General features: G+C 37.0%; 2 protein-coding genes across 8 annotated transcripts; both read right to left on the reverse strand.

Moving 5' to 3' along the window:
- Window positions 1-7,914: 7,914 nt before the first annotated feature.
- HEATR5A (HEAT repeat containing 5A) lies at window positions 7,915-72,973 on the reverse strand. Of its 6 annotated transcripts, none has more exons than XM_018907445.3 (38): window positions 72,864-72,973; window positions 63,844-63,927; window positions 62,100-62,346; window positions 60,872-61,083; window positions 58,005-58,113; window positions 57,342-57,491; window positions 56,908-57,079; window positions 54,723-54,883; window positions 51,958-52,213; window positions 50,733-50,888; window positions 49,780-50,030; window positions 47,287-47,398; window positions 46,278-46,430; window positions 44,957-45,056; window positions 44,158-44,267; window positions 39,323-39,486; window positions 39,030-39,205; window positions 37,577-37,682; window positions 35,258-35,448; window positions 34,675-34,834; window positions 33,389-33,578; window positions 32,656-32,825; window positions 29,469-29,495; window positions 27,502-27,640; window positions 26,497-26,676; window positions 25,433-25,672; window positions 24,535-24,716; window positions 22,771-22,839; window positions 22,180-22,359; window positions 19,952-20,186; window positions 19,312-19,560; window positions 17,557-17,684; window positions 16,498-16,645; window positions 15,555-15,827; window positions 13,059-13,283; window positions 11,434-11,588; window positions 9,858-10,071; window positions 7,915-9,580 (listed from the first exon to the last, which is right to left on the reverse strand). In XM_018907445.3, exons 3-38 carry the CDS (start codon window positions 62,223-62,225, stop codon window positions 9,279-9,281), a joined length of 6,171 nt encoding a protein of 2,056 aa, XP_018762990.1. In that variant the 5' UTR covers window positions 62,226-62,346; window positions 63,844-63,927; window positions 72,864-72,973; the 3' UTR covers window positions 7,915-9,278. The 6 variants fall into 6 exon arrangements, with proteins under 6 accessions (XP_018762990.1, XP_050831242.1, XP_050831241.1 ...); XM_050975285.1 differs by having other exon boundaries at window positions 32,671-32,825; window positions 54,723-54,901; XM_050975284.1 differs by having other exon boundaries at window positions 11,434-11,585; window positions 54,723-54,901.
- Window positions 72,974-81,757: 8,784 nt separating this feature from the next.
- On the reverse strand, window positions 81,758-89,335 carry DTD2 (D-aminoacyl-tRNA deacylase 2). 2 transcript variants are annotated; one of them, XM_030240694.2, is made up of 3 exons: window positions 89,180-89,335; window positions 84,069-84,138; window positions 81,758-82,108 (listed from the first exon to the last, which is right to left on the reverse strand). In XM_030240694.2, exons 1-3 carry the CDS (start codon window positions 89,285-89,287, stop codon window positions 81,783-81,785), a joined length of 504 nt encoding a protein of 167 aa, XP_030096554.1. In that variant the 5' UTR covers window positions 89,288-89,335; the 3' UTR covers window positions 81,758-81,782. The 2 variants fall into 2 exon arrangements, with proteins under 2 accessions (XP_030096554.1, XP_030096555.1); XM_030240695.2 differs by having other exon boundaries at window positions 89,222-89,332.
- Between the last annotated feature and the right edge of the window lie 12,182 nt (window positions 89,336-101,517).

Consider the following 101,517-nt stretch of genomic DNA (forward strand, 5'->3'; position numbering starts at 1 on the left):
CCACACTAAATTTTACATGCAAAATGATTGAAATTCCAGGAAATTCCAGTATTTAAAATCAAGATTTTGCTATCAAAATATTTGGATTTTATTTAAATTTTTCTTAAGTGTTTCTTTCAGTACTCTTTGTAGGATAACCTTAGGCTCAGCCTTACATCCAAGTTCAGATCACACCAGAAGATGTCTGAAGAAAGCAGTAAACGGTGGACCCACAAGAAACAAAATAATGGCTAACACATTTTTGTGCTTCAGTACTTAAACAGTTCCACAACAGTTCCAAACAGTTTGGTTTTCCAGCTTGAAAACCAAAAAATTACAGTGACTGATCAGATACCAAAATTAAAATATTAAATTAATTTCATTGCCACCCTTTCATGAACAAATCCCATCTGAATCTAATCTACTTTGAAGAAATGGAGTAATGTGATTTTAGATCAGAAGCAAACCAGGAAAAAAAGCTTCCCTACACTAAACTTATAGAAACATTTTACCATGTGGTGGTAAACAGTCCATTTTCTCAAGTTTACAATTATTATCAAATTCTTATTAAATTTTTGGAGGTTTCCTGGGATTATTTTGTTTTCAGGACTCTGTCTTACCTGATACAATGTTAGCCTTGGTACGTTGTTAATTACTGAGAATTTATTCACCAGTTCCTGCAACCTAGATAGCAGAATAGGAACCAACACTGACAGTTCAGCTAAGACACAGGATAATCCTGGGTTTCAAAATGGGAAAAGTTTAAAACCTTGACCACCCCACAAACATTCTTTTGGCAAGGAACAACTCTGTCATCAATGCTAATTCATCGGCCTTGCTGCAGCTGTGAAGAAATTCAGAAGCTCTGATTTCTAGGCAGCATTTGCTACCAGCTGCTGTTAGGACTTCTTAACCAGGTAACCTGTTCAGCAAGAATCCTGTCTGCATGACAGTGGTGCATGGGCCCCAGTGCATGCCTGCCAAGGTCCATAAGGCTGGCACTCTGCAAGTAACCAGACCCTCTTTTGTGGGGCTGGGATGGGGAGGCACAAACAAGGGCACAGCAATATTTACCCTTCACAGAATGTTTTCTCTGGCACCTCCATGATTTGTTTCCAGTGCCTCTCTCTCCCCAAAGGGACAACGAGCGCATTTATTTGTGTTTTTAAAAATCAGTTCCCAACTCAGGCCTACTTTGTGCAGACTGTGTTATCAGCAGCTTCCATTTCTTAACTGGGGAGTAAGAACAAGCTATAATTAAAGGCTGAAGGTATTTATTCTTTCTTCCCTGCCCTGAAGGGACTGAGCTGCTGCCAGCAATTACTGGCAGTTCCCTTGGATCACAGGAACCAGGAACCAGTAAGTGCACTCTGGTGCCATCTCCCTGCCCTAGAAAAACTCCTCTGCCACTGAACAGTGACACTTCCCAACTCTGCCTTTCCTCTGGCCCCTGAACACCCACCTAGGAATGGCCTTATTTTCCAAAGGCTACCCACCCATTCAGGTCAAAATCCTAATCTAAGAAGAGTGGTGAAAATGTTGCCATTCCATTGACTCCCTATAAGCAATTTCAAAATGTTTCAAAATAAACATGCCAAGCGTGTGTGCACAGGTGTTGTAACCAGCCCTGCAAAGGTGATGGGAACCAGGGCATGCGGCAGCTCTCGCTGTTGATGAGTTACATCATTGCTAACTTGTCCTCCTACTTTGCATAACATATAAAATTTCCCTTTGTGTGTGTGTAACAAGGAGTGCTTTCTGATGAAGTTTCCATCATTGCAGTGGCTTCACTTGGAGACTGTACGGAATGTGATCCTGTTGTGGCGGCTTTGGCTATTTTAGTAACAGGTAGAGACTCCCAGCATTGTGTGCAAGTAACTGTGTTACTTTTTTTAGTAATGTTGTTAACTTGTCTCATCCTGTGCTGCTACTACTAAGTGGTTCTCTTTGATTTACATGGGTGGTTGCCAGTCTCTTCCTAAATAATAGGCAATACAAAATAGAACGAAAAAAAAAAAAATTCTCACGTAACAGAAAATTGTGTGAACTTTACAAATCAGAGCAGTTTAATCTTTAAAATATTTTTTAGGATTCCAGTCAACTATAAAGTTATGATATTTCACACAGGCTATTTTGAAGCAATGAATCAACAAGGTGACTAATTTAATTATTATTTTCTCTTTCTTCTTTTACTACCCAGGCGTGTGTCTCTTGTTCTGCTTCCCCATTCCTTCATTTCTGCCCTGTCCTAATCCTTCAGCATTTGTTTGATTTGAGAAATCTCCCTAGAATATTGCTGCTTCCTCAGTAGTCTTTGTAATTGCTCCTTTCCTGCTGCTGTTTCCTCTGAGCTGCCCCGTCTCCACAGCCATCCCTGCTGTTTCCCTGGAGCACATTGTCCTCTAGCACTTGTACCCAGCAGAGGTCACTCAGCAGGTCGGGACTGGGTGTTGGCTGCCTGAACTAAGGAACACAACCAGAAAAGATCTCCAACAGCAAGCTGCACATAGTTCTAGTTCTGGGATGTTAGCAAGAAGAGGAACTGGATTTTAGATAATTGCATGTCTGCCTAAGTCCTTCCACTTACTAGAAACATACAGATTTAAAAAAAAAGTAGAAAAAAAAATTCAGTTGTTTTTGGGGAATTCTATGTAGCCTAGGTACAGCTTCACAAACCTAGAGGGTCTGGAGAGAACCCCTGACAGTTAATATATTCATCACCTCCTGAAGGAGAAAATTATGGCCTTGAATGCCATTCCTTTAGGTAAAGTCCAGAACAAGCCAGTGAAGAATATAGTTTCAAATCCTGACCTCCAAATGTAAAGTTGTTCCAGCCAAGATGGAACCAGCCTGGAACAGCTGGTTTCCACAGGCAGTAGCTGCTTCTGCAGTCTCTGCTCTATAGCCAGTACATGCAACAGCCATTTCTCTTCTGTCTTGGCCAGGAAAATCTCCAGAAGTCTTTAGGAATGACTGCTGCTTATCCTAAATCATTGCAGTTCATGGTTCTGAATGTTGTTGGAAGTGCAGAGAATGAGCAGGGCATTGTGTGGATAAATACAAGTGTTGATAGGCTTCAGCAGCTGCTGCTCTGAAAGATCTCAGGGAGAGATGATGGCCCAGACAGATGCCAAGAGCAGCTCACTTCCATTATCATTTGAATTTATCCACAAAGTCTGGTAGTACTCGACTGGCAGCAGTCTCAGCACAGACCTGGGCCACCACAGTGACTGAGCAATGCACACACACACCCACACACCCCTCAGTGCTCCTGAGCAGCCCTAGCTCCATGGAGCAGGGGCATCCCAGAACAGGTGCCTGTGTGAGGAGCAGGTGGCTGCAGAAACCAATTGGAAAGGTAGGAAACTGAAATTCAGCAAAAATTCACTCATAGCTTCCCGAGCTGCAGCTGCCCTCACACAGAGAAAACTACTTTGGTGGTTCATCCCATGCTCCCTGACTTACCTCTCTTCCCTAGACAGGGACACATCTCTGAAATTCTGAGGGACAATCAGGATAGAAGACTGCGAGTCTTTCAGCCCCAAGGGTCTGACTGTCTCTACATTTACTGCATGGTGTAGAGGGTGCCTCAAGCTGTGCTCCAGCTGGTTGTGGCTCCAACTCAAGACCACTCATTCTTGAGACTCCCTCTCCAACCAGCTTAAGAATTCTCAATGTACAAAAGTAAATTATAGCCAGATTTGTTGGTTTCAAAAGGAAACTGGGAGGAATGGACTAAAAATAAGCTCATCTACCCTCCCACCCTCCCCCTGGCCACCCTATGTGGCCTGGCAGCTGAATACCAGCCTACCTTGTGCCTCACATTGGAGGGGAGAATACAGTCACTTGTACTGCCTTCTTTTATTTCCCCTCTTCATCCCATCCTTGATTATTTAATAAATGCACTTGAAGAAGTACCTGATTTCTTCTTAAAAGCAAATTATTTTATTCCCCTAACTGAATTTTAGGTTAATTTGGTGGCAGCAGCTTGAACCAGTTATCCTTGTGTTTCCCATAAAACATGCATACATCTGTGACAATTTTTTCTTAGTGTTTGACATGAATTTTACATGAGGGAAGATGAGGTTAAGAGCATTTGCCTTCATAATGATAGGTTGTATTTCCAAATTGCATAATATTTCTATTTTTAGATATAAATCAAAATTGTTTCCAGAATCCCTGAGGCCTGTACTTCATAGTTCCACAGAAAATGTGTCTCATACAAATCCTTTTTCTTTTTTCATGGAAAAGGACACAGAGAACTGATGCAGTGGGAATAAAAAAATGCTTACAAAAATACCATAAACAAAATTCCCAGAGAAGGTTATAATAAAAAAAAATTCTCCCAAGTAGCAGCAGGGATTCTCAGTAATTCTGTACTGGCAGTGAGATAGTTCACATAAATTTCAATGCATTAATATTAACAGTGGTTAAAAAAAGCACTTTTTTTAGGCTACACAATTGCAGATTATAAGGCTGTAGCTTAGAATGGGGCTTTATCAATCTTTGTCATTACTAAATTTAGCTCCTTACCAGCAACTTTTAGAAAGAGATTTTCTTCATCTGCAAACCTCTTTATATACATAAGTTTTTCTGGGCAATAAGTAGGCAAACTGGCATAGGCAGTATATGTACTAATATGCACACAGACAGCAGCTTTGGTTTTTTTTTGCACTTCAGATAAATGGGAGTATGGGAATGGCATAGGACCATAGACCAAAACAGATATTTGGCTGCAGAGGGAGTGAATTCAGGCTGATGTACCACAGGTTGCTCCAGGAGGTTTTAAAAGCCTGCTTTTGCACTGACCTGCTTCTCAGACAACATCTTCAGCCCTACTTTTGCTATATTTAGATGTAACTTCCCCTTTCATTGATATATGGAATAAACCACTTATTATCCAGAGAATATTTTAGGGGAAAAAAATAAGCTTCAAAAATCCACAGCTGTACATCAAAATCAAAGTAAGAACCACACATTTTGGATAAGTTGGTGGTGTAGCACTGACATTTTTAGGGTTCCCTTGTGCAGGTAACAGCATGTATCTAATGCAGCTGGCTCATTTCATTTTGCATAATCAGCTTTCAGTATTGATTACCTTAAATCATGTCATGTGTGGCCATATATACTATTTAATTTTTCTGTCTTTGAATCTATAGTCCACTGTCATTAAACAGCTTGAACTGCTTGCTACATACTTCAGCTAATTGAATGAGAGTCCTCTGTGAATTGTCTTCTACAGCAACAGCTCCAGCTTGAGTGCTGTGGACAAATCTGAGCACTTCCTTTAACACTTGGATGCAGAAAAGTCAGTTTATTAGCCAGTTTTTAGGATTGGAGGTTCTCATGTTCAAGAAGCATTATCTAGGGATACCGACAGGATCAGGGCTGGCCAAGAAATGCTACATTCAAGACAGAGTGGAGTGACTCTTCCAGTGGTTTCTGACTCCACAGTGCAGAGAAGCAGACAAGCAATCCACCTTGCTGTATGTTCTTCCTAAACAAAGTGTTAACTGTCTAAGGTTTTTCCCCCTGCTTTCTTGCCTAGTCTGAAGTATCATTGGCTAGGTTTTTCACTGCCAGGAAGCACAAGTGGTTCATTAGTAGACTAGTACTGGTCATGAAATAAATGATATTTTTATTGGAAACTGTTTCTGACTTACTGTCTACTGATCAGAGAATGGCATTTCAGGAAGCTGAAAACAAAACATGTATAGCTAGTGTTGACATTAGGGATGAAGCTTTAGAGGAGACAGTCACAGTGACCCCTCATATGGTGTTATTGTCACAGATACATCCCACTTTATTCAAATTAAAGCTATATTGGAATGCTGCTGAATTTTCCACCTGATTCTCTATTATTAAGCAGTATTACTGTTACTTTTGATAAACCAGGAAATGATCCTAGATCCCTCCACTACTCCTGCAATTGCAACAACTCACTTGGATACTGCTGTGGCAGTCTTGAGGGAAAAATCTCCTTGGAAATTCCAATTAGTAACTGACATTCATTAATAGAATAATCTGCTAGGCTTCCTATGCATTTGGTAATCCTAATTTATGGCTGTATGTGCATCACTGGATGATACCTCTGTCAGTCACCTTAAGGTGACTCCTGCACCTTGGAACACACCAGGTCAGTCTCAGACTTATTCTACTCCAAGCAATACTAACAGGAAAGCTGCTATTTCAGCTGCAGTGCTACAGACTTGTATCCAGTCAGAATCCACCACATCCCAGCTGAGTGATGCTTTTGCACAGTTTTGACCAATTCTGGTTTGTTGCAGTCAACAGAAAATGGTCTGCAAATAATTTTTGCATAGCACTTTAATAGTATGTTCCATGATGCACTCATATGTGTATATATGCACTTGAGGTTAGACATGGACTGCATCTTTTGTCACACAAACCCATTCAACTTTTTGTATAAACAGTGGGAACACAAAGTAAACATGCATGCAGGCCACATGCTCCATTGCAAGGACAATTAACTGGAAAAAAAGTATTGGTTCTTGTAGAGAAATGGCACAAAAAAACAATGAGAAAGGAGACAAGGGACACAGGAAGGAGGAGTGCTGAAAGTGGAGCTCTGGTTTATGGCTAAACATATGTTTGGCTCTTTTTGCTTGGCTAAACATGAGAGCTTGCATGTCAAGCAATGCCTAAAATGGATGAGTGGAATTAAAACCAAAACTGCTCTGTGGTCTTGCTTATTTCTTCAGGAAAAAAGAGAATTATGCAAGTTCCTTGTAAGACTGCATCAAAGACACCTGATATCTAAAGGCCAAAATATTTTCATAATTGAAACAAGGTAATATCTGTAAGATTTTTTATAAAATTTTAAATTAGTAGTATCATTCATGTGATCCAACTCACTGTTTTATGTGTATGTAAGAGAGCAGAATTCAGGACACAGATATATTTACGATGAGAATAAATTAATTATTTGGATAAATAAATCTCACACATTTGTCCTAATTTAGATCTGACATTAAGAATCAACAGCAGTTTTCTTTATTGGAATAATTTTTGCTTGTGCAATACTAAGGTATGTTGAAAATGGTACTTTTCCACATGGGGCCAAAAGACTTGATCAAGAAATGTCAAATCACATAATTATGGCACTTCTCAATGCCTCAGCTGTGAGTTACTGCAACAAGACATTCTAAGAAATCTAGGACTAAACTGCTCTAAACTTTAATTTTTGGCTTTTAACAGCTTTCCTTGGTGCTCCTGCAATTTGAGTATACTTCTTAAAAGTTTTTGAGGAAAGTAGGTTTTCAACAGATTGTCTTCTCAGCATCAAAAAAAAGTTGGTACATTGCTATATATGACAGAAAACAAAAAAGTAGCCACCAATACCTTTTGTAGCAACTAACTTCCTCAGCAATATATTTGGCCATTTTGATAGCAAACATGACTTGACTTCCATCTAAATGTTTTAAGTTTCCTAAGAATCTATGATTTTCCAGAAGCAGCCTTGGGAAACAAAACAAAACAAAACCTCACCAGTAAATTTGGAAGGGTAAAGCAACATGATAGAAAATACGAATGAGATAAAGATGAATAACTGCCAAATCTAATACAAGCTCCTCTTAACACAGCCATCAGCTACAGATTTGACTTCAATGAAGAGGTGGAACACAGGACTTCTGGTTCTCCATGGGAAGATGGAAGGCATCTCAACCATCTTCTCACAATCCAGCATTTGGCATAAAACAGGGATTTACACATAAAAAATCTCCCTGGTCCTACTTATTTACTCATTGTGCTACTCACATCTGAGGAAGACCTGCAGTGTCAAGTCCCAGACCTTGATGCAACCAATCCAAACATCCATTATTAGTTTCCTTGAGGCAGAATACAACAATTATTTTTCTGATACACAAGTCCTTTGAGATCCTCTGCTATTGGATAAAATCACTAAGACAAATATTAAGTGAAGAAAATTAGCTTTATTTATGTAAATTAGAAAAAAGAATTGTTAGAACTTTGGTCAAATTGTTAATTCTGTACAATTTACAATTATATTTACATACAAAACTTCTAATAAAATACAGTACATCACACTCTTCCTGAGTCACAGTGTGTTTCTCAGTTCTGTAAATTTTTTTTCTTCTTCCTTATAAAGCAATTAGATTCAAGAAAGAAAGAGTATCCTCAGTTTGACAGTGTTTGGTTTAGGTAATACTGTATTAAGAAAGAAGTCAATACATTGTACTTAGAAAATACTTTGTAGCCATTGCAGTTTTGATAGTTATTTTTCTATATTAAAATATGTTCCTTGCTAAAAATGTTAATTACATACTTCTTATTATGAGCTTGTTGCACTCTATTTATAGACACAAGACAAGGTGACTTCAAATACTTCCATCTCTCACTGCAGAGATACAGAAATCAAGTTACATGTACAGATCAGTGATCATTCAAAGATCAGGGAACGTCCATCCACTTAGAGCAGAGGTCTGAACTGAGGCACAGTATGTTAAGATTGCTGTCCAGTCCTGGACAGGATATGTAAGCTATTGCCTGGCTCCCCTAATACAAACTTATCAAAGTACACATCCTGCAAAGTGAGACTGTGTCAAGCAGCAAGGCACCGAGCCTGTCAATCCTTACATATGCATGACAGTCCCACCCTGGAAAGAGCCACAGTCACCAGAGAGGTGTTGGAGAGCTGTATTTCACAGCATTTGTCACATCTTGGCCAGCTCAAGATGTTATTAGGATTAAAGCTATCCATATTACCTTTACTGAGTTGCATTTTCTGAGATCAACAATAAACTGTTATAAGGCTTACAAGGATATTTAATCTGTTTAATGAATGATGCATTGTGTTAAATTAGTAATTAGCACAGATTACAACCTGTAAGTAAATTTATGTCCCTGGTAAATCAAAAAACCAATTATAGTAACTTATTTTTGACAAATATTAATTAAAAAAACCCCTTAACTTTACCTAATGGCTAAGTGTGGGATGCCCCTAAATATATCTATGGTAAAGTATACTATACTTTTTTTTTAAACATAGGCATGTGCAATTCTGATATTTTAGTCCAAAATAATACAAAAATACAGATTTGATGACCTCTGATTTACTCATAGTCTTTAGAGATAATTAAGAAGTCTTACATTAAGAGAACTTTATCTAGAAACTTGCTTTCTCATAAAAACTTTCTGTAATACTTCAGCACAAACTGAAATACATGATATCAACTCATGACAATCCACCATGATTAGAAATTAAAAGGGACTTTTTTGCTGTTGATATTAAAGTGCATAAAATGATATATGGGTCTTTAAAGAAAATTGGTCTTCAGCTGAATGCTTGAACTTTTCCCAGGATTTTTTGCATGTTTAGTAGTCTTCACTTTGATGCTTTCTTGATTGCCTTTAATAGCTGACTCAAGCCTGGCTTTCATAGTTGGAGAGGAGGCCATCAGTTTTTTAAAAACTGATGAGTACTGCGGACCAATCTGCATCAGAGCTTGCAGAGCAAACTCATGTAGATTTTTTGCTGAGACTGTAGCAGAAACCAGCGCATTTTCATCCAAAAGAAAGGAAATGAGGATGGGAAGAAAGCAGGCCACCAAGTGAGCACCTGCAAACATGGAAAACAGCGCTTAAATACACAATTTTTAAAAATAGTGTCAAATTCTAACGGGAAGTATTTATCTAAGTTAGCATGTAATTCAAACTGTAAAGCTGCAAATGTAAGCTGAACTGCAGGGTAAAAAACCCAACATTCCTTTGAGCAATTTTCTTGGCAATTAGTGTTCAGGACTGAATTCCTAGTGGTCATTTTGGTTTTAGTTTGTTATTTATGGCAACTTGGAGCCTTTTCAATGCTTCGGGTCGAAGAAATGGAAGTAACTTACGGTGCTGCTCCTCAGCAGCAGCTGTCAGAGCTGTAACCACCTTTATTCCCTCCTGAATGACTTGAAGTTCAGCAGCATTTTCAGGTTTTGCTTTTTCTGTTTCCTGCAGTTTACCCACAATGGATGGTGCTAAAGAATGGATATAAGGGTATGACACCATTTTGTTTGGATGCTGAAAGATGGAATGCAGCAGCTGGTAGCATTTACACTGTACCTAAAGGGAAAATGAAATCTGCAGTTAAAAAGCATTAGAGTTCAAAATACATCTCCGGGCATTCTAAATCTAACAGCTTGTCAGATAAAATTTTTGGGAGAGAGAAAAATGTGCCTCACAACTTTAAAATTCATCAGGCTGTAGGCTGCTCATGTATAATACTTTATAGGACCATTATAACTTGTAATCAATTATTAACAGGAACCAGATCATGCATTCTGTTTCTTTCCATCAAGTCTTATTTCTTCTGACATTTTTGAGTTAAGGAAAAAATAGCATTTTTGTTTGAAGATCAGTATTATTTTGAAAATACTCTCTTCTTAACTAAAGTGCAATACCAAAAAAGTGGTGCTTAAAACATAAGCAATATCCCTGTCAACCTGTAGGTACAATTTTAAAATGCCTGAAATGGTGCAGTGGCTTGCATCTCTTTGGAAGTCAGTAAGACTGAAACTGCCAAGTGCCTACATAATTTCTGAAGAGGTCTGATGCCTAAATGCTTGGATGAAATTTGCAAATGCATGCTAATATTTCCTTGCAGTTATATTTGGCATTTTCAGTTTCCTAACAGTGAAAACCAAAGTTTACAATATTGGGAATGTACTGATACATAAAAAAGCATTGTGTTACAGTTATTTCTCAAGTAAGTGAAGCTTTAATTTTCTATTTCTACACAAATATATATATAGCAGAGATACAAGAAAAGCAGCTTACAGTGAATTCTATCAAATACGAAATCTAATGCATGTTATTCTCAGAGCCAAACTTTGAAAGGGAAAAAAAACCCCTTTATATAAATGCTTTTTTTCCCTGATATTTTTTTTTGGTGAAGGATACTAATATATGAACTGTGGCACTATAATCTAATGCCACTATATGAAAATATTTATGCTAGGTCAGAACAAAACATGAATCTAGTTCAGTAATCTGCATCCAGCAGTGGCCAGGAGCTGATGTTTATGGGACAGTAACAGTAACAGTTTTGTAGTGGTACTTGCTCCAGCTCTCAAAGACTCACAGCTGAGGGATTTCCTGTGCAAAAGACACTTCTGTGTTTGAAGATAAAACGAACAAATAAAATTTGACAGGTGCCTGCTACACCACACAACTGTATTGCTTACTTAGCAATGTATAAAGCACTGACTCTGATGCAGTAAAAAAGTAGGAATGCAGAATTGCATGCAGAACAATGATTAAATGCACTGCTGGACATATTCTTGCTCACTTGTTCAAACTTTATTTTAAAATACAACAGATATAGTCAGGAGAGAATTAACTTCCATCAACACACAGGAACAACTAAAATAAGCTAATATTTATTTAGTATGGTAGTGACATTCTATTAACTCCACTAGTACTTACAAGAGGATCTTTTGAGTCAAGAGCTGTTTTAAACTTCTCAATACAACGCTTCTGAAGGCACTCTACAGTAGTAACTTCTGGGCTGGTAGACATAACAAATACTGTAATAGCAGTGAGAAGGCTGACTTCATCGAGTTCTTGGAGAAGGCCATCTACTATCAACAAAGAAAACTGTTAGATTTGCATTAAAAAATCTATGAGTTTAAGTGGTACAAAGAATGGGAATAGAAATAACAATGTCTACATTTCTTTAGGAGCCTCAGTTTTCAAATACACAACATCCTCTGACACAATGAGATGGACTTTTACTGCAATAAAAGCTAAGGACAAAATGGGGATTCAAGGGTGATCATATGCATATTTAGAAATTATAGCATACTCCTATTCCATTGTTTCTTTGTATAAAGTACAATAAATATCTTTGAAGAGCTGGTATGACATATTAGAGTGCAATCTATTTGAGAATAATATAAAATTTGCATTTAGAATATCTATATTCTGTTGCTGTAAGTTTTTAAACAATTTTGTAAAGAGAAGTTTCAACAACAAATTACAGTGTAAAAGATTAAACATAAGGAACAATGAAAATACTACAGACTCAGGAAGTTGAAGCAGCAGCACACAGCAAACTGATTCAAGACAAAAAATTCTCCTTTTGCACTACTGTTTTAATACCCTTTGTTTCACTAGAGACACTAACTCTTAGTGGAGAACCTGCACTCAATGGACAGCTGTCTCGTGCTCAGCTGTACACCAAAGCCATAGCTGCTGTTTATGCCTTCCTATCATGAAACTACACTAGGGCACTAAACAACAGATAAGTAAGCCTGCAAACCCACTGTCCTGGTTTTAGCTGGGGTGCAGCTAATTTCTTCCCAGTAGCTGTTGCAGTGCTGTGTTTTGGATTCAGAATGACAATGGTGTTGATAACACACTGATGTTTTGGTTTTTGCTAAGCTGTGTTTATCCTAAGTCAAGGACTTTTCCCCTAGTCTCTTGCTGTGCCAATGAGAAGATAAGCAAATGAAACTGGGAGGGAGCACAGCTGGGATGGGTGTCCTGAACTGACCAAAGGCATATTCCACACCATACAACATCATGCCCAGTAAATACACTGGAGGGAGTTACTTGGAAGGGCAGATGATCTGGGTTCAGGAAGGGGGATCTGGCATTGGTCAGAAGGTGGTAAGAAACTAAACAATGCATCACTTCTTTTTCTCTTTTTGTTATCATTATTATCATTTACCATTATTACTTTATTTTACTTTAGTTTCAATTATTATACTTCTTATCTCAACATACAAGTTTTACTTTGATTCTTCTCCCCACTCCACTAGGGTGGGGGGAAGAGGGAGTGGGGGTTGAGCGAGTGGCTGCATGGTGCCTAATTTCCAGCTGGGCTTAAATCACAACACCCACGTTCATACTTTTATAGATGATGACTCCTTATATGGACTGTAGGGACAAGACTGCACTATAGTTTCAATAGTGCTTGGTAACCAGCTAATTCTCTTGTGACTAAGAGAGAAGTCTTTTTTTAGATGTACGTGGATTCAATTTAAATAAAACCAAACAACATTTCACACAAATATTTCTCATTTTTAACTCATAAACCCAATATCTACCTTGATCCCAACAGTCAAGCACTGTGACCAAAGCACTACGTAGAAGATCAGTCCAAGCATTCTGGCTCTTCTCTGCTCGAGCCATTGGAGAAGACAAGAGTCCTTTCAGAGCTTGTAGAGATGCAGCAACTGTCAGAGGTAACTGGCCATCTCGCAATTTCACAGCTGTTTCTTTAAGTACTCCAATAATCAGGTACAAAATAGTAGGAAGAACTGAAACACTTCCTGTAAAACAATGCAAATTTATTTCACAGAAATTTTAAGAAATGCAGGTGCCTTTTACATTAAAAAAAATTGAGGCAGTTTTCTTGGATTCTCTTTTTTAAAAAAATTCATTTAAAAAAAAATATTTTTTAAGCATATCTGTGAATAGAGGCATTGTTAATTTGAAGAAAACATTTGAAATATCATGTGGCCTGCTATAGCAAGCAGGGAGTCAGACTTCTTAAGTGAACTTAAACCTCTTCCCCTTTAAAATAAGCATTGCATATCTTTTCCTTGATGGTGTTACTACATGAAGTGTGGAATTATGTCATATTCAGAGAAAAGTACAAACAGAAAGATCAGAACCACAGAGGAGGTGGTTCTCATGGAAGAGAAGACATGAAGTATACAAAGTATAGTAGTGTATACAGTATATACTAGTATATATACTGGTACATAGTAAATTCTTTATAGAAAGAAGAGTAGAAAAAAAAAGTATAAGCATCTAAGTATATTTTCCATATGAAGACAATACAGTGAAGGAAATTAACAGGGGGTAATTTCAAAACTAGCAAGAGGAAATACTTCTATCACATGAAGTGTGGTTACCTAAGGATGCCATTGCTCCAGGAAATCATTGAAGTGAAGAATTTAGTAAGAGTAATAAGGACTTCAGAATAAATATATGTATAAATCCCCCTAGAATTTTAATAGAAGCTGCCAAAAAACAACTTGGAAAAGAGAAGACCTAAGGCGAGAGGCAGATTGTTCCATAGACTAATAAAGAGATTTTCATGTCTGAGAATCTGATAGTTGACCAGTCATAGTAAGAGACCACTAAAAATGTTTTTAAATTGACAGGAATAATCTGGCATAGCAGTTTCATTTATTTTTATGTCTTTGAATCTAATAGTAATACAGAATTCTGCATATATTGGAAGTAACCTAGAAACCTGCATACTTACGTGTTGCTCCTGTCCTAAGTTATGACTCAGCAAAGCAAAGAATTAAGCACATGGCTTAATATGCTTATCTCATTCCCTAAATAGCAAAATGCTTATGTTTCTAAGGTTTTAATATACTGATGCTCATGAGGGACCTGTTGAATAATGAGAGTCTCTGACTATGCATAAGTATTTTCTGAAGCTGAGGACATCTATTTTTGAACAGCCAGTCTTTGAAAATTTATTTCTGGAATTCAGTAGGGAATGTAGGTCATGAACATAATTTACTTGCAAATTTTTTAATGTATACATATCATGACAGGTGCCTGAAGTAAGAGACACGGCAGTCACAGGACTGTAACTTCAGTTACCTACTAAAGGGGAAAAAATTCTGTAATTCCACAGAGGAATTCTCATCTATTTGATTATGTGAGCCAACTTTTGAAGTCTTCATTATTTAAATGACTATATAAGCAAGCTTAAGCTCCTCTTTTTAGTCACCTGAACAAAATGCTTAAATTCTCTACTGTAAATGTTCCCTGTGGTCTGATCCTGCAAGCTGTTTGTTCGTGGAATAACATGGTCAGCTAAAGAAAAAAATAACTACAGTGAGAAGAAAACCACAGATTATTTTTCATACAAGATAGTTGTCCTCAGATCTAGGTGATGCTATGATTATTTCCTTTCACTTTAAACTGATAAATAATGGGCTGCAGATGGAAATGAGAAAGCATTATCATCACATTACAAGACTGCAAGGGCTGCCAGCTATTCCATTTGGAGCATCATGTTCCCCACAGAAGAATCATTTAGCAGAAAACAAATTTTTTTAAAAAAGAAGAAATTTTCAGGAGTGGTAAATGCCTTGGAGGTGGGGAACCATCCTAAAGTTTGGAGGGAATTCAAAATGAATCATGGGTAAAAGTCAGCTAATCTGAGAATTCAACCGTAACTACTTGCAGCTGTTTGCTAATGTTCACATGATGGAAAGGTAACATCACACATTTCCCTTTTGAATTTAATTTATGTCTGCATTATAAATTCTAGAAAAGACAATTCAAGTAGCATATAATCATGTAGCTGTTGCATACTTCCCTGTAGAAAATGAATCTATTAATTGCACTGCTATAGGGTGGGAGAAAAAGAGAAACTACCCATTTAATTGCTTCAGTTTTGTAACTTGTGTTGCAATTTGACAGTCAAAAAATAATTAGAAAAGGAAGTTGTCACAAGCAAATCATCAAAACTTGCCGCCAGACTTACCAGATAAGAAAATCAGGTAGTAACAAAGGGAGAGAAAGGGCCTAATATTCTTTCATTTATCTATTCTTGTGATGAAATAGCATACCTTCAGGAGAGCAGACTGCAGGAACATCAGAGAGAATAACTAATGCTGCTGCTACCAGTCTACTTCCATCTTCTGACAGCAACAGATGTTTTCCAGGTGGAACTGCAGGGCTACAAGTCAATTTAGGGTTGAGCTGAGGAAGCTGTCTGACAAGAATACAAACACACAGCTCCAGTGTTGCGAAGACTAATGATTTCCCAGGCACCAGTCCCCCTGTGTCTTTGCCCTCTCCAAATTCTGGTAATGTTTCCTTTTCTGCAGCACCATCATCAACTGAAAGAAAAACAAGAAAGATGGCAGAAGTCTGCAGGCTGTGACTTGTTTGCAAAAAGTTACATCTTAAGACTGTTTCAGTACCAAATTGTAATCTTGACACATATATATGTGCATGGGTATGTATTCAAAATTCTACTAGCAAACACCCATCCTTCTGAATAAGCAAACTATGCAGTGATTGCCAAAAGGCAAAAGGGTGTGCAATAGACTTTGACATGCAAGATCCCGAGGCACCAAGCCAATATGATGTCATCTGATACAAGCATTTTGATTCTACTCCCAGTTTTTTCCTTTTAGAAAATAAATGTTAGGAAGTTACAATCAGAGTAACTATTGGAACCTGGCTTTTAACAGCTGTGCCAAGTCTGTCCATTGCTCAGTTGCAGCTGACCCCAGCTTTTCACTAAGACTCCTCCCTCCCTGACCAGCTGCATTTTCTGCAGTTTTTCTCCTCACTTTCTGCCCTCTGTTCAACACCTAAACCACCTGCTATCTATCATACCACCTGAATTTCTTATTTTAGGAACCTGGACTGCCTTAAGTAAAATAGAATTAGAGTCCAACTGTGAAAGACTTCAATTAAGACACATCTCAGAAACCAGTTTTCCAAGAAAGAACTGCTTTAACCCTGATCACAGGTATTAAAACATCTCACACAGTACTGTACCTTCCGCACTTCTCCGCTTCTCCTTCACATGTTCCTGAGCTGCAAAAAGAATCAAGCGAACCACTTCAAGGGCAGCAAGCTGAATATCAGGTGACTCTCTGGTCAGTATCAGTCGATGCAAAACATTCAGCAGCTCTACACCCAACTCCTACAGCAAGAGAAACATCTAATGTATTTTAATTTTAATGCAGTAGTTTTTAGGAACTTGCTAATACTTGTTAAAGCCAACAGTATTATTCTGATTGATCTCACTAAGGAACACAATGTAATTGATAGAATCACAGGAGTTGGCATTTTCTTCAGCATCCAGCTCCTATCTCCCAGTAACAGCAGTCCCTATCAGTTCTCCCAACAAAATAGTTACCACAGTTAAGACATAGGGCACTTAAAACAACTGAAAAAGCCAAAGCAATCTTTATCTTCTGGCTTCTTAACTTTTGAAGGTGGGGACACTACATTGTATCCCTCCTACACTATATGCATTTCCTTGGACAGAGCATCAAGAATCAGCAGAACTTAGCCATGTCCATAGGCTTTACCATTTTCACTGGGTCAGACAATTGCATGGCATGCAGGATGGTATAAACCTTAATTTAAAGAAAAAGAAAAAGAAATTTCAGTTTACTATTTCTATTTAGAATCACTGTTGTGGTGTGGGTTTTTTCCTGATTTTGCCTTTTTTCTTCTTTTAGTAGCACTGCTTTTGTCCTGTCTTCTTTTACCAGCTTTGATTTTTACAACAGAATTAATTCAACTATGCCTTGACACAGAGAGAGTAAGCGAACTCTCTTTTCCAGAATTTGGTCTTTACCTGGCTCTCATCCTATTAATTTAATTACTCCTTCCTGATGAAATGTCCTCAAATTCTCTGCCCCTCACCTTACAGGTCCCACATTGTATTTTTATCTCCTTCCTCTACAGCTTTGGATTTGGGTGAAGCTTATAATTTACCTACTACTTATATGTTGCAGATTCCTGGAAATACAAGAGACTGTAGAGGTGCTGTCCAGATTAAAACTATGCCTTAATTCTGGGGGGCATTTGGTCATTATGCATTACCTGATCACCACCTATTTTGGACCTTGGCCATGGAACATCGAAGAGTGCCTGCAGGGCATGTAAGCAGGCAATAATGTTCTCCATTGCTGCATCTGATCGAGGAGAGCACAGGAACTCCACACTAATTCCTGTAAGTATCAGAAAAAAATCACATCTGTAATTGAAATTTTAAGAAGTATTTTTTTCCACCACTAAGTAACCTCACAGAAGGCTGAGCAACTATAGAAGTAGCATTTTAAATGAATGCATCTCCTATTGCTAATATCTCGGGGCAAGATCTCTATTTCCATCAAAACAATGAAAAAAACTTCACCTTCTAGACACTACAAAACCCAATTATAATTGGGTTTTGTAGTGTCTAGAAGGTGAAGTTTAAATTAAAACTCCAGCAATTTGTGAATAAAACACAAGGTCCAATGAACAGACAGGACAATTTATAATGAGTACAGGGCAGAATATTTCCCTAATCACTCTGATTTATGTAATAGAAGATAATGCTGAAATTAATAGTTCACAAACTCTAAGGCTTTTTCTTCCCATAAAAAAAAAAAAAAAAGCAAAAAATGCTAACTACCACAACTAGATAACCAGCTAAGTAAACTACATGAAGCCTAAGCTTGTAAATCCTAGAGCAAATAAGAGCTATCTTTTTTCTCAGCTTTCAGGACTCCTCAAAATATTGGAGATAACCTTCATATAAACTGCAATCTATATTCTCATCCCAGCTGTACAGCTGTAATTCCAAAATGTGTGATGACTTGGGAAACCAGTCAATGTCCACTAAACAACAGCTGTGCAACAGAAAAGCAATTTTAAATTCTTTCAGTTTCTTTGTAGGAAATGAAAATTAAAATGCTATTTTATTAAAAATCAGGATTAATAAGCCATATGCCCATGGTTAAGTACATGAAATTTGATGCACTAAGCAGTAGAGGAAGCAGGGGAAATGAGTAGTTTCTGTTTCAGAGGTCCCACTTCTAGCTGAGAGAGCAATGGAGTTCAAAAGGGACCTGGCTCTCTGCAGAAAGATTGGGATTCAAAAGAAGACACATGCAACATAAGTCACACAAACTCATTCCAAAAAGGGATTACAAAAGGAAGATACAAAAGAGAGGCCAAGAAAAAAATATAACCAGAAATGGCTGATTCTGTAAACTTAGAGAAATGAAACTGAATTCAACTACCTGATTAGCTTGTGCAGTAGTGGAGCTTTATATGAATGTAAGGAAACAATTCTTTACTTTGTGGGTGACTGAGCACTGGCACAGGTTGCCCAGAGAGGTTGATTCTCCATCCACACAAATATACAAAAGCTGTCCCGACATGGTCCTGGGCAGTTGGCTTCATGTCCCCCTGCTTGAGCAGGAGGTGGACAAAATAATCTCCACAAGTCCCTTCCAACCTATCAACTATTGTGTGATGTAAAACGGTACTTCAGTGAAACCAATCCATAGACTCTGTAACTGTACTGGTACAAACACTGTAAAATACACCCTTGAACTTGCATGTTTATGAGCAGAGAAATAAGCATTTGTTTAGGGCTTGTTTAGCTCACAGTGGGTTTTGTACCACATTTGGGGAAATGGCTTACAATTTTCTCACTAGGACTTGAAATTTTTCTGGATGCATGTATTTCCAAAAGATGCAATACTGAATGATGCAGTTAAATTTGAATAATTAAAAATTTATTTGCTAACGGTTTCATCTACATTTTGAGTTACAGCATCTAGGCAGACTATGCACTCACTCACTAACCCAAGATAAGATGAAATCTGTCCGTATTCACATCCTCAGGAGATTTCACCAAGGGTCTGGTAGAAGAATCTTGACACATAGTAGTTGGGGTCACAGGTCTGGAGAGATTTGTAACTCCTTCATCTGGATCAACAACAATGAAACCTGTGCTAGTGAGCCATAAAGCTGTAGCATAAAGTATCAGTGCCCAAGAGTTGTAGTAATGAAGTCTGGCATTTTCAATTGTCTCTGCTGTATAAAATGTACCACCTACAAGAAAAGAAATTAGTTTTAAGGGTGTAATTTATTTTCAACTACTGTATTTTCTCATTCTTAAAATGGGATTGTGTTCTGTGTATGACTTTTTTTTTTAATGTTCGGTATTAAAATTCAGGCCAATGAGGGCACTTCATTTAGATTTATTTGGACAGAATGCAGTAGATTACCTATTTCTTCTTTCCAACATAAAAATAGCCAACAAATAAGAATACCAAACCACTCTTCACATCCATGAAACCTCTGTTTTCAAAAGCAGTCCTGATCTTTAAATAGGTCCATAAGTAGGCTTATTCTCTATACCATTTAATCTTACTATGATATTAACACAAGTCAGTTTGCTTACAAGTGACTTTAGAAAAATATAACTGATTTGCCTTTTTACCTTCAGCAGGTAGTTGTGATGCATATTCTGGAGGCAAAGTTAAGAGAGCAAAATCCTGAAGTGCAGCAAGCCAGAGCTTGCTGAGTGTTCCAAGATCAGTCTGTACCAAGTCCAGAAGACCACTGGCCGAAAATGTTACATCTCTGTAGCTTTCTTCAGAGGAGTTAACCATTTTTAAACTGTGCTTATGTATATCACTTTGATTTTTCTGCTTTTCAACTGCAACTATGTAAACCTGTTGATATATTTGGATAGAGAGTTACAAATATTAACACTTGGAAAACTATTGTGATCACTAGCATGACTACCAGTTGAACAGGCATGAGATTTCCTAGAATCTATTTCTGCTTCAAGTCCAGTAACCATGGATGAACAAGCACTTTTTCTCTAAATGTTCTGAATCCTTTCCTCAGCTAATCATGATGCAAGAATCCCTAAAAAGGGGAAAACTACTAAAATTCCTACCTGCAATTAGGTACCCTGCTCTTAAAAACTAAAATATTATTTGTCCAGTTTCTGCTTCCAACCATCAAACCCTGTTACAGCTACACAACTGAAGAACTATCAAATAATATACCTATAATAATGATTTGGAAACAACAGTTAACTAATTACTAAATATTTTTTAAACTTTTCTAAATGTTACATGGCACTTGACTTCTCAAAATTATGTGTTACTTCATGTTAGCAGTTAAGAATGACGAGTACAATCTTGCATACCTGGCACATTTTGCATGTTACCATCTATAGATTAATTTCAGTGTAATTTTCCTAGCTACCTCTCTGGTTACCAAAAAGATAGAACTGAGAAAATTTCAGACAAACAGCTCTCTGTAGTGTCTCCAAAATGCCCCTGGAGGGAAGCTCTTCTCAACTATAAAGGACACATTTAGATTCAATGAATCACAAGTCAGCTTTGTTGAATACTAGTTCCCTGCAATTATGATTTCTGCATCTTTTTAATGTTTGCTAGCTGTAGTGGGTTGTCCCAGACAAGCAACTAAACACACACCAAGCCCTTGTCTCACACCTCCCTGCAGCAACAGGATGGGGGAATTCCATCAATTCTGTAAACAAGAAATAGGTAAGATTCTAAGTGACAAGGAACTGCCTAGGGCCTAAGTGAAATATTTGCAAATTACAGCTGACAAAAGCTTATAGGAAACTCTACAGAGTTTGAAGAATTCTAGTGATCTTAATAATAGGCTAGAACAATCTACAGATCTTCACTTCTGACAGTTGAGTCTCACATCTAATCTGAATTTTGGCCTGGCTTCTGACCACTGAAAGGTTGTTACATGCTATTAAAAACCTTTTCTTCATGTAATGATTTTAAATTTATCATGGTACTTTATCTTTTCCTGAATAGATTAAATAGACCAATCTATTTAAATGTCTCAATGAAAGAATGTTTTCAAGGTTTTTATTCCCACCTGTTAGCTTGTCTCCAAGGGCTTTGCTATTTTGTCAATATCTGTTCCCAAAAATGCACATGAAACATTGGTATATTTTTTAACAGATGTTTACATAAAAACTACCTATTGCCTACTTTCTCCTCCAAAATATCTTCTTGGTTGTACACTGAAATATGATCCACCTTCATAACATGATCATCTTAGCTGGTTATCAACCATCAGAATCCAAGGCCATTATCACTACATTCTAATACACATCTTTTGGAGCTGGTGTACATGGTTCCCATTTCTGACTTTTAAATATTTAACCTTGCATTTACACATATTAAAACAAGCATTCACATGAGCTGGCTTTATTTTAACTACAGCAGTACTAAACTGACAATATTAATTTAAAAGATATATTTCCAAGATATGAAATTCAATAGGAATTGAGAAAAGTTTATACCTTATTAAAATAGTACATTGAGTGGACCATCACCATACATACCATTAACCATTTGTAACATACAATTTCAAATCAATATTGAACTATTCGAATATATTATATATTATATTCAAATATATTATATAATTCATGTTTTTAAGCATGATACATTATTCTTGTAATATTATTCTTATTATAATAAAACCTGTTTAATTAGCAGTGCTTTTGTCAAGTTTACAAAGTTTACATACTTTCAGAGGTAGCACAGCAAAGCATCAAAACCTTCTATTTAAAGAAGCTCGTTAGAAATTCCTGAAAATTCTGTCTGAAAGGTTCTAACTCACCTATCCAATATAAGACTAACATTGCAGAGCTGTTACACTAACCTCTGCCCAAGCCTTAAGGACAGCCAATACTTCCATAGTTGAGGTGCTTTCATTATATCGTTCATTTTGTGCTTCTTTTCCAGCCTGCACTTTGAGCAAAGAGGACACAAGCAACTGGTGAACCCTTCGGAGGTCATTAAGATCACTAACTACACCACTTGCTATCCAGGCACTGCATACCTAGTGTTGGGAAACAGAAACAATGAGGAACAAGAGAAAAACAGCACTGCACACTCCTTTTGGTTTAATTTCTATCAAGATACAGTTACTCTCAGACAATAACAAATGTTGAATGACATCCCAGTTTAGTATACTTCAGGAGTAAAAACCAAAACATCAGTGGGGTGTCACAAAAACTGGCAAAAATATCAACTGCAACAAAGTTTCTCAAAAGACTTTAAAGTGACAATAATCTATGAGTTGTCACAATATAGACCTAATGTAAGTGACATTATTTTTTGTGAGTGGAGGATTTAAAGTTAGAGGATTAATTTCCTTTTTCTTGTGTTACTTATCAAGCAAAAAAAAAAAAAGAAAAACCAAAAATCACTGGGTCTATTACCTAAGAGACTTCTGACTTTCAACACTTGCCTGACATGCTTTTGCTGTGACATCAGGAGGAGTTTCAGGAGCAAAGGCTGGCCTAAGTGCTGCTCCAACCTAAAGAGAAGTTATACAACATTTAATACATAGTGAACAATCGACTACAGACTTACTTTTCATAATCAGACTTTGCTACGTTTTCCTTTATAAATATAGTTCCTTCCTAATTTTTTCACAGACTGTTTCAGTGAGATTAAAGAGCAGAGAAACAGTTTTGTCATACTTTTATTGTTTTGCCTACACTGAAGACATTGTTCTCTTTGAGTGAGTCTTCAGGGCTGACTCTTATTTTCTTGTGCAGTCTAAAACAGAAACAGTAATGTCTTCCTTCCTGAATTCTTGACTTGATGAGGAGCCCACCAAAAAAAAAGCAATGTTCTGAACCATGAAAGACTTTGCAAGACACTTAGCCAGTGACATTTCCTTAGTCAGAAAATATACAGATTTAAGAAAACAACTAACTGCAGCTGGTCAACTTTGTGAAGTGAAAAAAGGGGAAAGCACAAACCCCATTTACCTAATAAAGAATACACAAACACAAAGTTACTGGGCTGCAGTGGTTTTATCCACTCTCACTGTTGAAAACCATTTCAGTAAAGGCTTATAAAAGATTCCCTAGCTGCTTTAGCATATATTTGAAAATTCATATTTAAGTTTGCATCCCAAAGAGCAAGTACTACAATAAATGTTTGTGAAAGAAGTGAAAGAATTTGTTTTTAATGGCAATTAATGACAATTTCTTAAGACCCTCTAAAGCTGAGACTTTATTTATGGAACTTCAGAACAAGATGCTATGAAGTCATTACTTAAGTCCAGAAAATTTATATCCATCTTTTTCTGGATTATTATGATGTTTTTAAGGAAAAAAATCAGACAATGTAGACTTGATTAACAGTTTCACATCCCTTAAATTTTTCTCTCAAACAGCTAATGAGATCTGTGCACAGTATTAGCAGAAACACATTAAAGGTACAGAAGCTTAAAAGGAAAAGGAAAATTATTAGCTTTACTTGTGACTTGCTTGATGGTTTTGGACAGCAAGGACAGATGGTTTATTTTATTTTTTTCCCTTGACAGCTTTAGACTAGACCAAGGAACTTCCTTCCCACAAAGCAGTGCCAAAAAATAGAATTATAATTAAAAAAGCAAGATCAAAGTAGGTCAGGAGGTCTTCCAATTCTATGAGAGAAAGTGATCTGACCTATTCAGTGCCTGCTAGAAATTGAAGCTATATGAGGCTTAACACAGCTGTCTGTCATAGGGTGGTATGGAATGCTAAATGACTAGGACATCTTTTCTCTAAATCTAAACCAAGACTTAACTGAAATGGACCTTATGAGTACAATCCACACTTCTCTAGCTTGTTTATTGGCCAAGATATCCAAATGTGATTGCTGCTGTGCAAAGGCTACTTATTCCTAAGCAGAGTTTAAATTTAAAGTTATTCCTAATACTTCTTGCACTACTTTCACACTCTTGAAACCAATGCTTTCCAAAAAAATCCAACCAATGATCTATTTTGGTTTTGTTGTATTCAAGAGGGAAAAATGCTGAAACTTGAACAATTTTGAAGCTAAAAATGACACACCAACTGAAAAGATGATTTCTAATGAAGTTAAGTCCAAACAAATTAACACTTCAGTAACAAAGTAACTGAATTCCAGCTCTGTACCTACTCACTGTAAATGCAAATTTCTTTTAGTAACTGACTGTTACTCTAAACTTTTCTAAGTTATTACCAATGGTGCTTACATTGGCTTGATACTGCTCCAGGATCACATGACCTGGAAACTCTGGTTCTGGAACAGCTGCAAACTTGCGAACAATAATTTGCAACATTTGAAGCCCAGAAAGACGAAGTTGATCACTGTGATCTGTGGCAGCCATAAAAGCCATACGGACCAAGTCAGCTAAATGCAGTACCAAAAAGTCATCTGAAAGCAGAAATTTATAAAAGAGAATAGTTTTATTAAGTTTAAATTCAGACATAATGTGTTTTACAAGACTGTTCCAAACTTTTTCAAAACGCATATTTTCCATTTTACCTTAATATGTATCAAGGATTCACTTTGGGCAGCTTACACATAGATCAATTTTTCTTGGTTACCTTATGTTAGCTGATTGAGTCTGGTTTCCATTTAAATGTAGAAAAAAAGTACTTAGAAGAAAGTATAAATGTCTTCATGTATGAGACCTTCTAAAAAAGTTTTGAGGAAAACACCTCCAGATAAACACGGAGAGGAACTGAAAAATGGCACTGTATTTCTTCTGGTGATTATGCAAATTATAGAAAGAAAAAAAGTGGCATTTTTTTAAGTCCTACTCCCAGACACCAAACTGCGATGCTGTAGGCTGGTGCCAGCTATCACTTGTGACTGCCAGTGCTTATACAGAAACAAAGCCTTCCTACACATACACCATGATACTATAACCAGGAAACTGAGTGTAAATGCTGTAGTAAGATGCCATTCTTTTAGCAAATAAAAATTTCTTTACACCTTAAAGAATACAGGCTTACAATCAGAGTAATTAAAGGCTTTATTGATTACAAACAACAAATTTATGATGAATTCATTAAGATGCAAAGAGCTAATACTTATTTTAAGCACAGTTTGCATTCTATGAAATTCTTCAAGTGCTTAACACATACCTCTTGAATCACGCTGTTTCCTTTCCTGAGCCAAAGTTATATCAAAATGTGCACTGCCTGCATTTTCACATTGGCTTATAATTTTGCAAACACACTCTGCAGCAAAAACTCTGGTGGACCACCGTGGATTTCGGAAAGGATGGAACCTGTCATCGCTGTCTGACGTTAATACAGATACATCATCCCCTTTGGCAGTTTCCTCTTCTTGAGTGGTATCTATTGATGCTACTGTATTGAAATCTGCATTTAGGACACAGAAGGGAAAAAACCAAACATAATATTCTTCCTTACTATAACTGAAACCTACAGAAAGAAATATCTTTGAAGTCTATCTCTAACCTCACATTCATGGTGACTACCTTCAATCCTGACATCTTAAAGTAAATGCTAGAACTCAAATATAATGAAACTGTCAACATTTGGTAGATATTACTTGCCGGAAGCCAAGACTAATACCACAGAAGTAAATTAAGAACTGCAGTGAAAGTAGCAAAATAAAAAAAAATCCTTTTAAAATTAGTGTGATGCATTAGAAGCTAGTACTGTTCCAAATCAAAAAATCTAAATGCAGGAAGTTTTCCTCCTGCACTGAAGGTTTAAAGAATTTCCTTCACCCCCACCAATATTCAGCACAGTAATTGATTTTGTGTGCTCAAGAGTACCATTATGATATAACAGGCCTGCATCAATTCTATCACTGAAAGAAGAACTGGTCAAAACACTTTTCTTGCAGGTAACTGCACAGGACTCACAAGCTGAAACCAATGCTACATTTCCATTTCTGCTATGGAAATGAATTAAGATCATGAATTAAATCAACAAGCAAGACATCTTAAGATGCTTACAAGAACTTGTTCAATGGGGAGAGGGCAATCAGAAGAGAGAAAGGCATATTCCTCTGAAAGAACTAAGTTAAAGGATCCAATCGTGCAATATGAATCACAATTATACATTCAATAAAAGGCAAACATTCAAGAAACTTTAATGCTTTCCCTCAGTGACACAGTGTACTGCTGCAGGCCTTATTTTGATTGTGTTCTCTACTACAGTGTATCAAGACTTACCAGCAGAGGCAGCAAGAACATCTTTACAAAGCTTCAGCCAAAAGGAGAGCTTCTCAACTGCCATTGAAGTAAGCATATGAGTCAGGGTCTCTTTGATATCCTGGCACAATCTTGGGTCCAATTCTTTGTCCAACAAGCCCAGCAATGCCCCCTCCAGGCCTATTTCTCTGATGTTCACATCTGCTAAGAACAAAGTCTGTGAGCTGAGTAGTGTACATCACAAAACTACATTAATGACAACAGGTCACACAGGGTATCTAGAGAAAAAGTAATTACCAGCCCTGAAATATTTTTTAAACCATTTTATTTTATTTTTCACTTTAACACTGCAGCTAACTTGTGAATACAAAACAAATGTTGAGCTTTTACAGAAACATAGTAACAACAGGAAGAAAGTTACTGCATCAAAAAATAAGAATCCTACTCCAAATTTCACAGCATTACCATCACCACAGCATCTAGCTCCTGAAAAAAAAATTCACTTAGAATTACCTTATGAAGTAAGTTAAAACAATGTTTTAACTTGAAATAGAAGTTAAAGCTATTCTCCAAAAAAGCACAAAACCAAACGTACGGAAATAATTTGTTAAATTAATATGACCAATTTTTATTTGACCAATATTACAATTTTTAAATATCAGCAGTTTTTAAAAATGGCTATATTCTATTTATTCTGAAAATTTCCAAATGAGCTTGAATTGAACGCTGAAGTGAAATAAATTTTTAACACCACTCACTCACAGAAAGACACATGAGGATGAACTAGTGATCACTCTCAGGCCTTTCAGCAAAAAGTTAATACAACAGCTACTGGCTAGATGGGCATGGATTTCCCTGCAACTCCTCTTGCATGTCCTCATTTTATAATCTTGTATTATACAGACAACTGAGGTAGAAAACATTTTAAGATTTCAAGAGTATTGCAAAGCTTCCACACTCTTAGCAAAGTGTATTTAAAATTCACTGTCAATATGCCAAGCCCTTTGATCTCAAAATTTACATTACCTGGAGTAAAATCTTCTTTGCTCTCTTTCACTAGTGCAACAGCATATTCTGATACTTCAGCAGCTTCTCTTTGCACAAGCTGACGTAAGCAAGCTACCACTGCACGTCTCAGTAATAAGTATGAGCTACAGAGATTCATCTGAAACATGCAAGAAGATACAGTAAGACGGCTAAGAAACCTCTGTGGCAACACCTTAGTAAGGCTGGTATTTTCTGAACACTTGCAGCTATTGTAGATCTGTTAAGTCAGTAAACATGTAATTGATGCTCTTTTTGCTCAACCTTTTTTTTTAAACCCCCAAATGAAAAGTTTTGCAAGTCCTGTCATCAATTTTACAAAACATATCAGTACTTTTAGCATTTTCTCTCCAAAGGCAACGTACAATACTGGTTTGATGCTCAATCCACCTCTCAACCAATATTGTACAAAAACTGCCATTAACTTCCATGCCAGGTGAATCATGGTAACTAATTTTTGACTACTGGGTATATGCATACAGTGGGCTTGAAAACTCAGAACAAATCATCATCAGATGTAACTAGAGAATTGTCAGTGAAACCAAGGGTGAGAGAGTCAATCAGGCCTTAGTAAAATAGAACTCCATGCATGAAAGGAAGTTTATAAGGGCAAAGAGAACACTGCCACAGTTTCATTGGAAAAAAAATTATATACTCAGTTTACATTAAATTATGTTTTAGAGAAGTTGAGAGAAAGGGTGAGAATTACTGGTGATTGTATGACACTGAGACAGGTCAGTTCTCCTGAGCAGTCTCTAGCAAAAAAGTTCATAGCACCATCATATTTTAATACCAACAGGCCAGTGTGTGGTATTTTACTGGAAAATACATGATAATAGATTTACTATTACTGGAACAAGGAGAAACACTTAAAAAAACCCCAAGACATAGTGTCAAGGGTTTTTTGTTAGAGTGGAGCTTTCTGATTTTTATTTGTTTCTTTCAATTTTAAGACAATCCTGAAGGGAATCCTAAAGACATGATAAACTAGCTGTGTGGTCGGGCAAGATGGCTACACCAATATTTATGCATCTTCTTCTAAATAAAGCTTGGGTTATCATTAAAAAAAATGTTCTCTACAACTAAGCAGTTGTGCACCCTTAGCTGTTACCATCCTTAAAAATAGATAGAGCTGAGTGTCTGCTGCAGGAAAACCTTGCATTAGGCTGTGCTGCTCATTTGTCAGCAACAAGCCAATATATGTTAGTCAAAATGACTAATATATATTAGTTAACATATGCTTAAAGAAAGCAACTTAAGGACAAAAAGAATAAGTAATACAGAATTTTAGCTTTGTTAGATTAACAAAACTAAGCTTCATCTTCAGAATTTCTATGCATGCATGTGAATCTACAATACTCAGAATTACATTATACACAAAAAGATACACTCTCTGCATAATTCTTCTACAAGGAAAGGAACCTGACTCAATAGGTATGTCTGCAAAGTACTTTAATTGCAACTTCAAAAACAAATGAGACTTTTAATGCAACATTTATGCAAGCAAACTACACATTCTACTTCAAGTTGGACATGCATAAATTCCGTGCTCATTTTTAACAGGGAAGAAACAGGGCCCAACTGAGGCGACCTAAATAACACAAGATGCACATTTTTCATCTCTCTCATTCTCCCACATTCCAAGCAGGAGACAGGACTAAATGACAGACACAAAATGCAAGCATCACATTAAAACTTAAATGTAAAAACAGTTCCACTTCTGTACTTAACACATTAAAAATATAAGTATCCCTTACGAAGCACATAAATTAAATGTATTCCTGCCATCTGCAGAAAGTTAGGAAGGCTCTGGTTAGGATGACAATAAAATATCACTTGACATGCTAAAAGAAATTACATTAAAATGGTTAAAAAGAAAGATAAAAGATGAAATAAAAACACCACTGCAAACTGCAAAGGTTTAGGATTAACAAGGCACAGGGACCTACCAACACAGAATTATCCAACAAGATTTCCTGCACAAAAACAAATGACAACCAGTCATGACAAAACCAAAAATAGATATCACAGTGATATCAACCACATATGGAAGACTGTAACATGTAAGCTCAGCACATAATAAAATTCAGAATCTTATCTCAAACACACCAAAAGCCTAATTTGTTTAGTTAATTTCTCTCATTTTTCACATTGAACACACTTAAATTCCAACCCAACTGCCACTAAATACTTAAAACAGTACCAAGACAACAGCACAGCAGAGTTATTAACATTGTATACTTATTGTGTTTCAATACTGATCTTATTGTTAATATCTTAGGGCTGAAAACTGGCATTCACTGTGTTGAAGAATACTACACCATAAGCTTACACAGATAAGCTCTTTAGAAGTCTGTGCTCACCTAAGTTAGTTTTAGAGCTAATTTTAGACATAATGAAAAGCATCTTCTGCTGTATTCTGCATTCTGTACAGAATACATCTGTAAATCTCTATTCCGCTGGAGGCAAGAATTCAAATAGCAGGACAAGTATGCATTATTGTTAGAAGCCCCATGAAAGATCCAATTGACAATCAGGGAACACTCTCAGCAGCTGAAGAAGGGAAGCTAGATAATGACAAGCACATGTACACAATATAAAACAAAACAAAGCAAAAACCCTGCAAAACATGAACCAGGGAAGCAGTGTGTCCATTGCCTAAGTCATGTTTTACTAGTGCTAGAACAGTTACAACCTGTATTGTTTAAATACACTGGAGACCTGAACCATCTCATTATGTTGGGGCTTGACAGGTGGAGGAGGCAGCTTGCAGCTGCCTGCACAAGAAATTGTGTTAGCATGCCAAATGATGGAAAAAAGAAATTAAGAGGAAGGAGAGGGAGGACAGGGAGGGTTATGAGAGAGCAGAGGAAGGTAAAAGACAAGGTGAAGCGGAATTGGGGGGGGATGGCAGGAGAATGAGGACTGTGAAAAGGCAAGTTCAAAAGCACAGACATTTAACAGAATACTTGGGCAAAGAGGGTGGAGAGGGGTGTTGGTTCAAATGCTACTTAAAAAAAAGTAAAACAAAAAATTTTGCATATTCCTTTTTATTTTGTAAGTGAAAATTCATGTTTCTATGGATGAAGGGGGAAAAGATTACTCATCTGACTGCAGATTCTTTGCCTCTCCTGTTTTTCTTCCCTAAATAAAGAATGCAATGGTGAATACCCACATGATCTAGGGCCTAACTTTTGCACACTACTTCCCCTTAAGACTTCAAAATGCAACACAAAGGAGGCCCATCACACCTTGTTCTCCAAACTGCAGGCATTTAAACTCATGAAGAATAACTTGCTGAGGGTCACCTTGCAAGTAAACTGCACAGTGAAGTGCAGATTTCAGATCCAATAACTTATTCTGCTTCCCTAATGAGATGGTGATTTAGTGGGTGGAAACTACATGAATGCATGTGGAGTTTTACAAATGCAGAATTCTTCTTGTGCAATTATCTTCTCACATCCCTGCAAAGCACACACTCAAAACCCCTTGTTTATGACACTCTTCAGAGACACACTGACATTACTGAATTGTCAGTGCCAGCAACATTGGCCTTAGTTGTACAAGTTCATGAAGAAAAGGTCACCCATGTGAGACCACTGACTTCAGTGGACTCCTCCCCAGGAAGCCTACAGTCATTTCTGGGATAGAGGGGAACACACCAACTCAAGCCATGACCCCCACTTCTTAATTGACTAATTTAGTATTATGAAGTTTATAAACTGCTGTATGAAGTATTTTGAGACAACTTACAAAAACAATAAAAATCAGTAATATCATGTAGACAAGACAACTTTGTCATGATATCCTCTATATTAGTTGGTATTTGATATAAGTAGAGAGATTGAAGCAGACTGTACATGGACTTACAAATGCTCCCAAAAGCTACCACACCCTCCAAGCAAGAGACTGACTGACATGGTTTGTTGTGATTTTATCAATGTAAGAAAAATTATGTTATACCAAACAAACAGAAAATAATTGTTAGTATGTGTTAAAACAATACTTCAGATTGGTTGCAGCTCTTCTGCAACTAGCATATTCATGTGTATCACAGTGTGGGGCAGAAAAAACTTCTTCAGCTTTTCCTAGCTCCCACAGTCATGTTTCTAGTCAAATAAATAAAGAAAATATAAGGAATCTAAACCTATATGTTTAGAATAAACAAAAATCTGAATCTATATGTTTAGTATTGATACACAAGTGCTACCCAATGGAAGATGTAAATAAGAACTGCATTAAAATAGATGAGATTAAAACAAAATCCACATTAAAAAAACCCCCACACTTTACTGACTGTGGATTTTTGTTTCTCTCGATTGACAGTGAGAGAAAATGGTATTAAAAACCTCCAACCAACCCCCCTGTCCCCCAGCTAGCCCCCCAAATCCACCAAGGCTAACAGCTACCAGAAAATGTATTTATTTTTAACTAAGTACTTAAGAAGAGCAGCTATACAAAGACAGAGAGATACTGGGTGAAAACAAAACAAAACAAACCCCATCCAAAAAATAAAGTCCCCCACCTCTTGTCAAATAGGGCTGAAAAAGTTTTGTTTATTTCTTCCAAAGACCTGATTTGACTATAACTTGTATGTTAGAAATTTTTATACTGACTGCCAAGATGTCAGTACACTGAACTATTTATGCTACAGAAACTACAAAACACAGAAATCTAAAATTTTTCAGCATAATGAAAAAACAAAACGAAACAAAACAACTCACAGTAATTAGTACACACAATTTTTAAAATCAATCTTTCAAGCAAGGCACAAAAAGCAGCAGAGGAAAAAAACTGGCCAACATAAACCACTTGGTACGAATCCAGAAGAAAGTTTTAATGAATAGTATATCCTGCCAGACAACTGGCCTTAATAAGAACAGCAGAATGTACTTGCAAGCAGTTCAGAAGGCCAAGATTTCCACAAAATGTGCTCATATTGTAAAGGGAGAGAAGAAACTGAGGAAAAAAATGAAGATATATAGAATACTTGCCTGTAGGAGAACATGAAACACCTCATGCCTATACAATGATCAGTTTCTCTGCTTAAAGAAACAACTGCATTTTTTAAGTGTTTGTGAAAAATATGAACAAATTTTAAAATACATGGATATAAACTAGTAAATATATACTCACACAGAGGCAGCTTACAAGGTTAGACAAGTTGACGTGTCGAGGAGCAAACATGTGAAGCTGCTGAAGGCAAGAGATGGCTTGAGCTTGAACAAGGCAGTCAGGATTATCCTGCATCACTGCACAGCCCAAAAGGCAAGAAGTTCTTAAGGCTGACACTGCTGTACTGCTGCCTATATTGAGAATAAATAAGGATATTTTTTGTTTGTTTTTACAACATGTATTTCTTTTTAATAAACATGATAATCTGTCTTTTCCCCAAGCCAGCCATAACATCCATCCTCCTAAACAACGATCCTTGTATCTGTGCTATACTTTAATATCCATGAGTAGGGATGACATTGCTCTCTGGTGATTCAGATGCAAATTTTAAATGTCTCCCCCATAACTAAGACATAGAAGGGCTCCTAACTCTTGAAATAAGAACACCTTCTGTTCCCATGCTAGAGTTAAAAGATGTAAGAACGTAAGAAATATAAAATGTAAAACTCATGTAAGAAATTTCAGCCCAAGGCAAGGCTCGGAGAACCAGTTCAAACAAAGGAAATTATGTCAAGAGACAACTAGCAGTCATGTTACCTTGATTACATAAAGTCATGGCCTATGAAATACTGTCTTACAACTATGCAAAGGAACTTAGATCTGCTTATTTATTACATCTGCAATCACACACATTCAATGTTTAGCAATTTGGTTGCTAGAGCAAACAAAGCTGACACATTTGTATGCTATATACCTTGCAGCTCAGGGCCCAGAGTGGTAATAAGTGTATTCAAACAGCGACCAAGGCTTTGATGGACCTCAGCGTAAGCCGGAGGCACACTCAGCAACAACATGAGAACAAGAGATAAGGTGGGCTCCACATGCACATGATACAAGGGCCCAGCCAGATCTACTATCAGTGACAGAGAGTGCAGTGCCCATGCCTGCAAAATAAGAGTAGCAGTAATGCAATCTCTATATGATTACATAAGACCTTTTAAAAATTTGCTAGTTAAAGGTGAAATTCAGTGATGAAATGCAATAAAAGTTGTACTTTTAGGTTCCAAAGGAACAAATAGAGAGGTTATACAAAGAAACTTTATCAATCTGATGTTGAGTAAGCCATTTAGAATATTTTACAAGGAACTGTATGTTGTCCAATGAAACAACCATTTTAAATTTTTCATTGTTAATAAACAAAAAATTGCATGTAATAGTAAATTAGTTTAACAGTGAATATTATTCATTTATTATATTCTATTATTTAAAAAATTCTTAATGTTCCTTGTGCAAGAACAAAATTGTGAAAAAATACTAGAGTTTCTGAAATAACTTATTTTAGTTATAGTTACTTTGCACCAATAGCCCCATCTGTTTCATGTCAACATACAGTTCCTCTTTGTGCAAATATACTGTAGGAAAGCTTTAAAAATTCTTTAACTGATATTTAGACAAATACATTAAAAACACTCAATCTCTCTTAAAGCTATTCTGATAGATAACAGTTTTAGTCACAGAGAAATATCATTAAATAGTCTTTAAAATGTCTCGTCTTTTACTCAATGATGTATCTCCACTAAGTTCTATGGTATTCAGGCTACAAATCCATTTTATTTACTATACAACCCTTCAACAAAATATTCTGTGAGGTTAACACTGTAAAAGAGACAAAACCAAAAGAAGTCCCCTCATAAACAGAAAATCTTAGGTACTGTGTAGTCCAAGTCAAGATATAGGTGAATGAGAAAAGAATTAATCCCTAAAACATCAGATAAAGTTTTTGAAGTGAGCCTTATGAGTATCACAGATCATTGAATAGCAATCTCCCACATCTCATCACAGTTCTTGCTACAGAAGTTGTTGAAGGTGAATTTTGAGCAGGGGCAGTCTTCTACATTGCCTTTGCTGCTCCAGCCGTTACCTGTGAGGTATGCCTGTGAGATTGTGAAGTGTCTTATTCTTACAAGAAAAACAACCTTAAACTCCAGAATATAATTCAGTTCATTTGTAACATAATATTTTTACGTAAGTGACAAGTACCTGTACATCAGGAGAAGTACTGTCCTGAGACAAAGTATAAAGGATTCCAATACATGCATTCAGGTGCTGAGTAGAACTTATTCCTCCTAGGTACCTATACAGACATCCCAGAGCCAAAGAATGACCTGTTCTTGATACCACATCCCTAGCAGATTTTAGCCTATTAATTGAAAGAAAGTTAGTTTAATCGCCAAGACTCTTACTATGTAATAAGCACATCTACAAATGAAATTTCTGGTATATAATCAGCAAAAAAACTTACTGGACAATATTACAGCCCCAAAATTCTAAGTTCATACATGGTCTCTTATCTGAAGAAAGCACCAAAAATATTTTAGATACACTTAAATGATATTGCTAGAAAAGCAGCCAATTTAATTAACTTGAAAGTCTACAAGCTTGCCTAGTTAGTCTCACACTAAGAAATACATGCAGAACTCAAGCAGTGATTTTTCCTGTTAATTACTGAAGTGACATCAAATTCATGAAGGAAAACAGCTTTTATCATAATAGGTGTCAGGTAGATTTCTCAAACACTTTTGTAAACTCAAGCAGTTTCTTTTCATGCTTATTGTGAACTTACTTGTCAAAACTGACTTGCGCTAACCCAGCAGTGAAGGCACTGTCAGAAACCACCTGTGCCAACCTGGCCAAACACTCTGCAGCAGCACATCTTAGAAGTGGATTATTGCTTTCCAAGGCACCCATTACCAACATCAGGGCAGATCTTCTAACTTCTTCTGAACCTAAACTTCCCTTGCAGTTAGCCAAGTGCTAAAAACAGACATTAAATATATTAAACAGCAAGACAGTAATCAGAGTGTGCTTTTCTGTCAGTCATGCAAAAGAGACAAGACCTGGAGAAGGATTTAGATTTTCTTCCCCTTTGTCTGAGGAATTAATCTCTTTCAATTTGCTGTTATGAGAGTTAGATGTCTAACACTACATAACTGTACATCACAGCACAACACTATAGTATCAACATTATGCACATGAACAGAGGAAAATACAAATAAAGCATTAGGGAAAATGAACAAATAGCAGATAATTATGAGATCACTTTTTATTTTACCAATTGTTATGTTTTTATTTATCCAGTAAGAAATACAAAAGACAGTGAAAAAGACAGAAATTATATTAACAGAATTTTTCCATATGTCTCTTATTTGAATGGCACTAGTATGGATGCTAGTACACTAGAGTGCACTAGAACATGTTTCCCTAAAACTAATATTAAAAAAGGGGGAAAATTAAACAGTGATTCATTTGCACTCAAGAAAGCATCACAAACCAATGTATTACCATAGAAAATAGGACTGATCACCTAGTTAATCAAAACAAAAACAAAAACTGTGTACTGTGCTGGTTTGGACTGGCTTAGAGTTAATTTTCTTCAAGGTAGCAAGCATGGTGCCATGTTTTGGATTTGTGCTGAACACAGGGTTGACAATACTGAGATGTTTTGTTATTGCTGAGCAGTGCTTACACAGAGCCAAGGCCTTTTCAGCTTCTTGTGCCACCCCACCAGTGAGCAGAGTCGGGGGGCACAAGGAATTCGAAGGAAACACAGTTGGGATAGCTAGCCACAATGGACCAGAGGGAGATTCCACACCATATGGCAGTCAAGAGATAGTTGTTTAGCATAAATAAGTTTTAAGTAGAATGAGTTTCTTGGAGGTAAAATACTCAGTAATTCAGGATACTGTTTGCCTAGCTTTATTGGCTCAGCATGAGGAGCTGGTATAGATAAAGCCTTAGGCTGATAGCTCTGAACTTAGGTCTAGAGATGTTTTTGTCTGGAATGGAGTTAATTTTCTGAGTAATTTTCCTAGCAACTGGTACAACACTGTGTTTTGTCTTTAGCACAAGAGCATTGATAACACACTGATGTTTTGAGTGTTACTAGGTAATGGTTATCCTAAATCTAGGGCTTTTTTAGTTTTCTGTGCTCTGACAGAGAGCAGATGCATCAGAAATGGAAATCAGAAGCTCAAGACAGCAGAAGCTGCAATTCCTCAAGAACTACCTACCTGCACAGACAGAGGGAAAGAACCCAACAACATATTAGAAGACTCCTTATCAAAAATCACCACTGGGCTCAGAGACAGGTGCAAGGCATGTAAAGAGCATATGAAGGGTAGATGCATAAATCATAAGGGTATAATTGCCTAGGGATTTTTTGTCGTGAGTACCTCTCCAGAGGTACCCAGCTTGAGCTGACCTGCTGCTGTATAACTCCATTAAATAACTTATTTTTATAGATTTGATGCCTGACACTGCTAGAGGAAATCCAGAGTCAAGCTGGAAGAAGGAGGAAGAACACCAGAGAGTGAGTGTATGTGACAATGAAGAGACAAAGGGGACTCCTGTCTGCTCTCGGGGCTGCCCACTGCAAAGGGGCTCCTGTCCCAGCAGTTCAGGTTTCAGGTGGTCTGTGCGTGACTCCTCAAACAGTGTGACAATGGCAGTGTGACAATGGCAGCAGCTCCTCCTTTAACATGGAATCATGCTCAGCATATAAAGCTGGGAGGAGACAAGGGAATATTTGGAGTGATGGTTTTTTGACTTCCCAAGTGACTGTTAGGCATGATAGAGCCCTGCTTTCCTGGAAAGAGGTGAACACCTGCCTGCTGATGGGAAGTTGGAAATGAATTCCTTTTTTAGATTTGCTTGTGTGCACGGCTTTTATTTTCCCTAATAAAGTGTCTTTATCTCAACCCAGGAGTTTTCTCACTTGTACTCTTGCAGTTCTTTTCCCCCACCCACTGTGGGGGGAGTGGAGCGAGTGAGTGGCTGCATGGCTGGGTTTAAACCACAGCAACTGATCTGTTTGAACCAAGAGATGCTGTGGTTTAGTAACTGAAAGAGAAAGAGAAACAAAGGAGAGAGAGAGCAGATTTACCTTTAAGGAAGTAGAAAAGGCTGACACAACATGCAGTTGCACTATTTGTTGTCGAGATCCTTTTGTTTGCTTTATAGAATTCAACAACTGCTCTAACACCTGGAGCCTTAAACAAAACCAGAAAAGAAACCACATAATTGAAAATTAAGGAAATGAAACAAGCTTTTTTATTTTATTTTAAAACCCATTAAAAAATTTATCTACACAACCAGAGGTGGAATAAATCAACTCTTGAACATTTTCCTTCAACTGGCATCCCGGTCTACTACCAAAAAATTTGTGTATTCCATATTAAAATATGAACTTCCATATATGAACATGAACTTTTTACATTTAATCTCCTTAAATGCATTCACAGATAACCACTTATAACTAAGTAACTTTGAATAGACACTATTAAAAGGAACTACATATGGAATAATGCATTTTGACTTACAACTGAGAAAGGAGGAGGCAAAGAAAAAAGAAATGAAAACGTATTTATCTGCAGCAATTAATTCAGGTCTTGAGAAAGACGTGAAGAAAACCAACCAGCAAGCTGGTGACAGGGCAAAAAAAAAAATTCCACAATAAAAGCAGTCAATGAAGACAGAATAAAGAGGTAGCGACAGGTCACAAGAACAAAAAAATAATTTCTCAGTATTATTGGCAAGTATTCTCATATACAAACACTTTTGTGCAATCTACACTAAAGCCCAAACATTCAAAGTTGTGAACACATCAAGATTCAGAACTCACCAAGATTAAACACTCTTCCCACATAGGAAACTATAAAACCAGCACCAGCTATAATGATCATGAGCTAACAATCAAGGTCTAGCTATAGCAGGCTTTGAAACGTAAAGTAATTTAATTTAATAATCATTCATCTGCTCTAAAGCTGCATTCAAAAATATTACCACACAGAAGCACACAGAAGAAGCAACACACAAAAATCTTTAGGAATTTTATGCTTTAGCAATCAGTGTGCTTATAAATGTGAAACAAACCAAAATGCCATGTATGCCGTGAGAAAATACATAGACAAAAACCCAAGAGAGATTTGTGATCTCTTACAAGCACTCTTGACAGAACTGTGTTGAGACATGCACTCATTTCTCCCCATCCACTTTTATAAAGAATGCATTATGTATTAAGCACCACAAAAAAATTGTGTAACATCTCTCAAAATAGCTTCCATTTTGATCTGGCTATCAAAAAACCACGTTATTTTTCTGGGTCCACAGATTTGCTACGACAATAACCTCTTGCTGGATGCATGTTCTTGTTGTCAGTCACTTTAAAGAGAAAAGGCCAATAATTTGGTGGTCTGATGCTATTCAGATGGTTTACAGGCTCCACTTATGCAATTCATTATTTTTTCAGAACTGTTTTCTTCTGCATTCAATGTCAAACACTGTGACCATCTTACAACATCTCCTAAATTCCCCAGCAGTTACAGTTACTACTTTACCTGTGAGATTCTGTTATGTGGGAAAACATAACTCCAAAAAGTCGACTTGCTGCACTGATAACAGATAATGCAGGAGGTAGTGGTTTAGGTACTGAATCCCCTTTTGCAAATTTCTCATAAATTGAGTAAGGGTCATACTCCAAGCTGCCACCAGCTATGCTGTTACCTAAAAGGAGCTGTAAGAAGGAAATGAGTGATAGCCATATTTTTGACCAAGTCTAAATAAGCACTGACCTAAATAACTACAACTGTATGAAAATACAATAATACCTTTATAACAGAACAAAAAGTACCTGCTCTTCAATAAATCGGTGGTCAGTCTCCTGCAGTAAGGGTCCAAGTAAAAGGAGATCATTCTCATGACAAAGGGATGGAAGCAAGAATGCAGAGGCATCAATCTGGCTGTCTGTGACAGTCAAGTCAGTCACTAACTCTTTTAGAACAGCACTGAAGTCCCCTTTAAATTAAAGAAAAAATATTCAAAACCATTGGTTAGTTACTTGCCACAAGCAACTTTGGGAGCAATATATTTATACTGATATAGTAACATCCATGTAACATTTCTCTTTAGTCTTCAAATAGTTAATTAGAGAAGACTCTCTGTTAGAGGGGAAGCCACAGAGCCGTACCTGACATAAGCAAGCTAAGCAATCTAGAAGTAGAAAAACAGAGACCTTTTTCTTTACAGAAGACATAAAGCTATACAACTGATAAGGCAGTACATGAGTTACATTTACAAATAAAGTAGAGGGGAAATGGTAGGTATGAACATAGCCTTATTTTCTTCTATTTCCTGAAAATTAGCGCTGTGGAATGTATTATGTAACCACAAAGGAATACTTCAACTTGGCAAGCAGAAGTAATTTAAAACTTCCATAGGTTTGCAAATAAGCAAAAGCTGATGAATGCAGTTCCCCATTTTAGGAGTTTGCATGCAAAAACCAAAGCAGGAGTTTATTGTAGGTTTATTGTAGGAGTTATTGTAGGTTATGATAAATTTCACTGTAGTTAAAACTTCCACATATTGTTGCACAGAATATTTCTGACGAAGTTGTACATAATACAAAAACAACAACACTGGGCATTTTGAGTCAGACTATTTAGGTCATTAAAATAGTCTTTGTAGTGAGAGAACATTTCCACTGCTGAATCACATGTGATGAGAAAGGACTGGGTTGTAACTGTGCTGAAAAACACTGCAGAACTGATCTTAAAGAATGTATTTGGTCTTTATATAAATATTACGTAAAAATTTGCCTCCAGAGCATTAAGATTGAAAAGTCGAGTCCCCATGAATTGGGAATTATCACCACTAAGAAGTGGGCACTTAAGAGATGAGCACTTAACACCACATATCCAATTCCTTGCATTCAATTTGGATGTTAGTTGATCACACAATTACATATTTGCACTGAAGTTGGTTATAAATTTTCAAGACATGGAAGCTTCAAAAAGTAGGACAACACAGTTTTCAGCACCTCATGAGCACAAACAGAGTTATTAGCATACTTAGAGCTGGTAGCTGCAACCAGCTACTTAACCCTCCCTGGAAACAGACTCTGTTCTGATAATCTGACTCTCTCCCCCCCACCTGTCAAACTCCCGGCTCTATCAGCCTGTCTCCCCTGCAGGCATCTGTTTGTTTTGCCTGCCTCCCTGGCTAATTAAGCAAGTACGTAATTTTTCCAAAAAACATTACTCTAGAAATCTAAATGCAAAATGTCTGCACTATCAAATATATTGCAATGTGTGAAAGGAATAGAAATTGAGCCTTTAAAAAACTACAAGAGTTAAGAACTAGAAACTGTTCTTTCATTATTACTCATCATCATGACAAAAACCTTTTTAAAAAATCCCCTTGTTATGAATAATACCAGCTTTTGAAATAAAATTTCATTGACATACCCAGCATTTTTTAACCAAATAAAGGTTTATTTTAGTCCCGGACAGTTGGCAATCCTCAACACTTTAAACAATATTACCCCAATGTAAAGCAGTTCAAAATTTTAAGCCAGAATGCTATTTCAGCATTCTAGCAATTAATCTCATCCTATTAAGAAAGATAGGTGAATTCAATTTTATGGTTTAAACTGTGGATCATAACAAGCACACAAAAAGCTGAAGAATGAAAAAAACCTTAATGAGCTGTCTGACAAAACATAGTAATTTCAGACAACAGAAAACATCAAGAAATCTAATAGAATTCAAGCTACTGAAATTGTTTTTGTGAAATTTTCAGTTTGGACAGTATAAAACTTTTTGTATTAACTCACAAGAAATAAATGTTTAGCCTTGAAAACATGAGCACATTATAATCCAAACCTAATGACACATGAAAATGAACACAAATATGATCTTAGAACCAGTTCTCTTCAGCTTAATAAGTTCATACTTTGGATCAGATAAATTACAAGTCCTATCCATTCATACACAATGGCAGACAGCAACTAAAACAAGTTACATGTATTTCACCCATGTTCAAGTTTATCTAATATGTTCTTCTCATATCTGCCACTGCTTGAAATAATGCAAAAAATAAATGATGATTCATGCACATTTTTGGTAAAACTTTGTAAAATTCTGCTGTTTGAGCAGATATGATTTTTAATAATAGAGACAGAAAGCAATAAAAGAAGCATTAAAGAGGCAAAAAGTGAGCAGGAAGGGACTAAGCAGAGCCTAAACAAATCATAGTATCTCAGGCCTCAGAAATCTAAAGGCATGCATTGACAAAGAAGCTTGGGTATATGAATAGTCTGTTTTCAACGGTTTATTTTCCTGCCTACTTTGTTTTGTTCCTCTTGTCCTAAAGAAAATAAGTTTTGCACATTATTTACAAATACTAAAAGTTACAACTCCTGGTAAACGTTTCCATCATCAATTTTCTCAAAAAGAAACAACTTACAGTTTTCTATCATCTGGCTAACTACTTGGAATGAAGAAAACAAATACAAAAGAAATAAAACCATGAACTGGTGAAAGCTTCTCAATCAATGTGTCACTCTGAGCCATGTAAAATGAGCCCTGCTGCGCAACACAAGAATAATCCTAATATTGTTCCTATTTGTAATGACTAAATGTAGACATTGAAAAAAACCATCATGAGTTCCATAGTGACACTGTTTCTCTGTGGCATTTACATTCTCTGAACTTGATTTCTTCACCCAGGGTTTTTCTCTTGGGAAGCTGATAAGCAGTGAGAAACCTCAGAGAAAAGAAAAACAATTCTTATCTCATTTGCTTTTCCTGTGTAGTGCTCATGTGGAATGTATTTGGAGATTATTTACCCAAGGTGATTGTTTGATTGGACTCCAGTGTGAGTTGTTTTGACTCATTGGCCAATTAGGGCCAAGCTGTGTCGGGACTCTGGAAAAAGTCATGAGTTTCCATTATCTTTTTAGCATTCAGTAAGTATCTTTTCTGTATTCTATAGTATAGTATAGTGTAGTATAGTATAGTGTAGTATAGTATAGAGTAGTATAGTATAGAGTAGTATAGTATAGTGTTCTTTAATAGTATGATAAAGTAATAAATTAGACTTCTGGTAAGATAGAGTCCTCCTCATCATTCTCTCCCCTTGTCAGGGTTGCTTGCATTTATAACAGTTTCTCCACACAATTTATTTTAAAAATTCCCAGTATTTGCGAACACATACAGTTTCTGCATGAAGCTATCATACTGGAATAAAATGGAAAGAATGGTATATGTTTCAAGTTTTACCTTAGAAACTTTACACTGCACTTTTAAATGATGCATACCTGTATGTTAAGAAACATAAAAATAAGTTTTGGCAATGTATGAATTTCCACTCCTTCCCTGGTCTCATACTGCTGTATTACACATGAGTGGACACCTCTGAGACTACACCTGTCAAATTACTGTTTTGATTCTATGGCTATTTTCAAAGATTTCAGCAGGGTGCTCACTTACTTACTGCAAACTTTTCAAGCATTTTCTTTTTTTTTTTTATTAGAATGCAACATCCTCAGTTAGGCTGCCCTCTCACAAGAAGTACATTTTGCAGGTCACACTGTAAAACACAGTGTATTTTTGATTAAGTTAGAACATACACAAAAATCCCAAGCACACCAAGAAACTGCCAAATCCAGCCATACCCAAAAATCTGTATTCTGTAACATGTCACTTCTGTAATACAAGAACAAAAGGAACAACTTGCTCTAAGGGGTGGAGGTGTAATTTTCATTCACAAATGTGTATTACACACTATGCTTCATTAAATACCTACTTCTAACATGACAACAGCTTTAAGGCAAAGGTCAGGGATTTGTCCCAATTCCCTTAGCATTTCCCTACCACTAGATGGAAAAGATTATTTGAGTAAGGATTCCCTCCAAAACACAAGGACAAGGACACAGCTAAGTCAGAGCACAGTTGCTCTTTCTTGTCTCTGTCCTGAAGAATACCCTGTGCTTCTCTTTACAGCCTACAAAAACACTATGGCTTCTTACTGCAATCCATAAACTACTGTACAACAAATGATTTAAAGACAAAAAAAATTAAATATTTTAGCTGAAAGTTAGACCCATCAACCTACAGTGCACAGTTAATCGATCAGAGACCTAGATTCTTTTTGTTATGCTCTCCTATAAAAAGTCCATCCCCAGATTTTGTTGAAATTATTCTTTTAAATACAAACCCTTTATTCACAATCTGCACAGGATCAGATTAATATATCTCTAATATATACTTTGTTAAATCAATTAATTTGAATTCTCTCAATGGTCTATATCCAATTAGTTTAAGCTTAAATTACACCTTTGGGAATTAGGATTTAATGGAAAAGTAAAACGGGCTTCAAAGAAAAGAAATTTTTCACCTAGTTTGAAACTGAAACATTGTCTAACTTCAAGTATCAACCAAAAATAGAGCCAAAGTGTTTATTTGTAACAGAGGTCTGCATTGGAATCTGAAGGGAAAAAAGATCATGAACACTAGCTTTTCAAAACCACAGTGACTTTGCTACAATTCATCAAACTTAAATAGAGGGAATAAAGTTTGTTTTTTAGAAAAGGTGTAACTAATTTTTGCTGGCTGAATATGTGTTGGACAAAAGCTTTAAAATGAGCCCACAGTATTAATGGATTTCTCCCTGCATGGAAATACATACCTTCATAGGCCTTTGGGGGCAATACTGCTAGTAATTCATACAGTTTCTGTCTGTAAACCGTTGATGGTGTTTTTAAGGAATTTCCATATGATTTGTATATTGAAGAAAGCCTTAAAATATAAAAAGCACATCATACATAGGAGGGACTTTAGGTTTTATGGAACACTCCAGTTTCATTTGTACCACACTACTGAATGCTTTTAAAATCTATACATATCAAAAGTACATTTTGATCTGCACAAATAATAGTAAAAGGAAACCAATTTATTTCACATGTTCTGACACAATGTCTGTTGTCCATTTCCAAGCCTTACTTTCACTTTATACTAAAGAAATAAACAAGCTTTGTATTTTCTTTGGTTATACCTATATTTATGACAACAAACTTTTGTGGATATATTTCTCTAAGTTAGAGTTTAGAACCCAAATGCATTAAATTGTTCTATATTCAAAAGGCAAAACTTTAATAAAACCCTTTCCAGCTTAGATCTGAAATTAAATGCAAAAAATATCCATGTCTAAAAGATGTTTTCCCAAGCATATTCTTTAACTTAGTTTCTTATTTAATAAAAAATAATGGTATATGAATGCAAATGTGTATAATTTAAAAAGCAATATATAAAAATGAACATAAAAAAACCCTTGCAAGAAAGTCTTCCTTAGATTTTTCACAACACTGAAATCTGCAAACACAGAAACACTGATTTTTGTCCCTTGAAAAGAAAGTTCTTTAGAAAATGTGCTAACCAAATACAGATTACTCTAGCTTTTCAAATGACAGTTTTATACACACACTTACTGTGTCAATAAATCAACAGCACTTGGAAGAGGAGGAAGAAGTCTCTGAACAACTTCATCCGTAAGAAGACCAGCACAGTGGGAAACAAAGCTTTTAATAGCTAGAAAAGGAATTGGATTTCAATTTACTTAGTGTGAGGTATGTTGAAGGGAAAAAAATCACATTAGCAAAGTAATTACATTACTACATCACTAATAATGAACAAAAGTAGAAATGAAAAAAGTCAGATGCACTGTTTCAGTGTCTCAGCTTGGACATTCATATCCTGACTTTTAATTGCATACAGAAATGCAATTATTTTTTGCATTTTGTTATGAATTAAGTGATGGTATGTAACTCAACTTCATGGTAATTCCATAGTAATAATGAAAAGAAAATAGGAGGATGATCAAGTGAACTACCACTTACTTTACCAGTTTTCAATTAAAATTTAGTTCAAGTGCTGTACTCTAAGAACCAATTAGTATACATGTAATTTACAGAAAACTAAACTTGAGTCTAATTTCCAGAAGCACCTAGAGATTATACCATATTAAATACCTATTTTCTAAAGAAAAAATATTTGAAGTTTATTTGTTCAGGTACTTCTAAAATGAAATTGCTATTGAATTCCACACTTTGTGATGTATCTTAATAGTGAGAGAGCAGGGTGCATACTATACTGAAGCTCACATTTCTGGAAAGCTAAGCACCCTTTAGTACTCTAGAATACAAGACTGAAACATGTTAAGTATTTGAAGATCACTGGGGCAATTTCTTGGAACCCCAAATTCACAGTATTTCATGATAAAAAATTGCAACCTACCAAAGAGCAGCCACATTCATAATTTTTAGCCAAGTCCTTCCACTTTCACAAACATTTTTGAATGACTCACCAATTCTATTTTGCTTATAGTAAGTTACCTGGTAGAAAACAGAACTACTATTTTCCAAATATAATAGACTGTATATAAACAACAGAATATACCCTACTTTGGATCTTCAGTCATTATTGTGATTTGTTTGCTAAAAAAGAGAAGCAACCTTCCTGATTATCATTTATTGCTTGAAAATCAACTGATTAGAAGAAGGAGAGGAAAAACTCTTTTGGGTTTTTTGTTTTGTTGGTTTTGTTTGCTTGTTTTCCCCACAAAATGAAACACACATAAATATTCATATACAAGCATGCATGCTATATAGCTTGAATGTTATATAGAGAGTGAATATAGCCTTTACCATCTAGTGAAAAAAATCAATATGGAATGTTCTTGTTCTTCCAGAAAGAAAATTAACTAAGAGCCCAACTAGAAATATGCAGAGAAAGGCAGTAAATCCTGCTTACCACAGAGGGCACCAGCACGACCTTCCAGTGTTACTTGCCAGGTAAATGCATCTCCTCGTGTCTTCTCTGTTTCCAGGTCTTTAGGAGATGATGGAAAGATGCACTTCCACAGTAACAGGATTCGTGGCAGATGATGCTGGACAACTGCAGGGCCTGTAAAGATTGGTAGCTATTAGGCCAATGCAAAGATTAATAAAAGTAAATTTTCTTTCCTTCTCTTTTGTATTGTGTTCACAAAAATCTTTGCAGGAGTGAACTAAACCATATGCTACTTTCCCAGCCTTCTCATGTGTAATTTCTCAAATATTTACTGGTTTGGTACTTCATTTTCATATATAACTAAATACCCATTGACACACTTACTAGTACATTACCAAACCAACTACAATGTCTGTTTGTTACAAAGTACAAACAGATCACCAGCATAAAAGAGATGAAAAGTTCAATAGTAATGTTTAGAAAAGCAAACATTTGTTTTAGGTTAATTAAGTATAACAATTTAAAAAAAAAGGGACTTGTTGGGCAGAAGCAATACCTGAAAACATTAAAAATATGACCAAAGCCAATAAAATACATTCTTCATTAGTACTTTATTGATCAGAGTCAATAACGTGACCAGTAATACATCTTAAAAAGTTCTGTTAGATTTCAAATGCCTGACAAGAGGGAAATACAAATTATTAGCTCATTTTTTGCTGCGACAAATATTTTTAAATTCTTCATGACCACCAGGACATTTGGTTAGATTCACTCTGAAATTTATTATCTACATTTAATTAATAGCAGTCCCACTCCAATCACTATTTTTCAGACACTGCTTTCAATGAACTAATAGTAAATTTGAAGAAGGTAACATTTTTGTCTCAGAAAGTTTTTCTAAATATTTCAACACTTGGGGTTTTTAAAATTATTTTGCAGCAGGAAATTAGATAAAACCTCAAACAAAGAATCAGAGACAGAACACTGAACACCTTAATGTAGATTAGGAAGAATTGTAGAAAGCTACTACCTAATGTCATGAGAGCAGCTATCAAGAGCCATCCAGCCTGCATTCGCTGCAGTGAAATGCGACTGTTCTGAGAAGCAGAACACAACAAATCCTCTGCTACTGTCATGATTACCTTCAAAGTAAAAGAGAAAAACAGAGAATCACATTTTGGTAACTACCAATTTTTTTTCAATACTATTTGGTGTAACACTTAATCCTATTCTCTTGCTCCCAGAGGAAGATTGCCATCTTCCTCTTACGCTATGGCAATAAACTCAGGCTCATGAAGTTGCAATTCCTGACTTCAGTACTAGTCTGGGATGGCTTCAGCAGTTCTCTGGAGTACTACATATGTTCTTTGCTGCCTTGTACCCTCTCCTTTATCAGCAGTAAAATGACAACTGATAATTTCCACAGGAATGTGCATTAAAAGGATACAAGTTTTCTGATATTCTGTTTATGTCACAATGTATTCATGACATCTATGAATTACAGCTCAGAAGAAGGGTCGAGAATGGTAATTATCTTTTTTATCCTTGTTGCAGAATAAAGTCTATCATTCTCTCTGACTATTTTTCAAATCAACAAATGATATGACTGACAAATAAATTAAAAGAGTATAGTTAGAATTAATCCTATTTTAGCTGCTCCAGAATAATTGCACATGCCTATGATGTGCTAAATGCAAGGTGACTCCACTTGTTACCAAAAGGTACCTACATCCTACACTGAGGAGCACCCTTGTGTCCATGCACAACTACCACAGGCTACAAATGCTGTAAGTATTCTGCACGTAGTTTGCTTCAATTATGCTTCACATATGCTAAAAAACATCTTATATCTTGCATTATTTCCAGTCTCCAAAATAAACTGCTCCTAAGTCAGTATTCCAAGTAAGAAGTGTCACTATCAAAAGTATCATTAAAAAGCTTAAGTATAGAAAATACCCTTATATAAATTCTTTTCACACTTAAAATGGTATGAAATATTGCATATGAAAGTTTGTTTCATGAATGTTTGAGATTTTTACACTTCCAAAACTTCATTTGATGTCTTTTTTCCAATTTGAAGTATTAGTTTCCCCAGTTCCATAATGCTACCAGATGGTTGTAAAAGAAGAAATGTATTTGTATCGATTCCTGCTGGAGTCAATACATTTGATTCTAAAATAAAAAACAGTACCTTTTTAAAATTATACTACTAAAAATAACTAAAAACTTAGTATACTTACACGACCTATAAAGCATACATGCTACAAAGGATGTAATTTAATGATTTCTGACAATTTTTCACTGTGTACTAGCAGGAATGCCTTATATTTGAAAAAATTTTAAAAATTGAATTATAAGTAATAGAACTGAATGTTAAATATATATAAACTCACTAATTATTTTATTTCCTTTAGGTTCCACCTTCAACTCTATCTGTCCTCTCAAAGGATAATCCATTAATATAGAACAGCTTCTCTACAGATCACTATTGTCTATGTTTGATATTTCCTTCTCAAAACTGCTCTATTCAACACTGGTCTCTTTCTGCTCCTCAGAAGAGAAACTAGTCTGGAATCTGGCAGTGTTCCTAGGAGAGAGCAGAAAAGGGCTTTTGTCAACTGTTCTGTTCTTCCCCCTACCAGCTTAGTACAGAATACAGTGTTCCTCCCATATTTTTTGTGCCCTCCCATACCTCCTCCCTAGCCCTATTTCAGCCTATTATATTCCTCTAAAAGAAATCTTTGTTAAGAATTATGTTTCTCTGTCAAACAAACTTCAGCTCTGCTTAGGTGCATGGTAATTGAATGGCACTTCTTATCTGTAAAAGTGGGCAAACTCCATTTGTTTTGTTCTCTCTGCATGATCTTTCAGCCACCATAAGGAAAAGTTCATCAGTCAGGACTTTGAATGTCCAGAATGTTCTTAACATCCACTGATGCTAAAACAGTTATTTCTAGAAGAAAGAATGTCAGTTTCTACATTATGCAAAAAATAAGCATGTACTGCTGACATTTGTGATCCACCACAGTTTTCCAAACATGAATAACTCAGTGGATAAAGTTCCCATTAAGATTGAAACAGCTCCTTCCCCCAGTCTTTATTTCTATGCCTGCATTTACTTAAAACTTCAGAGCACAGCATCTTCTACCTGCACTAGTGAGGAGATTGGCATCTTAGACTGAGTTAATGCAAGAAGCTGATTTCTGTTATATTCTGTAAAACAAAACAAAAGTGTCTATCTGTTGGACTTGACCAAAGATTTTCAAGATAATACATAACTGCAGTTATTGCTGTAAGCACTGACTAACTTGTACACTTGAGAGTCATTCCTAAGAAACAGGAATTTTTGCTCCTGATACATGTGAGAAAAACACGTGCTTGTTTGAGTCAAAGTCCTCTTCTTGAGGAACCAAAGTAGCTCATCAGTATCACTGGGTTTTGTGATCATGTCACAAAGAAAACATGCAAATACCACTGCCAAAAAATATAAGAACAGACTATATGATAAGTATTCAGACCATACCTTCCCTTTTCCATGTGGAATTCCTAAAGGACAATGTTTCACTGCACCCAGCAAAGCAGCAACAGCAAAACTATAGCCAGTTACTGCTTCTGGGCAGGATTTCAATGCACTGAGACGTTCAATGCAACGATCCAAGAGCAGGGACACATAAGAGGGCAGTGCTACTGCAATACAGCGCAAACACCACGCTGCTGTCAGTCTAACTGAAATGCTGGGATGAAGAATGACAGAAATTACTGCCTCCAGAACACCTGAAAAATAACATGCACAAACACACTTGAGAAAGAGACAAGCAAATTGTCAAACAAGGAAAAATGAACACACAGGACTGGCAAATATAATATGATTCAATTTCTATACTTCTCTTGAAAAAGTACTATTTTTACAATTTTTAAATAATTGTAACAAATTTAAATAAGTAAGCTCTTTTTAGAAAAATTTATCCTGGATGAAAAGCAACATTATGGAGAAAACCTAACATATCTCACAGTTATCCCTCAACATACATAGAAAATATCTGCAAGCTTCTGTAAGGAAGCATAAATCCATGCCATGTATGCAGCTAAATAAGAACAATAAAGGTACCCAGCTCAATCTGTTTTATTATAAGCATTATGAAGCATTACAACTTATATACAAGCCTTAATGGAGTAAAATTTAATATTTTTTTTTTAAAATTGATATACTTGTACAGGTTAGGAAAGATACAGAACTCTTTGGGCAATGTCTGAAATTTTTCTACAGCATGTAAGGCAGTCAACTTTCCCTCCTCCCCCTTTTTTTTTTTAAGTTTATTGGAAGAAAACAGAAAATAATACAAGAACTATGGAGGATCCTGGTTAGGAGACTGAGCACAAGAAGAATAGCCATAAGATATCAAAGAGGATCACAGTGAACAAAAAAATATAAATTTGATTTGTACTCTGTTTCACAAAATAATTCAGGGTTTGTACCTGTACTGGAGTCTTGCAGTAATGGAGCTGCTGTAGTTCCTAAGCCATGAATGAGACTTCCAAGTTCCTGAAGTGCACACACAAGCACATGCTGACTCGCTGTTACATCTGTTGTATTAATTTTTGTTTCCAAGTTACCATCACTTATTGCAGCATCTGATAACACAATACAAGAAAATCACCATGAAATCATTACAAAAATCAAACAAACAGATGGGAGAAAGGTTTTTGCCAAGAGAAGTTGTTTATATTACTAAATGAGCTTTTATCATTTTTATTATTGTTTTCATAAAGGGTTACCTTCACTGAGACAAGTACATTTCTTTTACTAAAAGGATGGTGTAGTAACATCTGTGAGGGCAACAGGAAAATACAAAATTGCTTATCTTTACCTGAGAGGGAACAGTAACTAGCAAGAAGCATGCTATTGTCTGCCCTACCAAAAGTAACTTGAAGAAGACATACTTTGATATAACTGGCCAGATTTTACTGCATCATAGGGAATAAGAAAGGGAGGAAAAGAATGAAATCTTGCAAGATCAAGCAAATGAGAAGGCAGAGACATGGAATGAAGAAGAAGGGAAAAATACTATGTTTTTTGAAGGTTTATATTTTTGAGACATAAATCATTATGTCTGTTTAGACACAAAACATTTAGATATTTATATCGGATACAACATGTACATCAGAGGACAACAGGCTATGTCCAGGATTCTCTTTCTTCTCCTCCAGAAGGACAATGGTGGAAGATCAGAGGCTTTTTCTGGAAACAGTGTACAAGACCTTATAATGCAAAACGTCTTTTTTTCTCCATGAGAAATGCTCGTGTGTCATTTAGGAACAAAGGCTTCTTTTTTGAACCTTCAGTAGTGTCAACTGCTCTGAACAGGAAGGCTGGATCTGACTAGGCGTGTGTTATCTGCCAACCTAACTTTACAAACTGTCTGTATAGTAACATTGCAATTATTTCATTTGTTAATGGTTACAATTTTATTTGCCAGGAATGGAGCATTAAAAAAATCTGTATACACTTATGTGGGTACACACAGACACACACAAATAACCAGCCCAAGCTAAAAACAAAGCAGTCCATCAAAACCCTCTACATTATCATGGTAATAAATCAGCACTATATATTCTATTTCTGCCGATTCTGAATTAGGAAGCGGAACAATCACAGAAAGAAAAACAGAGGCCCAAATGGATAATCTTGTTAGACCCATACCTACAACTTTCTTCAGTTTCCAGATAGCCTGACAAATCTCCTTGGCAGCTGCAATCTGAGCCTTTTCCCCAAGCAGGCCTCCTACTGTAGCTCGAAGGATGAATGAAACACAGCGGCGACAGCCGATAGCATCCATCGGACTCTGAACAGCCTTAGGGTGAGACTGAGACACAAGATCTAGAATATGGGATAGGAAGGCAGAGAAATTCCTTTCAAGCCATTGTGCTCCTAATGTAGAGACAAATACCACATATGCCTGAAAGAGATTTCAAAAGAAACATACTTTAGAGCAAAATATGTGGAAATTCACTGGTAACTATCCTACAGGCTTATTTTTTAAATCTTCACATTGCCAGAACCAGAACACTAAACTAAAATGATTTATAAATTTATGCATCCATAAATCACATAAGTTCTCACTTTTAGGTATCTGCAATTTTTAAATTTACATATTTATTTAATTTTTTAAAATAATTTAAATTACTATCAAAGCTGTTATGGGTCCCTTCCAAGTCAGTGTATTCTATGATTCTGCACTAGTAATATTGCAGCCTGTTTTGACTGTAAGTTATTTCAAGCTGCTTGCCCATGTCATCCCATTCCAGAGTGTGAGAAATGGCAGTTTACCCTGCACAGGCACTTGTTATGTAAAACATTGTGTTTGTTCTCACTGAACAACGGCTTGCAGCTATTTAACATTCTGCACATGAGCCCCAAATTTAATGTATGAATGCATTTTGAGAACTACTATGTTACAAAACTATAACCCATAACCCAGAGAAAATTTGGTTATTAAAGGCTCTGAATCAGGGAATATTTGCAGCCCTCAAGCACTGTTCTTCAACCCAATGAATTTTAATAGTTTGCCTTGCAATGGAGGTGCCATAATAAGACTGTCACCACAAAGAGAAAGAATGCAGAATCGCTTTACAAACCTAATTACCACAAGACCATTTATTTCACCACATAATAAGCTCCCCTACAATTGCCTTCTATGTGCATATGTTGGATGTTTTTAATGAATAGATCAAGAAAACAGAATACAAAAAATGAGAATATGCAAATGAGCACACAAAATTCCTCATAAGAAAGTAACTTTCTGCTACTGCTTATATCAATCTACTTTCAACTACTGCTTATATCAATCAATTTCTGCATTTACCTCATAAATACTTCGTCTTGTGTCTAACATTCACAACAAAATTATTCATTTAAAAGAAAGGGAACTACTGTAGACAAAATAATTATACTATTAGACCCTGTTATCAGTTTTTTGTTCTTGACAAATACTACTTAGGCTTCATAATGCATCAGTACATTACCCTGGTTTTACAGATTTAAAACCTGAGGAATTTAATAGGACAAAGACTTGTGAAGAGTGATACTGCCATGGCTTCATTTTAAACTCTGTCTTGAACCTGGCTTGAACAAATATAAAATTCCATATGTAAGAAGTCATCTTCAGAGCCTTTCCTATTTTTAAATTCATAATAAGCTGTGACTCACTAATTATTACATTTTTTAACTGCAAGTGTTTTCTATTCAGAAGCACTGATAAATTCATAATTTTTCAAGCTTTTTTTGTAGAAAAATCGCATTATTTAAACTGTTCTGGTACAGTTTGAGTGTATCATCTAGCACAGGTACTACTGTGTTAACAGATATGCATGAAAAAGGAAATAACTTCCAAAAGCCAGTACAAATAGTCAAAACATTCAACCAAGATATCTGATTTTGACCTGGAAAACTTATAAAACTACCATGTATACAGAACATCCTAGAAATCTCTGGCATGCATTTTCTAGGCAAATAGCTGTCAAGGTATTATTGTTCCCTAGCTTTTCTGTTCTCTCTGCCAAAAGTTAATGCTTCCACTCAGCACGACCTGAGCACAGAAGACAATTTATTGCACCTTCTAGCTGTTTCACTGCAAAATCTGGCAGCTTGTATCAGTAATTCAAGCTAATTTAAAGATCTTTTGCACAGAAGTTGAAATGTACTGAGAAACGGCCTTACTGGCAAAGGTGGTTTTCATATTGCTGTGGGACTGTAACATACTAAAATAATCACAACTATTTGATACATAAATGTTCATCATGAGTCTTGAGTCACAAGTTTCACATTGGAATATCTACAATTCAGCATGTTTACATTTAAGATAATATTTACAGGATGAAGCCAGTCTGATATCTGAAAAATTTGTTTTTACCAGCAGGCACTACATGGCCTGGCTTCAGTCCTGTTCAGTTTACAAGATCCTATGCTTTGAGCATCCTGGAACACAGCAAAACAGATGCTGGGTTTTTTCTACTAAATTCTATTTTCCTTACTTTTCATGCACTTACTCAAAGCAGAACCATCTTTTCAGAACTAGGCTTGGAATTCCCTATACAGCAGGAAACTATTTCAAGTTCAAACATCTCTTCTAACTTCTCCCTTTAATTTTCAAATGTAAGGAAATAAGTTTTAAACTAAAAATTTGAGGAATTTATTTATATCACTCTTTTGAAATTCATTTCATGTGAAGCTTTCAAAAGTAGTAAATATTTAATTTTTAAAATGTCAAGCTCTCGGGTAAACAATCAGCAACATCAGAAATCTTTTCTTCTTTTCTTTCCAGCACGACTCAAGATATAAATCCTTACTTTGAAATATATACATTTCATTACAAATACAAAAAAAGGATGAAAGAAGAGATACATAGAGCAAAGCAAGAATAAGAATGTTTGGTCATCTCAGAAAATTGTAACTAATGTAATCCAAACCTGGGTGACTCCAACTCTAACATCTCTGCTGACTGAACTGGTCCCTTTCAACATATCACCACTGGCTCGCAGAAATCCACAACTTCCACGCAGAAATCCAGTTCCCAATAGCTCCATCACATCTTCCAAAGAGATTCTGCGGAAGTTAGGCTTGGTGGACGCTAAGAACAGATGTACATCTTTAGAGGAATAGTTCAAAAATCTTACTACATTTCAGAAATAGAGATTCAACTCTCTTAATTTTAGTAAAAATAATTTGCATAAACTCAGTAGCACAATCAAATCCAAATACTGTTTGAGCATAACTTCAGAACAGAAATTAGGACATTTTGGCTCTCAATGCTCCAGTAAAATATTTCTCACTATTTCCAATATTTCTCAAGTTTTTCTGTTTTAACTACCTTTAAGTAGTTTAAGCCATTACTTAATATGTATATTTACATTTACCCACCCTCAGTATTTACCATCTATGCTCCCTCTGCAAAAAGGTCTATAAGGTCTACTCCTACCACCCACAATTTCATGGAAGTCCTGGTTCTTACACATTCCAGCTTACCAGCAAACACAACTTCTATTCCAAACCTCAGACAGGGCAGATCTCCCTCTACTACACTTAATCAGGTAAAGACACAGCTACAGGTCCTCTTAGAAAAAATATCAAGTCACCTTAGCATTAAGATAGTCCTCTAAAAGAGTGAGAAAAATAAAATATGCTTGCAATTGTTTAGGAATATTATCCATCCCCAATTCTTACTCCAGTGCTTTATTTCTTGATAGAAAGTTCACTTAAAATCTATGCTGGGAGATGTACATGTCAACTTAGCACAATGACAGCACACTGTGCAAACAGTCCTAATATTTTCACTGCATTTTTCATTCTCTTTCAAGGATTCAAATGAGAAAAGGAATGAGAGGATTTGAGATAAATATGTCCAGAAAAAAAAATTAACAAAACCCCCTCAATATCACCAGGTTAACAGACGCAATGCAAGAATTCCAGGAGTACAAATTACTTCATGTACTGCTCCCTCCACCTCTCCCCCAGCCCCTTCTAGTCCCCATCTAGCTTCTGTCCCACTTAGCTCTAACTTCTTTTTAACTAAAAATAACTAAAATAAGGACAAAACTCCTTGAAATAGCCAACCAAATAATTTATAAGCTTCTTACATAACCTTATCTTAGAGCCTTAGAAATAACAAGTACATTGCTTACATAGATTAAAGGAAGCTAATAAGTCTATAAAGAGGTCAGAGTGTTTTTTTTATTTTATTGAGAAAAGTGCTTTTTTTCTTTTTGGTAACACAGTAATTCTCTCCAAAAATTTCTGGGGGAAAATCTTTGTAAACCAGGACTTCAGAGTCTACAATGCAAACACACAGCCTCAAGTATTTTGAAAGACAGTAAGTTGGGCTGAAAGGCATATAATTTTGTCATTTGCTGGTTCTTGCACTGAAGGTCTTCTCTGCTGTCATTAAAAGCAGATCAGTCTGAATCACACTTATTCTGAATCCTGTTATACATTGCTTAGATTATAGTGAGACATTTAGCTTGGGGCTTCTAAGACTAAAACCACTCAGTCTGAATCACACAAAGTATTGGAGATGGTAACTGTGCCAGGATGCTTCAGTCAACTCAGGTACTGTCTGTCAGAAAAAACTGTTACATAGCTGTTGTGTGAACAAAACTGCCTGCTAATTTCTGTTTCTGATCATACTTATACTGCTATCCACTGACAATCCAGCTGTTGTATGAAATACTGCAAAAAAACAGCTTGAAGGTATCCTTAACTTTTCAGTCTGACAGAGAGACTGACTCAAATCTTACTTATTTCTAAACTGCTTAAATTAATCTTGCTTTTAAATTCCTGAAGCTACTAATTTCTCTCCATATAACAACAATCTCATAGTGGAGAAAAAGTTCTACTAACTACTTTCCACTGTTCATTACTTTATAAAGATAGACAGATAGACAGATAGACAGATAGATAGACAGACAGACAGACAGACACAACCAAAACCCAGCACTTCACAAGAAAAAAGTCAGAAAAAGACCAAACTAGAGATATGAACAGTCAGAAGAAGCTTACAATGTGATTTTACTTCAGGCTTCAACAGAACTTGAGAGTTTCTTATAATCTGACAAACTTTTACAGATGAGGAATCAGCAAAGAAAGCACATATTTTACCTGTTATCTGCTTAGATGTTAGAGCTCTAGCCAATACTGTGCCTAAGAGTTTTGAAACTGCTAATCGTACATCATAATTGGAACCTTCAAAGGATTTAAAACATAAGGTAACAACACTATCCAGGTCCGTGCTCCACATAAATACTGCTTCATTCTGAAGTTCAAGAAGACACTAGACAAAAAAAGGGAAATAAAAGTGTTTTGACATGGAAAAGCACTCAGTAAAAGTTTTAGTTTGCTACATAATACACTGAGTTCTCCCTAACAAAATAAGCACCTTGCTTCATACTGAAATTACTTATATTTTTTTCTGCCAAGTTAATATCAAAGGAACACACATAAGCAAAGAATCTTTTTACTTCCATGTTCATTTAACATTAAACAGAATTTTATGTTTTAGGGAGGTTCTTTCAACAGTTATTGGGGAAGTTTACCTTTGCAGCAGCACAGCGGACAGCCATGGATCGATCTGTCAAACACGATCGAGCAGCTTTGTAAATATCTCTGTGACAGGGGATAGCAGCAGCTCCTAAACCATTTAATATATTTTGCAAACTAAGCATGATTTCATAACGACCTTGAGACTGAAAAATGAAAAAGATAAATGTTAAAGTTTTGTAGCCCCAAGTTCCTTGGAAATACAAAAAGCCAACTACTGAAATAGGTCAAAAATGGGTGGGTCTTTTAGAGATCTATTTATTTTATTAAGTTAAAGCAGATAACTCGCCCCAAAACTCTATAAGCAAATGAAAATAGCAATTCTATGTTCTATTGAAAAGCAATAATTACAAGTAAAAGCCCAAAACAAAGTACAAGCTATAGAAAAAATGTTCTCATTAATAATGCAATTAAATTTTCTCATTTATCAAGTACTTTCATGAAATCAGATAAAGAAAAGCTGTGATCCATCCTTTTACAGTCATAATCCATTGACTCTAGTACTTCTTTAGAATTTAGACACTGATTTTTATCTGACTTTTCATAATTATTTTTTTCTATTTAGGTATCATGCATTTTTGCTTATTCATTGGTCCAGCTACCAGCAGTAAAAACCCTTTTATTTTTCCATTCATCTTTTAAACATGCTGTTCCAATACCTCTGCATTCTTCATTGCTTTAAGCACATTCCCAACGGTGTCAGTAAAACTGTTTCCCAAAATTCTTCCCAATTTTTTGTATAAATAGCCCAAGCATACCACCGCAGCACTAAAACAAAAGCAAATCCAAAGACGCGTGAAAATGGATGCACCAAGAGATGAAAGGGATTAAGACGACTGAAGTAATCAATGTGCAAACAGCAAAATAACTTAACAGGATGTCCCAAAAACGTAAGTGGATCATCAAAAGGGGAAAAAAATGGTCTGTATGTGGCACATACCCTCTAGAAGAAATGCAGATACAAGGGCTGCTAATGTAACTTGGATAATACAAGAATTCAGGCAATACAACTTTCCAGTACATTTTACAAGAGGAATAGTTCTCAAATCCACCTTTAAACCTTAAGATTAATTTCCTATTAAGTGTGCTCTGTGTCATGCAGATGCTTCCAGAAGTAGTCAGAACGGGTTTATTTACAACTTCATGGTTGACAGTAGACTGCAAATGGTCTAGTAATTACAATTCTGTCATTTATGTATCACAGTACGTAATAAGGAAATACCTTGAAGGAAAGAAAACTATAAACCCACGTCGCTTTCATTGTAGATAGATTCTGAATTTAACATTCAGGTGAAATATCTGACAGATGGATTCTGTGTGCTCAGTGGCCTTTCCTTTAGCAAAGGCAAAATATGCTAATATTGAGGGGAAAAAAAAAAGAGGTGCCTAATGAAAGAGCATTATCCTTTGAATAATTAGTTACTGAAAACACTTTGGCTTTGTATTGACAGATCTATAAATCAATTAATTTCTTGAATACAAAGAGAAAAATAATTATATGTTTAATCAGCTTTCAGCTCTTTTCCAGACCTACTTAAATTTGTAGACATTGCTGACCATCTCCTTCAACAAAATAACATTTTGCTTATTCCCCAACTGAATGCAAGTTCCACATAATTTTAAATACTCATACTGAATACATTCTTAATTTAAAAAATACATTTAATATTTACAGTATTTCCCTAAAGGCACAGTAAGAAAAACAAATCCACTACCCTTTATCTCTTATCATACTACAATATTACTTTCATTAAAAACATGGTTTTGGTTATTGCTTTTATCCAACTCAGTACACACCAACAATCTGGATTTAAATTTTGTTAGTGGTGTGCCCGGGCATAAAATTACAATTTTCTAATCTCCCTTCTAAATTGAGCATCTGATGATCACAGGTAGTCTCCTTAATAAAGTAATAAGCTGTATTCATGCTGCATGACCTGTTTATCTGATTTGGTAGAGCATTCACATCATTCTGAGTTTTAGCAGCAGATGAGTACCTAAATAAGGTTTTATTTAAAATGCTTGCCTAAAACATTTTCAACTTCCACATATAGGAAAGAAGACAAGTAATAATCTATGAGATAAGAGACCAATTCACTGGAATCTGTATTTAAAGGAGTTCCCAGGTGTATCAACATATTGTGAACACTGATGGTGAAGTGTTGCTATGAGACAACATGGGCATGCATGCTAAATATGGACAGATGGCAAAGACAGCGCTTTGTCAAGGTCAAAATAAAACAAAAAAAGCAGTTTTTCTACACTGAACACCAATTATTTAATATATTTGCAAGCTAGGATGAAAGATTTTACTCAACACACAGTTCTGTAGTTCCAATTATTTTCTGTAGCCTGTTGTCCCCGTGTCAGTTCTACCAGAAATCCCTTTGCCAAAACTTTATGGAAGAAAAATCCTATTTTACAATTACCTTTTTTTCCATCTCCTTCTTCCTCTTCTTACCACTGCTTACATACCAGGAACAGGTGGTGTACGCTGCCACCTCTCTCTCTCCCCCAGCTACTACTCAGCATTCTGGCTTTGATTATCTCCCATTTCTGCTTTACTGCCAATGGCCTCCCCCATCCTTCCTTGCTGTACTGACATCACCCACTTCATCCAGTGTGGCACATCACAGCTGAAGTGGGAAGACCTGCACAGCTCTGTCCCACACTACAACTCAACTCAAATGTTAATGCAGATCATTGTTAAGAATGTAGTATAGCAGTAATTTACTTTGCAAGACTAAGATCCTTTATAAGCAAACTTATTCCTAACTCAAAAGACTGTACAAGAGATCAACTGGAACAAGAAGGAAACAAAAAAGAAGGTATAACAAAATACAACTTACTCCTTGCAAAATCTATTTTCAGGAATCTTTACTTGTGTTGTCAAAAGTAGGTTTAGCATCCGAAGTAAAGGAGGAAGAGAGATCCTGCTCTGCTTTCAATACCATATCATTAATGCAAATGAATGTTCATCTGTCTTTTCTACCTTCATCTTTAATTTGCCTCACTATAGTGAGAGATGTGCATAATTTTGGGAATGAAGGTTATTCATAACATTTCTGCACATCAAGATTTGGCTTCACATTCTGAAGTTGCAGTTCATGTTTCTCTGCTCTGTTGGTTAGGCTTTCAGTATTTAATTACGAACATCTCAGATGTTTTTAACTATATCCAGTTTCCCACCTGAATTAAGAAATGTACTCAGCAACTGCCTTTTATACCTACACTTCTGCTTGTCTGTTTTACTGCTCTTCTCAGCACTATTATTACCTTTTCCTTGTTTTTGAAGCACTTGTAGTCTCATAACTCTGTTATCCATCGTTGGTATTCTCCCTGGCCTGATTTCAATTGTCTGGCTGAAGACCACCCTTTTGGTTCCTGATGTTCATATACAACATGGACTACCAGCACAATCTTTGTTTTATTACCTATTTTGTGGCAGTGAACTCAGATGCATCTCACCCCTTAAACCTGCCTCGTTATTACTGGATCTGAAGCTTGAAGGTAAAAACGCACTTACAGTTTTGTAGGCAGATAACTTGGTGAGTCATCTTTACTCCGAATGAGTTCATTGCATTTGTCAATTGTTTGGTAAACAGAAAAAGTGTCTCCAGTGCTATAAAGTACAGCTAAATTCTTGGCAATAAGCCGTCTAGTAGGAGGTCCTGGTGAATTGTTTAATAAAGAAGTCAATTGTTCAACCAGTTTCTTCTGGTTTTCCCTTATGTCAGCCTGGAAATAAAATCAGTAACCAGTTAAAGTTCACTTAAATTGAAAAGTTAGTTACAGATGATTAATTCAAATTATCTTTACTTTTCATTATTACCATTTGGATAATGACATTCTGAACTACAAATGAACATTTTATTGCATTTTTATACTTAAAAATGACATTTCAAGTATGTGAATATTTTATTCTTCTTAAAAATCCCAACACTTTTTTCAGAGCACAATTACTGCTAGTAGTGTTTCAAGTGTATTTTCCCCGTGGCATGTCCATGCTTAAATCTTTTGACAACAAAACTGCCTTTTCTTTCTTTTTTAATGCCTGCTTTAAAATAAAAGAATTCATAGATATATAGTAAGTTTGGTAGCCAAGAAGAACTTTAAAGAAGAAGCTGAGTATCAAGAACTTGAGCATTAGAAAAGAAAGAATTTCCCTTAAAACAATTATCCAGTCTTATACACATTTTCTAATACTCTTAAAAAAAAAAGAACCTGGCAATATTTTTCATTTATGTATTTTCATCACAAATAACAACCCTTAAATAGCATTATGTTGGTTAGTTTATTCTTACATGTCTACATAACCTACTCAATATAAACAGTGACTCAAACAACTGGAGAGTTGGCTGGAAACAGATCTTCTATCATTTAACTAGGAAAATAAAAAAAAAACAAACAAAAAACCCCCCCGAAAAACAACAAAGAGAAAGATGTTACATTCCTGCTTGGTAGAGAAGCATATAATTGTGCAACACTAGGTGGAAGCATTACTGACATTCTTCATATTGAATCTGCAAAATCTTGCAGTAGTAATAATTAAAATTCCCTTCATTGGAAAAGTGGCTCTGTCACCGAAGGGCTGTGACCAAGAATTTAAAACATATAAAGTTGCTGCTAACACTGAACATATTTTTCTCCTTGTGCATACAGGACATGAGGAAAATAACATTGCAGGCTGCTCTTTGATTTTAAACAAAATAATAAAAAGACTGGCTTTTCTTCTCAAGTCTTATTAGACTTACTCTGCTAGTCACCGGTAAAAGTTTTTCCAAAAACTGTAACCATTCAAAAATGAACTCTGCTTTTTGAAATTCACCACACTGGTTATATGCTTCTTCATTAAGTAGTAAACTGTGAGCTAACTCCATTCCTTGAAATTTTCCTCAAAACTCCCAACAGCACGGAACGAAAAAAATCCAATGAACTACCAAAACTACATGAATCAGTTTTCTTCCTCATTAATGTCTGGCAAATCAGAAGTTTGAATGCCTAAACAGAAAAAAGAAAAAAAAAGTTAATAAAAAGTCAACAAACGCATCATATATAATATTAATGCATGACTTACAAAAATGAAAAGTTCAAAAGAAAGCCTAATATAGAAACGAAATTATAGCAGTTTTATTTAGATGTCCTAAGTAATACCAAATGTTTTTGAAAATGAGATAATGGTATTGATGTAATATGTAAGCTGCAGTCAAATACACATTTGAATACATCAGGACTAATTTTCCTTCACATTGTTTTGCAGGAAGTGAGGTTTTCTAGTCCTTAATCCTATACCTGAAAGTAATGACCAACTGACCTCAAATATAATGATTTTGTTATCAAAAACAAAGTGCAGCAAAAGCCACTACCAACAACTAACAAACTCCTGTTAATTAAATTCAGAAATATAAATGCTAACATATTATTTGAATGCTTTTGGTATTCTCAAAATGCTCACTTTTATGCCAAGCAAGGCATAAAGAGCCTCCAGAATTTCATTGCTGAGCAAACTTCTAATAATCTCTTTTGAAAAAAACCTAAACCCAAACCTGAAAAGATTGTTTCAAAACTCAAAGTTCTAAAGAAGCTATGTTTTACTTTTGTCTCTCAGACTATTTTGAGAACTTCCACCTTGTTGATAAGCAAACCAAGATGGAAAATACTTCTAATGATATCTTCCCCCCACAATATCTAAATGCCACACAGTCTCAAAATATAAAATAGAATATTCTGTAGGCTTCACAAATAAAAACAGTCAGGGAGATACTGGTAAAATGTCAACCATATTTTAAACTCCCAAGCAAGTTATGCTTTTCAGAAGTCACGAAGACTGCTGAACACACCTTTTCCTATGCAGTAACAATATTATAGTGTAAAGTGATCCCTCAAGTAGTAGATGGGCAATACAAAGCATTGGTAAATAATTCAGTACTCAGGTTGTTATCAAACACAGAGCAGAAGGTTACCTTTGCCACTTTCTACACATTTAATGTAAAATTTACTCACAAAAAAAATTATTCACATTTAATTTATCATCATGAACTGTCACTTTAAATCTACCTGAAATACCAAGGAGCTTGACAAAGCACCACACTATAAAATGGCAAGCAGATCTAAATATACATAGCACATTATACCTCTACATCTTTTTTCTGCCTCGGTACATAGAAGTTCACAGTTTATCAGTTATCTCACTCGTACAACACTCACAGAATTTAGCTCTATTCTCACATTTTTGAAACATACAAAAAAAGTAGGATTTAGTGTAGAGTTTCATCACTGAAATATGAAAAAACTTTAGCATGCAAATTACATGTATAAGTCACAAATGCTCTTTTTTTCCCCTCACCCAAGGCTTGTTCAAATGTCTACCATATCAAAACCACCTACAACCACAGCAACTTACCCAACTTACATGCCCTTCTCAGGATTACAACTCACAGTTTTTTTCCCTAACTGAAAAGATCAGAGTTTGTTGTCAGACATTGGCACTTAACTTACCTAGAAGATAATTTCTCCTCATTTTAAAAACTCTCTCTCTGCTGCTCCAGGCTTTTGTATAAAGGATGTTAAGACCTCAGTTTTCTAGGAAAATAATTAATACAAAGATCAATGTTAGGAATGAAAGCACATAAGACACAAGTGTTTCTACAGAAAACAGGAATTACAAAGTCTTGCAATACCAACAATGTTTATTAAGTAATAGCTCACCAAAAAAGACTGGACCTCCATGAATATTATTAGCTCTTTATATGCTACATTTAAATTCAACACACCCACCGTATACCCCATACAACTGGGGTAGTTTAACTACTGAAACCACCTTTTCCATTTCTGTTTTGTTAACTCAATTTAATTCTAAACCAGTAAAAAGTAACAGCATTATAACCATAATAATTTTCTAGACAGATTATCCAACAATCAGCAGAACTGGCAAAGGTGATTCAACTGTCTGAAAAATTCATGTACAATACTATCAATACATGACATGAGGATTATCAACGCATTCTCCTAGCCTACAGATATAATTTTAACATTAGAATTCACAGGCAAAAACATTTCCTTTCAAAACTCATTCAACTTGAACTTATTCTGGTAGGACATAAAATATAGGTTGCATGTTATTTTAAAAGCATTCACTTTTCAATCACTCTTCAAAAGACTAATGCTGAAAAGAAAAAAAAAAGCACATATAGATATCAGAGTAATCCAAACTTCTTTTTGCCTGGTGAACCAGTGTTCAGCCTGCTGAAGAAAAGGTTCAAGAGGACCTCACAGCCTTCAAAAGGGTAGGTGACCAAGAGGATGAAGACAGATTCTTTACTTCATAATTAATACCAGGAAGCTTCCCTATTGATAGAAAAAAAGATTTTCACTGTAAGAATTATCGGCCATGGGGACCGGTGTTGAGAAACTGCAGAACCTGCACTCTCAGGGGTTTCTAACACTTGACTGCACAAAGCCCTAAGCAACACCATCTCAAGTTATTAGTGTAACTTGTTTCTAAATGAAACACTCCAATTGTTTAAGCACACATTTGCAAAACCAATATCAATTTATTTCTTTTTAGCCTAAATTTAAGAAAAAAAATATTCTGGTGTAGTTGCTGATCTTTATAATGAACACCTGCTAACATGACCAGAAACACTGCCATTTCTAAAAAAAAAAAACTATTAGGACTGAATTACAAAGGCTGACTGCTTACTATGCAAGGATTAGTTTTGTAGAAACAGAACTGTCCATGCAGGGAAAAAAAAAAATTAAAAATTCCAGACCTGATCTTTCCACTGCTGATCAACAAGCAAACTGCGATTCCATGAACCTTTATAGAAAGCAGCATACTCCCTACCCTATGCAAAAAACTTATTTCAAACACTTATTCCCTTCAATAAGCTGTAAGCCTGCACACCAGGGATATTTATGAAGTTTCAAAAGTAATGATAAAAGAAGGGCACATGCATACAAACTTGGGAGAAGCAGGGCAAGAATGTAGGGCATTAAGTACTCCTGCAGCATCCTGGTTTTGCAGGAACAGAGCAAAAGGCAAAGTGCTCACAGTGCAAAGCTGAACACAAGCACAGAACTTGGGAATGAGCTGCATTCGATTAATAATAACTATGTTCTTGTTATGTATACATGATGTTTCCAGACAATTTCCAAGGAGAAGAAAACATCAAACCCAAAGCCACACTGTCCAGACACGGGTGGGACACTGCTCTAATTGGAGGTGTGACACAGCAATGCTCTGGGCTGGTCAAACACCGGGAAAGAGGGAACATTCTGTCAGTAACTGGAGCTGCGTGGCCATCCTCAGCACCAGTAAATCAATGCAAGCACAACATAAGCACGTAAAGATGTGCCTCTATTTACAAGAAACGTGTGTTTAGAAATGCTGAATTATTTGTGCTTTTCCCCTGGTGCTATAATTTTGATGCTCCTCAATATGAAAAAGAAATCTGGGGAAAAAATGTGATATTTAATTAAATGAGATGTATGCTATGCCGCAACCAAAATAAAAAGGCACATATGCCTGATGAACTCTTCATTTGTCAACCAACATGATGCACCATCCTTTTCAGTTACCTAAAGACATTTAGGTAACTGAAGCAATTACAAGAACTACTTTCCCATCAGTACTACAAGGACTGATCAATCAAAAACTCCTCTTTTTTTTTCCTGTGAGCTAAGTTTATTTTACATTTATACTATGCTGCAAAACTGGCACAAAGATTTATTGGTCAAGGCAGAAGTTGTTCCTACTTACTACTAATTTTTTTTTTCATTTATCAACTGCCAACTTGACAAGCATGATTGTTCAAGACTGCTCAGAGAAGCTCTTAGAGCAAGCACTAGATGGAATGCCACCCTGTAAATTGAAAGGAATACAGGGTGCATCAAGCATTAAAAGGCAACAGCAACTGTATTGTTGAAGTTTCAGACAAACCACAATGAGAAAAAAGGGACCTGCAGTTTTTAAATAAAAGGTGACTCATCAAGGGTAAGACTGATCTGAGTATCTGCCTTTAGCTATTGTCTTTCAAATATGAGAACCAATAGACCACCCATGACAAAGTTGTAACAGAGTAAAAAACCTGAATAGATTTGCTATGTGGATCAAGCTAATTCCATGCTAGGTAATCTCCTCAGGCTTTAAGAGATGGGGGAAGCAGACCATAGTTTGCTGTGTATCTTTGACACAGAATTCTAAGTCAAAAATTATAATATTACCAATGAAAAAGCTATGAGCAATAATGGCAACCTAATGAATTTCACTCTTCCTCTTCCTTACAACTCTTGGCATATTTTGCTTATGCACAAAAAAGTAAGAAGCACCAAAAAAAAGTAATCTGCAATAAAGCAAGCTCCTAACTGAACTCTCCCTAAAATCAGCCTTTAAATTATGACTCATTATTTCAATGAAGAGTGACACAAGTAATGGAAACTATTCCACAGACCAAGTTTGTACTTAATTTCTTTTCTTTTAAATTTTTTCACATTTGATTTCTGATGCACCAGTTTGTCTCTCTTTGATAGGAACAAATGCTGCTCAAAGAAAAATCTGATCAGCCTCAGTTCTCTGACCATAAGGCTCAGGTGAGGATCTAATGCACAATCTGGATGAGGTCTAAGTCCTTTATACCAAAGCTGTAGTAAAGAAAATAAAGTGCCACTTACCTTTATAACAATTATTTATATCTTTCTAATTTCAAAAGTATTAACATAATTCTGCACTAAATCTGACACAAGGTAATAAACCTGTGGATTCAATTTTGTACCAATGACTAATCTAGCAGAGATACAAGTGCATAGTATTCCTCTAGGAAACTACTGCTGTTACTCATTGACAGTAATGAGTAACAGTAAAAAACCTATAATGAATAAGAGTAATGATTAGGATGAAAAATGACCAGTAAAAATAACAACCACCAGTGTTTTCATAACAGCTGCCATTGGGCTGACTACACAATCAATGCCATAACCATCCCACTGCTGAAAAACAGAGCTGAAACACATTTGCTAGCTTTGAGATGACCCTCACTGCACTGCAGGGGTATTTTAACTGACTTCAAATCCACGTTCTTTTCTTCAGAAAGCAAGATTTATTATCATCTGCCTAGCAAGTGAACCAACACGTTTAAGAGAAAGCCTTCCAGCCTGACACGTTTAATTCCAGCCATTAACAGCTGAGATCAATGTTACTCCTGCAGCACTGTTTAAAAGTTTAATGGGATGATCGTTAGCAGTGCATCTGAGCTGACCGCACGGAGAGACATCGATGCTCAAACTTTGTTACAACCTTGCCCGTACCTGTTCAGTGTCTTCCAAACATAAACAAAACTCCTGCCCAGCTCCCTTGGACTTACTTCTGACAAGAGAAACTGAGCACGGTGGTCTTTGCCAGCTGGGCAGAAAAACCTTAAAGCACCAGCCAAATGCAACTACTAATGAATGAAACACAGACCAAAATCCAATAGTCACAGTGCACTGTTTATGCTAGTAGGCAAAAATAAAGAGGCACCCAGATATGGAGGAGGCAAAAAGCGTAGGTTCAAACTCCACCAACTTCAAATAGGAGACATGATGACCCAGGAAATTTATAGCACACACAAATAATCTGATTTAAATAAAAAACAACTACAAAATCTCAATAATTTCATAAGGAATAAAAATGAACTAAAATTTCAGCTTAAATGAGTTGGGAGTTTAGACACTGCAAATATATCAGAATGGGAATACTCAACACATAAATATGTTTATAATTATTGGGAAGACAGAGCAGCCTTTGTTTACTTACTGACTTCTACAAACTATTACTAACTCACAAAGGCAAAGTCTGCCTCAAAATCTTCAGTTAGAGAAGGCATAAATAAAAGCATTAGTGTAAGTGAATCAGTACTGCCACGTCCTTTGTGTGGCAGGATCCCCACAATTCAACCAACTTGTTCCTTTTTTTCTATATACACAAGATTTAAATTTTTGCTCCACAGAGCTACATGAAGCAAGAGCAGGTAACTGCTGCTCCTAACAGGGACCCCTCTGTACATATTTTATGTTCAGTAGTGCTTATCACTCTCAGCCTTTCATTCAACCAAAAAAAAAAAAAAGCTGTGAATTTTATGCACTTTTTTACTGCTTCCTTGTATGTATTTTCAAAGAAACATACAAGATACTGTAGGAAATTTCAGCACCAAGAAGAGAGGGGAGGAAGAGACAAAGAGAAATTTAACTCCCCTGAAGACTATGTTTCTTTAGCAGAAACACTGGAGTGTTTGACTGATTAAATACTTCATGAAGAGGTTTAAGAACAACTTATGAAACCAGAGCCCAGTATTTCAATGCATGCACACACATACCTGTATTTGTCACTCATTGGTCTCATCAATTTGAGCCAAATTACCCTTGGCATCAAACTGACAAATGCTTTTCATCCAAAATTAATACAGAGCCACAAAAATGCCAGGTATTTTGTAGTGTTATGTTACATTGGGCAGCAGTAGAGAAATTTGAAGCCAAGCACGGAGAAAATGGGACCAACAGTGACGTCTGACAGCAAGCAGTTTGCAAGAACAAGCCACAAGAGAAAATCATCACAAGACCACAACTCAGAGCACATGGAAAAGAATTCCTGGCCACAGAAGAGGAGGTTCAAAATTTTAAGGCCTTTAAATCAGGCAGAACTATAACTCCTAATATCAAATTCTGAGTGCATTAGCATGTGAAAAACACAGCAAATAAATTTCACAGTTGAGTACTCCAATGTTTTATCGTATATTCTAAGCTACAGTGGGACTCAGTTTCACTCACACATCTTCCTTTTTAAATAAAAACATGAACACATTTGCATCACATGCTTATCCCCAACAGCAAAAAGCAATTAAGAATCTGTCTGACTATGAGCAACAAAAAATAACAGATGATAGCAGAACCACTTCCTCTAGTTATTGCTGAAGAATTCAGACTAGGACAACTTCCCCTTACATTATATTTTTGTATGCAATCATTCTGTTTAGAAACGTGACTCTGAAACCATAGACCTTGCAACAAGATACTTTTTCAGTCTTTCCTCTTAATATTGTTCCAGATGAAGAAATTTGCCACAGGAATGCTATGTGTCTATTGTCTCACTGAAAATTTGGTAGCATTTTTGCAGGGACTTGTTAAAGATGCAATCTAAGTGCATCTCCATATATTGGATGCTCCACATATGTAGGTCTTGCAGTGTTCCTACAGCATTTCAGGCTGTACTAAAGGACAAATACCATGCAGCCCAAACAGAATTCTTGTTAATGTCTCAGCTACTTCCATTTGTGTTGCAAAACAAAGAGGTTGTATTTTGATGTTTGGTGAATCATGATGCCCACACAAAGCATATGTCTACTCCCACAGGAACAGTTACCAATTACTGGTTTTCCTACCAAAATGCTTATCAAATGTTATTGATTTCCAAGTTTTGGAGGAATTACCCTGTATCTGAAAGAGCAATAAAGCTTAAAGGCAACAAAGACCCATGTGAAATCTAACAGAATTCTTGCTCTGGGCTTCCCAGTTTTAGAAATATTCACTCAAAGAATGTGACCACCCACAATCCTCACACATAACAGTGACATTGATAAGAACTACAACACAATATACATTTGCTGAAGTGTGAAAGAAACGACAAGACAATGTCTTCTAGGAATGCTGAATGATTTCTGTGAAGTTTTGAGGACAAAGCTTGACACAAATAGAGAAAAATACCCTGAACAAAGTGCCTGAAAATGCAATAGCTGTTTTAGCAATGCAAAATATTAAAGACATTTAAAAAAAACAATTGGAAGACATTCATTCACAGTGTTAAAAAGTACATACACTTTGCTTTCATGTTTCTTATTATCACTTTAATTTTTATCTCCATGTGAGAAGAATTATTCCAGGAAACCAAGAAACAGCAACATTCACTTACTGAGAAATATAAACAACTATTTCCTGAGCTCCACAGCAGGCATTACTGGCACACTGACCTCCCTGGCCCTCACAACTCTTGAATATTATTTAGGTTCATTTCTGAAAGTTACAGTCAAGAGATAAACTTGGCTCCTTTACAGGGACCTCAGAACATTATTTTGTTTACAGTCAAACAGGCAAATTGCATACAAATAATTAACCAATGCTTCTAATAGTCAGAAAAAGAGTATCATATCTGATACTGACAAAGTGAGTTTAAAACATTTTCTTTCTCCCCAAAACTGGACTAAGTAAACTTCAAAAAGCAATAACTAGCATCAGTCTGAATAAAAATGCACAGAGTGCTTTATTTCTTTGCAGATTTGAAACCTGGTGTGATAGCAAAGCAAGTGCATGAAAACCACAGTATAAACATCCACTTGCTAACAATCATATATAACAATTTCAATATATGTCTGAACATAGCTTTAGTCCTGACAATGTTGTAGACAATATTGTTTATTTAATATAGACAAAATATACCAAAGTAATTATGCTGACAGGGTGGGGTTTGCTGTTTGCTTGGGGTTTTTTTGTCACAATGACAGAAGTTTCAGGAAATGAAATTATTTGTTAAAATGTTAAATTGACTTACAGTAGGTGATCTATATGCATATGGATTATCTAAAAAGCAGGTTGATTTTAGCCACCAATCTTCTGTTAAGGTAAATGCTGAATCCATTCTAGCTTAGCATTAAGTTAGGCCACAGGGAATTTTTGTTGAATATATACAAAAAACCCAGAAAAGACACTTATTTTTCCTGAAAATCACTACAGCTTTTCCTGTGATTGGACTTCAACGGCACTGAAACACCGACACAGAAATTTAGCAGCAGCAGCAGAAGCCCTCACAGATGCAAACTCTGCAGGAGACTTGTTTGGCAGATCAGAGATCACTATCCGGGCACAAATCACTGACATACCTCACTGCAATGGGTCATTCTCGAGGTATTTCATGTGGCTGTTCCCCAACAAAAACTCCAAAACAGCTCAAAAATGTAACTGCCTAGAGGTTTAAAGCCTTTTTAGTCTGCAGTGTAGATGTAGATATACTGTGTGTCTTTTTAAAGGTTCTGCTACCTGAACCCAGTAAATACAGGTAAAAGCTGAATAAAACAAACATCCTGTAATCTGAAAATATTTTTGCGAGAAAGTGTTTCTAATCTCCTGCCTCATTTGGGTGTTCTGAGTCTATAACAGAATATCATTCTGCATTGATTAATAAAGTTTTTGATGTGTTGGCATACAACATTATGAACTAGTCAGGAAGTCAGATATTTTATGACTACAAAAACAATCCTATGTTCAGTAATCAAGAACAAGTTTTCAATGTATGGTTAGATTTAGTGTAACAGTAAACTGGCTTCCTCTCCCCCTACCTCCTTTTAATTGTGTCAAACCATCAGGAAAATAAATCCAAGCTCCATATCACACAACCAGAAGTAATCTCTCTTCTGTATTTCAATTGTTACTTCATACATGGATTGAGACTATTACATATCCTGTAGCAAAACACTAAAACATACAATATAGCTTGACTGTTTCTGAAGACAGGGAAAATATTTCTGGCATGTGAGACTAAAATAAATGTACAGTTCAGGGTCACAACTGCAAACACCTATCCTACTAAATTAAACCCCAAACTCAATGAATCAATACAATTAATGAATCCAAAATCCAAAAGATATCAAATTTCACTTATAGAAACACAGAGCTGAACTCAACTTTCACTTGCCTTTATCACCTTCTATCATCCTTCCACCCATATCTCAATAAACTTTACACTTAACTAAACGTACATCTATTACTCTTTCCCACATTCAAAAATGCCAACACGAATGCAACTTTACACATTTTACATCCCTGTGCAAAGTTTTTACCAGTTATATGGTGTAAACTTAGTCGCTGTCCTATGCAGACAACCAGGAATTCAAACTGCAAAAGCTTACAATAACATTTCCAGGTATGAGAACGTCCAATACTGCTACCCCTCCCCAAATATTCTTAATTACCAAGGTTTATAAGAAAATATAAAACCAGACCCCAAAATAATGGAACCTCGGTGCAAGTGAATGCCAAACCCCTGCCGGAGCCTCAGGATCCGTATGGCCTCGCACAGGGCAAACAGCCCCGCTCGCCCGCCCCGGGCACGGCCGCTCCGCCGCCGCTCCCCGTGACACCCGGGCGGCGCCGGCTGGCCGCCCCCTTCCCTTCCCTTCCCTTCCCTTCCCTTCCCTTCCCTTCCCTTCCCTTCCCTTCCCTTCCCTCTCGGGCTGAGAGCTGCCCCGCAGCCCCGGGGAACGGGACGCGACAGCCAGGGCTGGGCTGCAGGAGCCCGGGAGCCGCCCGGCCGCCGGCTTTAGGGCTGGCTGTGCGTGTGACACCCACCGACCCACTCGGTGGCTCCGGGGGTGATCCAGCACTTTTCGGGCGCAGGCCTCGGGCAAGCACAGCCCCGCAGGACACCCAGCTGCGCTCGGCCCTGCTGCCCCTTCACACAACCCCTGCTGCCCCTGGCCTCCCTCAGCCCGCGGTACCTGCCGGCCGCAGAGCTCCCGCGCCGCTCTGCAGGCTCGGCCCCGTCCCTCCGCCCGCCCTCCTCCAGCGCGGGGGGGCGGTGGGTCCTGCGTCCGAGATGCCGCCGCTGCCGCCTCCCGCTGGCGGGGAGGGGGAGGAAAGGGAGGAGGAGGAGTATGAGGGCGACTCCGGTGCTCAGGACTGTGCAATCGGGCCCGGAGCCATCGAGCGCCCGCGGGGAGGAGGGCGGGAGCGGCCCAGGGAGCGCGCGGCCCGGGGCGAAGTGTCGCGGTGCCGGAGGGGACAGAGCCACCGCCCCGGGGCGCTCCGAGGATCCGCAGAGCCGGAGGGGACAGAGCCACCGCCCCGGGGCGCTTCGAGGATCCGCAGAGCCGGAGGGGACAGAGCCACCGCCCCGGGGCGCTCCGAGGCTCCGCAGGGCCGGCGGCTCTCCGGTCGGCGCAACCGGAGGCTCGCGGTCCGTGCTGCCCCACCAAAAACAGCGACAAAGATCCCTCTTGGTGATGCTTTGTGAAGGTAGCTCAGCTGGCACTGCTGGGATTTGTACCTGGCTGTGATCAGGGTCTGCCCTGGCTTCTGATTTCCACTCCGCCCCTCAGGCATCCAGTCCGTACTTCCCTGGGAGGGCCCCTGGGCACTGCACAGGACAGTTAGAGGAGCACGCCCTTTATATTAAGCGTTCGTCGAACCCAACGTTTGCAAAAGTTGTTATTCCTGGGTTTCATCAGTGTAAGCTGTGATCCCAAATCGATACGGAATCCCAAGTCAAGAAGTAATTCTGTGTCTTTCAGAGAAGGTTGGCTGAAACTCCTCCGGGAATTTCATCTCGTTTCTCCTACTGCATAGGTGGTCCTGCTGGAGAACGTTGCTTTGTCACTGGGAATTACTTCCATCCTTACAAATTTTCATTAGCGAACTCACTGGTCATGAGAAAATATCCATTGGAGGGATTTTCTATAATGTATTCTGTGATCAGTTTAAGTTCTATCCTAACAAGAGGAAAGTATGTCTCTCAGTCATTTTTTAGTTTTAAAATAAACAAACAATTATCTTATTGTAGTTTTCCAGCTGATGCCCAGCCATGTTTGGAATCCAGTGACCCAGAATTCTCTGCACAAGCCTGTGTTTTCTGGGACTATCTTCTTTTAACTTGTGCAAACAGAATCTCAGAATAATTAAGGCTGGAAAAGACCTGTAAGATTGAGTCCAACCTTTGATCAACACAATGTCAAACCATACCACTAAGTACCATGTCCAGACATTTCTTGAACTCCTCCAGTGATGTTGACCCAACCTCCTCCCTGAGCAGTCCATTCCAATGTTTAATGACCCTTTCCATAAAGAAATTCTTCCTGGTGTCTAACCTGAACCTCCCCTGGCACAGCTTGAGGCTGTGTCCTCTTGTGCTATCACTGGTTGCTGAGGAGAAGAGGCTGACCCTCACCTGGCTCCAGCCTCTCTTCAGGCAGCTGTAGAGAGGGAACTGTTGTGCCAAGGGAATAATGCTTGAGACACAAAACCATAGGAGCAGGAATTGTGCCTAAACCTTGCATAAGCTTGTACATTCGACTTAACATAGGTTCAATATGTAAAGTTTACATGCAGGGGATCCTCTGTAAACATCTGTGCTCAGTTATGCAGATGATACTGCTGAGAAATATTTCAAAGAGCACATGCAGGGCTGCCTGATTACATTGTGCTGTAGATGCCACGAGCACCAGGCTGCTTTACCATATATGGACACTGGTTTCATTTTTACTAAACTGTGATAAAAAACATGAGCACTGATGCAATGACCTTTTTCAGAAAATTCTGGCAATGGATGTGGTAATGAAGAATATGCCTCACACCTGAAGCAGGAAATTATTTACATATTATGTTTCACAGAAATCAACTCCACAATGTAGTACTGATGTAAAGGTGTTAACCTGTTTCCAAAAATCATATACACTCCCAGGAAAGAATTATCTGGTAAGTTAGCTTCATTTTGATCAGGAGTTGAATTGCTGTTACTAATACAGTGATTTGCAATTCACTTGTGAGAAAGGTCAGCTGAACAATTTATATTCAAAGACTGTTACGTGATGACTTTTCCCATGAGGAACTCCAGAAAAACAAGGGCTCGCTGACAGTCCTGAGGTACCAGAAACTCCTGTCAATATTTGTAAAGGATTGATCATGTTAACTCAGAAACAAACAACCCCAAATCTAGAATAATTTTTGGAATATTATTGCTGTTATTGTCATTATACCTATTATTCACTCTGTTACAGTTGCAGGCAGACACCCACTCAAAATTAGTATTCCATAATGCTGCGTGTTACATGAACACAGGGGAAGACAAAACATCATTCATTAAGAAGGAAAGAACTGCTAAGTTTTTCCGAAGAATTACCCAGCTCCCCAGGACACATGATATCAGATCTAAGTAATGCTTTGTTAATGCTAAACTGATATGAATCAATAGGAATAACAAGGCATACTGATGCAGGATGCTCCCTCCATCTCTGGGTACATCAGCTTCAGGGTTGCTTTGTGCCAGCAGTGCTTACATAAGGATAAGAGTCTGTCTCTATTGGATTTATAGCTAACCTTGATTTTTACTATTATTTTTCTCTAAATTGGTTAACCATGCTCTGATTCAAATTAGCATCTACTTTAGCAGTTATGCATGCTATTTTTATTTTTCCCATTTTCAATCTGAATTTTAAAAAAAAGTTGTGCAAATTTCTTGTAATTTGTTCTAAAACAGAAAAAATAGGACAGATGCATTCACCAAGTATTAATTCAATTTTCCCTTTCCCCATTAGTCCTGACTGTGCTTCAGTAACAAGTTACTTAAGAAAATAAGCAACTGGCAAATAATTGAAATGCTCAAACCTACTGATCAGTCTTCTCATTAGTCTATTTTGGTAAAGTGGGTTGACTGATTTAGAGCATGAGTCAGTTCTGCCATACAAATTCCAGACATAGTAGAATATCTATACAGTCACATATGCCTCTGAGCTAAATATTTTCATTCTTTCAGCTTTATAATCCTCAGTGAATCTAGAGGAAGAAAAAATAATGTATGCCTTTGAATTCAGTGGGACTGTCCACGCCTGTGTAAGAATCACAGGACTAGGGGCCTGATTTGAATCAAATGTTACATCACCAAATAATTACATAGCAAACAAAACCAAATTCTATTATATTTTAAAATCATTAAGAAGGGATATCTTTGTATTAATTATAAGATTAACCATTTAGTTTTACTTTCTGGAGGCATGTAGAACCCAATAAATTTTGGCCTGTCCTAGCTTTTGCAATGCTTTAGGTGCCAATATTGCTTTTTTTACAAATTTAATATCAAAAATAATGTATATATTCATGCTACAATACTGCTTAGGCTTCTTTTTATTCCCAACACAGTTCCTTTTTGTACTATCACAAAATACAAGGCCTGAATTCTTGCCAAGCAATTACACAGTTCTGCTGTTATTTTAAATCCTAAAATGCAAATAAAAGTATTGTGCAGGCCTAGATAATATTAGATAGAGGTACCAAAATGGAAGGGGGAAATAAGAAAGTTAAATCTAGGGATGGATTGCCAACTAAGTACTAAGGCCTCCCAAAAAACTTTTACATTCAACATTAATCCAAAACTTTCATTGCCAGTCTCTTCTAATGGAACACATCTAAATAGCATTAAGCTCCTTTCTTGCACATTTTTAACACACAGTGATGTAATAGGGCATCTATTATGGCACTTACACCTGTAAATATAATTAAGGTGAATGGAAAGCAATGTTAAATTCAGAGTTATGAGATACATATGAACTAGAACAGTTAGACAGGGATGCCATTTATTTTCTCTCCCATGCTGTCTGGATCACTCCTGTTTTAGAAATACTATGAAGTGTTATTTGTACTGATACCACACTGTGCATTGATGTACTCAAAATGCTCTGTGAATATTACCTTAAGTCACATTTGTGAGGCAGAGGCTAAAGTAGGAGGCAGTGAAAGGCAACTTCCTGTAGCTCCAACAAAGGTGAAGAGAGGTAAAAGCATACTGTCTTCTAATGGAAAATGAGGATCAGAGATGATGTTTTACTTTTAATGAAAGGGGGAAAACCCAGTGGTTTTAAACCTCTTTCCCCCTGTTTTGACTCTTTCTTTCAGATCACAGATGGAAAAAGTGGAGCAGAAAATTGCTTTGCTCAAAGCCACACACTGGCAGTAATTGAACTAGAAGACAGCATTGGTTTAAATGGAAAATGTGCAATACATTCATAGTACTTGGACTATTCTGACTGCTGTTTCTTTCTCTTGTGTGGACAAGAGAAAGAAACACATACACCATTTACTTTTCAGCTGTAATTGCATGGCACTTCTGGTAAAAGAATCTTTTGGCAATCTCAGAGGGATTCCCAAGTTCTGAGTTGCTTTCAAGAAGCTTCAAGAAACAAAGAAAGAATAAATAAGAAATACCATATTCATCAAGTTTTGGGTGCTGTTTCCCCAAGAAAAAAATTAAGGAGGAAGCTCTGCTTTCTGTTCTTGTCCAGCAATTGTGACTCTGATGTTTAGAATAAAGCAGCTGGTGGATCTGCCAGACAACCCAGTCCTGTTCCACTGTGCTGTGCAATACATTAGACAGTGATGGTCATTGTTTTGCTTTATGTATGATCTTAAGGATCAAGACACTGAAAACAAAAATAGATAGCCATTCATTAGATGATAATTGAGATGCAAAGAATTTAAGAAATTAAGTCAGTCACAACAGAGTTTGGTGGCAGACCTCAGATAATGAATGCTTGTGCATTTGTGGAGACCACTCTAGCCCTCTGTGGCATACTGCTACTCCAGCTTCCAAAGAGAAACAATGTGTTTGAAGGAGTCCATATGGAACACAGGAACAGAAACTAAAAGCAAAAAATAATGGAAGCTTAAAAGAGTCATCCCTCCTTCTCCAAATAAGCTGTTTTTATACCAGAGGGGAGACTGAGGTTCAGCAGATCATGCTTTTAAATCCAAGTAGATGTGAAACTTTGTTCTCAAAGAGGAGCTAAAGAGCAGTTGTTGCATTGAGTCACAATGAAGAATTTTTGTGGAGGTTTTGTGGTAAATGAGATCAGAAATCACAGATGCATTAAAAGACCTGGTGAAAAGCATCACAAAGGCTGGCTGATATCCAGCAGCCCATCAAGTGGCTGCCATTTCAACATGGGGAAGCAACAGTCGGCAGAAACTGTTATGTGCAAAATCATGTTACAGGCAAAAAGAAATCCACCCTATGTTTAGAGTCACACCAAATTTATTTTAATTGCAACCGTAGCAATTTAATAAATGATTATCCGTCCAAATATAATTATTGCAGAAAAACAAAGGAAATAAAAATAAAGAAACTGTATAGAAGGTCTCAATAATAATAGTACAGTAAAAATTGTTATGCACAATTTCGTACCTACCCTCACCCCTCTTCCTGGTGTCATGCTTGACCTTTTATCTCCTTTTGGTTCCACCTTGTAGAGGGAGCCACAGTGGATCATCAGCATCTGGAGTTCTGTGCCTGCAGGAGTATAATGTTGATGCTTATGATTTCTTCTTTGTCTTCTTTTTTATCTCTCTCTTGGGTTCTTCTTGGAAATATCTCTCACTTGGCATTCTTTTTATACATTTTCTAATAAAGTTTTACTCCTTGCTTTTCTTTCCTGGCCTGCAACTATGTATTTTTCTTTTTGTTAATCTTAAGTGCCCCATCTCTTACTATCCCATGCTTCTACTTTACACTGCAGTTGTTGTCTTCACTTCTCAAAGCTCCTGCTGGTTTAATAGGCCTATATTTCTGTACCCTGTAACACCCTGTTAGTCTTACGTATATAATTCTACACAGAATAAATACTAATTATTAGAAACCTATATAACAACTGTGGTTACACATAAAAGTAAAACAAATTAGCCATAGCCTCCTGTCCTTAGAAAAAAAATTGTTACAGCCAAATCAAATAAAACCAAAGCTCTGAGAAGCCTGAGGAAAGTTTCTGTGATAAACCTCCATCCTGAACTCTTGGAACACTTGGGACAAGGCCTGTGGACTGTCACTAGCAGTAGCAACAGAGTTGCAAGTATTACTGGGCTACATGCTGTTTATTAATTTTCAATTCTGGATTAATATTTGTATCTTGTAAATTCATATGTTGCATACTCTATGTAGCAGCATGGGAAGGAAGCAGGAGTACTGCTGACTAGAAAACAGTCTATTGCCCCTGAATTCATTAGTGAGTGTTTATGAGCCCAGTTCATAGTCCACACATGCTCAGCTTCAACACACTGGGTGTGTGCACTGCAAACAAGGTCACAAAAACCTGATATTGCAAATTCCTGCCTGGCAGTTGAACTGGAGACATAACAGCAGAAGGACACCTCCTCACTTTATAGGTTATTTCAAGGAAGTGGGGAACATCAAGCATCTTCTAATAGATATTCTCTAAGTATAGAACAGGATAATTATATGAGTTTTTGTCTAGTCATATTACAAAAACTATTTAAAGCACAGTCAGGTCATCTGTTTAAAGCATATATTCAAGATTGAAGGGAACAAACACTTGGATCAGAAAAAGTGATTTTAATCAATTTTTTTATCAGTATGGTCCAGCGTGTTATTCAGAAATGGCTTCCTTCAGTAAATGGATTGTAAATCAATAGTAGATATAAATAAAGCAGTACAAAGGGAACAGCATTCAACAAGCTGCCAGTCCCTGGAGCAGAGGATGGCAGAAATCAGTATTCCAAGATGGATACACAAATAAATCAGAAATGGGCCAATAATACATAAATATCTACTTTTTACAAAAATTTCAGAGTTCTGTCTGGTCCTAAGAACCACTGAAATGTACATTAGTTTTTATATGCTTTGTATGACAGATGCTATGAGATGGAGTTTGGTTTGAAGTCTGTTTTTCACTAAACATTTTCAAGCTTATCCCTCTTAGAAACCTTGGAGTTCTTAAAATATAATTAATTGCCAGGCTGCTGAAGATCTTTCTGGAGACAGAAAGTAAATTAAAAGATGCAGACTTTGTATTATGCCTCAAAGAATCAATTCTTGAGATACACTAAATACCCACAATTCCTGTAAGGTCTGTGAAAAGTGGTATTACTCAGCACTTTTTAGGATTTGACCTCCAACAAAGAGGAATTACAATGATTTTTCAAGCACACAGACCATAATGATTTTGTATTAGTCATTTGCATCAGGACAATATTATTTAAATGTTGCTAGTAAGAACTTTGAACATGAGTCATACTGTGTCTGTCATAACTGTTAATTATTAATTAATAAATATGTCATTTGATTCCTAATAGCTAATATTTCCAGGCCATTTGTGTAAATGGTTGTTTTCAACTGTGAGAATGTCAGTTGCCAGGAATTCAATATCCTTGTTTGTTTCATAATTATTAAGCATATATTATGCTAAGCTGAAAAAAAAAATCATTACTCTCTTATCAAAACTGTAAGTTACTTCTATAAGTTACTTACCTGTTAAAAAATGTGATTCTCGTGGCATAGTTTGAGCCTACAGATTATACATTCAATGTTTTGTACAAAATGAAGATAAGAAGATATTTGTATCTATTGATACAAATGAAGATATTTGTAACTATTGGCCTACAATTTAATATTGTGCAAGCTGCCATCCTCACTAATCACAAGGTTTTACATTTCTTCCAGAACAGCTTCTTATTCAAATGGCAATTCTGGATAATTTCTGCAAATCATAAAAATGTCTGATTTCACTATGAACCTTTCTGAACCATTATGCTGCATTAAAAAGAGAAACTTGATTCACAGGATGAACACATTTGTATTAGTTTTGAATTTGCCACATTTTAATATAGCTGTTCTGTTCTTACTGCCTTTCCAGACAGAATTTCCCATGATATCTTCTTAGCACCATCTGTTAATAATGTTTGTAACAGAACTGCATGGGGGGGTCAGCTGGTAAGGGAGCCCCAAATGTACCAACACTGCCTATAAAAGGAAAGCTAGTCTCTGGCTAGCAGCTTCAATGGACAAAAAGCTGGAAGGAAGCAATAGGGGCAGAGGGAACAATGAGATGGCAGCGTACATTGTACCATCTTTATTTTTTGTTTTCATTTGAATGTTTCTGCTCTTTTCCTGAGGCTCTGTTATGAAAGAATTGAGTAGACAGCAAGACCACAGTAACAAGGACATAACCCAAGCTATAGCAGGCAGCCTATCAAAACACATCAGAGATTTCCGAACGCAACCTTCAAGCAAGAAATTCAGTGCTACTAGTTTCTAGGTGTGCCTCACTTACTCTTCCCTGCAAAGCCCATGATCAGTCCTGTACTGCCTTAAGTATCCCACCCTCATATCCTCTGGTTGAGGGGGATGGACTTTCTTATTTAGTACTTACTCTCTAAGAGGGTAAAATTCAGTGCATTTGTTTTCAATATATCAGTTAGTTAGAAAGCATTGTCATTTTATAAAAATGAAAACATAGAGGTAAAAATTGATCTAAGTACATGTAAAGTATCCTTTTTTATCTATAAACCACTTCTTCAAGCTATACATGTAATATTTCTTTCATTATTTTTTAGTAAAAAATTATTGCATGATCCCATTTTTGTTGATAAACATGTTGAAATATTGGATCAATATTAATAAATATTTTGACGACATTTCACATGCATATGAGCAAAAAACATACTCATGATAGCAAGGCAGTCTCAGGCATCCTCCTATTCAATGGGATTGGCAAAACCAGTACAGATGAGTGAGAGCTTTTTTTAAACTATCTCCCAAGGCATTCAAGCACTTTAATGCTTAGTAGAAAAAAAAAAAAAAAAAACCCAAACCAAAACAAACAAAGGACACCAGTACTGCATTCGTGATACATTTTATTTTTTCAAAATTCGATCAGGTGAGTGTAAGGTCCATTTGTATCCAGTTTTAACACCTGTCTGTTTCCATATGTGCCATGCTTGACAAGAACACCAGCTTCCATGCATTTGGCATTGGCAGCCAGTTCTTTTTCACACAAAGTCACGAACTGAGAATAAAGTTCCAACCCTTTTTCTTTTTCAATGTTTGCATGGTACTGCATCTTTCTTCCCTTTGGTTTACCACCTAGGGTAGCTTGTGGTATGATGAGTACATCACCTGGTAAATCAAGAACAGAGACAAACTCGCCGTTTTCATTTTCACTTAATTTAATGTTCAACAGCGTATCAACTGCAAATAAAAATAAAATAAGAGTTAGTATTGCTGAAATTAATTAAACAGGACACCATAAACAAGATCCAACAAATATTTTGACAAACCACTGAGTAAAAGAGATTGTTTATTAATGAACTGAAATATGGACAATTAATAAATACCTAACTAACTAACATGTTTGAGTATTGTGAGGAATGTGAAGGATATTAATATTATATGTCTAAAGTTCTATTTTGGGGGGAAGTGATTTGCTATCTAAAATCCTAAAGTTGATTCTAGTTGGACACCCCCATAAGAACCCAGGATGCAATTAGTGAGCCTTCCTTAATTGCTTGATACTCAAATAGGTAGCTATTCCAGGACATACCATCCTCAGTGCACTTTGGAAAGGGTTTTGCCCTGACTCCCTTTTCTTTCTGGTTTCAGGAGTTTGCAGCAGGACCCAGCATGATCTGAGCTGAAGGCACAGCTCCACAGTTTGGTCTCAAGTAGAGCAAGCATCCTTCAGTGCTCCACTTCAAGACATGCAGCCACCAGTTTGTCACTTGAGACAGGAGGTGGGCAGGAAGGTCAGATGCAATTTGATTTATAAGCCAGAGCACATAAACTTGCAAATAAAATCAATGCATTTACTAACTTTAGATTTTCTGATGTTTCTGTAACAAATCAAATCATTACCCAATTCTGTAAAAGCTGGGAGGATACTAGTCATGCCTCCAAACCCTAAACATAAATGTTTAATGTTTTTAGAAGCAAAACCAGCTGAGTTGTGATTCAGGAACCAAACCCACACACTTAAACAGATCCAAGATATATTTAGGAAACAATATTCTCTAAGAGAGGTACTCAAGAAGGACGGTCCTAGATGAATCTCCTGACAGGAAACAGAACTTTCTTTTTCCACCCTGTTTTAGCTGCCCCACAGCTGAAAAGGTAATTATTCTCAAGCAACATTCTCATGGAACTCTCACTAGCACAAAATAAATTTTTATATAATAAATATTTAGCATCACTAAAGGACTGTGCTCTCCAAGACCAAGAGAGAACCACCCCCCCAGGAGTTGCTCTCAGCATTTTTAATAACACCTGTACTTGTGCACTGCTGGTCTCAGCCAGCAGTTTGAAACAGACTGAAACAGTGAAATATTGTAACACAATCTTTAGCCAAATCACTAGTATCAGCCAGCCACAGAAAAGGGGCACTTTTCTCTGGAATAAGCAGCATGACAGAATTTCCCAGGGGAACCAGTGCTACTGATGGAGGAAAGGAGGGAGAAGAAATTTCATAAAAGTAAAAAAAAAACCCAAACAAACACCAAAACAGAACAGCAACAAAAACAAAAACAAACAAAAGAAAAATCAAAACACACTGGGTAAAGACAGAAATTGCTACTATTTGACCTCATCCACAGAATCTTCTCTGCTTCAGTGTAAATGTCAAAGTTCATGTGGAGAAGACAAGAATTGCAGACATTGCTGTTATTGCTTCTGAACCAGAAAACTGGACATGCTAATAGTGTATGTAAGCACCACTAAAGTGAGATGGGAAAGGCACTGTTTCATTATCCACACAACTCCCTCTGCTGGCTATGATTTTAAATATCCTGCACATACAGTGAGATCAGTGGTAAAACACTTACCAAATCAAGCCATGAACTATATAAAATTCAGTTCTGTCCTGGACTGAACTTATTGCCCGACACATGTAATATGTTAAACAGCAGGTGCAGCATTTTCTTTGTTTGCCAGAATGTTATCAGGGGAATTTGTTTTCTAGGTTGGTCATGAACAGACAGACAAAGAGGCACAGACAACTGTCAAAAGAAACAGGACAGACCAAACTGTTCCTTCAGGCAGGTAATTGAGTTAGAATAACGCCATCTCATGGCTTATCCAAATGGCTGCTACCTTCTCTGCCTCAACTGCTTTGTTTCCTTTTCAAACCATAAAATAATGTGTATGGATTATATCATACCAATTTTTGGGACAAGATCTTCATCAGCACCTTTGAAGAAGCATATGTAGATAACAAGCCCTCTCTGGATCTACAAAAGATTACAGAAAACTATGTCAAATGTTTCTCATTATCTACGATGCATGCTTATCATTAAAACAGTATCAAAAATGACAAAAACATGTAACAAAGAGTAGCTTTAGTTATTTAGTACAGCTTCAGACATGGAGTTTACACACCACACTGTGGAAGATAAAATATATACTCATTATCTGCAAAATGCTTCTACATGCAATTAAGACAATTTATTGGCTCCACATGAAGCCAAATTTAGTTGGAATGTAGAGCGTACAGTACTAACATAGACAGGTGACCAGATGAATTAGTATAATTAAATCCAGCATAAGAAATAATTAAAGCTTTTTTCCCGTCATATGTACAGCTAAAATCAATTTTCAGCATGAACTATGATATTATTTCCAATTACAAAACACGAAAAACACCACAGGACTTTTCAAGGAGCGGAATTTTATTTTGGTCTTGAAAGTAATCTAGTACAATATAATTCTGAAAAAACCACAGAGTCTGTTCATTAAATCTTTAAATACGATGACCAACAACTGTGAAGTTGTTCAGAATATTATAAAGTTGTTCAAAATACTATTTATAAGCCTGGGTAAAATCTAACTGGCAAAATGGAACTTTTCAGCTGACTGGTATCAAGTAAAGGATATGCCACATCTTTAGCATTTAGAGCAACTACTTCTAAGAACAATGTATTTGAGAGAAGAATTAAGCCTCTGCTGAGGAGAAAGCACAAGGAAACTCCTGTGTAGCTTTTCTGCTCACTTGGTTAGTCCACAAGGAATGCACATGCAACAACCCATGCTTTATTAAGCCAAACTGATAGGCTGTGTAGCCAGCAGCAACTATGTCTCACGCACAAGTATACCTGCATGGCTTAACTTCTCTGGGAAAAATCCCAAAGTATCCACAGGCAGGCAGGATCCACAGACAGAATATAAAAACACCTCCCCACTGCCTTAGTGGGGAAGAATAAGTATCTTTTTAATTTTGTTGGAGGACACATATATGTCAACTTGTGAAATACCACCAAAGAGATGTTAAATAGATTGGGACAGGAAGGAGTTATTAATGCTATCAAAGCAAAATGATAGAAAATGTGAGTAGTTTCTAAAAAGGTTTTTTTTAAAAATTTCTCTATTTGCTTTTTCCCCAAATTATAAAGGTTTTTGGTGAAGAAATCTTAGCTATACACACAGGATTTTGTCCCTTTGTTATTGCAGAGATTAAAAAAAATGCTCAAGGCAATGACTGAGAAAAGCTATGCCTTCTCAACTATTTTTCTAGTGACTAACTTCTGAAAAAACGGAATTCTCTTTGTAGCCAAAATGTCGCATGCTGAGAACTTTTAAAAGCTTTAAATGGCTTCTTTCAAAACACTTTTTTCGGTACAGTCTCACAGCAGTAACAATATTCTGCAAGTCGCTCATTTTAAAGACACAAAAAAAGTAAGGACTGACCCCTGAAAGTCCTAAGGCCAGATAGAAAAAGTAAAACAAATAATGATTTTTTCCAGCCTCTGCCCTTATTTGATGTTTGTTTTTGAATAAACTATTTATCACAAGATGAGACACACATATTGAAGAAAATTAGAGGGATGGGAGGTTAAATGAGAAATCAATTCAGAGACAAGTTAAAGCCGATAGAGGATGCTTCTATTTATACTGCATGTTTATGGTCTTCTAGAACACTTTACAACCATGATAAAATTGAAAGCTATGCAACTACTTGTAAGAGGAAACTTAGGTTCTAACTATGACTGAAAATTTTGGCTCAATATGTACAGCCATGTTTCAACCCCTTGTTAAGTCTTACTTTATTCTTTAGTTTTCTTAATTGAAGATGTAAAATTTAATGCAGTTACAAGACCAAAGCTAATAATAACATGTGTCAGTCTGACCTTATACCAGTCTTCCGAGTGTCCTAAGACTTGTGCTCATTGTTAATGTAATGTGTAAACTTTCTGAACCAAAGCAAAACCATTGCCACTGCTGCAGGTCCTCTGTAACCTATCAAAGCCTAGTTGAGTGCTCCTCAGACCTCTACTTGATGCACAAAAATTCGAGCAAAATAACACAAATAAGAAGATGATAAATTCAACATGCTGGTGTGTAAACAGCCACTGCAAGGAACCTACTGAGTGACCAGAGAGGAAAGCTGTGCTCTATGTGCATCTACTGTGAGCAGTAAAATGCCTACATAAATAAACCAGCAAAGCAAGATACTGTGCAGCACTGGCATTTATTATACAGTGTCTTAAGTAATCATCAGATCAGGCAACCTGCTGAACCAGATCATGAAAGGCTGAAGTACCCAGCCCCAATGCCATGTAGACAGCCTAAGCAACACAGTCTCCAAATGCTGCTTTTTAGCTCTTTTGCAGGAAAAGACAAATAACTCACTCCTTTCTCACCCTCCTCACTAAATATTAGTGTATTTTTCAGGATTTCATTAGCAAAACTGAAATATATTCTGCAAAATATTATCTCTATTTTTTACTAACTTTTCCTCCAAGAAAATGCAATGGATAATAAAATCAGAAATACTTTTTAATTCTTAGAAAGTCAGTTTGTGAAACTACCTTACATAAATTATTCTGTGACATTTCCATTTCAAGTTCAGATTCACTACCCTCTGGGAAGATTTTTTTCATATTTCTTATAGTCAGTGCATCAGAGAGATTACATCATCTGCCACAGGTCACAGAACAAGTCTGTGCCTGGTATTTTGCACCTCTTTTTGCCATAGTAACCAGAAAACAGATCAAGGCAAATAAGATAAGGAAAAGACAGTTTTCCTTGCATGAAGTGTAGGCACTTATACTTTTTAGCTGAATATTCATTTTATGTCTCTTTTCTCCCACAGTTATAAACTACACTAAACCGTACCTTATTTCACCCCTACCTTTACAAGAAGAATTCCTTTTTTCTTCTTATTTTGCTGTATACCTAAACCTTTTATGGAGGGTATATAAACAAAATTCCCCATAAACAAGACATCCTATGCACAGTAACCCTGAACAGGCCAAAAAACTCAGTCATGAAAACACAACGAAGGCAGAGATTCACGTATAAAATACACTCCTAACCTTTTTGAAGATAAAGAGCATCTGCTCTCAAGTTCCTAAAGTACCTCATGGGGGTCTCTTACAGCTCAGAAGCTATTCAAAGCCATCTACATAATATGCCACTTTTACATGCTAGAAATGTCTCAAGGTGAGGTCCTACTTGTAATTGGTCATAAAACATCAGGAACACACTGGTTGATGCAAATAATAGTTGATGATGTCTGTACTCTTTTTTTGTTTTTGCATTGACATGCAAAAATAGGGAGTAAAATTACCCTACCACAAAATGTCAGCAGGAAAATTTCCTTCCAATAACCTCTAAAGTAGTCATACTAGAGGAAAAAAAAAAGAACTTCCAATTGGCTTTTTTTCTGCATGGTGACTAGTTCTTGTTAAAACAGACTTCTCTTAAAAAGCCCCAGGTACCCAGGAAAGATTTCCAAGTACCCATAACAAATATTAGTAAGGTTCATGTCTGAAAAATATCTGCTGGAGACCACCCAAATCTCTTTCAGACTCCTTTAGTGCTATCTATTACTTTCCTAGTGATTTGGCAAATTAGAGAGATAAACTACATAACCTCCTTGCAGCAAAGTTATTCATATTTCCCAACCACAACACGTACCTTTTAAAATATTTTAAAAGAAAGACAGCAAAATTACATTTCTACTTTTCTTTACTAGATCTATAATTACTTCTAAGATTAGCAAGCCACAAATATATTATTTCTCCGACAGTTAATTTATGCTGGGCTAAGTGAATTTTATTTTAATTAACCTTATACTGGAAGGCTAACAATGCAGTCTACAGAGACACACTACATCTGTGAAACACAGTATCTGTGAGATCACACCTACTTCCTCTGAGTAAAACATTCTGGCTTCCCAGACCATACTGCAGAAACTAGTTCTGCTGGATCCACCTGACACTTCTGAACAAAGAGAGAAATGTTTTAAGGCTAATGTGAAAGGCAAAGAGTGTACTCTTTTCAGATGTCCTGAATGAATGCACAAACCCTTTAACCAGCTTTTACTTTTTAAAGTTAATGCAAGTGACTGTATCAAGCCCCTTATGTTGTTAAGTCTTTAAAAAGGACAAAAGACAAAACCAAAAAACCCATGGGCAAAATAGTTGACAATGGCAGAAATGAGCTGTGCTAGCGTAGGTAACTCGCAAGCAATGACAACTACAGCAGGTCAGTGCACTCCAAAGGGCAGCCTTGGTGCTTTGGTACAGCGGGAAATGCATGCACAGCACATCGACTGAAGAGTCTGCAGACCTACCTACCTGCCCAAGCAGAAGACTGTGGGAGGAAAAGGGGGAAAATACAATGCTTTCCTTAACGTGAGTCGTGGTCTAAATTCTAAATGCTAAATTTCATGTTTAGTTAGTGTTCTGGAAAAAAAACAAACCGAACAACATCAGAACTGGTGCTGCCACAGTCCCACTGCCCTACCTGGCCTTTCTTCTCCAAGTTAACGCTATCTCACAACAAAGCCGACAGCTGAGCCCACCAGCCAAGGCTGTAGTGTTTCTGTGAGCGTATTTAAGAAAAGAAGGAGCAACACAGTTAGAAGGGAAGCGTGTGGTCGTGGAGCAGTCATGCTCCTGAAGAGACTTCTGCCTGCGGAGGACACTGTGGACCACAGGGAGAGAGAAGGAGCAGGAGACAGAAAGCGCAGGGCGCCTCCTGCTGCTTGTCCCTTTGCCGAAGGGGCTGACCGCAACCTTTGCTGATAAGCAGGGGGCGAGGAGAGCGCTCTGCAGCGGAAACGCGACGAGGCTGGAACGGCCCGAAGGGCAGCGCAGCCCGGAAAGGAGCCGAGCCCGTTCCCCTCAGATGTCCAAGCGCCCACCCTCTGCCCGCCGGCGCACGCGCGCAGGGCTCGCAGCGCTTTCCCGCCGGCCGCCCCGCTCGGCCCCGCTCGGCGGGGAGAAGGGGCGATGCCGAAGGCGGGGGGCGGCCCGCTGCCCACGTTACCTCCACCCACTGCGCCTCGGAGCCGCTCTCGGGCGGCCGCACCTGCAGCCGAGCGGAGACGCTCTGCTGCAACAGGGCCCGGGCCCGCGCCGGCCGCGCCGCCGCCATGGTGAACCCGCAACGCTGAGGGCGGGGCCGGGTCACGCTTTTCCGGCACCGGCACCGGCACCGGCACCGGCTGGGGCCCGCGGGTCACGGGCGGCGGGGAGCGTGAGCAGGATCTTGTGTGGATGGTTAAACGGCGGCTTATGGTCCGCCCTGTCTGTGGAGGCGGCTGAATACAGGCTTTGGAGCAGAATTAAACAAAGTATTTCTACAGCTCTACTTACCGATGCCCCAATAGCTAGCAGGAAGCGGGCTTTGCTTTCTTATTTGATGAGAAACGAAAGATCTTGTCTTCTGCTGGGGAAATGTTACATGCTTGTGATAAGAGCAGCATGCTGTACAGTTTATGCATGGAAAAGAAAATCTGAATATTGTGTGTTTTTCCTTCTGTTCATTACTTGTTTGTGTTCCGGGTGGCTGAGATCAGTCTATCAAGTTGGCGTATTTCTTTTCAATGACACTGCATTGGAGCAGAGGGAACGGAAAATGCAGTTAAAAGGGATCTGGGTATCTAGTGATCCAAATCATCTGGGAAAAACAAGTGCATAGTTTTGAAATGAGCTCCCACTGCTAATGGGAAAGTTTAAAATATTGCAAGTGGATCTTTTGTTATCTTCCAGGGTTTTGGCTACATACCCTGATACCCCTTGAACAGCTCCAAAACTGGAAGAGTTGTGTCTTTCTCCCATGCATGAATTCTGACAGAGACCAGTTTTGAAAAATACTGCATTCATTCAAGTCAGGATGGAATGATATGGAATTCAGTATCTCTCTCCAAATTCATTTTATGACTGAAGATTTCATTTTTACAACTGTGTTTAAAAATACTGGGTTTTTTTAAATAAAAAAGTTAATATATAGCAGTGTGAGAAAGAAGCTGAATTTTAGTCTGTCATGGAGTGAGATTACCAAAGATCTCTATTGAACAGCAAGGGTCTATATGCACTTCTGAATAATCAGTTTTACACATAGGGATACATTCAACTTCTGTCTGTCATTTTAAAAGAAGATTCTTGATGTGTGTTCAATGAGGTTGTTCTTCCCAAAGTAAACCTCCCTGGAAGAACAGGAAATTGCACTAGGTGGTTAGTGTATGAAGTAGCTCATTTTTTGTTTGCTGTACGGTATGTTTTTATTCAAACTCAGCTAATTTTATTTAAAATACGTTCTGTTCATTTACTTGAAAGCTGTATCCCCAGACTCATTAAGAAGAGTTTAATGAGGTAGAAATCCATTCAAAATGAGAGGGTTTTCCATATATATTTGCAATATAAATTGATTGTAAGGAAAATGGATTTTGCTACAGTCTGAGCAAATTATAATAAGCAGATTATAGAGGGCTATCAATAGATAAGGATATTGATTGTTATTTGGGGCTATGCCATTATTTACACCAGGGTATGGTGGACAACATTTATTCATGTGCCAGTTTCAATACAAATGCCTGTGAAACATTGTACAGAAAAGAAGAGTATGACATAATTGTTTATGTATGGATTCTTGGTGGAATTATGTGGTATTTTCCTTGGGAAGCCAAGTAATTCCATTGCACCTTGAATTTCTTGAATCTTACTGGCTTATTGTTAGATTAAGTGCTCTCTTTTTAGGCCAAGGAATGATAGTAAATTTGTTGGATAAATTTTAGGTATGGATTTGGCTGTGGATTTTATATTTAAAAAAACCCACCTCCTGACATCTAAAGCATATATCCATGCATAAAATATATTGGTATTTTTATCAGGTACTATATAAAGACATTTTTTCTTCATGTTTTGGATTTGACAGTTGTCCCAGAACATTTCCTGTATCGTCTCTGCTTGTCACTAGATCTCAAAGTAGGTATTTTGAGAATGTCACCCAGAAGATATTTCTGGTTATTTTCAAATCATTTCTCTTTCAGAGGGGCAGATGGCAGTCTCACAAATTGCAGTGGAGGTGTGTTTTTCCTTACCCTTTTGGGAATGGTTAAGTATATAAGTTCAGGAAGTGTTTGGACAACACTCTCAGGCACATGATGTGATTTTTGAGCTGTCCTGTGCAGGGCCAGGAGTTAGACTTGAAGATCCTGATGGGTCCCTTCCAACTCAGCATATACTGTGATTCTATGCGTATTTTGAGCAAATCCTTTTGTCAAGAGGTGGGTGGATGCTGGAAGGAAACTCTGCCTGTGTGGGGACTCTGCTTTCTCCTTGTCTTTCAGTACCAAATGATCTCAAGTGGTTGAATTCTTCCCTGGGGATGGGATTTTTTTGGGGGGGGGGTTTGTTGTTACTATTAAGTTTGGTGTTGCATACCATTTGGCAGTGGCAGGAGTTGACTGCACCTTTGAAGGGACAAGTTGTATCTGGGATGATTTTCCTTTGTCTGTGGTGTCTGAAATCACATTGACAAAGTTGCCCCTGTCTGTTTTGAAGAGAAACAATACAAAGGTGCAGCAGTGCTTAAATAGCAAAGATACAAAGTAGGCTGGCAAGGGTTATATCTTGGTAGAACTACCTCATTTGGGACAGATGGAGCTGAAAGGCTCCAGGTGTCTAGGGAAGAATTAGATAACATTTCATTTTCTCCATTGCCAAATTTGGATCTCTTCCCTTGCGCAACAAACCAAAAAATTTCAATCACTTAGAATCATTTAGTAAAGAATCCTGGGTGCGAGCCACAACTGGTGTGAAGGGTGAGACAGACTGTGCCAGCAGTTCAAGACTGCTGCTAAAAGAGTCATCATCAGAGAATGGCCTGGAAAGTAGAATTTGCAAAAATGAATTGCAAATTTCTATCACAAGGTAAAGATATTTCCACAAAATAATTTGTAAAATGGGATTCATGTTGAAATAAAGTACAATTTTAATTTGGCTGTGTTGAAACAATAAGTCACTCATCAAAGAAATAAAAAAGATATTCCATGTCTTTAGTCCAAGATGTTTAAACTGCCACATAACAGCTCAGAATGTTAGTGTGATTTGTTTCTGAAGGGATATTTATGATCATACATCTTGAACTGAGTCAAATCCTTCACTTTCTGTTGGAGAATGACCTCCTTTTCTTCTCTTTTTCTCCCAATTTACTTATTTTGTTCCTCTTTGTGAGCTACTTGCCTTAACAAAAATAGCACAAATAGGTTCTCTGGCTCCTATATTTGGTGATTATTTTTTGTAGCCTATTTCTCAGTCTAGTTCAAGACCCAATTAAGCCTACTGCAGCCTCGGAAATGTTAGCTGAAATGCTGATTAGCTGGAAGAGACAAGGTACTGCTCAACAGTGGTGTGGGTGCAGAGAGGATTAGCTGGTGGTGTCAGAATAATTTTACTTCTAGTACTGACTTATTCAAAGTACTGTCCAGAGGTCAGGAGCATGTCTGGCTCCCAACCATCATCCTCCTTCCTCCAGAGGTATTTAAATAAGAAGAACAAAAACGGCATGAAGAATTCCCCTAGTACAAGTCAGACAGCAGAAATGAGCAGTCTTGTCAAAGACCACAAGTATGGCGCAATGCCTATGCAGAGCTACCAGAAACAGCTCTCCAGAGAGGAGACAGAGAGAAGACTATCATCCACTTTACCTTCCAAACTACCCCCCAGGTCTGTTCAGCATTTGGAAGAACCATTGCAGACTTCTAGGGGAAGTTGATAAAGGAAGATGGTACTGTATTTTTATCTTTGTGCTTTGTACCATACCTCTGAGGAAGGTTATGGCTTCTTCAACTCCAGTTCTGTACTATCAGAATTGGTCCACCTCTTCAGCTCTTCCAGCAGAGCCAATTTAGTGTCCTCACAAATGTCAGAATTGTTTGCAGTGAAAGCTGTTGTGGAAGTACAGTTTTGTGATTTGAGCAGTTGATTTTATCTGCTAGTTGTGTTTAAAGAAAGCAATAAAAATTTAATACACAATTAAAAATAGATTAGTGTTTTGTTTAGTCCTTCATACAATTACAAAACAGACACTGAAATGTGTTATAGCAATCAAAAGTTAATTAAACTTCTGAAAAAAAAACCAGATTCAGTGTGAAAGCTGTGTCAGATACAATTACTGGTTTTTATTGTGACAAGCAGAAATTTGCATCTATTAGGGGAAAAACGTAGCCAGATAAAAGTCACACAATCTGCTTGCTTACTGTGATTGCCTAAAGGAAGTGAGAACAGTGTTAGTCAGTTTCTTTCTCACTGGGCCTGTGACATTTAGCTACTCTATTTTATCCTGCTAGGGTGTCTCCTGAACCAAATCTTTGTCTGTATGACTGACAGGCATTGATGTTAAAAGAACTTCTGTATGGTGTTCCAGTGGGATCAACAGAGCAGTGGGGCTGGCCTACCTGCAGTTCATGCCATGGGGTCTCACTGTAACACAGTGGACTGCTTAGAAGCAAAATGTTTATTCTTTATTTTCATGGAATTGAGCTGACCCCATATGCCCATTATGTTCTTTCTTGTGCAGAGCCACTCTTGAGTTTCAACACCTCACTCTTAATTCTGAAATTCAGAGGGAGGCTAAACAAAGTCATGAAGCTGACTCCATGAGGAATCCCTCAAAGGTCAGCAGTTTTCTGCCTTACCATTAGGAATGGTATTGCCAGATCCAGGTCCACCTGGATCTGCAGAGATCCACCAGGGATCCACCACAAATGTAATATGTCTTGCTTCCCTGATCTCTTGATTTTGGAATCTGGGTTCTACACAGCAGGAGCACATAAAACAGCTTGGGTGTAGGACGGTACTGACTCAATGGCGAGGGAAGCAGTGCCCAGCACTGAGCTAGAAAAGCGTAGCCTCGTGATCAGAGGGCCTGGAGCAAACAGGGTGGGAGTGATAGAGCTCAGTGACAGTCAACAGCTGTACAAGCTGTTTGCCATCCCTGAGCAGGCTCAATAAGGTCACCCAGGCCACCTGTGACCAGTCAAAGCCAGCTTCAGCTTCCTGTGCTCTGTATGGAGCTGCTGACCACATGAGTTCAGAGCCTGGCACTGCTCTGGCAGGTGGGGGTCTGGTTTGCTTCAAGACTCTGAGCTAACACATGCCTGGCTGATGTAGATGGTGTTGCAAACTGGGTTCCTCCTGATGGAGGAGGTATTTAGAGCAGGCACAATAGAGCACAGCTCCAACATTCTTTATTTTCCTACCATCAGGGTTGGTCTGCTGCATCATACTCCTCTACCCCTCCCATGTAAAGGAATTAAAGTCTGCTCTACCCATGTATTGCTTCATCATTGCTCTTTTCACCTTATAAACACTTTTGCAATAGCAATTAGTACTACAGGATGGAGTTGTGTTATTTAGTCCTGTTTTTTTTTTCATCTTCAGTGAGAAATTTTGATGATAACATAAGGATGTTGCTGTAGACAAAGATGCATCAATATCTTCTAGGATCTGAAACTTGAGCTTCCATGTTTTCAGTCATGCCACGTGTAACATTAGAGCATTGACATAAAGCCTCACATTATTAAAAATGGACATGAAATGAGATGTGGCTTTTTCTGTTCCTTTCACAAACACTATGAGAGTCATTTATTATTCTCTCTGTACCTGGAGGACTCCTTGCCTCCAGTTACTGTTGAGTATGCAGGCATAATAAGGCTGCATGTCTTTTTTTTTTTTCATTTATAGGGATGACTTTCAAAGTAAAACTCACCACAGCTTCAGGCCAAAAGCTTTCTCCTTGAGTCACAGCTCCCATCATTTTTTTCCCCTCAGGCATACTGATCCATAGCTAGTCAGGGAAGCATGCACACAAATGATAGGTCATTAGGAAATTCTCAGAATGGCAAACCTCTGAAGTCAGCCCAAGTGCTATTTGCCATACATCATGATAAAATTTGTGAGTTTGAGGAGGCACTAATTATATGCTTGGTCTGCCATTTATGAGTTGTTGGAGCTGTTGTTTCCAGAACACAGCAACCTCTTTCACAGCATATTTCAGCAAGATTGCCAGAGCATGGCGAGCCAAGCAGGGATTGACAGATTTTGGCATTTTATTCCCTTCAATGAAAAAATACTGCATTGCAACACAAATTGATACCTCACTTTGCCATAGTGCAACATCATATACTGATACAATGATGTTGATCTATGGGCTTTTCTTAAAATTATATTTTGGGAACTCATTTCCCTTAGAACAAATGGCAACAGTAAGATTTTCATTTACCATCAGCCTTTGGTTTTTGATGGTTTCTTTCAGTAATACAATAGTTAAAAAAAATCCTTTCATTTTATATATATATATATATATATACACACACACACCTTTCATTATTTTAACCTACATACATCAAATGTGATCTTGGGAGGAAAAAGCAAATGTTTAATACAGTTAGCTAAATAATAAAAGATTGTAAATTCTAATGCATATTCATGGAGTCAAATAAGATAATAAACATGTCAAGAAATGATGTGGCTTCCTGCTATGACTTCCAGTGTAGATTAACATGTTTCAAAGAGTAGTGTCAAAAATTGGTTTTTTATTTTTAATTTTCACACTTTCTCAAAGCACCAATTTTTTTAATGCATATTTCTGAATTCATTTAGGATGATACTACTAATGTATTACTAGATAGCTCAGAAGCATTGCAATGATAGGATTTTTCACATATTCTTTGATTGGTTTATGGGTTTTTTTAAGCTGCCAAAGAGTCACAGTTTCTTTCTTTTACAAAAGATGCTAAATTGCTGCTACAGAATGGAAGTGAAACACTTTATCTTCAATATTTGAAGTTATAAAAGAATAGAAAAATAGTATTTGGTATAACATTTTCTTATAGAGCTTTTTATTTCACAGATAATTCTTGGAACTGCTGGAGGCTTACATTTTTATGATTAACAGAATAAAACAATTACTCTGTAACTTAGGATATTTTAATATCATTTACAGATGTTTAATCTTTCCTTGGATACTCTGTTGCCCATAGGACAAAAAATAATCATGTCTTCATAGTAACAGACCCAGTGAGGGCAACATCCAGATTTAAAAATCCTTCATTTTGGTGCCCACAGATAAATTCCAGCGCATATGACAAATTCTAGGCCCTGTTACAGAAAACACAGATCTAAATAATGCAGTCTGGAGCTTGGAGAATGATTCAGCTCAGTTTCAGGTGAACCTCTAGGCTACATCTGTACTAAGAATCATCAGCAGGAAATACTCTTGGCTATTGCAACTCATCTTTACTCCCTGACATAGTTTTGGCCAGGGCTTGCTCACTAAGAAAAATATTCTGTTCCTGGTTCAGCAGTTAAGAACCAGTTAAGAACCTCTGGCTCAGTGTAAAACCGTGGAGAGTTACTTAAATTCACAGCTGAGGATGAACCAGAGGATTGTGTTCCAAGAATCCGTGCTCTGGCTTCACAGGATGGAGTGCCCTGCGAAGTTCCACATGGCACTGCTTCATACAGGGGGCACTGACAACCTGGAGTGTTCTTGGGTCACAGTTATTTTCAGCTGAGATTGGTCCTGGCACAAACCTCTGGAGCAGGCTGCTAGAATGGTGTAAGGTTGTCAGAATTGTGTAAGAATTGTGTACACACCCCAAGTTTATTGGTGCCTTCTGAAATTGCACTGCTACTGCAGGGATTTATGAGATAAGTACTGAATGGCTATGGAGCAAAACTGAACTGGTTTAGAACATTAACCAGATTTTTAAAATAATTACCCAAAACCCAGTAAAAATTGATATAATGTTTCAATCAGCATCATTGATCAAAATAAGATTGAATAAGATTGATTTGCTACATAAAACTTGTTTAGGCTCAGGGTTCTGATGTTAACAATAATGTTTCCTGTAAAACAAGCTTGTTACTGAGAAAAATGAATGAAGAGCAGAATTAAAATAATTTCAGAGACTGAAACTGTGAAACTGTAGTGTCAAAGGGTTTACTGAAGCTTTTAGGAAAGTCACCATCATTTTTTTCTTCTGTATTTGTACACTGTCTAAAGCAATAGGACTCTCTCTGCCCCTGAGACTCTTATAATAGCAATTTATCTCCATTACTAAAAAAATATATATGAAAGAAGAAAAGAGAGAAAATGCCAGTCTTCCTTCAATGTTGGTAAAATATATGGCAAACAATAGGAATAGTTTCAAAACCTTTGTTTTTATCTTCAGGTGTGGAAATACTGTTAATTTGTGTTAATTCCATTCATGCAGGGACTATCTCTCTATATAAGGTAATATATAAGGTACCTAAGAAAAATTATGTGGCTTTGTTACAGAGGGGCATATTCAACAAAAAAAATCCTTCAATTTTCTGCACCACTTCCTAAAGGTTGGAAAAATTGCTGTAATATAAACTGCATCTTCACTGTGATGTGATTGTTATTATAGAAAGCAATGTTAACCTGAAGAACTTGATGATTGACTTCAGAAGAGTAAAGTAACAATTTAAATAAGGTTTTTATCTCTTCTTGACTGTGAAGGACTACATTGTTTAAAATTCCACAGGAAAGCAATATATAAACTAAATTGGTATCAGCTCTTTGAGACCTTCTTCCTCCTTTAGTGAAATTGAATGAAAGCAAGCAATTTCTTTTCAGTTTTAGATTGGATATTCGGCAAAGCTTTCTCATAGGATGAAGCTACACATGTGATATTATATTTATTGGCAATACTACTACATATGTGTATACATGAAGAAAAATTATTCAATTTTTACTGTTTCTTGTGTGCTTTCTTTGTGCTTGTTAAAGGTATTGCATTTTCAAGTACTGCCCTACATAATAAAGAGAAATTTCTTCTTAAACTAGGAAATATTTTATATGAAAACTCAGGTAAACCTGTCTTGTTTTGAATGGGTATTTGAAATCAGAATCTGTTAAAATCCCTTGAGCCAAATTTACTTTGCAACAAGTGGGCATAACTGCTTCCATCCAGTGACGTCAGTGATGTTGACCTTGGTCTAATACTAGCAGGAAAAAGACTTTAGAAGAAAAATTCCAGTGAATGACAGAGAGGTAATACCACAACACAGAAGGAGTCTCCTCATTTATGCCTGCAGTTGTTGTCTCCTCTAATGCCTGAAATTCCCTATTTACACACTTTTGAGATGTGCCTTATTGATATATCTGCAGCCTGTTACCCCCAGGTATGCCACTGTGCTCCACTGTTTCAGCATTAAGTACAGCAATGTGGAAGTTGGTTTAACTTCCATGAGGAGCACAGCAAAGATAAAACAAAGAACTCACACCAGTAGGCATTTTGGCTTGGATTATTCTGCAGCCTGATACAGTCTGTCAGCCCCACAGGAGAATGCTGTTTTGGCAAGAGCATGCTCTAGTATGGTCTCAGAGCTGCCAAAGGGAGGAGGTGGCAGCTATCCTGAGACACAGTGAGGCAATAGTGGCTGAACCAAGAGGTATTGCTAAGAGCCCAAGGCTCATTAACCAGGGCAGAGCCCTGAACCAAGTAATGATCACCATGAGACAAAAAGAGGTAAAAATCATCATTTTAACCTTATTTACTTTAATGGTACCAGGCCAACCAGACGGGGGGGGGTGGGGGGGAAATCCCAGAACCTGAGACTCCCATGCCACACGCACTCTTCCTAGTATGACGGTGCTCGCAGGGGTCCCAGGATGAGGGAAGAGATGAGAATGTTGACTCCACGTTTCAGAAGGCTTGATTTATTATTTTGTGATATATGTTATGCTAAAACTATACTAAAAGAATAGAAGAAAGGATTTCTTCAGAAGGCTGGCTAAGAATAGAAAAAGAATGAATGACAAAGACTTGTCTCTGACTGAGACAGTCCGAGACAGCTGGACTGTGATTGGTCATTAATTAGAAACAACCACATGAGACCAATCACAGATCCACCTCTTGCATTCCACAGCAGCAGATAATTATTGTTTACATTTTGTTCCTGAGGCCTCTCAGCTTCTCAGGAGAACAAATCCTAAGGAAAGGATTTTTTCAGAAAATATCATGGCTACAGCCTAGTATGCAGTGGTGTACCTCTGTGGCCAAAGGTTGCAGGCCTGGTCATGAAACTAAAATGACCCCTTGGTTCTGAAGAATCTTTCTTTTGCCATTCTTTAATATACTTTCTATCTCAAATTGTCTCTGAAATAAATGGCTTATATGAGAAGGAGTTTGCAGTTACTGTGTTATCAATGTGGTACTATGCAGACAACCAGAAATAAGAATGGATTTTTTTTTTTTTTTTAAGTCACTTCCTTACATCCTGCTGCACACAAACCAACCTAATTATCTACCAATCATTTTTCAAATGTTATTTCATTTTTAAATTTTGGAGTTATTTTGGCAAGAAATCTTTCTTAATTGATTTTGGGTAGAGAAATAATATATTTAAACACAAGACAATCTAATTTCACAAAAAAATCAGTTCTATTTTTATCATGTTATTGTTCAGGTTGAATAGCAATTTAGAGTCTATGAAACATTTTCCTACGTTTACTCAGAGAAAACATTATCAATTTGCATTAAAATTAAATATTGTGTCTTTCATTTTGTTACACTTTTGAAAAGTCTGAAGTGGAATTTTCTGAAAGATGCTGAGATTACCTGTAGTTTCCATCAAGACTCACATCTGACAGTAAAAATTTTGTTAATTTTTGGTTGCATTTTCCTAGACTCATATTTTACCACTGTATGTTGTGTTGTGTGTTGTGCAATAACATACCAGTTAAACAATATAGAACAATATTTTCAAATGTTAAAATTTAAATGCGAAGCCAAGAGCAATTGTGAGAAGTGTACAATACATAAAATTATCTTCACAATTAGTAGAGATAGAAATACTACCCAATCAAGCAGCAGTGTATTCCATTAGAGTCAAGGCATTTTGAAAATGCCTGCTGTGTTGCTGAGCAAATTGATTCCCTTTCTAATGGCCAAACACATTTCATACTCATATTCAATACAACCTACTGCCATGTTAGCTACTCTGCTAACAGGGTAGTTAACAAACAAGTGCTAGAGAAAATTATTAAAACTAAAAACATTGAGGATTGTTAGCTCAATTTTAGCTTGTGCTAGATCAGCTTTACAAAACCCCACAAAAATATTGGCGCATTATTGTTGTCAGTGTTGGAGCTATTGTCAAAATGAAGAAGTGAATTGTACATTTTCACCATGTTCTTTTCTCTGCAAAGGCCTTGAAGTGACCCATATCTCAAGTGTGTGCCTAGCTGTGATCCCTCAGTACGGGCTCCATTGATGTGACCTGCACGCTATCTTGCACTTTAACACTGCCTCCAAATGCTCCAGGCAGGAAAAACAATTATGCAAATTTCCTGCAATGCAAAAGGTAACATGATTTCCAGAGGCAGTGAAAAAAAGCCCTGGAGTCTGTATGACAGTTTCAAAACAAAGCAGCTTGTTAGTTTTCAGGGGCTTTTTTCAGTTTAGTTTGATAGTAGGGTAAATGACTGGGAAAGGATTTGACCTCTTCAGGTGTCTGTGGACATGGAAAATACAGGTTTCTGTAGATAGGCAAAATACGCTCATGTAGGTACATCAAAAATGTAGGCTGAATGAGAATCACTTCAAGGATAGGAAAAAAACCCTATTTTCAGGATTGTAATTTATGAGTTGTAGCTGAGCACTGGAACATGCCTTTGGAAATGGTGGTGTTTAGCAAAATGCCTGATTAGAACTTTTAATAATACAATTTAAAAAGAAACATTTAAAATGGTGAAAATACTGCTCACTGTGAAAGAGAAGAAATGTTTATTATAATAACACTTTAAACTGATGACTGACACCAACAAAAGACTTTGTCTACACTGTATTTTATATTTGCAAACTAATGACCAGAAATTGCTAAGAATTATTTCTATAAATATCACTTGGCTGAAAAAGGACTATTCATAGAATTGTAAGAGCAAATCATGGCAAACCAATCTAATTTCCCTCCACAAGGTGGTTACAAGGCTTGTAGGTGGGAGAGAAACAGGAGATGATGTGTGTCTTAAAGCTTTAAGCAAATCTCACATGACATAAGGAACTTTTATTGTGTGAGGGTTAACTGGATGGAAGATCAAAACTATCACCAGAACAATGATCAGTGCCGAACAATAGGACAAGAGGCAATGGGCAGAAACTGATGCACAGGAAGTTCCACCTGAATTTGAGGAAGAACAACTTTATCGTGCAGGTGATCTAGCACTGGAACAGATTTTTAAGAGAGGCTGTGGAGTCTCCCTCACTGGAAATATTTAAGAACCATCTGGATGAAATCTTGTGCCATGCACTCTAGAATGACCCTGTCTAAGCAAGAAGGTTGGACCAG

Source organism: Serinus canaria, chromosome 5, assembly GCF_022539315.1.
Source record: "Serinus canaria isolate serCan28SL12 chromosome 5, serCan2020, whole genome shotgun sequence".
Taxonomy (NCBI): domain Eukaryota; kingdom Metazoa; phylum Chordata; class Aves; order Passeriformes; family Fringillidae; genus Serinus; species Serinus canaria.

Coding starts and splice junctions, on each gene's coding strand:
- HEATR5A (XM_050975283.1), bottom strand. CDS start 62,225: ATGGAGTTAGCTCACAGTTTACTACTTAATGAAGAAGCATATAACCAG. Junction 35,449..37,576: donor CCTTTTCTACTTCCTTAAAG/GTAAATCTGCTC, acceptor GTCTGTTTTTAG/CACTTGGCTAACTGCAAGGG. Junction 15,828..16,497: donor GAAGCGGAGAAGTGCGGAAG/GTACAGTACTGT, acceptor TTTTTCTTTCAG/TTGATGATGGTGCTGCAGAA.
- DTD2 (XM_030240694.2), bottom strand. CDS start 89,287: ATGGCGGCGGCGCGGCCGGCGCGGGCCCGGGCCCTGTTGCAGCAGAGC. Junction 84,139..89,179: donor CCGAGGCGCAGTGGGTGGAG/GTAACGTGGGCA, acceptor AATCTTTTGTAG/ATCCAGAGAGGGCTTGTTAT. Junction 82,109..84,068: donor AGATCTTGTCCCAAAAATTG/GTATGATATAAT, acceptor TTTTATTTGCAG/TTGATACGCTGTTGAACATT.